This window comes from Hippocampus guttulatus, chromosome 2, assembly GCF_054856545.1.
Source record: "Hippocampus guttulatus isolate MCC_2025c chromosome 2, RoL_Hgut_1.0, whole genome shotgun sequence".
In the NCBI taxonomy this organism is placed as follows: domain Eukaryota; kingdom Metazoa; phylum Chordata; class Actinopteri; order Syngnathiformes; family Syngnathidae; genus Hippocampus; species Hippocampus guttulatus.
This window is the reverse complement of record NC_141262.1, coordinates 5,265,762-5,407,500: the sequence shown is the minus strand read 5'-3', so window position 1 is coordinate 5,407,500 and position 141,739 is coordinate 5,265,762. Positions and strand designations below refer to the sequence as shown.

Sequence of the window (141,739 nt, the reverse complement as noted above, 5' to 3'; positions counted from 1 at the left end):
TTTGACTGTCTGCTGGTTTTGGTGTGCATGGTTCGGTAGGGCTTACCTGAAAAGAGTAACTGGAAAAGGTGGTGGGCAGTGTGTGTGTGTGTTTGTGTGTGTGTGTGTGTGGGGGGGGGGTCCAGTAGGATTTTCCGTGCCCTTGTCTTGGTTCTTACGGTGTGCAAGTCCTCAAAAAGTCCTCAAAAGTGGGTAGGGTGGTGCCAGTGATTTTTTTCCCGCATTCCTAACTGTCCATTGCGGGCAGATTTTGTCCTTTTTTGTGGTGTCCCCAAACCAAATTGTGATAGAGCATTGATCGGCAGCCCAAAATGTTGAAAGAGCCACATTCGACCAAAAAAAACAAATATATCTGGAGCCGAAAAAAATTAAAAGCCTTTTGTAAGCCTTACAAAGGCAACACATGCTGTATGTATCTACTGTATATTAGCTATATTAGCCTACTATCAAAATGACTAAGTTGGCTACAAATACACAATGTGCCTTGATGATTAATTAATTTTTTCCCTTGCGGTGCATCCTGTAGAGCAGGGGGCCCAACCTTTTTTGACGGAAGATCTACTTTTCGATCAACCAACTTCCCACGATCGACCCATGAGCTCACATGTGCGCATATGCACACACTTATACACGCATGCTATAATGAGCAACAGCCATAACGGCCCCTAAGATGATCGAGGCATGGGACACACTTTTGCAGCGTGTTAACTATCGTAGCTCACGTGTACCGTTTAAAAATGCTTTTCTTGGCCCTCCACATTCTCATTCTTTGCCAGTACCCTCGGTGAACTACATGAAAACCTGCCTGCCATGCCGTCCTACTAAGAGAAAGGTGTGTCGCAGGCTATCACGCAAATCCTCGTTGACAGAAATGATGAAATGTAATATTTATTCTTCACATTTTTATAGAAATGAATGTTTGTGTCATGTTTGTCCTCCTACAGAAACCATATTAAAAATATATACTGTACGTATATATTTCCCTCCCACAGCTTTTTCCATTTTGAAACATTTTTGAAAAAGTTCCAGGGAGCCACTAGGGCATCGCTGAAGAGCCGCAAGAGACTCTGGAGCCGCGAGTTGCCAACCCCCGGGATAGAGGAACACAGGACTGATTCGATGACTGCTATGTAGAACTGTCTAAGCAGCTCTTGTGGCAGGCCGTGCTTCCTCAGCAGCCGCAGAAAACTGTTTTCTCAGTCGCTCTGTCTAGCTTCTCATTGCAATGATAATTTCCTTTGTCAATTGGTTTCTCCACTTCTCAAGGCGGCCTCTTCCTCTTTACTCATTTGCCTGAGTTTGGCAGTGAACCATGGGTTGTGATTGTTGAAGGAGCGAAAGGACTTTATTGGCACACGCATGTCCTCACAGAACCTGATGTATGTTGCAGTGTCTGTGTATTTGTCCAGAATGCAAGTTGAAGTTTCAAAGACTTTTTATTTAGACTTTTGAAATCTGCATATTAAATGTTCTCAAAATTACATTAAATTGATCTCAATAAAAAAAATCTGTTTCTCTTTGAAACATTATTATTATTATTTTTAATTATTATAATTTTTTTTTTAATGCCAAACTAAACAAAGTAAGGCTTTGGATGAAACTCAAGTGGACGAAGACCCCCAAGCTGCTGCTCCAACTCATAAAGGCTTTATGTGTTTTGTGATAATCATGTGACTCATGTGCTGTTAGCCTTCACACTCTGTGTGGGACCACACAGGCCTTGTTTACCGCATTGGCCTCATTAACTGCATTCGTCCCATTTGATTGACACCTGTGGTCAGTGAGTCACAGGTACAGGTCTGGCCTTTACACCTCCGCCTCCTGCAGTCTCCAACACCCCACTCGGCTTACTTTACAAAGAGGCTTTGACAGCAACATTTCAGTGTCAGTGAACCAAATCTGCTATCTGAGTCTTTTGTGTATTTGGTGACTCTGCTCACTTGAATGAGTCTCTCGAGTCAACTTTTTTTTTTGTCAGCAGAGAGAGTCTGCTAACTCAAGTCATTGAACAAAATCATCTGAGTCCATTGTGTTCTGTTGAGTCCACTGACTTGAATCAGTTGCCCAATTCACCTGAATATGAGTGTGCAATGTTTACAGTGAATTCCAATTCCACCACACCAATGAATCATTCAAGTCCACTGGGTTTCCTGTGAGTCCACTAACTTGAGTCTGTCTCCTGGTGGAATTGAATCATTTGATTCCTTTGCTAATTTGAGTCAGTAAACCAAATATTTTAAGCCTGCAGAGTTTGGCTAACTCAAGCCAGTCTCCCAAGTCAATTGAATCATACAGTATGAGTCAGTTGTATTTCCGCACAGGCCTTAACTTGAGTCAGTCACATGATTCAACTGAATCATCTGGGTCAACAGTGTTTCAGGTGATCTGCTAACTCGAATCAACAAAATCATGTTTCCTTGGGTTTTCCGTGTGTCGACAAGCTGAAGTCAATCTTCTGATTCAACCGAATCATCTGAGTCAGCTGTGTTTTTGGGAGTGCATTAACACTCGCCAATCGCCTGATTTAAGTGAATCATCTGAGTTCACTGTTTCAATTGAGTCCACTTACTCGGGTCAGTGAACTAAATTGGAGTCTGCAAACGTGCCATGTGTACTGTGGTCTCATCAAGACGATTGTTTGAGATCCATTGATTGTACCAGCATTTCAAGGATAACAATCATGGATGTTTATATTGGATTGCCGAACCTTTTCTTTGATTCAGGGACTTAAGTATTCTCCAGTGAAGTCTACACACCCAACAATTACAAGGCTGGGAGAAGTACTGTACTCCGAATGTGGATCTTTAACTAGGACTAGTGCTACATGTGCGGATTCCCAAGACAGGTCCAACCAGAGCCTCCATTGACTCCACAAATACCACAGCAACATTGGTCAAGGTCTTTTGTGGTGAAAAAAGTCAACATTATCATGAAGTGCACAGACAAACTTGTCAGGAGATAAACGGTACGGTTGGTTGAGTGAGACGGCAGGTTGTGATGGAGGTGGATGTCAGCGGTAACCTGAGGGCAGCCTCTGTTCTTCTAATCGCTCCACCAAGCACCCCATCTTGACGCATGATGGCCTTGAGGAGATCAAACACTGATCACTCACTCATCACCTAGGCCTTTGGTTCCCAACTATGTGATCATATTTTGGCTGAAACAACCCCCCAAAGCCTCGCCTTTACTTATCCCAAAACACACTGACGTTTACAACAGCACAGCTTTCTTGTGAGTCATTTCATAGAGCGGCCGCCGACTGTTTTGGCTGCCGGCCTAAAGTCTTTCCTCTACGGCGGCCCTGAACTGGACTGACAGAGGAATCACACTGGCAGTTGAGAACACGCATTCAAACATCCGCCAAGGTCAGTATTTTATTGAATGGCCTGAATCATTTGCCGTGTATGTGTCCTTTGTGATGAGTGGGAGTGGAAAGGCTTGATTAGATGAAAATTGGGTGACTCATCATTGCCAAAGATTGTTGGAGTCTTGACAAGCCAACATCTTCAATATGAAAATAAATAAATAAAAATATGCTTTTTATTAAGTGATATGCCCCCATTTAGTGCTCCAAGCAAACAGCTAGTTGTTTTGAATTTCAGAAACAGATAGAGGGCTGCAGTCGTTGATGCACTTTAACCCAATAACTGAGCAGGACAATCTCTCACACACACAAATTCAAAGACAGGAATCAGTACTTTGATAGGAGTCTATTTTAGCACAAATACTCCTTTTCTTTCTTTCGTACAGTGTTAATACTTTTGCCAGGTCTGGTTGTCTGTTGCAGATGTATGAAACAAGGAACCGTTTATTCTAAAAGTGCCAACCACAGATCACCTCATCCTTGATTGTAAAAATCTCTGTAGCATGTCCCCGAGATGCACATCACGGTTATGAAGTGGCAACACCGGGTTATTACAAGCGTGCGAATGTGCTGACAGCGCGCTTCCTGCGTCAGCCAAGCGCGGTGCAGCACTCAGAAAAACGATGGAAAACAAAAGATGAAACATGATCGTGTCATCCTGATGGCGCAGATACCGCCTGAGCAATGTTGCGACAGAGAGGTATACCTCATACCTCGTATTGCTTTGCGAAGGGGGACATTCATCCCTGGGAATGCAGAAGCGGTAAAAAAAAAAATTATGGCCAGTTATGAATGCGGCGGTCACACACTGTTAAAACTTTATTTGCTTTTCATTGTTAATACATAGGTTGGCCTGTGCTATTCTACATTGACAAATTTGTGTGCAAATAATTTAACCTGTGATTTAATTAATTGCAGATAATGACGGTTGCACAACTTGTTGTGTTACATTTTTGTGGGAAGATATATAGTTACTTGTCATCTAATAGGATAGTTTTCAACAATTTGCCAATTTCAAATTTTTTGTGGAAACTGGAAACAAATGAAATGTATCATTCACCTCTGTATTCTAATTTGAGATGTGTTTCCCCCCTGGGGCGCAGAGATGTGTTCCTCGAGCTGGTCCTTGGCCTCGAGGACCGAAGACCGAGGGGTGGTCCTTGGTCCTCGGCCTTGGCCTCGGGTCCTCGGACACAGTGAGGTATTAGAGCCTCGAATCCCTTGTATAAGGGCCGCAATAATCACGAAGGAATCTAATAAATTCCATCCAAGGAAACCCATGTTGATGGATTAACTCTGGCGCTTTAAGAGGGGCGGGTCTGTCACTGACAGATAACAGTTAGCACAACGTATAAAGAGCGGCATCACAGTTAGTTTCAATCACGGTTTGTTGCGTTCGCGATCGGCAGTTTAAATAGCGTGTAAAGCCTTTCTGTAACAGTGGTGTCTTTTATTTAGTTATTTTCGCACAGTCGTCACGTTTGTGTCTGTCGCACTAGAATGTTTGTTTGAACCAAGTAATTTGCGTTACAGCTGGAGTCAATAATGTCAGTTCACTTGCGGGTTTGGCCGTTGGGATTTGGAGTCCTTTTGCTCGATTCCAGTTATGTTTGCTGAATGCTTTCTCATGTTTGGAATAATGAATATTGATAATACATAGTTTAAAATCATGGTTGATTTAATTCTTTATTATTATTATTATTGTGAAGTTGAAGGTATTAATTAATGTAGTATTAGTGGTAGTGGTAATAATAGTAGTACTCAGAGAATGGTTCGAGATTCAGCCATCTCGTTACCTCTGCGTCCCGCGTCCTAGACGCATAATTTTCCCACGGGACGCACAGTTCCAAACAATGTGCGTTTTTGGGACGCAAGGACATTTCTCAGTCAAAACAAACAAACAAACAAAAAAACTACGGCAAGCCTGAGGATTTCACAGTAACAATCGTTACCGGCAGCGTGTCGTTTCCGTGGTGTCATTTTCACGGTACCGAAAAATAGTTTAATTATAAAAGTCACCGCACTTGAATTGACTGTGTGATCCACGCGATTTCACTGCGCCTGTATGTGTGTTTGTGATGTGGTGTGGTGTGTGAGTGTGTTTCTTCTAATTTACTTTCGTTTTGTTTTGTTTTCAGTGTTGGGGGGGGGGGGGGGACACAACAGATGACGTTATGTGCGCATGCGGGTTTTTATTTTAGTCCGCAAACTGAGGAATCGCGCGGATGAAAGTTTGAGATGGCGACGAAAAAAACTCACCAAGGTCTACTAATTACGATATTTAAGAAATGGGAATGCTTGTCTGATTTTTCGTATGAATCGTCCAAAGGGCGTATCACTAAACTCACCTGTGACGTATGCACAGAATGCGAGAGCGAGATACGACGCGAGGCACGATTACGAGGCAAATTGGTCATTAAATTTGTAGGCTAATCGCTGTGAAAAATATTATGAAACAGTATTGGTTATTCTATAATTTACTGGTTGTAGCATGGTAACTTTATGAATAAAACATTCATCACAAGGTGTAGTAATGCTAATGTTAACTGTTGGTAGAACTAATGATGACGTGTGTTAAATTCCATCCATCCATTTTCCGAACCGCTTGATCCTCACTAGGGTCGCGGGGGGTGCTGGAGCCTATCCCAGCCGTCTACGGGCAGTAGGCGGGGGACACCCTGAATCAGTTGCCAGCCAATCGCAGGGCACACAGAGACGAACAACCATCCACGCCCACACTCACACCTAGGGACAATTTAGAGCGTCCAATCAGCCTGACACGCATGTTTTTGGAATGTGGGAGGAAACCGGAGCACCAGGAGAAAACCCACGCAGGCCCGGGGAGAACATTAAATTCTTTCGTCAAATTGATCATAGATTACACATGCATCGTCTTGGGAAGAGGATGTCAAGCCACATCAATACTTACCTGTATTAATGATTAACAGTCAATTAATCTTTGCAGTGTGAGATTGGAAAAAATACTCTGATGAGTACACCAGTTTTTGATCCATTATTTATTTTTTTTTTTGGAATAAACCTGGAATACACAGCTGCTGATGTAACGTTCATTGTTAATGCATAGTTTTCAAACATTGACCCTTGAAACATTATACTTTTGAGTTTCGGAATTCTTGATTATCAATATCAGTCAAAATAGAAAAATGGGTTCCCCTGATGAACGTTTACGGAACCCAACATTTGTTATCGTGGTTTCCCATTGGGTAATCCGACGGAACCGAAAAACGGTTACCATGAATTTCCGAAAAACGGTTACCATGAATTCCGAAATCCTCAGGCCTGCTCCTGAATTATTTAAATTTTTGCAGCATTTGTTTATCATTGTATTTATATGTAGTTGTTTGTGTTATTATCATATGCAATTGAATAAGTAGACCCTTTCAGAATTCGAAATTTGGGACTCTCTCAATCCATAATGACACTCATACTTTTCTGATCAGCGAGTCCCTGGGACTCGCTGCCGGTAAACTGTAAAATTATCACTGATAGATTACCGCTTTTTCTGCAGTCAGTGATTGACTTCTATGCAAAGTCATTTCTCAATTTGTCTTCCGTGCCATGTCATGCCTGTTGAGTGTTGATGTACTTCATATTAAGAAACTACTGCACTAAAACATTCATTCATAAATGTATACCATATGATTTCATTTTTTTTCTCAGTATAAATAACACGTACCCTGACTGTTCTACTCTTTGAATAAAACCACTTCATTCAAGCATTAGGGAGTGCAAAGGGTTATGATGGAGGGGTGTTGCAAATCATGAAGACTTGCCAAGTGGTATGATAGCATTGTTTTATACATGTCCTCGGCTAGGCCTCAGTTTCAAAATCAGTCCTTGATCCTTGGCCTTGGCCTCGGAGGCAAGTCCTTGGCCTTGGCCTTGCCCCGGAAAATTTTCCAAGTCCTTGGCCTTGGCCTTGGCCTCGGAGTTAAGTCCTTGGCCTTGGCCTTGGCCTCGGGTTGCCGGTCCTTGGACACAACACTGCTGGGGCGTAAAAATCTGGACCTTCATTCATTCATTCATCTTCCAAACCGCTCCATCCTCACTAGGGTCGCGGGAGTGCTGGAGCCTATCCCAGCTGTTTTCGGGCAGCAGGCGGGGGACACCCCGAATTGGTACCTCTGCACTGTGAAGTCGACGTGCTAACCACTGGACTACCGGGCCGCCCAAATCTGGACCTACAACTTTTTTAAAGAAAGAAATCAGTCTTCATTCAACAGTTATGTTCAAGGGAGTAGGAGGAAGTAAAAAACTTATCTAGTCCTACCCCGTTATGTGTTTATATCTAATAAATCATTTTTATATCAATCAGAAAAGAAAAAAAGTAAGAAGAAAGAAGTCTCCATTAAAGCTCATACTTTACCCTTAACCGTGATATGTTTACAACTTTTGGTTTGTATCGGGATTATATACAGTACATCCACACCCTGGCACTCTTGTGTCAATTTTCTCTTGTATTCATAATGGATATTTCAATACCTTTCTCTATTTATCAACTTAGTTCTGATTTATCATTATATTTAATGTTTAGAATTTATCATTTTAACTCTGATTGATGTAGGTTGTTTGTACTATTTTTTTGAATTTGTTTTTGAACTCAGCAAGCGATTTACTCATTTTCAAGTCCGTTTCGAAATTGTTCCACAGATTAACACCTTTGATAGATACACTTCTTTGCTTGATGTTTGTTCTTGTTTTGAGTTTTTTGAATAAATTGGTACCTCTTAAATCATAGCTGCTTTCTCGAATTTTGAAAAACTTCTGAATGTTTTGGCAGAGCAGGTTATTGTGTGCTTTGTACATTAATTGGGCAATTTTAAAGTCAACCAGGTCATAAAATTTAATCGTATTTAATTTCTACGGTTGTCAGGAGCTGTTTCAGATTTATTCCAGAACAGTAGAAAGTTGTATCATCAGCAAATAGGACACATTTAAATTGTTTTGAGACCTTGCAGATATCATTTATATATAAGATGAATAATTTTGGACCAAGCACTGACCCCTGAGGAACTCCGTGAGTGATTTTCAGTTGATTCGTTTTTTTATTGTTGAGCTGCACGTACTGATATCTGTTTTCCAAATAACTTTTTATCCATTTATAAGCTACACCTCTAATGCCATATCTTTCTATTTTTTTCAATAATATACTGTGATCTATTGTGTCAAAAGCTTTTTTTAGATCTAGGAAAACCCCAACAGTAAATTCTTTGTTGTCTATATTAGTGGCTATTGCTTCCACAAACTCCATAACTGCCATTGAGGTGGTCCGTTTTTCCCTGAAGCCATGTTGATTCTCACTTAACAGCGCATGTTTTTGTGTAAAGCTATCAAGTCTGCGAGAAAATAGTTTTTCTAATATTTTTGAAAATTGTGGTAGTAGTGATATTGGTCTATAATTTGTAAACAGATGTCTTTCTCCACTTTTATAGATTGGAATAACTTTAGCAATTTTCATTTTTGATGGAAAGACACCAGCTTTGAATGACAGGTTGCATATGTGCGTGAAAGGTCGCACTACATATAATCTGCTTTATTATTGTCATATCAATATTAAAGCAATCAGTTGACTTTTTATTTTTAAAAGTTATTATAATATTTGATACTTCTTGTTTTACAGCAGTAAGGAACATCGTGGAGGATTTTTTTCTACGTATCTATCTATTTCAATGCAAGTTAAAACTGAACAAGTGCAGTGAAGTCTGTGGTTTCAAGTCCAATTTGACAACAGGACGTTTATGCCAGAGCGGTAATGAAAATGGCAAGTTCCCGTTCCTACTTTGAAATAGATTTTTGCATTTCCTGCCATGAATTGAAGTCAGACAGTCTGTGCGTACATCCTTCCATCCATCTCTGGTCAGTCATTTCGTTGGTCCCTTTGTTTTGTCTGTTGACATATCTGTTGGTAGGTTGCTCCATCTCTCTTTCCATCTATCTCAGAGGTCAGCAACCCAAAATGTTGAAAGAGCCATATAGGACAAAAAAAAAACAAAAAACAAATATGTCTGGAGCCGCAAAAAAATAAAAGCCTTCTTTAAAATTTACAATGAAGGAAACACATGCTGTATGTATGTAGGAGACTGGACTGTCTCACAATTGTTTGTTATATACTCCTTTGTTGTGTGTACACTAGTGATGTGTCGTTCGCGAACGAGCCGGCTCTTTGAAGTGAACGATGGGAGCCGGCTCCTCATTGGGAGCCGGTCCGAATAGGAGCCGACTTTTTTTTTCTCCTGTTTTTTTCCCCCTCCTTCGGTTAAAGCCGCACGTGATTGGTCAAGATCCGTGGTAGAAGAGGAAGGGGAGGGTTTTACACACACACACACACACACACACACACACACATGCACACGCTGCAGTTTAAAGAAGGGGGAGGGGTTAGAGAGGAGACAGCAGCACACTGAGCAGCACGCAAACAAGACAAACGAGGAGACGAGAGAGTTAGTTAGCGAAAAAAACAACACGGTGGAAAGCGGAAAGCTGAGAAAATGGATAGGAAACGCAGTGAAATTTGGACTCATTTCAATTTAATTGATAGTTCAAAGGCAGCGTGTAGACTGTGCAAGGTTAAAATATCCCATCGATCAGGCTCCACAAATAACCTGCACAGGCACATCAGAAAAGTCCACCCATCAGTACAATTTGAAGAGAAAAGACAAGCAAGGGAACCAGCTATTAATGAAGGTGCTAGTGTGTCTGCAACTGTTGCTGCTGCTGCAATGTCACAACTGCCTAGATGTACAACCCAGAGCTCTATGAGCCACTTTATGCGAAAAGCTATAAACCAGCAAAACAGAACACAATTGACGAGGAACTGGGTAAAATGATTGCAAGTGATTTTCAGCCATTTTGTGTTGGCTGTGTGTTGTCGCAACATCTGTCCCCTCAGAGAGAATCTTCTCCAAAACAGGGCAAATATTAACAGAGAGGAGAAACAGGATCAACCCCTCAAAGCTGAGGCACTTGGTTTTTCTTCATGCCAATCTTCGCGAAAGACAAGTTAAAACTTTTACCTGGGTGCTGCTTTCTTCTTTTTGTTTTACAAATTTTAACTTATAATTTGTTGTGTGGTATTCAAAGCTTACTTATGTTGTTTTACTGTAAATAGTTAAAAGCTTATAAATATACACATTCAGAGATTGGAACTTTTTGTTGACCTTGTTTTGATATGGGTCTTTGTACTTTGTTTTTATTTTTGTAGCACTCCATGTTGTACTCCATGTTGAGTATGTTCAGAAGAATATACATAAAGCCATATAAATAATAAATATTTGATATACTGTCTATTTTTTGCATTAGTAATTCATTTTACGCATAATATTACGTTATTTTTGGTAGTAAATTAATTTAAGCAACAAAAAAACTGAGGAGCCATTTTAGGGAGCCGAGCCAAAAGAGCCGGCTCTCTAAAAGGAGCCGGAATTCCCATCACTAGTGTACACAAACGCCCCCATAGAATTTATTTTGTGATTCCCTCGCTTGATTTTCTGTTTTGGTATCTTCTTTTCGCTTTTCTTAGTGTCAGTGAAGTGATCATTAATTTCAGTTTTATGGAGGCTGTCTTTGAACGCCTCTCGAGTCGAACGAGATGAGACAAGGCACGGAGTCGGACACAGGCGTGTCTGTGTTTGTCGAGACTCCCTACCTAGTGGTTTCCTTTCTGAACTCTGACTGTAAATTTCCCCATTGCGGGACAAATAAAGGATATCTTAAATCTTAAAAGCATGCATAAAGTGTACGTTTTTAAAAACTAACACCACAGCTCTCCTTTTTCGGAGCTGCAACATGTATCTATATCTATTTGAGCTATGTTAGCCTACTATCAAAATCTTTTTCCATTTTCAAACATTTTTTTTATAAAGCTCCAGGAAGCCACTAGATGTCGCTAAAGAGCCTCATGCGGCTCTGGAGCCGCGTGCTGCCGACCCCCGATCTTTCTGAATCTAGACATTTTAGTGTGGATTAGAGAAGGACACTCAAGAGAATTCTGTTCTTTGGATGATAGACAGTTGAACTCGGCAGGCATTAAAATTCCGTGTTAAGTGTTCTTGTGGGTTAGTCACCAAGCTGGAAAACACAAAGTGGAACAAGTAAGACAGCAACACATGGTCTCCTCAGGAGTCCATGTCGAATTAAAGACTCACAACAAAGACATGAGCTACTAGGCTCCAGAGTGGAAAATTACACCGCGCAAGATACAGCACAGATGAGTTGAGAGTTGGGAAGTGCACAACTCACAACCTCAGTGGAATTACTTTTTTTTTCTTTTCCCAACAGCCTCAATTCCATGCTACCCAAATGGAGCCGAACGTGGAGGTTCTGTCAGAGCTTATAAGGAGATGGACGTTTTGCTTCAAAGCGGGTGTCACCAGCAGAAGGGCTATATCTAAACATAGCTTGAGGCCTGAGTCTGAGTGCAGCTTCTGATTTATGCTTCCTTCAGGTGCCTCACAGTCAACGAGGGATTCGATACCATAAACGCATCTGATTTGGAGTTTGACTTAATGCGTGCCTCGGGGATCCGCCGGCACCTCTGCTTATCCTTTGTGACATGTGATCGCTGGATTGAGTGAGTCTGGTCGTGAGGTGGAAGGGTCCCTTTTGCCCCAAGTCAGAGATTTTCTTTTACGTGGACATTTGATGGCACAGCGGTTGCACTTTCACGGTGATTATCTTGACAAACATGACATGGATCCCCAGGTAATTGCAGCACCAGAGGAGGTGTTGAAAAAGTGACAGCTCGATGTAAAGAAATGATTTATACCCTTACAAGCCATCGGATTTTATTCTCACTGATGCATGTCTGAATTTCTGAATTTCATTTTAGAAAAAAAAAGAAAACTAACAAACTTGCTCTAAAGACTAATTGAAACGAGCTCAATTAAAAAACAGCAACAACAACAAACTTCAAAACAAAATAAAAGCTAACATTAATGATAAATCCACACCTATTATATCCCTGGTCCATTCACCGAGCTACCTGCTTGTCCATTCATCCATCCGTCTATCCGTTTACCTATTGATGCTGTCTCTCTTTCGGTTAGTCCATCTGTCTGTATGTCTTTCCATTCATCCATCTGTCTTGTCAGTCGGTCTGCTGCTCCATCCATCAATCTACCTATCGGTCCATTTTTCTGCTGATGTATCTGACAAAGATTTGCACCTCTGTCGTTTAAGAAAAGGTGGACCCTAAAAACAGATAGTGTCTATCTGTGAGACGCTAACATAGCGTCTATCTGTTTTTAGGTCCACCTTTCCATCATCCTATCCATCAGTTTGTCTGTCCATCTAATGTAGGCAAGTATGGAGGTGTTCTCGATGAAATAAAATTAACTATGCTTGAAAATCTGGTGGAGATGGATGATAATAAAGTGCCAATCGGCCGTCACCGCCACCAAGTCAGCATTCATTGACTCACCTTAGACGCGAACATAATCTTCTCTGGAAGCTCCCACTATTGTGTCACAGGTATTCAAGTCCACTGCTCGAAACTTAAATGCTCCAAAATCGCTTTTTGTGCCTTTTGGAGAAGATTAATTCAACGCTAACATACAAGCACACACCGTTCTGTGAGTACAATCCCTTGAGGAAAACACTACTATCTATTAAACAGGCAAGGTCCATTGATTTTGCTTTGAGAAGACAGTAACTGTCCTCAGGGGAGGACATTCGTTTACCATAACGTGGCCTGAACATGTCCAAGGTAAAGGGCACTTTTTAAAGAGAATTTCAGTATCCCCCAGTAATTTACCTTATTTGTTTTGCTCATATTTAACATGTGGACTGTGACTGACTGACTACACAAAGAACTCGTTGGAAACAATCGCGCGAAGGGTGACACTGCGAGCGAGAATATCTTAGACAGGGAAACCCTGACACCTGTTGATCGTTCTTGGTATTACACTCGTTGAATTAGAAATATACAGTATGCAATTCTCTCAATTTAGTTGTAAAGTAGTACATTTACTATGTTTTAATTCATCAATTTTCATTAGAATAAATGGTACACATTCAAATGTATGTGAGTGTAATGGGTGGACACTTTTTTTTTGCCATTTACATCACTGTTCTGTCCTGCTTGACATGATTGGCTAAAAAATGTTTTATTTCACTTTGATTATAATTTTACTGGATTTGGAAGTATGATTTATGTAATTTTGTTATTCATTGGGTTGTCACTACTTTTACTCTTCATTTAGATTTTTGTAAGATTTACTTACTTTTATTTCTTTGTGGCGGACTGTTTAGCACATGGGTGTCAAACATACAGCCCTCGGGCCGGAACCGGCCCCAAGTAGGTTCGATCAGGCCCGCAGGACCAAGTCAAGTCAAGTCAACAGTATTTATAGAGCACTTTAAAACAGCCATCGCTGCATACAAAGTGCTGTACATGGAGCAATTTAACATGCACAATAAACAGTAAGACAAATTGGTAATAAAGGCGGTAGAAAGCACCAAACAGTAAAACCAAGAACAAATCTAAGTCATGCTGAGTCGAATGCCAAAGAATACAAGTGAGTTTTGAGGAGGGTTTTGAAGATGGGCAGCGAGGAGGCTTGCCTAATGTTCAGTGGGAGGTCATTCCAGAGAGAGGGACCAGCAACAGAAAAGGCTCGATCCCCTCTGAGCCTCAGTTTAGTTCTTGGTACTTCTAATAATGTCTGGTCCACAGACCTGAGGCGTGTGTGTAGGGGCAGATGAGCTCAGAGAGGTAAGGTGGCGCGAGATTATTCAGAGATTTGAAAACAAATAAGAAGATCTTGAAAATAACTCTAAAATGAATGGGGAGCCAGTGAAGGAATGCCAGAGTAGGAGTTATGTGCTCCCTCTTACGAGTACCAGTCAAGAGGCGAGCAGCAGCATTCTGGACCAGCTGAAGGCGCTTAATGGAGGACTGGCTGACTCCAAAGTAAAGGGCATTGCAGTAATCGAGCCGGGACCATTTAAAAGTGGAAAAAAAATGCATAAAAGACACGGAATGAATATTTTTAATATAGTGCAATTCATGGATTATCCGGTAGGGGACACACTGTTTTGATCAGAGTAGAAGACAACATTGTTTTGATCAGAGAAGAAGACAACAGCAGTCTGAAGTATGTCACTGAGACAGACCCAACACAGCAGACGCTATCGAGGACATGTGAATACTTTATTCTTTACACATTTAATAGCACTCTCCTGAGTGTGTAAGATGTCAGCAGGAATTAAATTTTGATTTTAAATGCACATGTGTAAATGCTTTAAAAATTCCTTTCTTTATAAATCTAATTTAATCTTAAAGTGCATCACTATATTTTTCAATACCAATTACTTGTTAAAGCTCTGTGTCTTTGTACAATCAGTGGGATCAGTTGCAATGCATATATGTGAATGATAAAAGTAATTTGCACATTTGTCCACAGGAAATCTAAGGTGTTTCATGGAATGTTTTGTAAAAGATATGTTCATTAAATTTCAACATTTTCCTGATGTTCTTGTGCTTCTTCAGACCAAAACAAAGGAAAGACATGATATAATATTAATGGAATAATGAAAGATACTCAAGCCACAACGTTAGGTACACCTGCACTATTGAAAGAACAATTCAATTATGGCTTGACAAAGACAGTAATGCTTCGATATAGCAAGCCAAAAAAACGTACTAGATTTAATGCATTATAGAGTTGTAGTTATGCTCATTGTAGGAGATACTCGGTATGCTTACACAATTTGACGCCAAGGTCTACCTTGATATGATGAAGATAATTCCAGACCACAGATACAGTATATTGGGCACACCTGCATAATCTTATCAAAAAACATTGAGAAAAAGAATATTAATGTCACATATTGAGCTACAGCGATACTACTTTACAAATGTTTGGGGTCACTTCGAATTTTCCCCAATTCTCGAAAGCAGGGGTCACCAACCTTTGAGAGTGAGAGCTACTTCATGTGTACTGATTGTGTGAAGGGCTACCAAATTGATACGTCGGAAATAACATATTTGTCCAAATTACATTTCATTATATTGGAATGTGCTATTTTTAAGACTCAATGGTTTTAAATTTCAGACTGCGATCATGTTCAAGATGTCATACTGCCAGTGTTTGCATTTTTAAATTATATTTTCTACTTGCAAATCACAATGTCTGAGCACTGGCGAGCTACTCATGTGGTCCTCACTGTGATGTTTTTGTTTAGATTACATTTGGTTTTGTTCCCTCATGTGCCCTTTTTGTCTTCTGCTGATCTCGTCCCTTGTGTTAACCAGTCAGTATAGAAAAACAGAAAAAAGAGACTGATAAATATTTTTAAATAATTGGGAAAAGTCCTGAAAGAAGAGAAAAAAATCTTCATGAAAGATATGAATTATAGACTGGTTAAATTTCTGTCATACATTTAGAAAAATCACTGTAGGAGCCACATGTTTATTTTTCCCTGCATTTGATGCACATGGCCACAGGTAGCATTTGCAGATGCTTGCTCGTCCTTCTAAGCACGGGTGTAGATGATTCGGAATGAGGAGTGGAAATTCATGCGTTTTTTTTTTTTTGGGGGGCGGGGGGGTTCAAAACCACTCGCACATGCATACGCAATGCTTGTTTGCAGACAGAATCTGGAACACTAACTACTAAGTAACTAGTGCTCCAGCGAGGGTCAGGGTGTCCCGTCCCTGTGTGTTGAGCTGCCCATATGCACCAGATTTTTCCAAAGCTGTCGATCTTGTGCCAGCTGCCCTCAACCACGTCGAGCCATCGGGTGTGAGGCTTTTCTTGTGGTCGTCTCAAGCCTGCGGCCTTTGGGTCAAACTGGAGGATGGGTCATGTAGGATGGTCTGGGCGCAGACAAGGAACATGGCCGAACCAGCAGATGCAGCGTTGTGTGACCAAGGAAGATGCTCAGGACTGGCGCATGCATGTTCTAATAACTTCATTGAAAACTTGCTGGGGCCACCTGATGGGTTCTGAGAGCCCTGCTATCGAAGCCATCGATTCTTGTGGCCACAGTGTCGTTCAGGGGCCCTGTTTCTGAGCCATAAAGCAGGATGGAGAGTATGGCGGAGTTGTAAATCCGGAGCTTTGTCTTGCGTGAGATGGTCTGACGCCGCCAAAGAGGTTTCCGGAGAGACTGTAGAGCGGATGCCGCCAGGGCTCGTCTGCGAATACTCTCTGGTTTTAGGTGCCCATTATCTGTCACCATGGACCCCAGACACACAAAGTTTTTGACAGGCTCTACAATGTTACAAACAATACGAATGGGTGGATCGATTTGGTCCATCACCGATGTGCATGAACTTGGTTTTAGTCCAGCTCACTTGGAGGCCGAGCTGTGCCGCCTCCTCACTGTAAATGCCCAGAGCGTCTCTCAGCTGGCTGTGGGTTGTACTGAGCAGGACGGTGTCATCAGCGTACTCCTGGTCAGTCAGATGGTAGTTGCCAAAGGACATTCTGAGGACGCACTGGCAGACCCTGGAATCTGGAACAATATACCGGTAATCTTATTCCAGCTGTCTTCCAGCAGTAGGCAGGGGACACATAGACGAAAACCATCCGTGCTCACACTCACACTGAAGGAGAATTTTGAGTGTTCAATCAGCCTGCCACGCATGTTTTTGGAATGTGGGAGGAAACCGGAGTACCCGGAGAAAACCCACGCAGGCCCAGGGAGAACATGCAAACTCCCCACAGGGAGGCCTGAGCTGGTATTGAACCCGGTACCTCTGCACTGTGAGGTCGACGCGCGAACCACTGGTTCACCAGGCCGCGGGGATAAGTAAATATGAGAGTTATATGAACACGTTTCAATGGAACTGCTGATCACTGATAAACATCAATGACTGATGAATTGGTCTCAATAATTTTTTGTCTGTGTCAGGAGACGGCCTACCAAAGTTGCAGCTTTGAAGGCAAAACCTACTAAAAAAGGTCCACACTCACGTCTGGAAAAGAACTTTGCAGACTTTATTTACCTACCTCGCCCGATTTCCTCGTTTATAAAAAACCTTATTGAGAATACACTTTGCATGTGTGCTGAAGTCATTTTTGTTTTTAGCTGACAGATAGGCAGAAAGTGAGGCCAGCTGCAAATCAAAACTGCACGATGGTTCTCTGACGATTTACTTTAGCTAAGTCCCAAATGGTTCCCAATGTGAAACATGAAGAGCAAAAATGTGCAAATTGTCCCGCTCTCGAAAAGGGGTTTGCAATCATGTATTGATGCCACAAGATAGCAGCAAAATACTTAAAACTGAGAGGCCCATAAACATCAACACCATGCATGTATACAATCATGAACCCATGTTTCAAAAACGGCTGTATTCAGAACATTAATTATTCAACACAAACCAACTACCTTCACACGAGGCTCATCAACTGTTTAATTAAGAAGGCATGGTAGAACAATCTTAGGGGAAATTACACATGGACAAATAAACGTCAGCAGTAGCCCGTTGCACAGACTGTCTGAAATTATTAATGTTCCGACTCTGTCCATTTTAATCTTGGTGACTGTTCTTGGTCTGTCGATTTTTTTTCGTTCTTATTCCTGGACTCCCCATTTGGATCTGCCTTTGTGTTCTATCCATTCCTTTCACTTTTTTCATTTGTTAGAGTTCCATCTATTTGAATCTTTGTTCTTGTTCCTGGATTTCCATTTGGATTTTTACTCCTTTTCCTGTTCCTGCACCATCCAATTGAATATTTTTTTGTGTTCCATCCATTTGGACATTACAGTACTTCCTATTCATAATTGAAACTTTGTTCTGTGTCAGTCCATTAGGTTTTTGCTCCTGTTCGCGGACTATCCATTTAAATTTTCGTTTCTGTTTTGGATCTTTTTTTCTTTTTCTCCTTTGGTTCATGTCATTGGATATTTGTTCCGGTTTAAATCATTTTGGATATATATTTTTTCCTGTGTTGTCTCTCCAATTGTATCTTTGTCCCTGTTTGTCCCAGCCATGTGTGTTTTGTTCCTGTTCCTAGTCTGTTTATTTGGATCCATGTTCTTGGTCTGTCAGTTTTGGATTTTTGTTCCTCATCCCGGTGCGTCTACTTTGATTGCTGTTCCAGTTGATGGACCAGTCAGTTGCATCACCGTTCCTGTCCCTGGATCAGCCATTTGTATCGCTGATTATATTCCATCTGTTTGCATCTTTGATCTTGTTACCGGACCATCTATTCGTGTCTTTATTCCTTATTCTTCAGGTCTGTTTGGATCTTTCAACCGGTTCCCATGGTTATTTCTTTTCCTAGATCCATTTTGAATATTATATTTGAATATTATACCCGTCCATTTTCATCTTTGTTCACGGTCTTGTTCCTGAACTGTTCATTAGGTCTTTGTTCCTGTTCCTGCATACTGTCATAGATGAAGGAAGGATGTTTACTTTACTGTTGCTGTCATGAAATGACGCTTATCCCCAACAAAATAGCAACTACCCGGTAGTCGTTCCATCAAATGCGTCCTGCCTGCCTGCAAGCTGACCGTTTTAGCGTCCCGCTTGATGTAATGCTAATCACGGCTCCTGTGGGACAAAATCTACTTTGACACACTCTGTCTCTCTCTCTCTCTCTCTCTCTCTCTCTCTCTCTCTCTCTCTCTCTCTCTCTCTCTCTCTCTCTCTCTTTCTCTCCCTCCCTCTCTCTCTCTCTCTCTCCCTCTCTCTTCTCGCCCGTGTCTGTCAGTCCTTAATTCAATTACTGGAGTTGACTCATGTCCTATTTTGCATCCAGATAGATAGCAAGCTGTCTCATTGCGGCATTAACAAACATTATTAACATTAGAAACAGTAACACTACCAGCATTGGTAACATCAATAACTGATAGCATTAGTAATAGTTGTAACATTTTAACATTGTATATTTTATTTTTACAATTACGTCACTTTGTTAATCATTATTCCAATTGGATTGTTTATCTTCTCTTCCTTACCATCCATTCATCTGGTCTTGTTTTGGATGATTGCGCTTTACACTTTGAGATCAACTTTAATAGCAACGTGACATCAATTTAAGTGAAATAGGTCATTAAAGTCTGTCGTTTTGGGAAAATAATGTTTTCACATTTTGGTTAGTCAAAACAAAAATGTTTTCACCTAGATATACAAAATGTTATACTGTACTTGAAATACAGTGTCTCCATTTAATGTTGCTGTAGCACGTTTTGGCCGCTAGATAACGCAATTGACCCATCTTTAAAAGTGTACCATAAACTGGAACTGGTACTTAGCATGCACGTATAGAAAATGCCTATTATATTTGTGTCAAAGAAAAGAAAGAAAACTTTTACAAAGAAACGCAGTTTTGAAATTAAATAGTTGTGTTTTAGAGTGAACTGTCTTCTAGCTGTGGCATCAATTTAACCAACCAATCATGTTTTTTTCCCCCAAATGACAATGGAAATTGTTTTAAAAATACATGTGTTAACCCTACATATGACTGAATGCGTGATTACATTTTGATGAAGGAATTTATGTTGTAATCTTTTGAAAATGCATTGCTTTTTGTGTTTTTGGGAGTTTCAAAACACTTAGTCTGATTTACAGGCGCAATTGTGAGACGTATGAAGGGTACAACTACCTGCGTGCAACACGATTGACAGATCCTGTAGTAGCAGGAGGAACAGTAAGTGCGTGCGATGACGCGCGTGAGTGATGTGTGCGTGCGTGTGCATGTAACAATGGAAAGCGACTGAGGCGGTGCGAGCGCGCTCACCCCCGTCCAATGGGATCGCCGCTGGGAGGGAGCTTGCCCCGACTCCAGCTTTGTTTTAACTTTTTCTAGTGAGACTTTGCCGAGTAGCGGCGCAATGTTGAGCGCAAGCGTGAGTGGACCGTTATTCGTATCCCTCCACGGATGCGCGCAGCTCCTCGGATCCACTTTTACGCGCGGATACTTTGAGTAACAATTCCATGCTCCTTTTTGGGGGGGGGAAATAAACGAGAGAGGGAGGGTGGAAAAGTTTCTTGTGTGTTGCGGGAATGCTTTTCACCATCCCGTGGATGCCGTATTGATGAGGAGTGCACGTCGACGCTGGAGTTAAGTGCTCAAAAGAAGATCAACGTGACAAATTAAGTTTCCAGGTTCCACGTTCGGAACGTTTGGATTATAATGCTCTAGTGTGGATGCATCAAGCTGCACCGGGCTGGCTGACCTGACCATGGCTCGGCTTCACTCACTCCTGCTGCTGCTGTGGACTCTGTCACGCTACTCGGCATCCATGCAAGTCCGCCAAGAGTTTCGCGTGCTGGAGGAGCAGCCCGCGGGCACCTACGTGGGTCAGATAGAGACCCGCGCCGGCTTCACGTACCGCTTCAGCGAGCGCCACAGACTTTTCGCCATCAACGGCAGCACGGGAGTGATCTCAACCTCGTCTGTGGTGGACAGGGAGCTGCTGCAGAGCGATGTCATCAACGTGGTGGTGCTCTCCAGTCAGCCTACCTACCCTACGGAGGTTAGGATCATGGTGTTGGATATTAACGACAACGCGCCCGTGTTCCCGGATGCATCTATCGTGGTGTCTTTCAAGGAGGATGCCAGCAGCGGCCGGCAGGTCATCTTGGACACAGCAACCGACTCTGACATTGGGAGTAACGGCGTGGACCACACCACCTACAGAATCGTGAAGGGAAACCAACAGAGGAAATTCCGCTTGGATATTACCGTCAATCCCAGTGGCGAGGGCGCATTCCTGCACCTGGTGTCGACAGGGGGCCTGGACCGGGAGCTCACGCCCTTCTACCAGCTGCTCATCGAAGTGGAGGACAAGGGGGACCCTAAGAAGTTTGGCTATCTGCAGGTGAACGTCACCATCCAGGACATCAATGACAACCCGCCTGCGTTTGAGCATGAACAGTATGAGGCGAGCGTGTTTGAGGATGCCGCGGTGGGCTCCAGCATCCTGCAAATCACGGCGTCCGATCAGGACGATGGGACCAACGCAGAAATCAGGTATTACCTAGACGAGGGCACCCCCTTCCAAATCGACCCCAAAGATGGGACCCTTACCATAAAACAAAGTCTGGATTATGAAAGTAAGAAAGTGTATTCGTTGACTGTCCACGCGGTGGACAGTGGGGCGCCGTCGTTGTCCGGTAGGACGGAGGCAACCGTCAAATTGTTGGACGTGAATGACAACGACCCTGTGGTGAAGTTCAGGTACTTCCCCACCACATCCAAGTTTGCCTCTGTTGATGAAAATGCACAAATTGGCACAGTGGTAGCACTGCTCACAGTGTCTGATTCAGATTCCCCCACTGCCAACGGTAACATCTCTGTGTCCATCTTAGGTGGTAATGAGCAAAGACATTTTGAGGTGCACACGTCCCCTGTGCCCAATTTGAGTTTGATCAAAGTGGCCAGCGTGTTGGACAGGGAGCGAATTTCCTCATACAACCTAACAGTGTCGGTGTCAGACAATGGCAAGCCAGTGGCGCGCTCGTCTTTTGCTAGTCTTGTGATATTCGTCAATGACATCAATGACCACCCGCCGATATTCCAGGAGGCGCTGTATAGGGTTGATATCAACGAAGACATCCCCAAAGGCAGCTACATAAAAGGGGTCTCTGCAACAGATGGCGACTCCGGGCAAAATGCCAACCTACGCTACTCGCTGGTGTCTGGAAACACTTTGGGCTGGTTCACCATCAGCGAAAACAGCGGTCTGGTTACCAGCGCCGCTTTGTTGGATAGGGAGGTTGCGTCGCAAGTTGTTCTTAACATTAGTGCCAAAGACCAGGGGCTGCAGCCCAAGATTTCTTACACAAAGCTGATTGTGAGCATTACTGATGTGAACGACCAAGTGCCCACGTTTACACAGACAATGTATCATGTTTCCATGGTGGAGCACGCACCGGCCGGCACAGAGCTGCTTGTGCTTTCAGCCTCTGATGACGACCTGGGCGAGAATGGGACAGTCCGTTTCTCATTGGATGCCGAGACGGCGCCCGGCCTTCGCAAGCTGTTTCGCCTGGACGCCTCATCGGGGCGTTTGAGCACAGCCGCGGAGCTGGACAGGGAGGATCAGGCCTCTTACTTGCTCCACATCCAGGCAGCAGACACAGGCACGCCCCCGTTGCACTCTGCTGGAAAAGTCAACATCACCCTGAGGGATATCAATGACAACAGGCCCGTTTTTTACCCTGTGCAGTATTTTGCAAACGTGAAAGAGAACGAGCCCCCAGGCACTTTTGCCACTACTGTTTCTGCCACAGACCCCGACTTGGGTCACAACGGCACAGTGAAATATATCATCACAGCAGGCGACACCTCCAAATTTCACATTCACAGCAACACAGGTAAAATTACCACGCTGGCGTCGTTGGACAGAGAAGTCAAAACCACTTATCAGCTGCAGGTGGCAGCTGCAGATGGCGGTGGGCTGCACTCGCACACCCACGCCATTGTCACTGTGACTGTAATAGACACACAAGATAATCCACCCATCTTTAGCCAGAAAGTTTACAGCTTTGTCGTGTTTGAGAATGTGGGCTCGGGAACAGTCATAGGGACTGTGTCGGCCACCACTGTCGATCTAAACTCCAACATTTCCTATCTTATCACCTCGGGGGACCAGAGAGGGCTTTTTGCTGTAAACCCAGCCGGTCAAATCACTGCGTCCAGCCAAATAGATCGAGAAGAGCAGGGCTTCTATCACCTGAAGCTTGTAGCCAGAGCAGGTGAAATAACAGGAGAGGCCTTTGTCAACATCACAGTGAAGGATCTGAACGATAATGCCCCCCACTTTATTCACTCTGTGGAGCATGTGAGCGCTGTGGAGAACTGGAGCACGGGTCACATAATCTTCCAAGCCAAGGCATCTGATCCCGACGAGGGCGCCAACGGCATGCTGGTCTACAGCCTCAAGCAAAACCCCAGAGGACTGTTTCACATCCACGAGAAGCACGGCCTTATCACGCTGACCGGGCCTCTGGAGGTCACCACCACGTCCTACGAGATCGAGGTCTTGGCCTCGGACACGGGGGTCCCCCGTCACACCTCCAGCTTGGTGCTTATCATCAGCGTTTACGACGTGAATGACAATTCGCCTGTGTTTGGCCAGTTCTCCTATGAGGTCGCCATCCTGGAGTCGGAACCTGTCAACAGCCGCTTCTTCACAGTGGAGGCCACTGACAAAGACTCAGGCCTAAACGGGGAGATCATGTATGACATCATTGGCGGCAACACGGGGGACATCTTTGGAATTTTCCCAGATGGGCAACTGTACATCAAAGCAGAGCTGGACCGGGAGCTGCAGGACAGATACAACTTAGTGGTGGTGGCTACAGACCGCGCCGTGGAGCCGCTAAGCGCCACCGTCAATGTCAGCGTGATCCTAGAGGACGTCAATGACAACCGCCCCTTGTTTAACAGCACCAATTACGTCTTTCACTTTGAGGAGGAGCAGACGAGGGGTTCGCTGGTCGGCTTAGTCCACACCGAGGATAAAGACTTTGGGCCAAACAGCGACGTCAGATACTCGTTTGAGACTCCGCAGCCCAACTTCGAGTTGAACGCCATCACGGGGGAGTTGACGAGCACACTGCGATTGGACCGTGAGTCGCTCGTGAGACAAAGAGGCGCCGCTGCCTTCAGCTTCGTCATCATCTCGGCCGACCAGGGTCTCCCTAAACCCCTCAGAGACCAGGCCAAAGTGCAGGTTTACATACAAGACATCAATGACAATGCACCTAAGTTCACCAAAGACATTTACCAGGCCTCCATCTCTGAGTCGGCGCAGAACATGACCCAGCTGCTGCGCGTCTCCGCCTCTGATGTCGACGAAAACAACAATGGACTGGTTCATTATCACATCACTGAGGGCAATGAGGAGGGACAGTTTACCATTGACGAGAGCTCAGGACAAGTCACATTAGTCGGCAAAATGAATTATGAATCAACAGCCTCCTATTCTCTGAAAATAATCGCTGTTGATGCTGGCATTGTGCCCTTGTCCTCCTCCTGTATGCTTAGCATTAGTGTACTGGATGAGAATGACAACACCCCGACCTTCCCCAAATCCTTACTGTCCGTGGACGTGCAGGAAAACATGAGAATCGGCGAGCTGGTGGCCTCCGTGACGGCGAGCGACGCTGACTCTGGCTCGAATGCCGAAATAACGTACAGCATCACCGCCACAAACAACCACGGCACGTTCAGCATCAGTCCCAACACGGGCAGCATCTTTCTGTTCAAAAAGCTGGACTACGAAACACAGTCGTTTTACAAGCTCAACGTCACAGCGAAGGACAACGGCCGACCCCAGCGCTCCTCTTCAATTCCTGTCGTCATACATGTTCGAGATTTCAACGACAACCCTCCCATCTTCACTCCCGGGGACATCTTCAAGTCCATCCCGGAGAATCTTCCGATCTCGGCCTCGGTCATGACAATTACAGCTCATGACACGGACGCAGATATCAACGGGCTGTTGGAGTACTCCATTGTTCAGCAGGTGCCCAGAGGAGGCCACTTCAGCATCGACCCGAGCTCCGGTCTCATCTACACCACCAAGGAGGTGGACAGGGAATTTTCCAACCTGTTTGAGTTGACGGTAAAGGCCACCGACCAGGCTGTGCCGTTTGAATTCCGACGTTTCGCCCTTAAAAACGTGACAATATGGGTCACAGACATCAATGACAACATCCCCACTTTTGTGTCCCAGAATGCCCTCGTGGCCGAGCCCAACATTGTAATCGGCTCCATCCTAACGACGGTGGTGGCTTTTGACCCCGACGAGGGAGAAAACGGGGAAGTGGAGTACGAGCTGGTCGAGGGCGACTCGGACACATTTATCATGGACCGCTACAGCGGCGACATCCGCCTTGCCTCACAGCTGGTGCCCTCCCGCCTCGTGTACACGCTCACCGTGTCTGCCACTGATCATGGCAGCGAGCGCAAGACCTCCAGGACTGACATGACCATCATCCTCCAGGGCCTGGATGGCCCCGTGTTCACGCAGCCCAAGTACATCACCATCCTCAAGGAGGGCCAGCCGCCAGGCACCAACGTGATCTCTCTGGACGCCTCAAGTCCGCGAGGTCCCGGTGGAAAAGTGGAGTACTTCATTGTGGCGGTGCGCAGCGGTGGAAAAGCCGCCGGACGCCTCTTCACCATCGGACGCCACACCGGAGTCATACAGACGGCGGCGGAGCTAGACAGGGAGAAAGGCTCCGACCTCTACCTGGTGGACGTGTACGCAATTGAGACGGACGTGAGCCAGCCAAGGACGCAGCGTGCCGAGGTGAGTCATCTCAAGCGCTTTTTTTTATAGCTCTGTTGTGGGAGTTCATGAACTCTCATGAACTCATGTGCTGGCATTTGTCAGGGATATTATTGAAATCAAGATCCAAGCTGGAATTGAAAGATGGTGACACACAGGCCAAGTAATGCATTTGTCCACTAATTTATTCACTTTTTCAACACAGTTCTGAGGTTTGTTAAACATCCATTTTGTTGGACATTGTGTAAGACGGCCTCGCTCCATGCCATTCTTACTTGCAGTATCGTCTTATCTCCAAATATGAATATAACAGATTTTAAAAAAGGTCCTGGTAGAACAGGGGTGGGCAAACCTTTGTGCACAAGGGCCACATTTGATTTTTACAAGGGACAGATGGGCCAACTCATTCATAAATTCGGCAAAAAAGTAAAATGTGTTTGTAATAATAATAATAATTACTATTATTATTATTAATAAAAAAAATAATAACTATTATTACACAATATAATAATATCATATTATAAAAAAATAACATAATGTAACAAGTATAATAATAATAATAACAATAATAATAATAATAATAATAATAATAATAATAATAATAATAATTATTATTATTATTATAAAAATGGGGTGGCCCGGTGGTCCAGTGGTTAGCGCGTTGACCTCACAGTGCAGAGATTGGCTGGTAACCGATTCAGGGTGTCCCCCGCCTAGTCCCCAAAGATGGCTGGGATAGGCTCCCGCACACCCCCGCGACCCTTGCGAGGATAAGCGGATCGGAAAACGGTTGGATGGATAATAATAAAATTATGCACGTAACATAATAGTCATTCATTTTCATATTTAATTCTGTTATTTATATTTAACTATTTCATTCAATTGATTGGCCAAGTATTTCCTAAATGAAATAAAAAATAGTAACAAATATAACAAATGTTTAATACATTCCCTCACCTTCCTAAATTCCCACATTGATAGGTTGCACAAAAGAAAAGCAAGGGAACAGTTTACATTTTACAAATATTTTTTAAAGTGTGTTGTTTACAGCTAAGACATTTGTCAATTATTTAATGAGTTGCATGCTTTAATTGAATAATTTATAATTAATAGAATATAACGAATGTGTGATTAAATAACCAATTAAAAAATACAACATATAATTGAAAGATTAATTATGTATTTGTGTATTTCAAAAATTGGTACATTTTACTAATATTAAAATTTTTATTATTTACAATTCAGAAATTTATCAATTTTTAAATGAAATAAATGTTTTAATTCAATGTAGAGTTATAATTTAAGTATACTTAACTAACCATTGAATAAATAAATATTTTAAAATGAAACATTTTAAAATATATTTGTAAAATTGTTACATTTTGCTGGTATGCCTTACTTTGTATTAAGAACAAATGGTTCATCAGATAAATGTTTCAACGTATTATTTTTAATCAATTGAATTATAATTAATTGAAGTGTAATGAACTACTTTTTTAAAATAAAACACAAATATTGAATCAATATCATTTTTGAATGTTTTTGTAAAATGGTTACATTTCACTACTTACAATACATGAATTGACCTGTCATTTAATGGAATAAAAGAATAATAATCATCATAATAATAATACACACAGTACATAAATAAGTACATTCGAATGATCAGTTGTCCAGAACGCTTTGCCCACCCCTGCTTTTGAAAGTTCACTGTTCTTGATGGCTTGACTAAGTATCTAAGAGGGGGTTATTGAAAAAAGTATGTGTCGTGTGTGCGTGTGTGTTGACCAATTCTACTTCTGAGCCCGGGGGCTGTTTTGGCACTGGGGGTGGTCCCAGCTGGTTCCCTGATATGACCGAGAAGTTCTCCACAGGCAATAAGTGGCCATTAAATGTGGACGACCTCTTAAGCCCCGGCTGAGACGATGCTGAGGGCAGAGAGGGTCAAACCGAAGCTTTGGCCCGATGTTTGTGTTCATGACACAACTTTTGAGGCCTCCCCTCAAATGAAACGCAAATGCGTGCACAAAACGAGGCACACCTGCGGGATCGAATGAGAGATGCTCGGAGACTCCTCACTTTCCTGTTGTTGAATTGCTGCGTTTTTAATCATTTGTGATCAATCTGATGATCTGTTTATTATTGTGGTTGTAGTGTGACAGCTGCTCCAATATTTACTGTAGTTAGCAATATGAGGGTGGTCAAAATATTATAAACAGCTGTTGGTATGTTGCAGACTTATTGTCAAACCAGAATTGCTCAATGCTAGACAACCCCAATGTACCCCACCGGGCATCCTATCAGTAATATGATATCCATACATTCATATTAAGGAGATATACTATTTTTTTATGTTAGTGAGACATGAAGACGATCCAAGTAAATATGATGTATACTTTGTATGTACGGTATGTTTAGGTATGGGTGAGCAGTGAGCACCGATACCAGGTATCAGGCCGATCACTGGCCTTATTTTATGGTTTTGGGTACGATACACGAGGAGGCTGCCGATACAAGCCGGTGATACTTAAGGCAAGAACAATCTGACATTTTGCTGTAGTTTGTGTGATGTTGTGGCAGTCTGACACATCTTCAAATCAATATCCACATGAGAAAGAAAGGTAATTTTATATAACCAACGTACGAGATGTATCGTCGAGTTCTCGGAGCGAATACTTGTAATGGTATTGTAGTGGTCTGAAATATATTGTTATACTGGAAAATCTGATGCGAGCTGACAACAATGTAAGTTTTATACAAAAAGTCGACACGCCCCTGTTCAAATGCCAGGTTTTTCTGATGTCATAAAAATGAAATGCAAGACAAATCATTTAAAAACCTTTTTCACCATTAATGTGACTGATAACCTGAAAAATTCCTTTGAATCTTTTTGAGTGGGCAAATAAAAATAAAGAATTAAAATTATGTAGCTTCCCAACAACTTGTATTTGAATTACTTTTACATCCACAGAAAATACTATGTAATATGTACCCTTTCACAGGTTTAATTTATAGATAGTATTTTTTGGACTGCTTTTGGAATGTCCGGCTTTGTTGGTGAAAAGTGTACTTTTAAAAATGAAGGACTGTTTCTGCTTCTCTCCCAATTCAGTGACATATTTTAGAAGTGTAGTCTACGACTACCAAACATTTATTATTGTTTATAAATGCCAAAAGATAATTTTAGTGATGTAATGTCATTTGGGGAGGCACGGTAGTCGACTGGTTAGCGCGTCGGCCTCACACTGCAGAGGTGCAGGGTTTGAGTCCGGCTTCGGCCTTCGTGTGTGGAGTTTGCATGCTCTCCCCGGGCCTGTATGGGTTTTCTCCGGGTACTCCGGTTTCCTCCCACATTACCAAAAACATGCATGGCAGGCTGATTGAACACTCTAAATCAGGGGTCGGGAACCTTTTTGACTATATACAGTATATATATATATATATATATATATATATATATATATATATATATATACACACAAACTGTATTTTAAAAGTGAATTCAACAAAATGTCAGTATAATGCACCTCTGAATGTATTCTCTTCAATAATTTTGTTTTAATGCTCACCATTAATGTGAATGGTTTTCCGTTCCTCACAATTGTGAAAGATCCAGCAAAACTAGCACGATTATAGTCAGTTTGCCGGGTCCATATGCGGAGTTGCTGCTGGTGGCTAGCTGGGACCCTGCTCAGTAGCTTGAACGCTTGCTTTCTGCTCTCTCTCATAGTGTGTTTTGATGCGAACGTAGCATGTCGCTTTACATTCGACCGTTTCATCCATGGTATGTTGTCATTGCAAATTAGACACACTGCAGAACCTGTTCCCTCCACAAAGGCGAATCCTTCGGTCCATTCGTCCTGAAGGGTACCCTTTCTCGTCATCATTTTTTCTTTTCGCCATCTTATTCGTCGAAGCATTAGCTTTGAGCTAATGACTGATTCAAAAGAGGGCGTTTACCAGTTGCCACAGCAACGGCCGACATAGACCAGTATCATCCAATTAAAATTGCCCCTGCCAACTGCAAGACACGACCAGTGAAAACTCGATGGATGTATTAAATAAGCGAGAATATTTTGTTTTATCTGCGAGCCAGATGCAATCATCAAAAGAGCCATATGTGGCTCGCGAGCCATAGGTTCCCGACCCCTTCTCTAAATTGTCCCGAGGTGTGAGTGTGAACGAGGATGGTTGTTCGTCTCTGTGTGCCCTGCGATTGGCTGGCAACCAGTTCAGGGTGTCCCCCGCCGACTACCCAAAGACATCTGGGATAGGCTCCAGCACACCCCGCGACCCTTGTGAGGATAAGTGGATTAGAAAATGGATGGATGGATAATGTCATTTGTGTAAAGTGCTTGGGCATATACTTATTTGTCTCTGTATGATGTCACGTTCGTTAGTGCTTGTAAGCTAACTCGTAGCCTACTCTTGGTTAGCCTCACATGAAGGAAGTTCATGTGCCACTTGAAATGTAAAACTAAACCAAATAGAGGCATGAATATAGCTCTAAATCCAACCTTTGTTTCTTGAATATTTTGCCCAGGCCAGGTTCAGAATATCAAGTGTTTCTTCCTTCCCTTCGCCCTCAGGCCTTCCCACTTAGCACACGCTCGCTGTCTTAATGAGACATCATTCCCAGACTTTCAAACAAGAGATGCTTGAACTTCATCACCCCCGGTCGCCATGTCGAGATGACTTCACCTTACCCCCGGCTCATCTAGGCGCATTACGAGAAGCGTGAGATCCAATAATAAGTCAGAGGAGTCCACATGTGGAAATGTGCTCCGGATTTCTTTTTTTTTCACAGTGTAAACCGTCAGATTTAGATTAATGTTTTTTTAGAGCACTGTTTGTATGGCAGATATGTGGTAGCAACTGGAGAGGGTGGTGGATGTGAGACGAATCCAGGGGTCATGACCCCCGTCTCATTTCCCTCCATTGATAGGTCAAACAGGTGGAAGTTGACTGCTTTGTGAAAACTGTCTCTCAAAGCTTTGGTTTTTTTATTGGGATTTGTCCTTCAGGTCCGTATATGACATACTCAATAGATTGAAAGAAAGTTGGATGAAATAAGCACTTGATTTACTCGGGCCATTTTTCCGAAGAATGGAATTCAATGTTGAATCTGAGTCTTTGTGCTCCTTTCTGGCAGGGTTGATGACTTCTTGGCTGCACACTTATCCATTGTTGTGAATGCTTTGTCATAGTGTTACGGAGGATGTTTTTTTGTTGGTTTTTTTTTCTTCCTATTAAGATCTAAGTTGATCTTCATCACATCCTGAATAGTTGTGGTGGAAGGAATCTTGTCCCTTTTGTATGTTTGGATTTTGAAACATATTTCCCCATAAGAATGATTGGAAATCATCCATGCCACTCGTCATCTTGAAAACCATCAATTCACTGCACAGGCAATATTTTAAAGGGGACAGACAGTATTGTGGCAAATGGACTTTTTAATGGCTTGTCTTCATGAGTCTGTGGGGTGCCTTTTCCACCCATCAAGTGTGAAACGTAACAACCATGTAAATGTTTTGTGTGCTGCTCGTATCTGAAAATGGTTGCATTCGTCAGGTATTGTTGTGCGAGTGCGACTCATTTGCAGTCTGGACGCCGAGGGGTGAATATGTCCCGCTCTGGAGGAAATCTCACAAGTCTCAAATAACACCCAAATAGTTGCTAAATATAGGCACTTTGCAAAAAAAGCTCAAGAACAAACAAAGTTAATCCTCTGATACTTGCTGAATCTCATGTGATGTCAGGCATGAATATTTGTGACACTTTAGAATTTGGAATCTCCAACGTAAAGGATTTTTTTCCTTATGCAACCTGACAGGTAAAAAATAAAGGCAAAGTCTTGCAAACCCTCAAAGAAAAAGCAAAACACTCAGACTGAAGTCACGCACAATGTCAAACTTTTTGCACAAGTGTCTTGGCGAATTAAACCAGTCGAATTTTGGATTTTTTGAAATGAGGTAGAATCCTACTTTAAGTGTTGCTAAAAGCTGAAGAAAAAGCAAAGCACACATATTTGAAACTGTTTGCTGTACTGACGTCTCGTGTGATGTCATCAATCACGGTTGCGCAATTCATGTAACTTGACGAGTGCGTGATTTACCTCAGAGAGCGAGAGAGAGAGAGAGAGTGATGTTTGGGTTGAATTTTGAAGTTAGGTTATAAAAAGAAGAAAGAAGATTATGCTAATTTGAAATTGTATCCCAAATTTGGGGGAGAAAATAGCAAAAATCAAAAGTCGCATTAAAAAGCTGCGCAAATGTGATGCATGACGTCAGGTGAGAACTCAGTTCAGTGAGAGAGAATAATGATGACTTAGCGTTATTTGACTTCCTGCTTCTTCTTCGTTCCGTTTTGACTTTAAAAAAAGGAGAAAGCAAAATAACCCTCATTTGAAATCCTACAAATATTTGGGGGAATTCAACTCAAGACACAGCAAAAACCCAAAGAAAAGCGCTGGGTGAATTGCACACAGTGGACAAGTGTTAATAATGACCTCGGCAATAGGTGACAATTGGACTATTTTAGTGATTCTGAACTATTTTTCAGTTCTATGTATGTACTTTCAGATCCTTGCATTCAGGCCTTGGTGACTGCAGTGCTTCTGAACTTTTTTTTTTTTTTTTTGCTTCCTTAAACTGAATCTCACTCAAGTGGCACATCAGCTCGTGTCCCTCCTGTTCTGTGAAGCATTGTTCGCCTCCAAAGTAAACATAGCCTGCCCTTCCTTTTTTGTGCTGCCTCTGTAAACAATCCAGCATCGGCAGCAGCATTTAATTATTTTTTTATTTTTTGTGTTTGTTATGTTTTGGTCCGTGCCAGTAGTGTCTTGACTTGGCAAATTTAAGAGCAAAAAGAACATAGATGGACGTGGACCTTTTGGATAGACGCTTGGGCCTCAGCTCGCACTGTGAGATTGAAGAGGCAAAGAAAAGATTGTTGGAGTTGTGGGCAGAAAGGGGAAAGGGTGTGTGTGTGTGTGGGGGGGGGGCATGGAAACATTTTATTGCCAGATGCAGGCTGTGTTGCAAGGAATTATGGGGGGAAAAAGACTAAGGTCGACTGCTCTTTGTGTTGCTTTATGGTCATTTGAATGCCTCTTAGTTTGATGCATAAAGTCCCTGTAAAGTGAAAAGAAATGTCTTGAATTTGACACGCCACAGAGACGAGACGATTGTTGTAACCAAGCAAAATTGCCAGCTATAAAATGAGGCTTCAAAATGGTGAAAAAATTGCTGCGGATGTGTCCTCTGAATGCACTCATAGTACGCCCTACTGAACTGTCAACTGTCAATCAAATACCAAATACTATGACCTAAAATATGGATGCTACATTGCCTTCACACATGTTTGAGCCACGAAAAGAGAGCATAAATACATTTTACCAGTTAATCGCAGGGCTTTCAGCGGTAGCCACCAGATAGAGCGCAAGCTAACAGGCTAACAGCATCTCGCGTTGTGCCGGATAGCCACTCATGTGAGTGGAGGTGCGAAAATGCTCTTAAAGTACCGTGATGGGAAGGGACTTGAAGTGCCTCGATAGGCAACATTTTAGCCAAGTCCTCTAAAAATCGATCAAGAATCCTAAAATGGTGAAAAATTTATTAATGCTATGGGTTCGATTTTTGGAGATGGTGGTTCCTGATTTTCCTACAAGCACATGGTTTGCCAATACGCCAGTCCAAATCAGTTCTCGTCTAGATTGGGGGGCGGTGCGAGCAGATAAAGTGTCTGCCTGGTGGAGTAACAATTTGGTGCCAGAAAGTTGATCGAAACTAAACGGATGCTCAGGCATCTAATGTGACATGTTTTATTCACAAATCTTTGAACAGCAGGCGCTAAACCCCCTTGAATAATTGTACTGTGTTTTTAAAAATCTTACCACTGGAGGGAGGCTTAGAGTGGAGAGAAACGAATGATCGGTGCAAGTGTGCTTCTGCCATGAGGTGACTCTGTTGCGTGACAAGTGTGCTGTATTTACAGGGAATGAAAAAAGCCGCTTGGCCATGACTTAAGTCGACTGTGACCACTTCCACCACAGCACTGCCGTCCCTCTCACAGATCCACCGGCCAAATTACCAACAGTGGGTCTAACCAGCCTCCTTGCAATTATGCCACCCGTTACACAGGATTCAAGACTGTTATGAAAATACCACCCTTTATCTCCACAACTGAGTACTAAATAGTTTTTAGTCTTTGCACAGGGTTTCAATAATTATTTTTAAACATATAAAATGTATTGGGGCGGCCCGGTAGTCCAGTGTTTAGCACGTCGACTTCATAGTGCAGAGGTACCGGGTTCAATTCCAGCTCCGGCCTCCCTGTGTGGAGTTTGCATGTTCTCCCCGGGCCTGCGTGGGTTTTCTCCGGGTGCTCCGGTTTCCTCCCACGTTCCAAAAACATGCATGGCAGGCTGATTGAACACTCTAAATTGTCCCTAGGTGTGAGTGCGGGCGTGCGTGGTTGTTCGTCTCTGTGTGCCCTACGATTGGCTGGCAACCAATTCGGGGTGTCCCCTGCCTACTGCCCGAAGACAGCTGGGATAGGCTCCAGCACACCCCGCGACCTAATGAGGATGAAGCGGTTCGGAAGATGAGTGAATGAATAAAATGTATTTAGAAACAAATCCCTGAATTGACTTGACAGCATTTATAAAACCTAAATACAACTGAACTGTAAGAAATATAATCAAATGGGCAGTGGATGAAAAAATAGTTTAAGTCACGATAACATTATGCACAGTTTGAACCTAAAATGTAATGGGGTACACGAGAGGAAGCCCATCTCGCACTCGTGGTACTCGGAGCACGTGAAGCAAAATCACTGACGTAGACAATCATGCTTTGAGGCTAACGAATGATGCTGAAACATAACATCAAAGTTTGAATGATATCAGCGGATTTTATAAAAAGGGCTGTCGTCATACGGTAGATAGATTTATCCAAAATCCTACCTGCGTATTCCCATTCCCGACTTCTCTTAATCAAGACGGCCGCGCTCGAGTGAAAGCGAAGCTCGGAAACTTTAGATCACTGTTCTTGTTCTGATTGCACAAAAAAAAAAAAAAAAAAAAAAAGGAAAGAAATCTGCCCCCTGTTTTTTGATCAAGAGTGCAAACCACAAGAGAGAGAAAGAAAAAAAAACCCAAGGAAGTCCCAGCGGAGATGAGTTCTGTTTGTAAGAGGCAGGAACTTTCAGACTCTTTTACTGCCACTAAATGACGCGTGACAATCAAGTCACACAGAGGGAAAAATGCAGTGGCGAGAATGCGTGAGTGTTATTTTAACCGCGGTTTACCTCGCACAGACTTTGCTGGAGCAGAAAGGCAACGAATTCAACGTCACCTCAAATTCCACTTGAGAATTGCTCAATTTATTCTTAATTTTTTAATATTTCTTGAACTTTAAAAACGTTTTTTTTTCTCTCCAGTAAGAAGCCATTCTGTTCCAATATAATTCCTGTTTCCATGTTTGTGCTGCAACTGCACCCCTTGTGTGTTTTTCAGGGCAAGGAGGGGCGGGGTGAGTCTTTCAGTTACTTGGCGTGTGCAAAAATAATCTTCGAGCGTGCGCTGGTTCACTCCGACCATTTGGAAACTTCAGAGCGTCACTTTGTCAAAATTGTCATTCGGTTATTCAGAGTGCACCAAAAACAGCGCTCGGCACAAGGCACTCCGACTGGGGGGGCGCGGTGCGCACCCTAAAATCTTCCAGTCTCCCTGGATGGCAAAGAAAAAGATTGGTACAATGAGGTCCAACTCCTGAAGGAGCACCAAACGCAGCTTCAAAATAGTGTGCATTCCCTGGGTAATGGAAGGGTCCAAATCTCTACCTTCAGGAAGAGAATACACATCTCTACCGCACACCACTAGTGTTTCGTATACTTTTATTTTAAAAACGAAAGAACCTCTCAAGTGAAGTAATGAAAATCGTTCACTTTTCAGCCTCCCCCACATATCAGTCAAGCCCCCGCCTCGCCCCAGGAGAGAAAAAGCGCCGTGGGAGCATTAGCTTACCATAGGTTAGCGCTGTCAAACTTAACAATTACATCATGTTGCTGTCTAGCTGAAAGTCCTTTAATATGGGGGAAAAAATAATAAAGAAAGGGAAATATTGTGTTTGGATAAAAAGGTACAAAAAAATTTGCTTTTCGCATCGTTTTTTTATTTCTGTTTTTCGAAACCAAATGAATGCATGTCATTTTTTTCTGGCATTCGAACAGGTGTGTTGTGTTGATGTTTTATTTTCTGCCCCCTGTACGTGTGAATATCAAATATGAATGAATGTTTTTCAGTAAGTGCACTGCGATTGTCTGGCGATCACCTGTCACTGTTTTTAAAAAAAGGCACGGATGTTTAATTTCTCATGTGATGAGTGGGCAGCCAACAGTTCGTCCACAAACCATTTAATAGTCACGTGAGCAAAATCCTCTTTAAAAAGAAGAAGTCATATCATCACGAGTTCAGCCGGTGGTCAAACGTGAGTCTTTCTGGCAGTGGACGAGCACGCATGTTTATTCACATTTTACAGTCATTGTCTCATAAAATGGACGACCAGCGCCACTCCCCTTGACCGCGTTCATCCGCCACGACCACCTAGTGGGACGCCACATGCCTCGTCTCAAGTCTGGCGACATCCTCGTCCAGATTAACGCGTGAATTATGCTCTGCGCACACACGTGCAAAAAAACATGCTCCCAATACTGCAATTAGACCGTGACTTACAGCACAGGCCTGCGCAGTTTGTTCTGCATCAGTCCTCCTTCAGTTCGTCTTATATGAGCCTTCTGAGGGACATTGTGGTTAAATTTAAACTGCACTCCCACTGGACAAAGAACACAAAAACGCTCCGCTTCGTTTGCCATCAGCGCTTTTCACCAAGAGAGAGATCAACCAGTCATTTTGAAGGACGTAAAAAAAAGTTTTTCGCAAAATTATCACCCCTTGCATCTTCAATAACTGACTTGTTTTTATTGGCTCCGCACGCCTCACACGAGACGGGATGATTGATGGCATCGAGACCAAAGAAACGCAGTCCCCACAACTAAATAAATGAATACAAATATTTACATTAATTGCAGCTTCTCGAAAGACTAAAACAATGACTAAACATGTGATTTTTAGTATTCCTCAAAGCGAAATGGACTGTAAGCTAACCACAGTAAAATCAATCTCAAATTAAAGGCAACCAGCTCAGGCTCGGAGAATGTCGTGCAGCCACCACATTTAGGAGGTGTTTGCCATCTCGAGGCCCTCTTTTGGTACAAGTTGTGTCGATGGGTTAGCAGTGTATTTCTGTTGTTTGTAATTGTAATTTCATCTAAACATTTCAATTGAACAATAATTTTAATATTTTTGAATTGTTTGACGCTCATCAATATATATATTTTTCATTTTTAAGTTAAAATTGTATTTTAATTCATTATATTATGGTGGATACTACATTGACAAATATTTACTTTACTTTTTAAATGTAATTACATTAAATTAATTGTTTAGTCATTTTTAAATACCTGATTTTATCAAAAATGATGAAGTGTATTGTCACATTAAAATACTATTTAATTATTATTATTTTTGAATTGTTATTATTTATTATTATTTATTTATTTTATTCTTATTATTTTATGTTATTGTTCTTAAAATGAAATGTATTTCCCATTTTTCATTTGTTCTTGTTGTACCAGGCAGCTTTGTCTTCTTGTGTTGGATGATGAGTTACATTTCCTAGGTACACTTTGTTCTGCACTGCAAAGTTAAAGTTTCCAAGACGGTATTTTACAATATTTCCCATTTCCGATGCATTTTTAACACTCGCATAGCTCATCTCTTCAGGCAGTGAAATGATGATGGGGGGGGGGCATGCGTGGGGGTGGGAGGGGGGTTATTTAGGAGCCAGTTGGGACCTGGAAGGCCACATAGCACTAGAGAAGATCGACTGGCACCAAAGAGTGAGAGTCCATGTTATTGTATCACCCTTCCTCCCTCCCTTGCTCTTATTTTATGAGTTTTCCAGAAGAAGCCCCCTAAAAAGCCCCCCTTCCTAGTACTACTTGCTTTCTTATGATTAAGCATGCATGCGTAACTTTCTGCTCTGTTTTCTCCTCTGTTGTTGTCATGGATTTACTTTTTTTTTCTTCCAGCTGTTTTCAATTGAAAAATGGGGACGATGCTATAAAAGCAAATTTATTGGGACAGAGAAATGTGAAAATAAAAAGTACATTATCGGACGACAAGACATTTTTCCACATGTCTATGGGAGATTCTGTTGTGGTCTGATGAAACCAAGGTTGGACTTGTTGCCCATAATTTGACTACTCGTCGCCACAAAAACATCCATCTATCTATCTTGCAGTCGCTGATGGCATAGTGCAGGGGTGGCCAACCCGCAGCCCGCGAGCCGCATGCGGCTCTTTGGCTGGTTCAATGCGGTGCCTGGGCTTTCACATGACAAGCGTCGAAAACGCCTCGGCGGTGGCGCTGCCATTCAAACAACGGCGCTAAATACATAGAACTTTACTACGTCAGCCTATCATCAATCCCGTTACTTGATTGACATACAGGGCAACCAATCAGATGACAACTGAATCACCGCTCATTCGCAAACAACGGTGCTCAGCGCTAAGTGCTAAACTAGTCAGCGAATTACCTCAGATTTTAAGGTAGGGGGCGTTGGGAGGAGGAAAAGGGGGGGACTTTGTATGTTTGTGTCTTCCGATTTTGTTCATATTCGGTGATGTTCCGGCTGTCGCTCATCTCGGCGTGCGTGCATGCGTATGCGCACGTGTGTGAGTGGTTGGGGCCCCGCATGCGTGTGTATATGCTTGCATGTGCGCAATCGGGTTGATCGCGGGAGGTTCGTCGCTTGAAAAGTTGATCTTTCGTCAAATATGTAGCAAGCTGACCCAAGTGGTAAGTAACCACTGCAGCTCGTGTGTGTGTGTGCGCGCGCCCGAACGATGTGGCTCTTTGCAGTAACACAGTAAAAAAAATGGCTCGTAGTCACTGACTGGTTGGCCACCCCTGGCATACTGGTACACTCGCCTGACTTGTGTGTGGAGAGCATGGGCTCGGTTCCCACTCAGTGAAGGTGTGGATGTGGGTGTGAATGGTTGTCTGTCTCTATATGTGCCCTGCGACTGACTAGCGACCAGTTCAGGGTGTAGTCCACCTTTTGCCCAAAGTCAGCTGGCATAGGCTGCAGCAACCCGCACGACCCTGTTCAGGATAAGCAGTGTTGAAAATAAACGGATGGATGGATAGAACGATTCATTCTAACTATCTGTTTGTCTGTCTTGGAAGATCAATTCTCTCTCTCTCACTGTCTCTCACTTTTTTCTCTCTCTTTCTCTTAGGAGCTTGGCCAGCTAGCCGGCTAGCTAGCCAGTCTTTCATTCATAAGAAAACGAAATCTGATGTCTCAGATTTGAAATACTGCAAAGACAATCTGTGAAAAGCTTCCCAAATGTCACAAGCTGTCGTTATGCCGTAGGCTGTTTCGATTAGTAATGATATTGCGGGACGATTGCATGAGCCGGCCAGTGTGGAAACTGTAGAACCTTTTAAGCAGAAATCAAGCTGTATCAAAGAAGCCACTTTGTTGAAAAAAAAAAGTGGCTTCCACGCCAGCCGCATTGAGATCAGTCAGTCCAATCAGACGTGTGTGAAACTTAAGATTCCCCTCGAACTTTTCCACGCGACACCCACCGTCCACTTTGCATGAGGAGGCGGCTGCAATGGGCCTCGGGCTTCAGCTGTGCCAGCTGTGCTCATATGGAACCGGTTTGATTTCGCCCCCCAGCCCCACACCTACCCCTCGACCCCACGTCTGTCAAAACGTCCCATCCGGCCCCCGGCTTTGCGCTATCTTGCGGTCTTGCAGCACACTCGGGATCGGCGATCTCCCTGCTCGTTGCCCCCTTGAGGCGCGGGTGATTAAGGGGGCAAGCGTTGAAATATGAAGTGGGGCTGACGCTCCTCAAGCGTACTGCACATCTGCAAATGTTTGGTGGCTTCGGTGCAACAATCTCAAGAATTCAGACGCAGTTGTTGACATTTTGTTGGAAATACTTACAATGCGCTCCTCTTCTCAAAGCATGAGGGAACGGTAGCCACCTTTCACGCTGTCTGCCAGAAATATTTCGGACTGAAGGGATCCAGTCTCCATAAATATTTGTTTTCTCGATAAAATTTGTTCGATGAAAAGTCATACGACTGGCAGAACAAATAAGATACATAAAATAAAATAACATATTACAATGTTGTGAGAAAAATAGGTTTTATTCTAACCAAGTTGCATATTTTCATGAAAATAATTTCAAGAATTTTAATTTTTTTTTACATGCATACAGTATGTATCAGAAAAAAAGTCATTTTCATGACAAAAGATTTTCCAAGCAAATTTTTGAAGATTGATTTTGCCTCAATTTCCTTTTCATTTTGGAGACATTGAAAGGTGAACCTGTTTTGGGGAGTACAAATATATTACAGATTGTTTTTTTATTTTTTATTATAGGGGCGGATCCATATACATAGCAAGTCAAAAAATCTTTTGCGTTAAGTCATTCCGAATTTTGAGCCACACACACACACACACACACACACACACACACACACACGCACGCACACACACACACACACTCACACACACACATACACATTGATACAGCATCCTAATGAGATAGAATGAGTTCCTTGGGTACCACTTAATAGTAATAAAAATAAAAACCTCCCAAATCACCTACATTTGCTTCCCCTCATTAAAGTTTGGTTAAATCAGATTCATATCATTCATTAGGCTATTGTTGATTTTGTTGTTTGTTTGTTGTTGCTTTGCATTCCTCACTGGGAGCCGCCTTTGATTCATTCTTGCAGCCAAATTAGCGGATTGGACAATTCCCTGGATGCTTAATTTGTAATGTATATGATTAGGAAGCGCTTGGAAGATCAGACACCTCCCCCCCACCACCCCCACCCCCCTCCATTCTCCACCCAACCTCATTTGCCCTTCTCTTCTCAACCCTTTCCTATTCCTTTTGACTTTTATTATTTGCGATTGTAAAACCGACCCCCGTCGTGGAGTTTTTGGAAATGAGGTCTCTCCAAGTCTTTGGGGACGGATGGAGCAGAGGGAGGTCTCGGAGCCAACCCTTCCCCGTGACTCTATTTTGCAGAGATTACATCAACGGTGGGTTGGCATCTGTAAAATTCACCGCGGAGGACTCAAAAGGGGTTCTTTCAAACCTCGCCATTGTTTGTCAGGGATTATTCTGTGGGTTGTTATCCCATTACTCCAGAATAGGCGCGATTTTCTGCTGGGGAACTGCGTGTCAGAATGATTTGGAAAGGCTAGTTAGTTAGCGGCGTGCTAACATCTAGGGCTTCACTCGATGCACCTTCTTGTAAAAATAATGCCAACAGAAGTTGATGACTCAAATGCAAAACAGCAGTCACAGACTATCCAATTTAATCTCTACCGGCACAAGCTGAAAAACAACAACAAAAAAATACAAAGCCTAAAATGGCAAATGCAGATGGCAGGGATAGGCTCCAGCCCACCCCGCGACCCTTCTGAGGATAAAGTGGATTGGAAAATGGATGGATGGGTGGAAAAAATGTTTAATTCAATAAAATAGAGTTGGATATTTTTAAGAAAACTATTTTATAATTTTTGACAAAACAATTACGAGAATAAAGTTGTAGTTTTTTTCCAGAAAAAGTAGTACATTTCAGAAAAGCATTTAAAAATTGCTACCAGATAAAGTAGTTAATTGTTCTAAATAAGATTGGACATTTGTTGTTACAGTAAAAATGTAGAAATCTTACAAGAAACACATTTGCATGTTGAGAAAATATTTTGCATGGAAAAAAATAAAACATTTCAGTACCTATCAAAAAAATCTTAATGTTGAGATGATAAAATCTTACATTTGCACAAAATAGGTTCTTATAAGAATAAAGAAATACGTGCATTTTTTCTGTCAGGTTCTGGTTCTTCAAATATCCCGCCAGGACTTAAAGAATTACAGTATTACGACACGTTTCCACAAGAACTCAGCACAATCCAAGATTCTGCTGGTATTAATCAGGTATTAATTTCTTCCCCAACATCTCACGCCTTTCTCGTTTGTGCAACGGTGGACATCAACAAGGCTTTTCAAAGTAATGCTCTTAACAGGTCATGTTGTTTTTTTTTCTTCTCTGTGCATTTTGCCCAAACACTAAGACCTTGTGTCTTTCCCTTCTGATTAGTGACACTTTAATAAAGTCGTTTAAAGTTCAGTCAAGTGAATTTTCTACCTTTTCGAGTGTTTCTATGGACACGGGGGGAAACGACCCACATTCAGTCCCGCGCGCCATCTTTTAAATGCAAATGCTTGAAAAGTAACTGTGTAATTCTGTCTATGGGGGTTGGGGTGGGGGGCCTCTCCCGGCTTGGCGTGGAGACAGTGTTTTCCTTTTTAAATATAAAAGGCGAGTGCGGCTGTTTTTCTTTTCTTGCCGTCTTGATCTGACAGCAATTGACTGAGGCAGTCCTCAAGGCGTGACAAAAGCTTGGCAAAATCTTTACATTGCCTTTTCCTTTCCCGGACTTTTTCTTTCGATGGGCCATGATGGACAAAGCCTATCTTCTCTTCCACTTGATTGGGTCAGAAGGCTGGAGTTAAATATTTAGTCCCAGCATTCCCAGCGGCACCCCTCATCCTCCCTCCTCTTCGTGCCATTCAGGAAAGCCCAGAAAAGCTATGTCGAATTGACCACAATCGATTCATTGGCGATGGAATTTTAGACGAGGATGTGGCGAAATCAGTTCTCCATTACCTTTTCCTTCCCATAGCTGACGTCATGTTGGGCTTCTCTCGACAGCAAATTGATAGAGAGCCTCTGCTGGCTGCAATCAAGCAGTACAAATCAGTTCAACCGATTTCACACAATGGAGACGATTCGAAACATTTCAGTTACCTGATTGTTATGCCATGCCACATAAAGAGGCCAGCAATTTTGGTATTAAGCAATGCAATACGCAAGCCAGAAGAGTAGTTGTCAGGAAGTCACGGATGCAAGTCATAATTAAATGTCTTGTATCTCAAACTTCACGTTTCAAGCAAGTCTCAAGTTACTGTGGCAAAAATGAAGGAAGTCTAGTCGCCTAGCTTGATTTTTAAACCCACTAACTAGCCCGGGTTTCGGCCCTACTAAATTTCAAGCAAGTCCGGTCTAGTCATTAATTGGTTTACACATGTCATAACATGCAAATCAAGTCTCAATCAGAAAACTTGTGTTGTTAGCTATACTACAGCATTTCCAATCAGATCGTTTTTAATGGTCTGAAACCCATCTCCAAATTGTCCATTAATGTATTGTCTTCAAATGCAAAAACAACACAACGCTTAGTAAATGTTGGAAAAGAGTCTAATTTCTTTTTTGCCGGTTTAGTTTCCAAGTTCCCACCCCCTCCCCCGCCCGCCACTCTTACCAAATGCTACGGTCACAACCAGTGATGGAATTAATGTGTTCTATATTTAGCTGAGGATGTGACAAAACAAAGTTTCGAGTTTTAGCTGTCACCTACTTTCCATTTTCAGTGATTTGATGTTCCTGGGAAGGCTGATTGGGCCATTCAGGGACTTGATAGGTGTTGTATTGACAGGAGAGGAGGAAGGGTTGGCTTGGGGGGTGCACACCGCCTTCATTGTGCCCTGCAGTGGAAAAACAAGAGCGCTCCTAGCAGACAAAGACGTGAATGGGAACAGTAGCCCCTGTGTCCCCCCCCCCCTTCTCTCTTTACAACCCCCCCTGGCCACTGACTGCTGCTGCTGCTGCTGCTGGGAGGCTTGCATCCTCCATTGGGGACTCAAGTGCAGTTCCCACCCTCTCTCCAATACCCCCCACACCCTCCGCGCAATTCTCTTGCCGCTTTTTCATTCTGTCAAGTGGCGGCGGAGGTGTTGCCGTTTTGTTCTCTGACCCCTCAAACAACAACCCCCCCACATCTTGGTGTTCCATCACCTCTGAGTGCGGCGCTTGTTTGCGGTCTTCATTTGGAGAGGAGTGCTCTTCACTCGTGTCTCAACATAAAGAGACTGGCTAGTGACTGCTTGTGGCTTTTTGACTGTGATACTGCGGTCACCTTTCAGTGATGTCGGTTTGTTGAGCCAATATTGTAGTCGTGACACTATACCGTTGCTCACTACACTGAAGGTTAGAGCAGTTATGAACAGTTAGCAAGGAGGAGGTTCCGGATTTGAATCTCAGGTCTGTCCTTGCGTGGGGTTTTCTGTCGATACTCTGGCTTCCACTCACCTCCCCCAAAACATGCATGTTAGCCTCAGTGAAGACTTGAACTTGAATGTCAGTGTGAATGTGTTTGTCTATGTCTGCCTGCTGTGCTTGACCGGGGACCAGTCCAGGGTTTACACAGTCTCTCACCCAAAGTCGACTTTTATAGGCTCCAGCAAACCCAGGATCCCAATTAGGATAATCGTTGTTGAAATTGAATGGATGGAAAAAGTAATCTGGTGGGAAAGATAAAGTCCAATGCGCATGTATGCTGTGAACGAAACGCAACACTCATGCTTTTAGTTATCTGTTCTATCCGACGTGTCGTCTCTCTCCAAATGTTATCGAGCCACTCTTATCGAGGCCCTTTCTTTGATGTGGGGGGGGGGGGGTCCTGGTTCTGTTTTTCTCTTGATAAATACTGAAATACTGTACGTGGGCTGCATGTGGGTAGACTTCCAGGATGTTCAAGGATGCTGTTTCTGGGTATGTGCCATAAATAGTGATTTATACATTGATCAAGTTTGCCAAAAATACATCAAAACCATGATTCAGCAGCCCCAAAAGCAAGAAGTGCAGAAGAGGCAGTCAGTCAAGCAAATAATCTAAGAGTATAAAGTAAATCTATGGTCTTGAGGATGGAGTAACTAGAAATATAAGTGATTTAGTTGCAAAGTGTGTTGAAACGCAGTCCTTTCAGAGGGGGTCAAACACTGCAGGTGTTACCCAAGCCAGTCAGTCAACTTTTTCTTTTTTTTCCTCACATAGTCACAGTCCCTCAAGTAGATGCTGTGCACCAACATATAGCCTGGTGTGGGATTCCTTTAGAAAAAAAGGGAAAAGTAGATTCTTGCCAGGCGCTCGCTCCAAAATCTTGTCCTTCAAACTAAAACAGCACCTACTGAAGTAAGTAAACAGTCTCTCAGAGTATTAAAGGCCACCATATATAATGTGTAGTTTTCAACAAGGATTTAGCATTGCCCTCGACTCTGACATGTGGTCACGCCACAGTATTGTACGCAACCGAGTTATGTGTTCCATGCCGTCTCTCTCACCTCTTGACCTTTTTTTTAAATTTGTTTCAAACTCACTCAGAAGACGCAGGGGGTTTCAAACCTTGTCGCATTTACGACCAGCAGGAAGAATTACAACATCGGGGCTGCACTTTAACCTACACTGACTTGCCGTCTAGCCTTCTGAGAGCACTTTTTTGACCCTTAACCTTGGGGCTCTTCGCTCCAACCCAGGAAATTGCCGCCTCAACTTGCTTCTTCCCGGCGTTTGGCTGAGAGTCTCGTAACAAGAACACAACGAGAATGAAATGCTCTTAAAATCAAGGTTGTGAATCCTTTTTAGATGAATTTCGTGTTTTTAAGACACCATTTCGACTTTCTTCAAAGAGGTTTGGTTAGCATCTTGGTTCCCCATCGCATTCCTTCTCTTGGTGACCGCAGTAAGTTGGCGTATTTTGCAGAGGGACTCCATCCACATCCCGCAACCCCCCACCCCCTCCAATCCCGCCTTTCAGTCTAATGCCCCCCTCTTTTGAAGTGTGGATTTTCCAGAGAAGTGCTCCCTTGCCCCTCCTCGGCGGCCCGCACCAAAATCTTCCAATTGATGTATCAAGGCCCTTCGCTTTCATTTGAGGGGGTGGAGGGGATGCGGACCCTCGATTTTGGGGCGTGAGCTCTTTATCGCAATATACTGTATCAGGGAGTGCTTCCCTCCTGGTATGTGGGGATTGAAAGGCCCGGTCATGTGCTGAACTGATTAAGAAGTTGCTGGTGACCCGGGGTTAAACCCCACCAGAGCGAGAGATGAGAAAGAGAGAGCAAGGTAGGTTGGGGGGAAAAAAAATCCAAAAGAAAAGTGGTAAAATGGGACATGCAAATATAACCTCTCTTCCCAGTTTGAGAAGATAAAGTTCCCAGAAAGCCGGGACAAGGATCAAGCTCAGCCGCCCCTTCCAAGGAAAGCGTACGCCCTGAGAAAGTCAAGATAACCCTATTAAAGGGAACCTCCTCTCAATTGTCACCCGGGCTGACTGGAGTAAAGACACTTAACTTTTTATCAACTTCCATTCATCACACATGACCTCACGCTTGTCTCCGGACCTGTCTTGTGAGCCAAAGTGCTGTTTTTGTAAGCGGTTGATGAAAAACTCAAGAGTTGCCTCGCAACGATTGGGGTTCGGAGGGGTGGGGGGTTGGGTGTATGTTTACTGCACTGTGTTGGGTAGATTTACTGTATTTCCTTAAATAGTGGTTGCACGCCAAATAAACGCCTACCTTTTCTTATCGGGAATAAAAAAAGGGCACAAAGTGCATTTGTTCCCCACAGACACATTCCCAATACGCTGTCCTAACCTAAAAAGCAGCACTTATCAAAGCACATAAATTGTGTGATGCCTTACCACGTGTTGCAAACGGCTTCTCAAAGATGATCTGACAGGATGTGGAGATGCGTTGATGAGGCTTCCAGTAGACTGTTGAATTTTGATGCGCCTGATGTATGTTGTGGCAGCCCGGTGGTCGACTGGCTAGCGCGTCAGCCTCGCAATGCAGAGGTCATGGGTTCGATTCTGGCTTGGGCCCTCCTGTGTGGAGTTTGCATGTTCTCCCTGTGCCTGCATGGGTTTTCTCCGGGTACTCCGGTTTCCTCCCGCATTCCAAAAACATGCATGGAAGGTTCATGGAACACTCTAAAGTATTCCGAGGTGTGAGTGTGAGCGCGGATGGTTGTTCGTCTCTGTGTGCCCTGCGATTGGCTGGCAGCCGGTTCAGGGTGTCCCCCCGCCTACTACCCGAAAACAGCTGGGATAGGCTCCAGCATGCCCGTGACCCTCGTGCGTGTAAAGTAGATCAGAAAATGGATGGATGTTGTGCCTAGGCACTGTCTTTGATCGCGTTCCAGTAGAGACAGGCAGTCAAGCCACAATGTTTTGCTGCTAACCAAAACAGCAGCACCTAGAAGGGGGCTTTTGTCACCGTCAAAGGGGTGTCTGCTCCGTCCTTGTCAATTTCATGCAGGCTGCAGTTGGTAAAAACGTTTTGATGTACATTGCATTCACTTGGGAAGAATAGTCTGTTCCAGAGCCTTTGAAAGTCTTGAGGTAAGTGGTGGATCAGAAACTTCCCTCCCCCTTCAGTGGTGGTCGCGGTACCTTATGGCCTTATCGAACCCAAATGACTTTTAGCCACACATGCAAAGATATCTCAATGGTGCCTTTGTTTGGACGCTCTGTCAGTCAGCGCGTCCTGAAACAAAAGCGTGCAAAATTGAGCTAACTTAAATTAATGAGCAAATTCTTACCCCGGGGCGCTTTCAACCTTTGTTTGCTCAAGGGAGTGTTTGCACTGGAGCCCTTTTGGCCTGGCACGGGCCTTGCCAAGATCTCTTGGGCCCAGCCAGGTAATTCCAAAGCTTTTCCCCTTGTTTGGCTCAGGGCGAAAAAGTAGAGGCAACCCATTTCAACCCATCAGTGTATGTTAAAGTCATCAGGCAGTTGAAAAAAAAATAACAGAGGCTGTTGTGCGCAACAGTGAAGTTCAAGTCTGGATTGTCTGTCGGTATGTTGATCTACAGAAATCCCTCGCTATAACACAGTTCATCTTTCACGGCTTTGCTGTTTCACTGACTTTTTTCATGCAGTTTTTTTTTCTTTTTACAGTGCGTTGTAATTGATTGTCTAAGGGACTTTCGACTAATGTCAACAGCCTCCGCGCCTGATTGCTGTACAGCTTGCCAAAGTTTCTCCATGACAAAACCCACAATATTGAGGAAACAATATGTACGGTAGCTCTAAAAACTGTCCGTTGTTTGTAAGAAAACAGTTATATTTTTCTTGTTTTGAAATGCTTGGGCCTGAAAAAAAGGTTTAATCTTTTGTTTCATTCAATACAGTATTGTATACATACTACCCATCCATCCATTTTCTGATCCGCTTATCCTCACATGGGTCGCGGGGCATGCTGGAGCCTATCTCAGCTGTCTTCGGGCAGTAGGCAGGGGTACAACCTGAAATGGTTGCCAGCCAATCGCAGGGCACACGTAGATGCACACCAACCATTCATGTTCACACTCACACCTAGGGCCAATTTAGAGTTCTCCATTAACCTGCCGTGCATGTTTTTGGAATGTGGGAGCAAACCGGAGTACCCGGAGAAAACCCACACAGGCACGAGGAGAACATGCAAACTCCACACAGGAACACCAAGCCAGAATCAAACGCTGCACCTCTGCACTGTGAGGTCGACCACCGGGCTGCTTGCCCTACTTCATATGGATTCTATATCAGTGTGTGAGTGTGTGTGTGTGTGTGTGTGTGTGTGTGTGTGTGTGTGTGTGTGTGTGTGTGTGTGTGTGTGTGTGTGTGTGTTTGTGTTTGATAGAGCTTTGTCCTTTGTGGGACTTCGTCGAAACCCTCTATAAAGCTTTGTGTGACACTGGCCAGGCCTTTTGAGGATTTCTTGAGACCCTGAAAGGGAACTGTGATAATTCAGAGGGACGAAGCAACCCTGGTGGTCTTTCCCATTGGCATCCCAAAATAACTATATTGGTAATTAACACTCAAATTGCCCTCGCTTCAATCAACAAGAAGCCGCTGTCGTTTCGAATGGGCGGTGAGAAGACATTTGTTCAAGCTGCATTCAACAAAGGTGAGGTTCTCAAACTGGGGTCCGCAAAACCTCGCTTGGGGGGCATGAAATAATGTCCAATCTGTGATTATGTGATCCAATTTTAACAAGACTTAACTACACATGGGTGTGCCAATAAAACAAACATCACAAATGTATTACTCCCAATTTCAGTTTTATTATTCATTTACAGCCATCCAACTCGACATTCTCATTCGCTGATGCCCACGTCACTCATCATGCCAGGCCCCGCCTTTTAAAGCCATATCCGCTCAAAGTTACAGATACTACAGGAAAACGTGACGATGGAAAATATGTGATAGCTGCGGCCCAACCTGAATGAATGATGTGATTTTAAAACTAAAGTTGTTTTATTACAGGAACTAATTCTTATTTCTTATCAAGAACACAAGGTATAACAAAATGTAGTCCTATTTTTATTTATATATTTTTTTGCAGAATAAATGCATCTTCTCTAAAACAAAGGGAGTGTCATTGCAAGTTATAATAAAGTTCGATTTCTAAATATCACTTGTTCAATTATTGTTTAATTTTGACTTCAGTATCCTAATATTATGATTTTATTGACATTGTTCTCGTAATAATCTGATTTTTTTCTTGATGAAAGACGTATTTGTGTTTGTAAAGTTTGTAGTTTTTTTTCATGGGGAAAAAAATACAACTTTATTGTCACATGAACCAAAAAAAAAGAATTTATCATGACTTAAGAGATAGGTACCTTTTTAAGTTACGTGAAAGTTCTGTTTCATTGGCTTTCGGATTATGAGGAGATCGTTGGAAAATCTGACAATGTTCTTGTAAATTCACTTTTTATCTCATCAAAGTAGGTCTTTGCTCTGTTTTTGTAAAAATGTTAATCTTTTTTTAATTGAATAAAAGATGACTAAATTCTCACTTTTTTTTTTTAACATTTCTCACACATCTGCAACTTTCTTCATACCCGTGGCATGTAGAGCTACATGTGAAAGTTATGTTTAACTGGCTTTAGGATTATGAGAAGTTACTTGGAGAAAACAAAATCTAATTTAAGGGGCCCTTGGGCTCAAAAAGTTTGAGAACCTCTGCACTGAAGCAGATCACCTAGTAGAGCTAATGTCACTCGACAATATGACACTGCATGTTTATGTTCCATTTGTGCGAGATAATAAACTTGCAGTTGAAGTTTTGAGATTTGCAGCTGGAGGTTGACATTTTCAGATATGGCAATTTACATTTCAACACCTCCGTACATGCTGAGTGATGTGTGAGGCCCTCGATTGTGGCGTGGGATTCCGTGTAACCTCTGCTCAGACGGGCATTTAATGCCATTTTAATTTGGACCAATTCGCCGAGAGCGTTAGCGCGGCTTTGTTTCTGCAATCATAGCAAAGCATTGCACGTGCATGCGTTTCAGAGCCTCGCTGATCTGTCAGCTTACGTCCTTATTAGGCTCTCCGAGTGGGCTCCTTTGGATGTCTGGCTTAAAGCCATTTTTGAACAAAATACATATTTGTATGATATTGTTTGCTGGACCATAGTTGGAAGTGTTATTTATTTATTTATTTTTTTAAATGTGTTTTTTGAACCACCTTCCAATAGCAAAATCTCAGTGTTTTTGGCAAATTTACGATCTTAATCCTAAAAAGTTGGACAGAAATCTAGCCCTTGAACCTGCGTTATGTCAAACATTGCAATGTCAGTGAGCTGCTAAATAATCTTTATTATTATTATTTTTTGTCTTGTGATTGACAACAGAAATATTGGCACAGAGTAAATGTGTCATTATAACCATTATAACCATTAAACCAAACATGGAACTTTTTGTGCCCCGTTCAGTACAATATGAATGATCATTTTTAAGTTTGTCCCTCTGAATTCAAGATCCTCGAAGAAAAAAAACACATTTTTGTATTATGGGTATTTCACTTTAATTTAGTCTAAGTAATATGTTCTGTCCTATTCCTAAATTATGTAGAAATTTGCAATTGATTATTTGCTCTTTAATATACCAATTATGATTTTTGAATAAAAATTGTTTCATTATAAACAAGAACTAATTATTACCTTAAATTACATTAATAACTTGATAAACAATTACAACTAACTGAAAAAAGAACATTGAGAAATATTACATTAATAAAAAATTATGTAACATGTTCCATGAAATACATTCAATTCTTAAAATAATCACCTCCTCAAAAAAATGAAACATTGTTTTTCGATGTGCCTAATCCATTTGATCGGAATTTAATACTTGATGCTTGCAAATACATTTCCAAATCATAACATATTAGGGGTCAGTGAGTACCCTGAAATAGTTCCTTCGATGTTCTCAACTTCCCACCTTCTTCCAGCATCAAGCAAATCTTGCCGACTTAAAAAAAAAAAAAAAAAACGTTTCTGATGTGCATACTGATGCATGTGATGAGCACCCCTCCTTCCCTTCCCATTCTGTTCATCCCCAGTAGGAAACGGGCCCCCATGATGAGGACTGTGTATGGTGGGCAGTAACCACGGCCGACAAATAAAGGCCGAACCCGTGAATGGCGAGGTTCTGCTTCCCGTGGCTCTGTTTGCAGCGCCGACCCCGGAGGCCGCAGCCCCTCCGCCCGGGGGGTTGTCAGTTACTCATGGCGCTGTTGTTGTTTGCGGCGCGAATGGTGGGGGGGCGGGGGTGGACCAAACCGAAGAAGGCCCACTGCAACTTGTTAAATAGCGTGAATTAATGAAGTGGCCGAGCTGAGAACTTCCTTAATAAAAAAAAAAAAAAGCCCACTTCCTTTGCATTTGTAAGGCCTCTCCCAAACTTCTTTTTATCCGGTCACCACCACCCCTCCCTCCTCCTTGCTACCCTTCAATCCCGCCAGTTGCCCAGATCCTAAAAAAATTCTTTAATCCTTGGGATTTCTGGCGAGCAGGGAAGAGCAACTGATAAACGGCTTGAATGGGGACAGAAACAACGTGGGATATGTAAATGACAGCACAATCACAGAAAATGGAGATGAAAGTGTGTCGGAATGTTTGTGATCCCCTTCCAAAGTGTGGTATGGGGACTGCTTTTATCGGCTCAGGCCGCATTCTAAAAATAGCATTCAACAGAAGCCCAGCATACTGTTAGCCGTTTGCATGTTGCCATTTGCGAATTTGTCATTTTGCCCGCCAAAGTATTTCAAGTGTTGCTTTGGTGTCATCTTGGTGCTCGGGAACTTTGTTGACATGATCTGGGTAGCTTCATATAGTTCTTTGCCGCCATCCTGTGGCATGGCAATAAATGTAAATATAAAATCATGTGTGCCTTTGGAATGTCCGCTAACTTAAGCTAACACACAATGCCAAACACCATGATGAACTAACGAGTAACATCAATAGGCACGGTCTTATAATACCTTAAGCAGCGGACATTTGAACACAAACAGTGAAGCAACACATGTAGACAAACATAATAGGGCATATATTATTTGTCCTCTGTCAAAATCAACTAATATTGTCGCAGCTTGAGTCTTATTTACACTTTGTGTGTCTATGTCTGTATTAAACTGCAACCTGTGGTCAAGGCGGAAACATTGAGGTACAAGTTGTTGTTTTTTTTTTGTAATAATGCGCGTGATCACGGAACAACTTGTAAGCCAAAATGTATTTGATTTTTTTTTCAACCTACCGTGTTATTCGCTAAAAAAAACCTCAACTGTATGCATATTTTGTACTCTTTCTGTTGCCACGAAATGACGTCAAAGTCCAGGCTCATAGGACAGTGATAATTGGTATCAAGGAAAGACAGTATATTGAATTGAAAATCTGAGAAGCCCTATCTTAGCATATTGTACACATTGTTCTGCTTTTAGTGTGTTTGATAAACAAAAAGGTGGCGGAAGCATCCTTAATTTTTTTTTTCCACAGAAAAATGCCACCAAGGTCTCATGTTTCATTGTATATCCTCATTTTTAAATGTGTTTTTTTTCATTTAGTTTGAGTCAACAAAACTGCATGAACAGCAGGATGGTGACCCCCACGGTGCGTCAGGCTCCATTTTTACTGCCTCTCCATATTTATGAAAGGTTCTCAGATTTAGCGGCTGGCTTATTAGTTTTACGTTACTTACGGCTTCTTGTCTCTCTGCGCACCGCTGATTTAGAGACGAGGGTGGAAGACGCGCTAACACTTTTATAGAAGCGTAAAGCACCACTGTGATGCTGATGGATGGCGGTGGGAGCGCCTTACGTCTGGCGTTGCGTGTTGAGGGTCAAACCCGAACCCTCCATCAGCCAGCGAGTTTATCCTCCCTCGGGTGAACTTTAAAAAATGTGCTCTTGCTTGCTTTTTTTTTTTTTTAACAAGCAGGTTTTCTCTACAGGGGAGACATGTTTCTCAGAAGCCCCTTATAATTCTAATGCCAGTTAAACATACTCTAACCATCATGCGTACCCCTTAAATGGCATGGAAATTAAAAAGTTGCTTATTTTCAAGGAAAAGAGTTGTAGTGATGATTAACATACTGTATATATATATATATATATATATATAATGTATATATATATATATATATATATATATACATATATATATCTCGTCCTACTGGTATGAGAAGTCATTTTTTTCACAAACAAATGTAATAATTAGCTAGGTAGCTAGCTACCTACCTAGATAGAATTTATTGCAAATTATTCAGCTCTCAGACCAGGGACCGCAGTTTGAGAACAGTTCTCTTAAAGGCCACGTTGGACCCATACTTGGTGATTTACTGCTCATACGTGTAGCCCCCCCACTCTTGTGAGAAGATTCTCAAAGGGTCTGAGCATGCTGACACTCCAGCTTTCATATCGGGGCAACAACGTCATTTTTATGGAGACGTATTGGCCCTCAGGCCAGGGGGTCTCACCTAGACCTGGCTCGTCTCAAAGCCTCGCGCTTGCCTCGCTCCCCACACCCGTCGTCAATCACTCAGGCACGGCCGCTTTGCAGATAATGCACAATTGGCTTTTGTTGTGAAAGTCTCTAATGGCAGGGTGTTTATACTTCACTTTTAATTATTTGAGAAAAGTACAAGAGTTGGTATTGGAGGGAGTAAAGTGAATACTCCGACTGATAATCCGGCCAAATTTGAGCATGTTTCATCAATTCCGAACAAATGCAACAAAGGCCCTATTATTTGGCTATTGTCAAGTCAAGTCAAGTCAACAGTATTTATAGAGCACTTTCAAACAGCCATCGCTGCATACAAAGTGCTGTACATGGAGCAATTTAACATGCACAATAAACAGTAAGACAAATCGGTAATAAAGGCGGTCGAAATCACCAAACAGAAAAACCAAGAACAAATCTAAGTCATGCTGAGTCGAATGCCAAAGAATACAAGTGAGTTTTGAGGAGGGTTTTGAAGATGGGCAGCGAGGAGGCTTGCCGAATGTTCAGTGGGAGGTCATTCCAGAGAGAGGGACCAGCAACAGAAAAGGCTCGATCCCCTCTGAGCCTCAGTTTAGTTCTTTGTACTTCTAATAAAGTCTGGTCCACAGACCTGAGGCGCCGGGCAGGTGTGGAGGGGCGGATGAGCTCAGAGAGGTACGGTGGCGCGAGATTATTCAGAGATTTGAAAACAAATAAGAGGATCTTGAAAATAACTCTAAAATGAATGGGGAGCCAGTGAAGGGATGCCAGAGTAGGAGTTATGTGCTCCCTCTTACGAGTACCAGTCAAGAGGCGAGCAGCGGCATTCTGGACCAGCTGAAGGCGCTTAATGGAGGACTGGCGGACTCCAAAGTAAAGGGCATTGCAGTAATCAAGCCGGGATGTGACAAAGGCATGAATTACTGTCTCAATGTGTTCATGTGAGAGGAGAGGTTTTATTTTGGCCAGCTGTCTAAGGTGAAAGAAGCTGGATTTAACAACGGCACCAATTTGCCGATCGAGTTTGAAATCACTGTCCAGTTTAAGGCCCAAGTTTGAGACTGTTGACTTAAGATAAGGAGACAGGGGGCCCAGGTCTACAGGATGGGATGTACAAGGGCCACTGGGACCAAACAATATCACCTCTGTCTTCTTTTCATTGAATCTCAAGAAATTTTATGCCATCCAGGTTTTGATTTCTTCCAGACAGGATAGGAGTGGCCTTAATGAGAAGGCGTCTTTCTTGCTCAGTGGGACATAGATCTAGCAGTCATCTGCATAGCAGTGGAAGGGAATACCATGTTTCCTTAAGATGGAACCCAATGGGAGCAGATACAGCGAGAACAGCAGAGGCCCCAGAATTGAGCCCTGTGGAACACCACATGACAGGGGAGCAGTGCGTGACTCAGAGCAGCCAAGGCTGACACAGAAGGTTCTGTCAGCTAAATAGGACCTAAACCACTCAAGAGTAATAAACCTTAGCCTGAACCCTGAAGCTGTTCAGTACATACCGATTATCGGGTCGAATTTGAGGATTTTCTCCCCGTTCCAATTAAAATCAGCAAAGACTCGATGATTGGATCTTTCGAAATACTAAACTGAATTTCAACTAGAACCTTTTCTCTACCCCTAACCCAGGGGCCGGCAACCCAAAATGTTGAAAGAGCCATATAGAACAAAAAAAACCAAAAAACAAATATGCCTGGAGCCGCAAAAAAATAAAAGCCTTCTTTAAAACTTACAATGAAGGAAACACATGCTGTATGTATGTAGGAGACTGGACTGTCTCAGAATTGTTAATGTTATTCATTCCTTAGTTGTCTGTTCACAAACGCCCCCATAGAATTTATTTTGTGATTTCCTCGCTTCATTTTTTGTTTTGGTGCATTATTTTCACTTTTCTTAGTGTCAGTGAAGTGATCATGAATTTCCGTTTTTCGGAGGCTGTCTTTGAACGCCTCTCGAGTCGAACGAGAAGAGAGAAGGCACGGAGTCGGACGCAAACGTGTCTGTGTTTGTCGAGCCTGTTAAAAGCATAAAATAAAGTGTACGTTTTAAAAAACCAACACCACAGCTCTCCTTTTTCGGAGCTGCAACATGTATCTATATCTATTTGAGCTATATTAGCCTACTATCAAAATCTTTTTCCATTTTCAAACATTTTATATGAAGCTCCAGGGAGCCACTAGATGTCGCCGAAGAGCCGCATGCGGCTCTGGAGCCGCATCTTGCCGACCCCCGCCCTCACCCGAACTAACCCCAAATTTGTACACTAAACCTAATTCTTTTCCTGGCAAATTTTAGCCTGAACTCTGAAGTAAGGTGCACAAATACCGATAATTGGGCTCGCTTTGAGTCCGAGTCCAGCCTTCTTTTTGAAATCAGTAAAGGCTCGATGATCACAGCTCTTTAGCTCTTAACCCTAATTTGAACCTGAACCCTTTCAGGGTTGAATCGATCTGTGCGTGGTGCGCACAGATCGATAACCAGGCAGATTTGAGTCAGATTGCCTCGTTCTGATCACTGTGAGCAAATATCTTTTCTCTACTGTTCACCCGAACAAACCCAAATTCAAACATTAGCCAAAACCCAGAAGTGGTGTACACACATCGATCTAATTTAAAGTTTGATTTACCCACTCCGATTATTGTCACCAAAGATCATAATTGTAATGAAGACTATCGATTCTTGGCTCTCTATCGACCATTGGTCTCTAAAGATGAACAATTTGTACCTAAACATTGTTCTAATCCTAACAGACCTTAGCCTAAGCCTTAACCTAAATTTCATACTGATAATTTGGCACACTTGGAGCCCAATTTCCTTCTCCAGATCATAGTCAGCAAAAACCCGATTGTTGGATATCTCTTAAATATTATCCTGATGGATTGTCCAGTGGTTTGGAGTGTGTTCTGCTCGGAAAATAGTCGGTGCTGACAACCCTGAATTCTTTTCTTGTCCCTATAGGGCTGCCATAGGTCCCCAAGAATGTGAGTGGCTGGGTGCTGTTTTTATGCTTTATTAGCTTTCATGCATGTAATTCCTTCAAGTCATCTTTGAAAACAAACTCTCCCTATTGGTACAGATGAAGCCTCGACCAGAAAATCTTTCATCAGCTTTTTGCTTTCTATGCCAGTGGAGCATAATTCATATTTCTTCAAAATGAAATGGAACCTTGCTTGGAATAACATTCACATTAAAAAAAGCTCGTGTCCTTCCCAAGTTTCCACGTGAGATTTTTCCATATGGAGCTCCACTTGGGTGGAGCACTTCTTCTTCCTTTTTGGGGAGGGGGAAGGATGACAATCTCCAACAAATTGAGTATGAAAAAAAAAGTTTCTCTTTAAGTGAAAAGTGGATGTACAGTATGTTGTCATCCGTGGCTCATTAACATTCTCATGCCAATTGTGGCCCTTTTGATTCCAAACCAGATGAACAAAAGCTACTTGAACTATAACTGTCTGAGCCAGGGTTGCTTGTACTAAATTGGAACCACTAAAATCGAGAAGTAAATTCCACAAGCCATTAACATTTCTAATACCACAAGAGAGACATTTTCACTGGTTGAATGCTCATACTTCATTGTCTATACTGCTTATCCTAATTAGCAAGGCGGGCAAGCTGGAATCGATCACAGCTGACATTGTGGCAGGAGAAGAGTTGGACTGCAGTTCGAGACAAACAACCATGACAGTGATGCCCACTTCATTGCTGGAATTACATTCCAGACCTATGACAGAGAGAGCCACACACTTTATTTTGAACACATTGTAAAAAGCATGTCCCCCCCCGCCCCCCCCAAAAAAAAGTTTAACAGAAAAGTTTTCAATATAGCTGGGGGGTAGGGGATGGGCAAATGACAAGTCAGCCAGCGTCACAGAACACATTGTGTTCCACTTTGGAGGTTCCACTGCACAACCGCAAAGTCAAATCTAATCACTTTGTCATCATCTGCATTACATGGCTGCTTTTAAAGTTGTGCAGCCAGACATTGAGAAAAAAAATGTCTCCATCAGTTAGTGAGGACCAAAGGAGTCGCCACACAAAATGTTCCATGGCAAGATGGAAACTTCTCTATCAGCTTAAGATCAGAGCTTTTCTTGTGTTTTCCACTCAAAGTGGGACCATGTTCACAGCTCCTCCACCCAAAAAGTGGACCTGCTACGACCATGAGATAGGATCGACTAGCATGCAATGGCGTTGGCTGCTTCCGCTAAACCGTCTCCAACAATAACACAGCAGTATTCAGGCAGATTTAACCATCGTTCGTTCCTATCGGGCCAAATTACGTTGCCTTGTTTTCAACCAGAGCACATATTCAGCAATGGTACAATGTGATGATGTATCCGTTATGAAATATTTCAACAAAAACTACAACACACAACAAAATATCAAAGGGATTATTTTTTTTTAATTGTAGAAAAAGTCTTGGACAGCTACGGTATCAATATCTGATACTGTATCGATATACCACAGTATCGATAGTGTGTCCCACCCTTAGAAATTATTGAATGTTTCTATAATCACTGATGAAAACATTGTTGAACAGTTGAAGGAAATGATCAATAGTTTGATACAAATACGAAAGGCCTGCCTTGGTTCTGACTGGTCCCTGCTAAGGGGTGGAAATCTTAATACGGTCTGACAATATCACGCAACAATTGTTGTGTGATATTGAGGAAATATCACATAATAACTGGTACGAAAGTGAAGAAGCTAGAACTTGAAGAATTGAAATTGATACTGTATCTTGACTGAGTGATATCGATATGTGGTATCAACACGTTGTACCAAGTCCTTTATGCTCGATCAGTAAATCTTTTAAAATCACCTTGTAAGATATCAAATGAAAAGTTACTGTCATGGTATCGCCAGTCTCCTCAAAATAACATCGCGACCCACTGCAGAGAGAACCCAGTAAAGTGACCAGTTCCAAAAACCCAGCCCATTTATCTGGAACAAAAACGTGGAAATCTGCAGGTCGCGATACTTCTAAAGCCGGTCGCTTGGAGATGCAGAGGGCATAGGGAGAGCCGACACTAGTGCCGCTTTATAAAATTAAGCAATTAGGGCTGCCGGGCTTGTGAGATAGAGACAAGAAAGAGCCTTCTCTTTTTTCCCCTCCTGTTTTCCATACAGGCGCACACTGCCCGCGCTCTCGAAGCCCAGCATGGATTAATCACGGCGTCTGGCCGAATGAATGGCCGCTTCACATGGCCGAGGCCTCTTAGTCACTATTAACTCGTGAGACAATAAAACTCTCGCCGCACAGTCTGCTCGCTCCCCTTGGGCCTGCCCTGGCCACTTTGTCCTCAGGCTATTCTTGTGCATTGTTTCGAAATTTTTCGTCCTTTTCCTTCATTTTCTGAAGGAGTCAGATTTTGAGTTTGGTGGCGAAATATGACACAAACACGGTCCTATGCGCTTTTCTTTCCTTGGCAACTTTTTTGTTAAAGTACGCTGATTTCGATTTTCCACTGCACAGCGCCGACTGCTTGCTTCAATTTGAGTCGCACGACGGAAACTGTGAAGAAGAGAGCATCGGTCGGAACTAGACATGCCAGAAAATGGGGCGCTGTAGCAAGGTCGTGATCGGGGGAAGCTAATCCTGCCTTTTCCAGCGTTCAGTGTGTCCTCAGAGGTTGCAGTGATAGACCAAGACAAAGTGGTGCATATTTGGGAAATGGAGAAAAAAAATTGTACATCTTGTTTTTGTTTTTAGACACCCAAAAATGTTGTTGTTGAAAAGGTTTCCATCCCTTTCTCTGATACCCGCAAATAAAATCCAGTGTGACCACTTGCCTTAACATATCATCTAATTAATAACTTGAATTCCATTCAGTATCTTTGGCAAAATTTCGTTCGTAGAAGATTTCCTTCCAATCTGACTGAGCTTCAGGTATTTTGTGAAGAAATATAAAGCAAAACTTTCAATATGCAGATCTGCAAATCGAGTAGCGGCACAGCTTTGAAGAAATGTGGAAACTTTGCATGGTTATGAATATATTTGCTAGTTACTGAAGTGTCCATAGGGTAAATAGCAGAAGTAGATGAAGGAGAAATACTCTCTGGTTGTGTTTTCTGTCTTTCGACTTTTTATTGTTGCCATTTGTTTCATCCACTTGATCCGCAGAAGCAGATAATCAGCATAAGCAGAAGAAAAGGTCGAGGGCCATTAGAGCCCAATTGCACACTTGTTGTTTTTGGAGCCGCTTGAGTCAAAACAGTTTTGCCGGAAAAGTCAATCTGTTGCAGACACGAAAAAACAACAATGCGTGTGGAGGCAGAGCTGGCGTTTAAGCGCGTCTCATACCCCTCAGTTATGCCCCCTGGATGTTTGGATTCCAGCTGAAGTGTAAGGTCCAGCAAATAATTTATATCTGGCCAGGGAAAGAACCTTTGTTCCTGTGACAAGGACACAAGCATATCATTTCAAGTGATAAAGCTTCATATTAATGTTAGCCTCGTCAATTTGAGCTCTCCTTTCCCAAAAGATGCAGACGAAATAAAGTACCGGTAGTCCACATCTGGGTTGACCTTTAAAACCGCTAAGCACCAGGACTGATGCTTTTAACACCATAGTAAAAGTACTTTTTACCTCATTGTATCATATAGCGAGAAAATAAATCATTTATCGCCCTACGAAAATTTCCCAGAGGAAGCAATGGGACTTGATCTGTCCAGGTAAAGTGTTAAAATACAGTTCATATTATTTCTTTTTTTACACACATTCTAACAATTCCTGTGTGTCTTAATAACAAGGCTCTGGCATGTTTTGTTGTTAAACTGTCCAAAACATCAAAAATCTCAGCTCATTTGCTGGTCTTGCTTCGAGCTGCATTTTTTGAGGAGGCACCCCTGTCTCGTGCAAATGCCAAGTTCGACTTTCATTGCCACGATGAGCGGAGCTCGGGGGTTGTCACAAAACGAGCGGGTTCTACTTGTAGCGGCAGTTTAAAGACAAAAAAAAAAAGGAGTGCAGAACGTAGAAGTATGGATTACATTTTCTTTCATGGATGCAGCACTTCATCACACTAGCATCGCAGAGTGGTGCTGTGAGCTAAAACGAATCTATGCATCCAACAAGAGAAATGGCAGCTCTGCTTATGCTTCCCATTTAGCCTTGACATCACAGTGTTTCAAACAATGCAGTCGGGCTGTTGCTTGAAAGTGGCAAACCTTCGTCCCGCCTGTTTGCCAAGTCAAAGGTGGAGAAATGAGTCCAACTGTGACATTAGAATTTGGCAAAAAAAATCAGCCTTGCTCATTGGCACATTTTCGGAAATAAGACTGACTTGGTCAGCTGACTCTTTAGATACTTGTTGAAATCATCCTGTTTTGATCGGGCGGTCCTATCTTGTGCAAATGAGCCCCAAATTCTAACATGTTGGTTGCATTTGGAGACAGATTTTGCCCGAAGGTTGGAATTGTACAACTGCAGGAGCATTGGACTTGAGCACTTCTGCTTTGAACGAATCTCTGTCTGTGTTTTAGCCTCAGCCGGGCTTTGGCTTTGGCTGTTATTCTAACTGCGGAGAGCTTTCATACGGTGCCATCTCAGAGGCTGCTCACTTACACACGTCATGTGTTTTCTCTTTCTCTTCCAAGTGCTTTCCGCTAAAAGCCACTCCATGTCCTTTGAGCGAATCTTGTTTTGAAATGGAGAAATTTAAAATCTTTGTTGGACCTCTGGCTCTTGACTTCATGCTATGCTGATGAGTGAGTGGCTTAATTTGTCAAGTAAAAGTGGTCCTTTGAAAAAAAAAAAAAAAAAAAAAAAAGGAGCCAGATGTCTTTTTCTCAAAAAAAGCAGCTCAGTTCATCACACATTCATTTTCCTGGCAGTGCTACAACACATTGCACATTTCTTTTCCCTAAAAGTATTTTGATATAGTATTACACCTTTTTAAAGCTCCTCCTGGTTACATTTGTTTAGATGTATTGCTTTCTTTTGTTCTTTTGAATGGTTGCGATAACAGCACTTTTAAAAGTTGCTACCGTACTTAACCAGCTAAGCTAACATGGCTAGCTCCCAGTTACATCTGTTAGCGTTTTTTTTTGTTTTTTTTTCCCCGAAAGATTGTAATACTAGCGATTTTAAATGCTTAGCCAGCAAAGTTATGGCTTGCTCCGAATTACGTTTGTTTAGGTCTCTTACTTTTTTGCTTCGTTTGAATGATTTTAACATATAACTTTGAAAGGTTGCTCCTTATTCAGCTAAGCTAACGAGGCCAGCTCCGCTTACATTTGTTTAGGTCCATTGCCTTTTTTCCTCTTTTAAATGACCAACAGTAAATAGAGAGAGAATATAGCTCCCAGTGTGGTGAAATGTCGGCTAGCCTGTAAATCCCACCAATCCACGGTCTTAAAAGTTGATGGCTGCAGTCACTCACTTCTAAATTTGGACACAGTTACAGATTTAATTAGTGTCAGTGGAGGTTTAATTGTGTCGCTCATTTGTTTCACAACACTGCATGCATTCAGCAAATATTGTAAAATTGGATTAGTTATATGACTGATGTAAACTGTGGAACTTCTGGTTCAAGAGTGGTTAACAGTGCAAATTACTGTGTGTGCTTGGGAAGCGAGCCTTTGCCATGAAGACAAAACAGGGCTCATTTGACACGTCCTTTTTACAGCAACAAAGCGAGTGGTGTTAGTTCAAGTGGTGTTCCTATCGTCCTTAGAATAAACCGCCAAGCCAATTTGTACGAGAGACTTCCCATCACGTCGACTCTTCATCTGCTATTTTTGCTGGCTCAAAATCCACATTGCATCCCTCCGTATGTTCCCCTACTCACTGACAGCCTCACTTCATTAACTTCCAATATTTGTCAGCTGTAGCAACAATACTCAGGAGCGTCCAAAAGGTCTCCCCAGCTGTTGATGCCTTAATTGCGGGAGGCAGCCACGATGGTTGTCTCATTGGGGCATTGGATGCTCATAGATTATCGGTTTAAAAGAAACACATCAACCTTGTTTTCCAATGAATGGGTTTGCTTTCCAAACACAGCTGTACACATGGAATTGCCTTATTTGACTTGATGCGCAATTTGTGGAATAAATACAGTGGAAAGATACGTGTAACCATGTGCCATTTAAACAAAACAAAACCCCCCCCCCCCCAAAACATCCAGAAAATATCAAGCGTCATAAAATGCTTTGAAGCAGACTCTTTTGTCTGTGGAGGTTATACCTTTTTCCACAGGAATGACCGGTTTCAAATTCACTCTCAACCATGTCGTAAAAAAAACAAAAACGAGAGAGACCAAACCATTCAGCATCATGAAGTTCTTTAATGTTGACTTTCGATTACAGTTTTAAACCGGAATGACCAATTTCAAACAGAATTCACCTTTAACCATGTGACTTCACACCACCTGTCATTAAATAAAAAAAAAAACCCACAAAAAAACCCCAAAAAGGAATCCATTCAGCATTTACAAAATGCTTCAATGTGGGCTATTTCTATTTAAATCTATCATAAACAAATGAAACCTGTCATAAAGAAAACGAGGCCGGTCATTGAGCATCAGGAAGTGCTTGAATGCAGACTCTTTCGATTTTAGCTGAGGGTGTCCAACGTCATAGCTTTTTGAACAGGAGTGAGCAATTTCAGCAAGAAAAAAAAAAGAGAACACAACCAACCACCTTTATAAAATATTTTAATGCAGACTTTTTTTTCTATTTGTTTTGAGTTTTGCCATTTTGAACAAAAATATGGAATTTAAACCTAAATTCACCTTCAGCCATGTGACGGATGACCACCTAAAAAAAACATCGAGCATCATGAAGTGTTTTAGTGTGTTCCCTGAATATGTCTTTTGAGCGTATTTTGTAGTCGCCTCCTTATATACTTGAGCTTTATACTTAGCAGTCCTCTGGTATGCGCTAATAGTGAGAGGAATTCGCCACAGCTTTTGATGCCGTTTGTTTGCGAGACTAATCCACACCAAAAAAGCGCCTCTCGTTGGAACCCTCGCAAACCCGTGCGTGATTTATGAGCTGAACTACAATAAACCCCGAGTTATTCATGTGGAAATGCTTTAAGTGAGGGGGATACGACAACTTGGCTTCATACGCAATAAATGCATCACATCCTATACGCTTTTGTGTTTTTTGGGGTATTCCTTATGTTTTCCCTTTCGGCGTATGGGGACTCGAAACATCGTATTCAGTCTTTCTATGCACTTTATCAGCATTCAGGTGGAGTGAGACGCACCCAAAAATGTCCCGCTGTTGCATTGATGCCGAACGTAAATGACAAAATCTTCTCTCGGGCAGGATTGTCACCACGGCAACCTATGTACGGATTGTGAATGGGATGGCGTTTTTTGGCAGTTTGCTAATCATTACCTTACTCGTTAAAATTCCCCCTGTGGATCAGAGCCGATGTTTCCCACACAAACAAACAGTCACAGGCACGTGATTATGAGAAAAATTAGGGGGGGAAAAAAGTGTTCGCCAGGCCTGTTGCGGTGTGTTTGACCACCACATTCTGCGTCTGTCTGACCTTAATCTGGATTATTGGGTTTTTTTTCCTTTCCTGGATTAACAGCCCAGGGTTCAATTAAACATCATGCAGAGCAATTGGTTTGAATAGTACGAGTGTTATCTTCCCCCCAAAAAAGGTAAAAGAAACCAGAGAACTTTAATGTTTTGTCCATGAGAGCTGAGGTTTTAGGACACATTTTCATTTTTTGGAGGGGTGGGGGCAAAACCTTTTGAAAACAACAAGGCTAGATGCATGAAAATGTATGATGCAAAAAAAAAAAAACACAAAAAAATATTTTACTCTGCTTAACAAACATATTCATAAGAATTAAAATTAGGTGCATGAAAGCGGATTTATCAGATACTTTTCCCATTTTGAACGGGAATGATTTCAAACTGAATTCACGGTCAGCCATTAGATGTAAATATGAACACAATTTTGCTTGTAAGCATCAACATGAACTTGAATGAAAACTCTTACGATTTCAATTGAGTCCTCTCAATGTTATACCATTTTGAATAGAAATGTGGAAGTCAAAACTGAATTCACCTTTGACCAAAAATATGACTTATTGCCGCCCCCCCCAAAAAAACCAAAACACAAGACAGAAACAAAAGCAGACTTTCTCTTGCATTTGGTTGTTCTAAACAAGGTTGAGGAATTTCAGACTGAAGTCACCTTCAGTCATTTGATAATAATCATAGTCATACAATAATGATAATCCAGTATTGCAAAGCGTTTTAATGCAGACTCTTTCATTTTTCAGTTTTGCCCCTGATCCTTGACCATTTTGAACAGGAATGTTTGATTTTAAACAGAATTCATCTTCAAAATGACTCAAAAAAAACAAAATGCAAGAGTCTATTCAGCATTACAAAGAGCTTGAATGAGGATTCTTTCATTTTCAGTTGAGCTGAGGATGTTGTACCTGTTTAAATGAACACTGACTACGGTAATTTGACATCAATCTTACACTCAAGCAAGCAAACTCTTTTTCAGAGGTCTTAAAGCCATGAGTGATGGAATACCCAAAACGATGAGCTGGCTAAGTGATGTCATTGGTAGAAATAAATCTGTATACAATGATATATATACTGTATATACAGTATATATATATACATATATAGGGCTGGCCTGAAGGACAGCACAGAGGCACTCATCATGGCTGCTCAGGAGCAGGCCCTGAGCACCAGAGCCATTGAGGCCCAGATATACCACACCATACAAGACCCAAGGTGTAGGTTGTGCAAAGAGGCACCTGAGACGATCCAACACATAACTGCAGGGTGTAAGATGCCGGCAGGGAAAGCCTACATGGAACGCCATAACCAGGTGGCTGGCATAGTCTACCGAAACATCTGTGCGGAGTATGGACTGGAAACCCCAAGGTCAAAATGGGAAACACCTCCGAAGGTGGTGGAGAATGACAGAGCGAAGATCCTGTGGGACTTCCAGATCCAGACTGACAAGATGGTAATGGCGAACCAACCAGATATCGTGATCATAGATAAAGGGCAGAGGAAAGCCGTTGTAGTGGATGTAGCGGTCCCAAGTGATGGAAACATCAGAAAGAAGGAACACGAGAAACTGGAGAAATACCAAGGGCTCAGAGAGGAGCTGGAGAGAGCCTGGAAGGTAAAGGTGACAGTCGTGCCTGTGGTGGTCGGAGCACTCGGGGCAGTGACCCCCAAACTAGATGAGTGGTTGCAACAGATCCCGGGAACAACATCGGACATCTCAGTCCAGAAATGTGCAGTGCTGGGAACAGCAAGGATACTGCGCAGAACCCTCAAGCTTCCTGGCCTCTGGTAGAGGACCCGAGCTGAATGAGGGACGGACACCACCCGAGGGGGGGTGAGACGAGGAACTATATACTGTATATACAGTATATATATATATATATATTTTTTTTTTTTTTTTTAACGGAATGGGCTTAGTCAAATGTATCCAGCCTAACTAATTTTAGTGATGTACAAAAAATATATATATTCAGTTGTTGTCGTTTAAACTCTTTGAAATGGCTAATCATATGTAATGATAACAGACGACGTGCTGACAGACCGATCGTATCGATTTATGGGAAAAAAAAGATGAAATTGACAATATTTAGACGGACAAGGTTTTCACTTGACATCACTCATTTGCTAAGCACTTCCATACCAACTCTCTGTCTGCAAAAGAAAAAGTAGCGCTGAATACCAACTTAAACAATTTTGAGATAGCTGATTAACTCAGCCTCCACAGCGGTTTCCGTGAATGACAGGTGGCAACTCTCAAACTTCCCACTTTCCTGCCTCCCTCCCTTTGTTCTTTTAGTCTTTCTTTGTGTCTGTCTCCAAGCTCAGCCATAATACCTTCAAGCTTTCCTCCCTCCAGTGTTGCAGGGTCAGCCCATCAGGTCAAAAGTTTTGCATTGTGGGACACCCGAGGGTGGAAAACCCGGTTTAACACAAGGACGTCATTTGTTCACTGACCTCTGCTGGGGCTCTGAAATATTTTATGGATCAGGAGAGGGAAATGAAGGGGCGCCAAAGGGTAGCAGGGTGGGGATGGCGGGGCTGCTAACTTCTGTTCTTCATTATTGTCACTTCTGCCTAAGAATACTACAAAAAAAAAAAAAGAGGGGCCTAGTGGATATTCAAGAATTTGACGGAAAACAAATCACAGTTCATTATTGTTCATGCTGGAGAAAAACGATTAAAAGAGCAATTCAAGCTCAAGACAGTCCACTTTGACCACTGTCGTAGCCAAAAAAATAGCAAATGGATATTTGGCCAAACCATTAGGTACAGCTGTAACCATCAGAAAACATTTCAGCTCCCTGCAGACCAAAACCACAAAACACAAAACTGGACTGAAGATGGCATCATTTTCACTCAAATATAACACAGTTTTGCCCCGAAGCATTTCCTCCGCTTGCCCAGGTGTAATATGTGCTGCTTTTTGTTGTGTTTGCCAGGGGGCAGTGTAGGGCATGTATGCAGACACTTGTGGCTCATACGATACAAGACAGCTGCAGCTACAGTAGAGTGCTTTAGAGAACATTTAACATAAAATATCAGTAATACAACAGAACACATAACATAAAACGCCGACAATCAATACAGCTGTAACAATTATTCCTGCATATGTGCACAAAAGTGGAGTCATATAACACTTTGTTTTTCAAAGAGTCGAAAGAATACACTGGTCAAAAGCAAACCTTAATTAGAGAGGGATCTATGTGTCATTCAAAGTATTTTTGACACTGATTTCAAAAATGCCATTTTTTTTCTAGTACATCAGGTTTTTGACATATTTTCATTTTCTATTTTTAAATTTGACCTATAAAGCTTGCACAAGCAACCGGTTCAGGGTGTCCTCTGCCGACTGCCCGAAGACAGCTGGGATAGGCCCCAGCACGGCCCGCGACCCTTGTGAGGATAAAGCGGTTCAGAAAATGGATGGATGGATGAAGCTTGCACTAGACGGACTTTACTATGCTCTGTAATTTATTGCTGTGACTTGAGCTGTGCAGTTCCACCTGGGCTGAATTGAATCCAAAATTCATGAATATGACTAAACATATGACATACAGTATATTATTGCTATTATTATTTTTACTATTATTATTATTATTAGTAGTAGTAGTATTTTGAAATCCTGATGTGCAAGAGAAAGAAACAGGGCGATTTGGAATCAGCACCAAAAAAAAAATCTATCTTGAAAAGTGTCCTTGCATTGCTGATTAAAAAAAATATATATATACAAAATCTCCACAGTTATACTTGCCATTTGAGCAGGGTTATATTGTCTGTCTGTTGGTGTTGTTTCACCATTTGTATTAATACTTATTAAAATTTTTATACCAACACATCGATCCTAATTCTGCTAGCCCTTGTGTGGCGTTTCACATTACATGTTAGCTTTTAGCTAACATAATGTAAATGAAGCGTTTTATGAAATAAACATAATGTAATTCTCTTTATTTCCATCTTAGTATTCCACTCAACTTCAACCGGGAATGTCGATGAGCAAAACAATAAGCAAGCCCACATGGACTCTTTTCGAAGAGCTATTTGCTGTATGCTAAGGTGCCCACCGTACGCTTCAGGAGGGCAAAAACTTTGAATGTCAGGCTAGTAACATGGTATTGGCGGTGTTGTATCGGAGCACTTCTGTGAGCGATACTGCCAAGTCATGACAGACTTTGAAACTGTGTTAAAAGCGCAAACATGACTAGCTGGTTATCTTTCAAGTGTCAGAGCGAGGCCTCATTGTGTCGTGTTCCTGCTCCCACTTCCTGTTTGAATGGGAAATTCATCGCATTGAGGAAGTAATCAGTCCTCCTGTGACCCTCTCAGCAGCGCCAGCACTTATTCTTGTTGACTCACTCGGAGCATGAACGCTTTGCAAAATGTTCGGCAAAATCTAAAGCCTGACTCCTGCTGACTTTCTTTTCCGCCTGCATGTTTTTTATTTTTGTTTTCAATACCACTGCTCCTAGTACACCGAGGCCATGTGCAGGTGCTTTATTTCAGCAGTTTGCAGTCGGACTGTGAGCTCAAGTGCTCTTCACCGGGGCGCCTCCGTTTTAATTATTGAGGAGGAGGTGTTCACCGTCTGTTTTCCCAGCCGGGCAACCAGATTGAAGCTCAAATCGTGGATTTCACCGTGCAAAAATAACACTGCACATGCATGTGTATAGTTTATTGTGTAAGATGCACAAACTTGAATTCTGAACCATCTAGCTCTTCTCAGCCTTAACGAGTTGTTTATACATTGTTGATTATTGAGTAAAACTTTATTTATCGACCTGATAAACAGCAACAAGTCATGAGTAACTCATTCAAAACATCGGCTCGGTGGTTCATAAATGGTAAATTCATGGCTTATTAATGAGTCGGCAATTCATTTGTTAAGTATAAACTGTTTAGAAACATGCACCATAAATATAAATCACTTTTATATGATGATGTATATCAAAGCAAAGACTTTAAGATTTTTCACTTTTTTTCGTTTTTTTCATTTAAAAAAATGTGAATTTGAGAAATGCTGCTCTTTCCTGAGCTGAGTAAAGTCCTTAAAATCCTTCTTACATAATAAGTCAATCATATCAAGACTGCAATTGAGCAGAGCATTCATCAATATTTAATATTATTGACCTTTTCAACCACGTCCATTGACGAAAAAAAGAGATTGGCTCACATCTCCTATCCCATTTAAATCCGCTTCAATTCCAAGCCGCGACTCTCAGTTCCACATATGCATCCGCGCTGATGCTCCTTTCTTCTCATCGTCAGCCCCACAAGCCATCCATCCACCAAGCTGCACATGAAAGTCATTGATTAGCAAAATGGCTTTGCAAAGATTTTTTTTCTTGAGCTTTGCTTATTAAAAAGGTTCTTAAGGCTTAAAAAAACAACTTTGGCTCGTTAGTAACACATTTAAATTGAATTTTTAAACCCCTTCTAAATATACCCATGAAAGAAGCACACAACACCATTTTTTCCTTTTTTGTGTGTGTGTGTTTTTTTAGGTGTTTTATTCACTCACTGATGGGAGTGAAATGAAAAATGTTAGCAAACTTTCAACATTTTCCAATGTACTTCACCTTCCAGCCTCAATTCTAAAGCGATGATGCCAAGCCTGACAGTTGACATCTCAGTCAGGAATCATAATCGTCTCATTTCAGTAGCCGCTGTCACAGATGGGCTGTAAATCTTCGAGAGGCTGCCCCGAATTATGTGGAACCCCAAAGGAATGTAGAGCACAAAGCAAGTAAGCGCTTGCTCCATTTTGGACCCTTAAAACGCAAACTGGGAATGAAAACTGGAAGATAATCAAATGTGTAGGCGACATGGGGAGTCCATTGAATTTTTTTTTTTTTTTTTTTTAAATCCTCTAATGAAGTCTCGGAGGCCCGAGATCGTGTCCTTAGCCACGACGCTCCTTCCCATGCGGCCTTGAAGGGCATACAAATGGCCCATTAATTAAGATGGATGGACCATCCGAAAAGTCCCATCTTCATGACAAAGCCCTAGGCTGGGTATGCAAAGTCTTGTCAGGTGTCCTTGTCGCGGTGAAGGAAGTACGTACAAAAGGATGCATGAAGTTGAAGGAGGTGGGGGGGCGGGTTGGCTTATTTGTCGCGCACATATGAATGAGCGGTGAGTGATTGGTGCACCGCTTTTGATTGATGACAGAACAAAAAAAGGCGGAAATTCAATGGGAAGACATTTGCCGGAGGGCATTTTTTTGTCCTCGCAGTCAATTTGAACATTTCCTTGTCTTGTCTTTCTCTGACTTCATTATAGATATGCTCAGTGGTTTTGCACTGCAGTTTAAACCCCAAAAGGTGGAAAGTAGGTTCACAGAAAAAGGGCGTTTTTAACAACAACAAAAAAAAAACATCAGGAGAAGGATGAGTGCTGCATTCTGACATTGCAGTTTGTCAGTGATTACAGAAAATACTTGAGTCATCGACGCCCTGCTAAAAAGTTTCTTAATTGCCTTGAGTTGCCCCTAGATGGCAGAAAGGCACAACATGAAGCTCCTCACTCACTTCAACATAGTTTCTAGGCACCGAGACTCCACAAGGTCAGGCTAAAGCAATGCTTTTGTATGACAGAGGGCTTTGGCCTGGTGAGGAGGAAAATACGCAAATAGTTTTGAACAAGATGGTTATGATTTTTCTCATTGCAAACTTTTCCAGATTATTGGTCTTTTGTGAAAGAACAGACAATGTCAAGGCATCGCCCACTGAGCCTTCCATCAGTTTACTCCAAAGTCATCCCAAAACTGTTCACAGCCTTCAACCCTCTTGGGTTTTTTTTGGGGGGGAATAGACATTATTAAGTTTAGTCTTTTATTTTTTGAGACTTTTTGAGCTTCACTTTTTGAGTGACGTGTCGTGTAATGTAAAATATGTGCCTCGACTGAAGGGTGGGGAAACACTGCTTTATCAAATCGTACTTATGCATTGTACAAACCCAAATCTATCATACAAATTTTGTCAATACAAAAGTTTTGTCATACAAAGTTTGAAAGAACAGTCTTGTGGTTCTCCAAGAGTAGACAAAAGCTTTTGAAGGCATTTTCTCTCCTTTTTATGAGATGTAACTGGAAGTAATTGTGTCTAAAGTGAAGCGGTATTGCCCTCTAAATGATGGCTAACATCAGACAACAAAGACAGAAGAAAACCGCAACATCTCCACAGCATACTCAAGCGCAAATTGGCTAATTATTTTTGTTGTTGCCTTTCATCTCACAAGGATGGAGAAAGTGCTTGTTTTCACGTCTGTCTGACCTTGTAATGCAAAGCTACGGAATGTGGTACATTTTGGTGATTTCAATGATGCTTTTGAACCACGCTCAAATTTCAAGGAGCTTTAAATCGTCTCCTGCTTCATTAGCACCACTCCAACTTTGGGTTAATTGCACTTTCCATTTCGCCCTCAAAGGTTGCGATAATTGAAAAGGACTTGTGTGGCAGTGTATTGCAAGGGTGCTCAGGTAAAAGATCAAGAAAAATCTTGGGAGTCGAGCACGCCTTGCAATTCAGTTCCACTTATTTTGTCATCTTCAAATCTTAGAAATTGTAAAAGAGCGAGCTCCCAGTTTGGTTATGGCCATTTGTCCTTGAGACTCTTTTCGTGGGCCCAGTTGTGATTGAAATGTCCACACAATGTTGCGTTGATCAGTTAAAAGGGTGTCTGAGCGCCCCCCCCCCACCCCCCCGCGAGCTTCATTGGCCTGATCACATCCATTTTCACCAGGATAAGTAAACGTTTGTAAAATGGGTGAGTTGTCATCCTGTTGAGATGATTTGTAGACGAGCTGCGCACCGCACCTGTAATAATTTAAAAAATAAATTTCTGGAAAGAAAGGTGTCTGGGTCCAGATCAGGGCCACAGACCACTTCTTGTGGACCGCTGGTAGTTTTTTTTTCTGCATGTAATCCAGCAGGAACTGAATCCAGAACCGCAATGAATCAACATAGCGGGCTGCATACCCTCGTGGGTGATTTGTTTTGTCGGATTATGGATCCATCTCAAAATGCTCAGCTTGGCACGGGTTTTCAGTGGGCTCGGAGGGGGTCTTGATGTAGATAAACAATCTTTTAACAGGTGGTGAAGGGGTCCGCCGAGAGGACACTGATCCCCTTGATTAGAACCACTTGTCTGACATTGTCTGGACTCCCTTGGACACATCGCCCACCCCTCTTCTTCCTTCTCATTGGTTACATAAGGCTCAGGTGCTTTGTGATCCAGTGCAGACTCTCCTGTTTCGTTTGTCACTCTCCTGTTTTTTTTTTCTGCTGAAAAGTTTGGGGGGACTTGTGGGGAACGCGAACGTATATCTGACTTGAGTTGAGGTTTGGCTGGCGTCCAGCTTTTCGTCCGCGTGCGAGTCCCCATCTCCGGCCCGCTCACATTCCCCCCTTCTCGCCAGAGCTTGTGCACTTTAGCCCGAAGCCCTGATGACTGCGGTCGGAAGATGAATTACACCGCAGGCTTTTGTTTGACAGAGCGAGCCGGTTTGCGATTAAATGCGCCAAAGACGCTTTATGGAAGAGATCCCTTTGTCCTGTCTTGGACAATTTGTCAAGACGGCGCTCTTACCAGGGTGTTTGCCCCTTTCTGGAGCCAATCACTAACCAGATAAATAACGTAAAGGATGTTGAATGCAGTCCCTCTACCGCTTGAATTTCTATTGGCCCTCTGCAGGTTCTTTCGGAAGGTGGCCGTGAGGCCTGGGCTTTGTCAAGACGACCGGTCGTCCATTTCCAAAGTAAAGTGCATGAGATATTGTTTCAGACAGCAGGGACTTTTTGAGGAAGGAGCAGTTCCAACCTAAATTCAGTTTATAAACCCCGGCAGGTCTGATGGATTGGTAAAGGAGTTGTGGGAATCCGTTTTTGCAGTCTTTGCTGATAATGTCTGGGCGCGGTTCTTAAACGGGTGCTGGTTTGCAGTCAGTGGCAAAGATTAGACGTAACTGAAATATGAGAAGGCTTTCTGATGTGTCTTCTTGAATGCTTTCTTTCAATGACGTAATCGGCTTGATTCTTAAACTAAGGGACCCGAAGTTGTTTGAATCTGCATTTCTTCGAAATGGAGCAGATTAAAAAAAACACTGGTCCTGTTTCAAAGGAACTTCCAAAGTGAGCGTAATAATTTTTTTGTGGTGGTTTGTATTTTGTTAGTTTGTTTAAAGGGAACATAAAATTGACTTTTTAATAGCTTGTGGACAAATAGTCGGGTCTCTGAAGTGCCTGCCCACCCAAAGTGTGAAAGTACACAACCAAATTCATGTTTTGTGAGCTGCCTATTAAAATGAGCTGTTTTGAATTTCAAAATAATTTTGCAAGTAAAAGCAGCGTGCTGAGCAGAGCTTTAGGGTTGTTTGGGGCATGGCAATATAGCTCAGCACATTGGCGGGGAGACGGGCGTGGCATTTGAGTTTGGCACCACTCTGCAACCAAACTGACAAGCGGAAAGAAGTGCCGCCTCCATGAGTGAAAATACGATCGCATCTGAGAAAAGCGGTCCTGTACTCCATGACCGCAGTAGAAAAAGCCGTTGTCCTCAATGGACACGAACCTCAAAATTTTGATGGAAAGGGAGTCTGACAGTGTCGGAAGTTCGGCGTGATGAAATAAGACAGCAGGATGTGTGGGATTCCCAGAAGCAGGTGAAGGAGAAGATTTAAGACCGTCCAATCCCAGTTTCCTACTTGATGAAGTGTTATATTTGGATTTCAATGTGCATTTGAAAGATGAGGTTCCTCCAATGGAAATTGCTGTTTACAAAGTCAGCCCTTCAGTGTGAAGGGGCAGAGTGTAATGAGAACTTCCTTCGGGTCTTGACGTCGACTTGTCAACGGCTTCTTACAAAAAGTTTAATCATCCTGAAGTCATCCCCGCTTTATTCCCATCAAGATTTTCCTTGAAAGGTGTGTTTTTGAGGAACTGGAATTTCTAAACATGTCACTTGGAGATCCGTGTCGCTAAAGTGAATCCTGCAGTGGAATCACAAGCCAGCGGTTTAATACGTGGAATGTTTCAAATAATACAGCTCCTGCTTTTCCAATGGCGAACTTAGTAGACGCAGATCGGATTTTTGTCCATATTTAAAATGGGCCCCTTTCAAACTGGGAATCATATGAAAACCTTCACCGTTTTGTAGCTTTGAGCAGGAAAATGACTCCAAGTGACATTTTTTTTCTTTTTTTTTTTTGCCTCCAGCGAGAGCCAAGATTCCCGAAACGTTCCTCTCACGTGGCAGTGGTAAGACGGAACATTAATTTTGGTATATTCCGTGTTCTGTCGTTTTAAGCTCGGCGGAATGTCGAATGTCAGCATTGGAAACTCCCAACACATGGCAACCAAAAGGAATTTTGATTTGTTGCGGTAGAAGAGGTCAAAACTCACTCTTATATTACATTATTATTTCTATTTTTCAGACTTTCTGGGATAACTACCTGTCAAAGCAAGAACAATCTCAATCTTTATTAAGTCAGACTAGTCTGGGATACTAATGTAAGCAAAAACGGGCCATTTCTTTTACCTTTAAATGTCATTGGTAGACAAAATTATCTGAATGAAATACCCTCAAGATCAAAGAGTTTTGGGGAAAAATAATTGATCAAGTCACAAAACTCCTGAGACTTCAATTCATTCATTCATCTTCCAAACCGCTCCATCCTCACTCGGGTCGCGGGGGTGCTGGAGCCTATCCCAGCTGTCTTCGGGCAGCAGGCGGGGGACACCCCGAATTGATAGCCAGCCAATCGCAGGGCACACAGAGACGAACAACCATCCATGCTCACATTCACACCTAGGGAGAATTTAGAGTGTTCAATCAGCCTGCCATGCATGTTTTTGGAATGTGGGAGGAAACCGGAGTACCCGGAGAAAACCCACGCAGGCCCGGGGAGAACATGCAAACTCCACACAGGGAGGCCGGAGCTGGAATTGAACCCGTTACCTCTGTACTGTGAAGTCGACGTGCTAACCACTGGACGACCGGGCCGCTATGTAAATTATGAGTCTCTGAATAGCAACACTTTTGGCTTTGACAGGACAGTGCATGAAAATGGCGGATCTTCCCCTGCTTGGCTGCCAAGGCATGGGTGGAGAAACTCTGAAAGGGGCATTATTATGTAAACCCAAAGTCCGGCCTGGGGGCCAAATGTAGCCCGTGTTCAAATTTCTACTGGTCCGCAGCCTCTGGTATAAAATTTATAATGTGTGGCTTGTCAGTACTGTTGACCACAGTAGAAAATACAAATGTAAAAATAATTATTTTATATGTCACTAGAAGATGGCACAGACCTGTGGCCATGCACTCGAGTGCTTTTGGAAATGCCTGCCTCGCCGAACACACCGCTCTCAAAGTTGTGTTAGGTGTCAGAGTGAACCCCTCGCTGCATGACTTTTGCGTGGCCCTTTCCGTGCGCTTTCTAAAATGGAGACTGTAGCGAAGAAAAATAAAGTTGGGACAGGGAGGGCCGGTGCTCCCAGGACTGGTGGAAATTGGCATATATTGTTTTCAAGGAGTTCAATATCAAGAGTTAGGACCAGATAAAACAGGCAAACCACAACAAGGTGACTGGTAACGAACATCGTGAAAAATTAAAGCAACTCGAAGCGGAATGGTCACCCGGGGAGAACATGCAAACTCCACACAGGGAGGCCGGAGCTGGAATTGAACCCGGTACCTCTGCACTGTGAAGTCGACGTGCTAACCACTGGACTACCGGGCCGCCCGACTTCAATTCATTGAAAATTAAATTTAAAGTTGGCAGACCACTTTTTTTTTTTTTTATTGATTTGACATTTTACAGTGGTAATCTTCTTTTCACACTTAGAAAATAGTGAGATGGGTGAAGTGCATTTCAGTTTGGATGTGCCAAGATCATGAGTCATTGACCCTCCCCTAGAATTGTTTGCAATTGCTCATCTCAATACAAAGGTAGTTCAAACAATATATCTATCTATATATACATATATATCACGTCACAAACTGTGATTTCAAAACACTTTTAGATAAATTCAGACTCATCTTCCAACATTGCCCTGCAAAAAATGGCGAACAGATTTGGAATTTCATTTAGAAAAAAATGTATCCTTCGTGCACCTTGTATATCAACATGCAAGACTCATGCAAGCCAACCCCCCCCCCCCCCCCTCGGAAATTCCATATAACACCACAGGCTAATAAACTAGAAAAGATGTTCGTCTCTCCGTTGTGATGTATGACTTCAGCCGACTTCTTTGACACTAATTCGATTTGGACTTGACTTTTAGGTATCTTACGGCATTGCAGAAAGAGCACAAAAGCAACAGATGAGTTTTTTCAGCAAATGCTGGTGATAGGTTCTTCAGGAAAAAAAAGCGATTTATGATTATTTTTTTCAAAATAGTGAACACTACTTAACTCACTTTTATTTAAAGAGCCCGTGAGAAAGATGGGTTTTAAAGACCGTGAATATTTGGGCTATATAGTTTTATAGTGGCGTCAGTTATCTTTCCATTATTCTTTCCAGTGAAAAGCGCTTCCAAATTTGTACAAACTGTAAAAACGACATTCCACTTCCCATTTCTGTGCGTGCGAAATGCCAACGGTATCACCTTAAGGGAAATAACTAATAACACATAATGGAGCATGTAAGAGGACCACTTGAGCCGTGAATCATTCATACTAGCGCATTAATAATACAAGTCTGGAGGCGCCATGCAATTTGAAACAAGGGGTTGCGTGAAACATAATCATTTAGCGTGTAAACAGTGGCTTTTACCTGCCCGATGCTCTGCTCCTCTACAAGCTAAACTCTACCTCTTCTCGTTACTCTCTCTCAGAATCAACAACTGCTCCCCCAAATAGGATTTTGAAATATTCCCCCGTTCCCCCACGGGGCACGGCGTGGGTAACGCGAACGTCTGGAAAAAAATTTATCATTTCCCAGACGGGCACTTCTAACCTAATTAGGTTCGTCCTCACAAGTGGGCCTTGCATTATTTACACATCAAGGGGACACACACACATGCACCCGGGTTTCAAAATGAATATTCATTGTTTGTTGACTTCGCCCCGTTCCCTCGGCTCGAGTTAAGTTGTGAGTCGTTGTCATTGCGGCACGTTTGGCCGACTTCTGAGACAAGAGGCCTCTCATTCTTCTTCAATTCTCACAGCACTTATACATGCCCGGCAGCCTTGGCCCAACACGGGCGGGGTATACGATGGACTGGTCGCTAGTATATTGCAGCGCACCGAGAGACAAACACATTCACACCAGTGGACGATTTCGAGTCTCGTGTCGGCAATGTGGCAGGAAAAAGTGCAGGCATAGCATGCAAACTCAGAAGGTTTGAACCCTGAATTTTGGAACTGCGAAGCAGATGGGCTCCCATCTGGGTTGCTGTGCTTCCTAAAATTCAACTTGAGTTTTTACTTCTGCGTAATCTTCAGTGCTCTTTCCCGAACGGCACATTGTGGCAGCTGTTGGGAATGTTTCCCTCGATTGTTGGCAAAAGGCGGGTATGCGCAACCACGTCCTTGAGACTCATTGTGTGCTCGTTGCATACAGCAGGAAACTCTTCATGAAAACCAAACCCATTGTTGACATTTGACTGCCTCTCTGTTCACCCCATTTCCTATTTGCATTCCCGCTCACACATGTATGTTGGTATTTATTTTTATTTATTTTTTGCAGGGTTGGGAGGGGGCGCAGTAATGAAAGAATCCTCCCTAGCTATCGTTATCCTCCATATTCAACGAGGCAATTAAACTGCAAGCAAAAATGTCGGTTATGTTTCAAAAGCGTGTTTACTGACTTTGAAATGCGTATCGGGGTTAGTGGACAAGGCTGCGGGGGGAATCGGAGTTTGAGTTGTGGAAATGTAATACGGCCACAAACAGACGGGGAAAGATCTGAAACCGCAAACGTCTCACTCGCCGTCTCCGACGGTTCGTAGACATTTGCTAAGCTTGACTAACGGCTGATCAAATGATTTGGGAATTAAAAACATGATCTCAGAATAAGCCTTTGTCAGTCCCGAAAAGGGATAGTTTTGTAGCAGCAAAGTGAGTCGTAGCTGCACCCAAGAATAGTATCATCATAGAATAAAAAGATATCCATGTACGTACTGCATTTGCAATGGCGGGTTTACCGAGTGCGGTCTTGCATGAGATGAGGCGTACGTTACTCAGAATTGCATCATTTCTATAAACAATGAGCAAACCGTGCATTAAATGTCGATTAGCGTAACAAGTCTCCGCACATGGCCCGGAATTTATCCAGCCGGGGGGTCTGCGGTCGCCCGTGCTGTGTGTTTACTTTTCTCTCTCGGACGCGCAAGTGAAGCAGGTCTTTACTTTGCTAATAGCGTAATGCATGTTTGCTATGCAGCCCTGTGGGGTGCGTGAGGTCGACCTGGAACCCTCGCTGTGGTTCCCTAAGCACCACTTTGAGACAAGCCGACCGGCGTATTGTATCAGGAATAGTACATGCTCTAATATCGCTTACAGAGACAGAAATCGTTGCTATTCATGTGATATCAATGGTCAATTTTATGTACCCAAAGGAAACATTGCAATGTTCGCAAATGATCCACAGCTACGGATTTATTTTCAGTAAGCACAAAAAAAAAAACAGTGTGCTGTATGTTCACTCATATCTCTTCAGGTCCATTTTGGCTTTAACTGAAACCTTGGTGGTCCTTCCCTCCCCGCAGGTGGAGATCACGCTGCAGGACGTCAATGACAACCCGCCTGTTTTCCCCAACGACATCCTGGACGTAACCATCGAGGAGAACGTGGGGGACGGTTTCAGGATAATGCAGCTAACAGCCACGGATGCAGACAAGGTAACGGCTCCCCAAGTTTCTGTTAGGCCTCGCAGTGTTTTTGCACCTGTTTTGCACTTGGATTTGGAATGGCTTCAATATATAGCCGTACGATGCTACCTATGAAACGTTGTGATTTACAATGAGACTCTCATGAATTAGGAAATATGGACATTTGACTTTGTATGTGAATTGAATGGCTCACTTGCCTGAGTCAGTGAAAAGTTCAGACTTTTTTTTTTTTTTTAAATCCTTTAGGTATTTTGACGAAAATCCGTCACAGACACCTGAAAATAGTTTTAAACTGTGTCGAAAACTGTGTATTATGTCTACCTTAAACGACCATGGTTCTCTGGTAAGGGAAGCCTGTGGTACAGATATAAGTCTTGTTCTCAGTGGAACACCAGAAGTGGATTCAAACCTTTTCATTGCACTAGTTTACATTTGTGGTTTTAATGTGATGAAATGTGAAATGGAGTTTTCTCCAACTTTTCTCTGTTGCAAGGTAAGCACTGTATATGTCCTATCTGCACTGCTATTTGCTCGTTAACCAAAGGTTTCAATGTCAGCGCTATGAGAATTGTGTCACTCAAACCACACGGTGTAAATCCAGTGTCGTGTATCAACATGAGTGGCTTCTTCACACCACCGTGACCCGCTCGTGCCACTTGAGCAACAAAGTGGGATTACGGGCCGTGACAGACGCTAGCTCGGCACGGCTAAAATTAGCCTCTGACCTTTGTCGCACCTGACCGAGGCAGATTACCGACTCTCGTTTGCTCGAGCATACCAACACATTGACCCACTCGCGCATAATCCCCTCAGACACAGCGCCGACATATGCACTTGGAGATTGTTCCAATGTCTCGCATGTTTTTTTAACGTTATCTGAGAGGTCCCAAAGGAGAGTGTCCTGCCCTGCCGCTAATCCACCCCCCCACCTTCCCCCTATGCATTACATCACTGGAATACCCTTTGAAAAAACACTAGATGAATTCACGATTGCTTACTTATATCCATTTATTTGACAAAAGACATTTTAAAACAACTGAATCAAATAAATATAAAACAAAATCAATTGATATGAGCCATACTGAAAGAATGTCATTTTGACAGCAAATTTAAAACCATTCATGGTGTTTGATTTATTTTTTATTTTTTGTGACTTAAACACCTTTAATAACAATTTTTTGGATGCCTCATCGTTAGCTTAGCATGAATCCTTCAGTCGTACTTTTTCTATAGCTGATGTTTTCTCCCAAGAAGGGAAGTCGTCAGAACCAAACTTTTGGTCTGAGTTCAATGATTTTGAATGATGATCACGAGTACAGCCCCTCCCACCCTCCCTCTCAATGAGCGATAGGTTTCCCATCGTTAGCTGCTTTGTCATAAAATGAACGTTAAATCCAGGGGCAAAAGCCGGGCCATTCAGATCACAAAGACCAAGAATGGTCTCGAGTTTAAATGACGAGGCCACACGACTCCCAACATGCAGCTGTTGGCCTCGCCCCCGCGGCGTGTGAGGAAAGTTATAAAGTGGCACTTATAAGCTTTTTGTTTTTTCTTGTTTTTTTGAGCCTGTATATATCAACTGTAAATCTAGGAGCCCAAGGCAGGTTGAGAGTTGGGTTGGAATGCTGGATTTCAGGGACATTATGTGGCCTTTCATCTCAAAAGGCATATGGAATTGAAATTATGCTCACATTTTCCTGATGCGGATTTAAGGGGATGGCAGTCTGAGCTGTGGCCCATGAGCTAAAAATCCCATTTACTAAGAGCTGAATTGAAAAAAAAGTGTACACATACTAGAGATGTGTTGTCAAAAAAAAAAAAAAAAAAGGTTGCTAAGAAGTAAAAGTTAGACTCCAGCCAAATTCGTTGCCCACATCCTTGTGCAGGAAACCAAAGTTACACTGACACTGGGAACAGATCGGAAGATTCCCCCTTTGAGGCCAAGCTGTTGACCAGCTGACAGGCTGAATGCAGACATCATATCCCAGACCGAAAAGTGTCATAAAATTCTGTCTGGCTGGGCCTGTTTTCACCCCAGAAAGGTTGAATTTGAATCAGTGTTTAAGCCCTTGGACCAATAAAGGTTAAAGCTCTTTTGAAAACTTTTGTCACCTCATTTGACTGACACTTTTTATTAGATTTTTTTTTTTTTTTTTTACTCCTGTGGAAATTTTCACATGTGCATTTTTAATGAGGACAAATTGCAAGAGCAGGTGCTCCAGGAGGCATTTCCAGCAACTGTGTGTTGGAATGAACATCACCTATTGGGAGCTTTTGAAGCCTTCTCTTAGCTGACGTGAAAGACCAACAGCTGCTTTGTCCATTGATACTTTTCAATGCTTTCCTTGACTCGATGCCCAAGCGAGTGTGCCACAACGATGATGCAAATGCCACTTCATTGCAGATGTGCAGGAGGGGGCTTCGGTTTCACGCAAACCAAGACTCGGAAATTTCTCATTTCCGACGAAGAAAAGAGCACTGAAATGCGTAATTCCCACGGATGTACTGTACCTACATTTCACAGTTTTAAGAAATTAGACACAATTACTTTAAAATACTGTTACACTCCATTGTGTTCCACATCAACACTTAATTTGTAGGGGACTTGCATACCAAGAACCCAAAATGTACTTCCGTCCTTTAGTTAGATAGTTAGATAGACAGATAGCTAGATAGACAGATGTGTGTGTCGATATGTAACAGGGCCAGTAAAAAAATGCACTGTACTGTGTTATAATTACACAAAATCTGTGAAATGATAAATACCTGATCTGTTTGTTTTTTTTACTCCATCCTCCATTACCAAAGGGTGGAACAACGTTTTTACGTGTTCCCCTACTTCAATCATTAATTCATGTGGCACTGCCTTTTTTAAGTACGACTCCCGCTTTTGACTCTCTCTTTTTTCTCTCAATGTCCATGCGGAGGGAAGCATTTTTAGAGCTGGAAAAAAAACAAACTTTTGTTTTCATTTGTAAGTTGAAATATTTTAATACAGTGCTGTGCCATCTAAGGGGCACACTGTAACACTCGAATTGACGGAGGGTGTCGTTTTCTGCTATTTGTGTCAGGCTTTGTGATTGAGACGTTTAAACGCAGCCAATACAAGAAATCCTGCTGTGCTTCATCAATATTCTTAAACACAACGCAGTTATTAATGTTGTAAAATGACATTTAAATGTTGTGGGAGCATAGTATGAGGCATACTTGCGGTTGAAACTATTAAAATGTGGAAGTTTGAATAGTTTTCGAGTGGTTAAGGGTTTGGTGTGCAGTATTCTTCCTCTCCCGTTTCCTGTGTGCGTGGTTCATTTTGCCCTTCATGACACGTCAACGTCACTGCCATCTTGGCAGGATTACGAAAAGCCTGGAAACCAATTCAAGTCAAAGCTACGGCTACCTCTTTTTTCCTGGATAGCCACCGTGTCAAATAGAAGCAGGTGACGGGTGTCAGCACGTAGTTTTTCAAACGTCTGCATTGCCCAGTTTGTCCTGAAGCCTTCAGTCTGCGAAATGAGTTTCCTTCTGCTCCTACTGGAAGGCTGCTGTTTAATTGGTTAACCCCCCTTCCCATGCGGCCTTACCTTTCCAATGATGTGTCTATCGATGGCTGTAAAGTCGACTTGAGTCAAGGTCAAGAGTAAGAGTGCCGTTAGTGTGTAAGATCTTAATCACATACTTTGCGAAAAAGATTACCAGAAGAATTCATGCTTTTTTTTTTCCAGTCGTTTTCTCAAAACGCCATGGCCCGCCTGCCACGAATATTAATTGGCAAACCCACGAGCGTGAGTTTCCGGCTTGCAGCCCAGGTGGCTGATGGGATTTCCAGAACGAGAAACACTGACTGATGACAGCGGGGGTTTTAGATGACTACAGACTCGCGCCGGCTGCCTTCTTACTTTTTGGTTTTATTGCGCCTGGACCACATAAGGGGGTCTCTGGTAATGCAATGAGACAAGGTCAAACATTCAAGAAAAAAAATGGAAAGAAAAACTAATCTTGAATTGTGACCAAAGTAACTTGGAAGACTTGTTTGTTTGAAGAATTGGCATGTTCGACTTTTAGGCTTTATTGATATGACAAAGGGCAGCATACTTAAGTCTCCACTTTCCTGGCACTCCGTGTTCTAGCTGCTGTCTGTATCTTTTCGTATAAAACTAGTTTCCGTTTCGCATTCAACTAAACCCGTGCTCAACTTTCGAAGCACATAACACAGAATGGGGTTGCTACAATACATTGGAGGCCACCATGTCATGGGAATACAATTGTCATCAGGCGACAGCCACTAAATATGCTAATACACTGATCTAAACCTCCTATTGTAAGAGCAGGATCAGAAAGCACCCCGCAACCTCCCCAGACACAACTGAAAGAGACTCTTCTCAATTGGCTTTTAAGCAGTTGTATGTAATCGGACCCCTCGCTTCATCCCACTGAATGGCAGCCGCTTTTTGATGGTTGCTTTTTTTTTTTTTTAAACACATAAAATAAAAACCCACAAGGCGAGACAGTTGTCGGATCTCTGTTTGTCGCCAGCACAAACCTGAACGTCAGGCCTCTGTGATCGGGCTCTTTCATGCATCATATCGCATTCGGGGCCTCCTCTCCAGTTCCAAAGCCCCCTGCCATGGCAACAATAGTGTCTTCCACGTGCGTTGCAGCTTGTACCAAAGGATCTATTAGCTGCTTTATAAGAGGAACTCTGCAAACCTTCAAATGTGGAAAGTCCCTTCTGAAAGGTTGGGTGTCACTGAGGCTTAAACTGTACAAGAAAGCGACATGGCGTTCTCTCAAATCTCTGTCACGGCCTGGTGTTGTCTATGAGATGACAAGTACACGAGTCAGTCAACGGTCACACTTTGATCTGAAGCAGCCGTATGCTAACACGAGTAGCAAAATAATCGGATTTTTTGCTCGATAGAGTCCCTATCATTACCAATCAATCAGGAAAAATACTTAACCTCTCCGTGGCCTTTGCAGTTACACTTTGCAGCCGATCAACAAAGTCCAATGCAGCGAAAAGACAAGTTTCCAGTTTTTTTCATTCAGGTCTTCCTCCCGATTGAGAAAGCTGCACCAAAAGATGGCAAATGTTCGAGATGCTGAATAACCTCAACAGTTATCTCTCTACATCCACTCCACAATTGACTACCGATCAATTCAGGTTGCAATCTGCTTTACTCCCACAGCCAATCGAGATAGACTTCAGGTTCCCCGCAACTCTGAACAGGATCAACGATGAAAATAGACAACAGCAGCAAACTGATCACCTATTTTTCTCTCTACCTCGAGGGCCCAAATGCTCTGGTGACATACACCATCATCAGCGGTGCCGACGACAGTTTTCGGATTGACCCCGAGTCTGGCGACCTGATCGCCACCAAGAAGCTGGACCGGGAACGCCGCTCCAGTTACTCCCTGCTGGTGCGAGCCGACGATGGGAAGCAGTCGTCTGACATGAGGCTCAACATCACCGTCGAGGACGTCAACGACCACACGCCCAAGTTCTCACGGCCAATGTATTCGTTCGACATCCCCGAAGACATGGCATCGGGTAGGGAATTTTTCACACTTGCGGTGGCAGTTGAAGTGCGTCACCATTAAATGTGTAGTTAAATGGTCGTCTCCCAACTGAAGGTGTGATCTTCCATACCTCTGTGTATCCTTGAGCAAGATACTGAACCCCTATTTTCATTATCATCCAGCTCAAGGTCGGAGGCTTGATCTTGAGAACCCGCCATCAAGTATCCTTGCTGAAATATGTGTGTCAAAATCCAGGCCCGGGGGCCAGATCTGGGCCGCAGCATCATTTTATTTGGCCCGCAAAGGCGAATCATGTCCGTTACTGGCTTCTGATTTCAAAAATTTGTTCTCCATCAGTTAGTCATACAAGTGCTAACATCAGGTGATCATACATTTATATGGGTTCACAGACATAACGGCCCTCCGAGGGAAACTATAGCTACAATGTGGCCCGCGACAAAAAATAGTGTGACACCCCTGCTTTAGCAACACAATGACTTAGTGCCCAGCAAATTACCCTTTTGGTTCTGATGTTCTGAACCGGAGTTCCCTACCCCTATGTTAGACTTACTGAAGATTCTTCATCATGAATGGTTGCTTGTCTATATGTGCCCTGCGATTGACTGGCAACCTGTCTAGCATGTCCCCCTAAAGCAAACTGGTATAGGTTCCAGCTCACCTGCTACACTTTCATGACAAGTTGTACAGAAAATGAAAGTGACAGCCTTTCTCGATGGTCAAAGTATTCAGCAGCCAGCATAGTAACGTACCATCATAAATGGTACATTGTATTTATCAATGTCACGAATGACTGGCAGTCTGCCAGGGTTTTTTATTTGAAAGACTGACCATTTTGCGATTGAGCGAGTGAGTCATCGGTATTCATCAAAAACCTTGCAGTGATAACCCCCGGTGAGTTTTCATTTAATCGCATTGGCAGTGAAAAGCGAATCCTTGAAGGTTGTTTTGTGTCATCAACTGTTTTGCAGGCTCCATTGTGGCGGCGATCCTTGCCAGCGACTCTGACTCAGGGGTGAACGGCGAGGTCACATACTCACTGGAGGACGACGACGAGGATGAAACCTTCCTGCTGAACCCGGTCACTGGTGTTTTCAACGTGACGCGGCCGCTGGACTACGAGAATCAGCAGTACTACATCCTGACGGCCAAGGCGATGGACGGCGGGGGGCAGGCCAGCACGGTTAGGGTCTACTTCAACATCCTGGATGTGAACGACAACGCACCAGCGTTCAATGCCACCGTGTACAGCACATCGGTTTTGGAGAGCCTGCCGCCTGGATCCAGCATTGTTGCTGTCAGTGCCAGGGATGCAGATGATGGTATGTACATGCAAGGCAACGAACAGACATCCAGTACAGCACAACACACCTATGACTTAATGACACATGAAATCATTTTCACATCATTAGGTACACTTGCCCTTCTACTTGATGGCACTGGATACATATTGATACGTAGTGTCTCATACGTATTGTTTCATATTTGACAATCGTGGGCAACATTTTGAAATAGCAAATTGCATATATAAAATAATGAAATAAAAAGCAAAATATATATATATATATATATATATAAAAGTCACTGATACTTTAGTGGCACATTCTATTCTCTGCACTTTGGTACAAGGAGTGTGAGTTCAATTACTGCTCAGTGACGGTGTGAATTTGCGCCATCTGCCTTTTGCCTGAGGGCAGCTGGGATATGTTCCAGGTAAACCATGACCCTCACGAAATGTGATAGAAAATGGATGGGTGGAAAAAATATATATAAATATTCAAAGCAATGTGTTTGGTATTCGATTTCCCAAGTTGTTGTTAGTGTACCATTGGGAATGTCTGGTTAGTATTTTGGGCCAAATGGGTTTCCGTGCCTTCCTCAATTTGTTTATCTGGCCTGTTTGAAGTTGACCTGCTTCTGGAGGGATGACAGGTTCCAGGAATGTCAATGTTTGCGGTATTTTTAAAAATTAGTTTGAATGCCTGCTCGGTGCCCAAACAAACAGCACATCCAGACACTCTTTGGTAATGGCAGATGTGGAATTCTCAACTAATACTGCAAAGGGAAATGCAATGATAAATACGAATATGTCCAAATCAAATCAACAACTCAGCTTTCCGCCTGCTGAATTAATACACTGCTATCCTCCATCTACAGTCATTTTCTGGCTGTATACAACCTCATATTTCATCTCATCCATGCATCATATATCATGGCAGTCTAACCTCACGTCACGCTTCAAATAACTTTTAAAATACAACACGCTTCACCATGTGATTAAGAGTGAGATCAGGTATTGGCTTTTGCCAAGCCCGCTGTAATTACCGCTACATGCGGGCCCGTAAAGCGCTGGCTGTGACCTACATTCCCAAGGAAATACGGCGTCCAGTCCTCGCCGCAATCTCATAAACGTATAGCTGCCCGTTCCCACTGTCCAAATAAAACAGCGCCATTGTTAGCACTTCCTAAGCCCTGCCCTTTGACCCATCCCCCTTTGTCTGTGGATAGCACAGCCTGAACTCAGATGGCAGTGGCACTCATGGCTTTGATAAGGGATTACTTGTGTACTGTAAATATGATCTCCTTGGGTTGTGGGAAGGTGCAGATGCTTTCCACATGACCCCCTTGTTAAGTTGAATTATTTTGGTCAATTTAAGATAATTTCAACCCCTCGGGTTCCACTAATGCTTTTGGGTTGAATCTGATGTCAAGTTTAGATCAGGGGTTCTCAAGCTGTTTGGGTCATTTGACCCTCGTAATCCTAACTGCAATGTTATGCAACTGCCACGTGTAGCCCTAAATACCTTAATTAAAAAACACTACCCGTTACCATTTCTGTTACCAAATTCATATCTATATCTATAGCTACAGCTATATCTATTATCTATCTATCTATCTATCTATCCAGTGGCGGGCCGTGCATTTCAACCTTAGGCCTTCAGTGACGTCACATACAGTACATTAACACAATACATACAGTATAGGCTCGTCAAGCAGCACTTAATTTCAGGAGCATTTAAAACCATCAAGTATGCATTCACAATTATGAGCAGGAAACTAAATTTATAGATATTGTCAAAAATAAAAAGATGATTTAAAAATACTAAATAAAATGCCAGGGCGGCCCGGTAGTCCAGTGGTTAGCACGTCGGCTTCACAGTGCAGAGGTACCGGGTTCGATTCCAGCTCCGGCCTCCCTGTGTGGAGTTTGCATGTTCTCCCCGGGCCTGCGTGGGTTTTCTCCGGGTGCTCCGGTTTCCTCCAACATTCCAAAAACATGCATGGCAGGCTGATTGGACGCACTAGAATTGTCCCTACGTGTGAGTGTGGGCGTGGATGGTTGTTCGTCTCTGTGTGCCCTGCGATTGGCTGGCAACTGATTCAGGGTGTCCCCCGCCTACTGCCCGGAGACGGCTGGGATAGGCTCCAGCACCCCCCGCGACCCTAGTGAGGATCAAGCGGTTCGGAAAATGGATGGATGGATGGATAAATAAAATGCCACCCAAATTACGCTGTGCGATCTTAAGCAAGTCTGTCCAATAAATTGCGCAATGTCGCAGTTTCATATAAGACACCAACCACACAATAACAAAACAAACTATTCTTTGAAAATAAAGTAAACAGATCATTTGCATTTTGAAAATCGGCGATTCAACAGCAAATAACTGAAAATGTTGAGCAGCTGAGCTTGAACGAACTTTCGTGGACGAAGGTGACTACAATGTGCCATTATAAATTGCAGGTGAGCAGATTTATTTGATACATTTTTGTATCTTTGTCATTTTATTTCGTTACCATTAATTTAATACCAACACAATAAAATGACAAGAAGAATTGTAAAATAAAATTCATTTACTCACCAATGTAGTGCCTGTTCACTGAGCTGCACATCTACGCGTGTGTCCCCAAATGTTTTTAAACGCACCGTCGTTTGTAAGTGCCCAGCCGTGCTCTGATGTTTCCGTGTTGCCTTGGTAAAACAACTTAAATGGGCAAATCCAGTGTGGCTCCAAACACCAAATCGGTCCGTTGCAAACAATAGGCATTCCCAGCAGTACAATTTGCAGCGTTTCTCAGAGGCTGGGAGCCACGGGTACCGTTCATAATTGCTCGTCTGACAATGACGGACAAACCCTTTTCCTTGCTGGGACAGGCTAGCTAGCGCAGGAGTTGGGTTACCTCTTCGCACAATATCCAGCTTTTCGTGGAAGGTCCGTCTTGAAAATTGTGTGGAAAGTAGTTCTGCAACCAGATCAACGTCTTCTTCTTTGGCCATTTTGGGTTAAAATGCAGTGATAGCTCCCTCTTGCAGGCACTAATCCAATCACCGAACGCGCACGTCCAGTCTCGACGTAAGGCATTCTAGCTGGCCCCGGTGCACAGACTCGTGATCTGATTGGCTATTGCAACCTGACTATGCCCGTTCATTTTCAGCGCACAGGGGCCTGCTCTGTTTAATCTGAATGCCCCGAGCAAGTTTAATTTACCTGGCAACACAAGCTAGCTGAAATATGATTGGTTCAAATCTCTACCATAATAAATAAGTTATTTATCGAGTGGCTTTCAATGTTATTTAAAATAACATTATTGAAAGCCACTCGACTAAGTGGAAATAATATGATGTAAAGAATACAGAGAATAATTTTGTTGACACATTTATGAAAATAAAATAACATGAATTAAATTTATGTTATTGTATGAATGTTTAGGCCAGCAGAGAAGGCCTTGCTGGCCCTGAGGGTCCGCCACTGTATATATCTATCTATCTACATATGTGTGTGTGTGTGTGTGTGTGTGTGTATATATATATATATATATATATATATATGTGTGTGTGTGTGTCAGAGATTTTCACTCGGACAGTTGACAAAGGCTCGACACAGGAAAACATGACAACATTGTATGCTTCTATTCTAACAATATATAATGCATTTTTTTTTCTTTTACAGAAAAAGAAATCATGTTGTCAAAATAAAGAAAGTCATCATTCTTGCAAGTTATACTTTGTCTTGATGTAAGGTTAGCATCTCATGAGAGCAAAGTCACATTATTTCAAGATAAAGGCGACCATTTTGATATTAAATAAAAGATTAACAGGGGAGAAAGTCGCATCTTCATATGTGAATATCAAAGGTACAACTAGTCTTTACTACACCATTTATTCTGGGAAACAGACTTTATCCTCTAAAAATAGGACTATATTATAAAAACAAAAACAAATCGAAGAGGCAATTTGTAAAGTAGGACTATTTATTCATGCGGGGATCTCAGATTTATTTGACGATACATCACATTCATGTCATAGTATTGGCCCAGAAGTGCAGTAGAGATGAGTAATTGATTGTTTTACTTAGTTTCAAATGGTGCACTGGGCCTTATGTCTAGGTAAGCAATTTTTGGGGGAAAAAAAAGCGCTTTGACATGTTTGTCTTTCGATAGCTGCCTGCCATGTGCCCAAGATTGCATCTTCCACTTTGCAAATACAAGAACGGGGAGTTCCAGCTGTTGTGCGTCCACAATTTGTGGAAATGGATGCCAGATAATGCATTTAAGCACATTTACCATATCTGACAATGTCATCTAGAACAATAGATGCCGGGGAAAATGTCCGACCTTCCACAAGCCTGCAAAATGTATTTGTTATCCAGCTCATTTGTAATCCAGGGTCTTATTAGAGCATGACTTCCAATTTTATTTTTGTTTATGGCAAGTGTGAAATTGATTACTTTTCTTTTTTAGCTGCAAATTCACTCAAACATGAGGTAAAATTAAAATAGAACATGAAACAAGAGATAACCCCAATCTGAGCTACTTGCTCCTTAATTCGTTTCCTCCAAATGAACTCCAGCGACCGGGTTTAGTTAATTCTTCAAATTTAGCCCTGGGAGCTAAGTACAAACTCGATTAACATAGCCCTAGCAGTAAGGACTTCTGACCAGATGTTTCATGTCCGTGTCGGGTATTCTTTGGTCGCGTATCTTTTACATTGCACCATTAGGTACTACTGTATTCTGTAGCTAGTGTGTGGTTACAGTTCAACAGGTGGTTTTACAGTCAGAACTTGTATTTTTGCAGTGGTTTTTACTTAGCTTGGCTCATTCAGAAACAGTGGAATGACAAAGAGTTGACCTGAGATGAGTAGGAGGACTTTGGAAAAAAGTGAAACTTTTTGTTTGTAAACAGGAAAAAACAGCATGTCCAAAACTAACATATGCCTCACGTCTGGATGCAGAAAACAATCAGTGGTTTCCTGGTTTCGGATATTTTTTCGGCACGCAGACATCCACTTCCCATTCCAACCCTTGCAAGCTATTTTTTGTCATGTATGCTCTTTGTGTGAGATTTGGAACTTGCCATGTCAACACAATTGATGAAAAAAAAGATCCAAAACTGTTTGCATGTGCATTACGTGATGGTTTTTGAGATTGAGCTTGTTCTGTCATTCGTCTTCATATCCATCTTCAGACATATGCATTTTTTTCACAATTTAAAATGCTTCCCCTGTGTCCGAATAACCGTTCTGTGACATGTTCAGCATACCCCAAGGGTTGAATATTAGAACACTTTTTCACCTGACTATTATGATTTCTGAATTCAGCTTGTTAAGAGAGGTAGTCCTGTCTGCGGCCGCTCCAAATTGAGGCCATCACTGAGTTTAGCTTTCATTGCATTAATGAATAGGGTGGTCTAGAGCAGCGCCCCCAACATTTTTTGCCCCACGGACCAGTTTAACATGAGACAATATTTTCAGGGACCGACCTTTAAGGTGTGGCTGATAAATACAACAAAATAATATATGACCTGCATGAAAAGTGTGGTATTTTCTAAACATAATAATAAACACAAATCATGAAACGAGGAATGTCTAATCTGGCCGCAACGCGCTCTGGTTGCTATTGTTTAAACGTGCCTTCAAAACAAGATACAAATAAAAGTGCATGAAAAATACGACTCACCATCAACACATATTATGCAGAGTGGGCTTGTTGCGTGGGAATCTCCCGTTGAGATAAATCCATATTTTAAGTCGGACTCCTGATGCTGTCTATTAAATGTAGCCTTCTTTTTCTTGAAAGTCATAGGCTCCTCTTCTGTCTCCGGGCTGAGCCTTTTCCCCTTTCCAAAGACATTTATTTTTTACTCATTTTGGTCGCTCCCGGGTTCATTTTAGCGGTAACCTATCACGTGACTGAGAAGCGCGCCTATGACCTGCGTCAAGAGTGACAGTGACAGAGAATCCGGTAATTTTTCTAAATAAAACATTCCAAAATGAATCAAACAAAAGTTATGTAAGGTATTTATTCTTTCTGTGCGGCCCGGTACCAAATGACCATTGGACCGGTACCGGTCCGCGGCCTAGGGGTTGGGGACCTGTGGTCTAAAGGACTGTGACTGGCTTGCTGCTACATCCAGTCAAGAGCCTGGAGAAAAAAAGCAAACTCCCATGGGGAATGTAAAAAAATAATTTCTATTTTCACTTGTGAAGGTGGCACGTTGTCAGCAATATTAACCATGAATAATGACAAAGCGTGTCAGCGTAGTCACGGCCCGCACTTGAAAAAAAGCTGTCGATCTTGGCCCAGGCGAGGAGCCAAGTCATGGCTGGCAAATCCTGGCATGGGGGCAGTTTTATGTCAACTAGTAAATCATACTAATGGAGAGAAATCTAAACTCAGAAGGGCTCAGTCACGATTGACGTGGTTGTCCAATTTCACACTTGATGCGGGGGCAGGCATTCGAGAGACTGAGAGTACTAGAGCATCTGGACAGCATCTTCATAGTATCCCGCCAAGACTAGTGGATAAAGTGTGCATACTTGAATATCGGACAGCCATGGTAGTTGACCCTTACCACACATTGCAATCAATATTTTGTCACATCTAATCTGCCGTGACGTGTCTTCCAGGTCCCAATGCACACCTTCTCTACAAAATTGCATCAGGCGATCCACAGGGCCACTTTGTTATAACCAAAGAGGGGGTTCTACAAACCAAGAAGGCCTTGGACAGGGAGACGCAGTCCTTCTACAACCTGGTGATCACGGTCAATGACCTGGCTCCGCCGCCGATGACCCGTTTCACCAGCACAGCCCAAGTGTCCGTCATCCTCTTGGATGTCAACGACTGCCCACCCACGTTCATCTCCCAAAAGATGACGTACATCCAGGAGAACACACCGGTGGACACATCCGTGTTCACTGCCCGGGCTACGGATGCCGACAGCGGGCCCAACAGCTACGTCCAGTATTCTCTCAAGGGACCCTTCGGTAACAAGTTCAGCATCGGCACTATCGATGGGGACATTAGGTTGATTGGAGAACTGGACCGAGAGGAGCTCGCCAACTACACTCTGACAGTGGTGGCAACTGATAAAGGCGAGCCGCCGCTGTCCTCCACCATGGATGTGACCATGTTGGTTCTGGACGTCAATGACAACACACCAAGCTTCTCCCAAAATATCTACGACATTGAGATCGAGGAGAACACCTTGAGCGGCACAGACATCAACCAGGTGTTTGCCACAGACGCAGACGAAGGCACAAATGGGCAAATCCGCTTCTCTGTCTCAGGGGGAAATACCAACGGAGACTTCAGAATGGATTCGGTCACAGGGATGGTGTCGGTGGCAAAGCAGCTGGACCGGGAAGTCCAGTCTTCTTACTCGCTGGCAGTCCAAGCGTCTGACCGTGGAAGCAGTCCAAGGGTAGACCGCACGACGGTGAACATCATGTTGCTGGATGTCAATGACTGCTCGCCTGTGTTTGAGCTCTCTCCTTACACAGTCAACGTTCAGGAAAACCTTCAGGAGCTACCGAGAAACATCCTGCAGGTGACTACATTTACTTTTCTTTTATCGAGTGGTTGACTTATTTAAGATGTTACAACATCAATAAACCTTCACAGACTGAGTGTCTGAGTGAGAAGATGACTGTATTTTTGAATGACAGTCGTGAGACCTTAAATGAGATAATGCTGTAAAGTAATTTCTTGTAGCTAACTCAATAAGTGCAGCTATGCCAGTGGTATCGCTGCCACTGGCCTGGTGGATGTTTCTTCATGTCATGAGAAAAACATGAATGAAGCGATGATTTAATGATGGAAGACTACAATTTGTCCCGTGCAATTTAGACTCTGCGGGAGTTCATCGAAATATGTGACTTGGCTTAAATGCGCCACAGAAGTCATTACGCTCATGACCACCACGGTAATTTAAATGAGCCGCAAATAAAAATGGAGGAGAACGACTAATTTCCAGAGACGGCCCTCTCTGGAGTCAGCTGGGAATCAGCAAGTATGGTTTCCCCCCCCCCCCCCTCCCTTTTTTGCTGACTCCCAGAGTAAATCCGATTGGGCAAAGTGAATAAGTAAATGAACTTCCTGCACTCAATAATTACCTTCATGGTACAGCTGCGATTAGATTGACCCTCTGGTGGAACGTTGTTAATCTTAAGTAGTCAACATCACACATTTATGCTCACAGCTAATTCTATCGTATCAATGGTGTAGAAAAAGGATGAATGGAATATTTAACAAATTATCTGCTCTTATATCGCAGAGCTCTCTTCCAAAACAAATCACTTTGAGGCATGCACATGCAGAAGTTATGTCCTTCTCCGTTTCAGGTTGTCGCCAGGGACGACGACCAAGGCGCCAACGGTCAGCTCAGCTACATGCTGAGTGGAGGCAACGACGAAGGCGCCTTCAGCTTGTCGTCCAGTGGTCAACTGAGTCTGACTCAGACTCTGGACCGCGAGGCTCAAGGGGAATACATCCTGCTGATCACAGCCACAGACTCGGGTGAGGCGGCATTCCCAGTTTCTTAGCTATGAGGGCTGGCATAAAGAGTAATTTTTATTTGTTTTTGCAAGAACTTATTTCATTTCCAGAATAGATTCCTCATTTCTGCAATTGTAGCACTATTTCTTTTCTTTAAACGGGTGATTGGGTTTTTCTGGTGAGCCCGGTCCTTAAATGGTCAGTGTTGGAGTTTGGTAACATACTTGCAGATCACCCAGGAAAGAATCCAATAAACTTGTGTGCAGTCAACAAATATTTTGATTTCACGGTGCGTGCAGCGCTCGTTTTGTGTGGCCCGATAAGCTAAACATTGGAGAGTTTTTAGCTTGCAAACCAGCGGGTGTTTTTTTACGATCTGGTCCCGAGAAATCCATTGAGCGGCTTTGACTGAATCGTATCTCGGGTTTATTTGGATATGGCGGTAGGGCTTGTTTTAGTCAGATAAAAGCTTAACTTGTTATTGCTCAGAGGTCAGTTAATGTGCAGTTAAATGAGAACATGCATTGCCTTGTTGCAGCCAAATCACATGGTGTCTCGGCTAAGTATATGTTTCGGCCCCCCTTCCCAAAGCCACTCTGGCATAGTTGTCATGATCTATGGGTGGTTCTGTATCATTCCTGGACATGTGCTGTATTTGGGACTGTGCAGAGGCCTCTGTGAAAATTGTTTCAAAGATTTGCATTGAATGGTCCCTGGAGAGTTGAATGAAGGACTGGGAGGGGAGTCTTCAGTCTTTGGCTTAAGATCAAAGTCTTCGGGATGGCTGTTGATGGACAGGTCCTGGGGTCTAAATTTGAATGACCTGACTACGACACCATAAATTTCAAAGAACAAAAGATGGAATTGTATTTTTACTCCTTGAACTGGCTGTTTCTAATCATGTCTTTCTGTTTGTGAAACCCGCTTTATCGCAGTCATTCTCTCCATTTGATGCTTCACATTGGTGACAGCCCATAAACAGAAGATGTCAGTCGAGGAGGGAATTGGAAAAAAAAAACCAGTTACAGGTTCTAACTGTCGCCCTCATAAATCTCTTATAAACCATGTAAGCAATGTTTCAAATTAACATGCTTATATTATTAGTAGCCATACAAGTGTAACAACTGTTAATATTAGGATGGAAAAACAAAAGGGTTCTGTTATTTTTTTAAAAGAAATATTGCACATTTGTTTTCAGATTTAGAAGTGTTTCCTTGGTATAATAAAAGTTATCTGGCCTTCTGAGGTCAGAACACACAACCTCAAATGCATGACTGATGATGGTGCCCCCCCCCCCCCAGGAGTCACAAAAATCAGCATTTGTCATTTTCACTCAATTTCAGCCATTAAAATCAATTGTCAATTAGTGTAGCGCAACCTTGAATGTGCCTCTTTGCAAAAGGTTTCGACACCCATGGGAAAAAACCCCACAGTAAAAGAAAAACACAATCTAATCCATCGATGAACTCAAGTCTCTTGGTCAAATTTTGAGCTGTATGTCGTCGAGTGGCACTTCGTTCTGTCACCATCAACCAATTGTTTGTGCATGTGTCACTTTTTCTTTGCCTTTTTTATCATATTCATAAATTCCTTTGTCTCAACAAGGCAGCAGTGGCTGTAGCCTGGTTCAATGCCATTTATACATTTTATATCCATAATTAATATTGTTTAGACACATATCTATTGATTTTTCTCAGGTTACACGGACTTAGGTGAATGTCTGTGCCCTGATGGTTTCTTCATGTTATATTTAGGGGCTTGCTCGCTTGAAAATTGTGTTCAGAAGTTTGTGCCACATGGAAAGAGCTGCCCTACGAGTGAACATACTAATTTAGCGCCGGACGGCTTTTTTGCACTGTTCACATGGAGTCCATATTTAGAGCCCTTGACAGCACTTCCAAAATATTTTGACAAGACATTTTCAGTACAATGTTGGTGCGAGGCTACAAGAGCGACAGAGAGAGAGAAAGGATTTGGGTCAGAATATCAAAATATCAAAAAACCCATAATCAAGGGCCCAGTCTAAATTATCCAGCAGTGTTTTTCTCACATTTTTGAGGCCTGGGCCCCAAGACGACAGAGGCAAATGCCTTGCCAGGCACGATTTGGCGCAACAGGCTGAAAAGGTGGATACTGCAGATGTGTCTCTGCGTCCCGTGTCTCGGGCAGCTCGTTCCTGACCACATTTGACATTTCAAAGGCCGCCTTTATCTTGTCCCGTGGTGCCAGATCTTTGCTCAAAGACATACGGCGGAAAGACAAATGAGCCTGTCGGACAAGATATCAGCACTGAGACTACAACTGGATGGAAGTTTTAGGCCAGAGTTGCGCTATTGTGTCTCCTGCAGTATGTTTCTGCCTTTTCCGTATCGCTTCAAGTCATCACAGATATATTGTGCCTTCGGAGGTTGGTTGTGAGCTGCATTTGCAGGAAAAGCCAGCCATCACTTGTCTGTCACGGTGTTCCGCACGTGTGTGAAATCGAACACCTGGCAATTGAATTGTCTGATTGTTGGATGCAGTGGTGCTCTGTGGAATCGTACAGAGTTGTGGTGTGACAATTTGGCATGTCATCACTGAGCAAGTGAAATGTGGCCTTCAATCAGGCTCTATCAAAAAGAGTCCCATGAACAGGGCTTCTGAATGCTTTTGCCTTCGCGGGCTGTTTTCAAGTGATACAACTGAATTGACTGCAGTTTTTTTGATGGAGCCACTCGGCAACGACTATCAGACCCCTGGAGATCACAGGACCTCAGTTTGAGAGCGACTGGACTGTAGAGAGATCACAAGCGGTACATTTCACCGCCTTTGTTTATGGGAAAAGCTGTTTACAACATTCCTGAGTAAACGAGTACATTTTATTGCCAAGATTCGGCATCATCTGCAGACAAAATGCGAAAATACCGGAAAATTAATGCTAAATCTGAATCCCACTGCTAACGAATACAACATTACACGTTAACTTCGGGGACCAAGCAGAAGCCAGAAAAAGGTATGGAAAGGACTTCAATGATGTCGTTTCTGCGCTCCTCGAGAGAGTTTTTTTCAGAGTCTGTGTGTGGCGGTGAGAATATCCTCAGGGCACACTGACATGCCCTGACTGCATTCGGGCACATTTATTAAAGAGAAGCGAGAATCAATCTTGAAACCCATGCCCATTATGGTGGATCTGTGTCACGTTTTGCGTGATGGTAGTTGTAGGACCCCAAAAAGCAGGGAGGCAGGGAGGAGCTGGGTGGATTGACCAAAATGTATTTAACAAAAAATACACACAGGAGTACAATGGAAAAAAACACTAAGTTGAAGTACTCAAAAAAAATGCCTGGAATCACAAGTATCAAACCAAACTATAACAGGAAACAAAACATGACAGGAGCACGCGTATGCTCACATACTCACAGCTCACAATGACCCAAACAAGACTGGCAGAAACTCAGGGAACTAAATACAAGCTAAGTGATGAGACAAGGAGAAACACCTGGACAACACACAAAGGGTTGAGGGAGCTAATTGGTTACACACAAGGAACACTGATAACGAGAACAGGTGGCGAAAAAAGGGCACATGAGGAATCAAAACCAAACGTAACCAGATCGAAACATAACAATCTGGTCACACAGAAAGCCCATGTTTTTATATTCTCAGTGTTTGTATTCGTGCATTGCATAAGTGGTGGCCGAAATGTTTGAGCATCTCTCTGGGGTGAAGAAAGATAAGTCCAACAGAAACAGATTTGTAGAGCTTTCCTTGATTTCTGTTGTTTAATCAATTTTCTTTCAAGAAAAAAGTCAGTGTTTTATGTCCGTGATAAATGAGACAAGAAAACACAACCGCAAACTCATTAGCTAGCAAATCAAAAGTGCTTGGCATAAATTGTGTCATCGTCCATTATTAGGCTTTATTAGGATAAATAAATAGGCTTCAGCATTGGTCAATCCTTTCCCAATTGGAAACCATGAATTACAGATTTCACAATTCACTCAAACCCACCCGAACAACCAATTAATAGGCTTTAGAGTAGTCATGGAAGTGTGTTCTTATTTATTCAATTGTAGCGTCATTTTTGTTCTGTCACAAACAATTATTATCTCTTGCTGACAGTTATGCTGGCAATAAGATAACTCGTGCTTATGGGCATGTTTTCACTCCTCGGTATGTGGTGTTTTTATGGAAATAGTTTTGGGGAGTGTACAAAATAAAAGTTTTAAAGGTGGTGGTGTGCATGCATCGGCCTCAGATAGGTGCACTTTTTATGATTTTTTTTTCTCTGCCAGCCAGGAAGTCCCCTTCCTGCTTTGCTCATTTTATCCCAGCTCGTATTTACACTTATCCATGAACGATTTTTGATAGCTATCCAAAAGTTACAAGACGCGTTTATTTGTATGGTAATGGCCATTTTGAGCAGCTTAGCACAGGTGTTTGTGATCATGTGGTGCCACTGTACATTAAACTAAAAAGAGACTGACTAGATGGTCACTATTTTTACTTTCTAGATTGTCTACAATACTGTGAATAACGTCACCTTTGTCACAAGAACACAAAAGTAAAATCACTCCATTAAACTTTACCACGAGCCTTAAAACCTTTGGATCTTGACACTCTCTCCTTGCTTGTATCCAAACCATTAAACCTTCATAGCATTTGGAGAACAAGTTAAGGCAAAGCCAAGCACTCAATAATTAAATAACAGATCTAATATTTAGATGTAATTTGATTGATCTTGCTCATAACTTGGCAAATTCATCACTGAGCTTGTGAGAAAGCAAGCATTTACTCCGTTTGTGGTGTTTGGCACTGGGGACATCTCTCAGCCCGAACCCAACTGCAGCCATTCACCGGGGGTTGCTGTGGACAGAGTCACATTAAAAGAAGCTTTGTCGCAAGGCAACAGGTTCTCAGAGGCGCAAAAATGTCAATGTTGCCTCGTCTGCGGCCAATGTTCTCCTCTTATGTCATTTTATTTACCGCCGGCCCTTAAGAGCACAATCGAGCCGCAGTCCATAAAGCGTAATTAACCGTTTAGCCTTAAGCTTCAACCCACAGATGGGCCATCTCATAAAATTTACACATACCTCCATCTCTCTTCAGAGTCAGCCTCTTGTCTGTTCCATGAATCCGGTTGTTTGAACATCTCGGCCTTCCTGTGTGCATCTCAGCTTAACTTTTTTTCACCAGAAACATCAGTCGCTCGCATATTGAAGGGACAGATTATCTCTTGTGCCAGCAGAGACACCCAAACCTCAGTTTTAGTGCAGCTTAGGCTGGCCAACTCAGGGCAACTCACAGCCTTTCCCAGGAGGTGGGAGCCTCTGTTTCTTCCAGATCAACACCACACCATCACCACCACCTCCAGCAACCCGTCAGCATCCTCAGTCATTGCAGCTGCAGCATCAAAAACAGATCGCTTAATCACCATTAACATATTTATTTGTACCCCCTACTGTTCACAAAGTATGGTCATGGCACCTTCTTGGTGGTTAATGTGATTTGTCCACTGGAAATGTACACTAATAAGGTGCTTAGACTCTGGCATATGTTTACACGAGACAATGCTTTTTGAGCTGAGGGGCTTACACGGTGGGATGGGGGTTGTGTGTGTGCGTGGGGTGGGTGGGCTGTCTGTAGGTCTTAAGCATGGAAGAGGAAGCAACAGATGGTCACATGGCCTTATTTTGTCCCATTGCGCCGAAAGCTTGTTATTTTAGACACAGCGTTCTTGGAGTTGCTCAGATATGGTTCAGCAATTAACGGACCGCAAGAATTTAGACAAACAAGCAGAATTGGTTCTGGATTTTTTTGAAATATTAAGCAGGGATCGGACTTTGGACGCCCTTGCCTCTGAAGATAAATAATATATGTATGTGTAAATCCATCCGTGTTCTCATCAACAAAAGTTTTGGAAATTGATTGCAAATGTATCTGAATGAGATGCAAGGAAATTATATATTTGAACCACGTTGCCCAAGTTCCACCGAGACAAAGTTTTCTCGCTCTTTGAGATCATCAACCTCATCCTTTGTCGCATCTCATCCCCTGAGGACCCAATAAACCTGTCTGTGTCGGCCATCTCGGTTATGATACTCGGACTGGACTTTTGTTTTTCCTTCAATCTTAAACATCAGTGTGAGACAAGCCTTACGAATGAAAGGTGAACACCTTCAATAACTAAGAAGATGATGTTATTGTTTTTTTTTCCAACATCTTTGCACGTATTGAACCGAGTGACCAAACATTTTTTCAGAGATCTTTTAATGCTGTTGCCTTTCTCGCGCCTTATCCTATTCAGAACTCTGTCACTTTATGTAAAACTGCTCATGCAAATGTGTCGATGCCGATTCTCAGTCAGCCAGGCCAGGGAGTTTAATCAAAGGCAAAAAGACTTTGTTTTGCTGGATGAAGAGATTTCACATGTGATCCAAGCCATCAGACATGAAGACGTTTTTTTTTTTTTTTTTAATCCTGATAAGAGGTCATCATGTCTTCAAAAACTAGTACCTGTGTGTCTTATTGCCTTTGATGCCTTTGATGACCAAGATCATCTCAACGTTGGGACCTCTTGTCAGACATTCACAATCCGTTTTTGTAGAAATCAAAAACAAAGATAAGATAAGAAAACCTTTATTTGTCTCACAATGGAGAAATTCCCAATTTACAGCAGCAACATTATGAAAGGGAGACGTAGAAGAACAAAAAGTATAGATATACATATAAATTATAAAATGTAAATACAGTATAAGCACATTAAAAATGGGTGAGTGGGGTGAGTCCAGGTTTTCAGGTCTGATTGCATAATTTTTTTATTGTTGTGTAATAATTTAAAAAAATGTATTGTTCAAAAAATGCCTTTCAAAAAGTAGCCTAGTAGTACTGTAAAATCATAATAACAGTAGATACAGTATTTGTGCAGAAAAAAACATGAATATAACATGGAAATGGAAATCAGTGAGTTTTATGTCAGTACCCTCATAAACCAAGAACCCCTTACATTGTTTTCCTACTTGTCAATAATAAATCTGTGACCCACCCTTGGGTCCTGACGCACCGGTTGACAGCCACCCACCCAGATCATTGTTTCCGTGAGTTGTTTTACCTAACTAAATTTTGAATGATGTCAGGTATCAAAACAAGAAACCAAATCACCTGCGCTTTCTTGTGAGCACATTTTTCAGTCAAATTTTACTCTGTCTTCATATGTTCTATTTACTGAGTTACTGCAGACACCTACGCATGGAAATGTGTTGCTCTTTCATGCTTAACATCAGAACTGATTTAATGTTTTGGATATTACCCAAGTAAAAGTGCAGTTGTCTTCCATTCAAACTTGGGTTGTTTGATGGATAAAAGAATGTCAAGTCATGGCGCTTGATGACTTCCAGACTAAGCCCCTGAAATAAGATTATCCTTATGGACTAACACAGGTAAGGTATTGTGGTGATTGCCTTATCACTTGTCCGATGGGCAAGCTCCAAATTCGTGGAAGGATGACGGAAATGCAAACATTTGAATTTGTCATGCATCTCTGATCTTACCGTTACAGTATATAATCCTTTGATGTGTTATCTGGCTTTGTTTTCTCCAGGGATTCAATTCAGGCGTCATTTGATAGGCTACTGATGGTGTCACTAGTTAGTGAGGGTCCAAGGAATGAGGGGAGGAGGGAAGGAATGGTTGGATCAAAATAAGAAAGGCAGATTTTGCAACATGAGCAAACGTCGGATCCCTGTTTCCAAATATGAATCCAAACTCCTGTTTGTTGTTAGCTCGCAACCGCAATTTTTCATTTTCAAACAACGAGCGAGAGTGTCATTCCAAAACAACACTAGTCCGAACTGTTTCAACCCGAACTATGCTCTTTCCCTCAACCTCTATCCGCCTGTCTTGTGCCTAAACCGAAGCGCTGACATACCTAAAAGATGTCGATCATTGCGTCCTATCAAAGAGATACTTACTTGGTGACAAAAATGGACAAAATGACCACGTTTGTGCTCCGAATCCAGTTAATGTGCTTGGGAATGTGATATCACTTGGCGACAGGCTTGAATTAGCACACCGAGGCCACATTAAAGTGGCGATTGAGCACAACTACCGCACAAAGAAAAAGAACAAAGGGCTCGGGGGTGGTGGGAATTGCCGACGGAAAAATAGTTTTGCAACCACAGAGACAGCTGGCATTCCTGCTGTGAAATTTCCAACAGCTCTCTTTCCGAGACAAAAAAACAAAACAACATGATGTCATTTGCTCGATGTTGGACTCGGGCCGCCGAGCTGGCACCTCCCTAGACTGCAATCTTAACGATCAATGACCCTGACAGTCTCCGGCAGATTCCAAGCAAAGACTGGATGTGACGCTGGCTCATTCCACTCCTGTTCAGTCATTCCGTTGTGGAATATGAGGAGGTGATTGCGGTTTCCGAATGCATCCCAGGATTGATTCACTTACTATTACAGGGATGGCGCAAACCAAGTATGGCTCGCGGGCCACGTCCAGCCATTCTCCGTTCTTTATTACGGCCCAAACAATACTGTTCTGACTTCGAAACTGTCCTGTATAGCTTTTTGTCTTACTTGAGCCTTTTCTCACTAAATTAACTTCATAAAATGTACAGTCAAACCTCGGTTTTCAAATGTCTCTGTTATCGACCAAATCAGATTTCGACCAGAAAATTATAATATTAAAATATTTTTACGTCTCGGATTACGACCGAAAAACGGTTTTTGACCAAACTGATAATTGATAATTAGCATTAGCTGCCGGTTTTCAAAGCAGATATCCCCCTATTGCCAGCTGATTTAGAGCATTTTGGTTGATCTTTCAGGCCCCACAAAATTGTGCGGTCTGGACCAGTTACAAACACTAAAACTACCAAAGAGCAGAAAGCTAGCTTTTATTCCCATTCTTTAGTAATTAGCAGTACAAGATGGGTTGGTTTTTCTCCAGTTTCGGACCATCAAGTGGGAAACAAAGCTTTTTGTGAGTAAAATCTCAAGCAGAACAGTGGCTTTCACACCAGTTTTCGGATTTTGTGACATCCCAAACTATGAAACAAGACAAACACGACTGAGACAGTGCTTTTGCTGGCAAAATAATAATATATGCCATCAACAATGCCCTCCTTTGTAATCGATGTGACAAGCTGAGGTTCATCCCTTTATCTTCATCTTCAATTCAAAAGCTGTGCTGATCACAATATTCGTCAGTGACAAATATAAATCTCTATGGCAGTAAATGAGTTAATTCTTTGATCTCAACACATTTTTATTTAAATAGTCTAAAAATCTATTCATCGTGTTTTTATTTTAATAAACAGTTGGTTAATTAATTATAATGAAGCAAAGTCGAAATACTTCAATCCTTTTCAGCCATTTTCTTGAGCATTTCTCCTCATTAGGGTGGTAGGAGAGCCGGAGCCACCCACAGCTGAGTTTGGGTGAGAGGTGGCGTCTCCCTCCGGGACAGGTCAGCAGCCAATCACAAGCCACATATTGAGATTGCAAACAGTCACACTTAGGTGTAATCCTCACGAGCGGAAGCACGTTAGAAAACGAGTGGGCGGATCATTTATTCAAATTTTAATTTTTATGATTTAGAATTCATATAATTATAATGAATTCTTTCATCGAACACAAATGTTAAATGTACATGCAAAACCTCACCAATATGTGTTTGTATTTAAATAAATCATCCAATTGTTGAATGAGATCAGTGAATAAATATGTTTTAGTGAACTGCTTTAATTCAGAAAAAATGGCTGAATTAATGCAATAGATTTTGCAAAACCCTTGACCATGCTATTGACTGGTGGGCCAGATTAAAGAGCGTGTTACGTTAAGTGACGGCTCAAAATTGTCCATAGTAGTGAATGTGAGTCGGAATGATTTTCTTTGTGTGCCCTGTGATTAGCCAACGACCAGTTTGAGGTGTTCCCTGTCTCTCGCCCAAGTCAGCTGGGCTCCAACTCGCTTGCAAACCTCTAAGGAAAAGCAATATAGAAAATGGATAATTGAGCATATGTTACTTTTTTATCATCTACAAATCTGATCTGTTCCATCTGTTTTGAACACACAAATGTGACCCTCAAGCACAAAAGTTTGCCCACGCATGTATTACAACACGCTTGATGGTGGAGGGGGAGTAATTGAAAAATCGGAAACGGGTCTTACACTGCGGCTGCGGTGTTGATGTTGATTTCCCAACCATGTTTAGAGCGTCTCACCTTCAGCTTAACAATCACAATGTCCATTAACACGCATTCGCATACGTGCCAAGGTATCCAGTTCCTATCCTAATTCTGTCGGCCCACGCTATGTAACAGGATAGATGTGAACTATTCGTACGTTGGCCAGCAGGCCCGGCGGAGACAGCTGCCAGGGGGTTATGTGATATCAGAGGGCTCCGAGGGGCTAAGACCGCACGTCTCGAGGCTTTGGACGAGCGGCGAGAAGCGCTACGGCCGAGAGAGATGTGAGAAACGCTTCCCGTCTGATCCCCGCGCCTGTCGACAACGTCGGGGTCGGCACGGGGTCAGGGCCGCTCGGGGGGAGTCTTTAAGTGCACTTTTAGGCGGGGGCGAGTGTGCGCTGCGCTTACGTAGGATTAGCCTCAGCGACGTCCCCATGCTTGCGGTGGACGAGGCATTTGCGGGTCAAAGGTGGCGCAAGTGCTTGGCGGAGAAGGCTGACTGTGTTCTCCCCAGGCGGGAAACAGGTTGTGACATCACATCCTCCCCCGGGGCAGTCAAAAGCATCGAGTGTGGACTCAAACACGCACAGCTTGTGTGTGTTTCCGACCTAAATAGGGAAACAATACTATCAAAGGTATTTTGAGACCTGCGGATTTGATATCCATTTATCCAAACGTTTTCTACACTGGCTGATCCAGTTCTCGGTCATGAGGAGATTTCGTTTGAGCAGTGGTGGGAAGTAACAAAAGACAAATACTTTGTTACTTTAATAGTGAGACCATTATCCTCGCAAGTGCTCCCGTTTTTTCAACGCGTGCTCTTAGAAATGTCAAAAATGTCACCACGAAGTGTGTGCATGTTTTCATGCTCCGACCGGGACATACAGCGAAGCGCTCACACTCTCCAGCCGCCCGTCAGATTGCATACAGAAGGGGAGAACGCGTGTCAGGTTAAATCTTTCCTGTATCAATTAAATAGATACATAGCAAAGTCTGGATGTTTCCTTTGCCACGTTGATGGCAATCTAGCGTAACTAGAACATTTTGTTCTAGAAAGGACAGCTTTCAATCCAGATTTCTCCCAGTCACTGAGGCTCACGTGACACGCTTCACGTTTTGGCAACGGAGACTGCGCACGTGTCTATTGACAGTGGAATTATAAATATTGTTAGGTACGATCATTGAAAAACACAATATGTACATGGCCGGTTGGGTTTCGAACTATTAACCTGTATTAAACGATTGGCTGTATGGATAGCTTAAACATTGACGCGAGGTGCATTCAAATGCAGTCGGATATTTCACAGTCCAACTGGATAAAGCACTTCAAGGTACATTTTGTCGAATTTAGTGCCATCCAATGTTGGATGCAACGAACTCAGCTCGAAGCACGTGCATTTTAAAGCACGAGCTCTACAGTGCCTCAGAGAGACCGTACTTTGCAAGCTTACCACCAATTACTTCAGCAGAGGTGCAAACAAAATGTCACCTCAGAAGAATTTGAGTATTCACTAAAGTGCCGAAGTACGTGCATCTCATTTTTACACACGCTGTAATCATGATTGTGAGGTACTCCGTTCCCTAAACTTGTCTCCTACGAGTATCCATAGCTGAAAGATGGAAGCGACATGTGGCATCCTCCTGTGTGGGAGGCGAGGCCTATGTATTATAATTAAATACATAAAAAATCTGTTGATGGAATGCAACATATTTGCATTTTAGTGAAATTTATAGTGGGGTTTTGAAAGAATGAACCTCGAATAATCAAAACACTTTAATACACTGTCCCATTCATAGCTTCAACTCTTGAAAGATGTGGGCTTCATCAATCAAAAGCCGACATATCAAGAATGACGAGGGTGAGATTCCTTTGCTATTTTACTTAATTCCAGTCTGTATTCTATATTTTCACTTATGTCATAAATCAAACCACTCGGCTTCCATCCTTCCGTCTCGTGGTTGGGATGTTAAAGGTTAAATATTTAATGAGATAATATGTTCCCCAAAGGCTTTCATAATAAACAACACATATGTTGGTGCCCTGAAGATTTTGTTCATACAGGAGATTTATATGTACACCCCTAATATTGACTGCATGTATTATTTTAAATAAAAATATAATGAAAGTGAATATAAACAAGTAAATTGCATTTATGTAGTATAATTCCTGTGCATACTTTGTGAGTTGGAAATATGCATTTAAGGGGCGTGGCCATGTGCGTGACATCAGGAGCTGGGGTTGGCCCGTTTGTCTGTGAGCGTCTAGGCGTGAGTTGTGGCCTACAGGAGCTCCCTGCGAGTGGTCTCATTTTATATTTGACTTTGTCCCTTTGAATAAATAAACTCACCCACATCATAATCAGAATCATCTTCATTGGCCAGGTATGTACAATGCCTAAATTGCTCCATTTTGTTTTTTCACTTCACTCAAGCGGCAGGATCTGAAACTCACTCAGTACCAACCTCGTAACGTTTGACTTTTTGTACCAAGCAATCTGTTCTAAGTACTTTTCCCCCGTGATCTCATCTTTTCCAAAAATCGTCATTCCTCTGCTCCCTGAGCCTTTTGGTAGAGGTTGCTGTTGTCTAGCTAGCGGCTGAGCCCTTGTGATCGCTAAGCAGCTCATCTTTGATCAACAACAGCCTGACTGCTAAACACACTTTGGCTGCCAGTAGTAGCGCTAAAGTGACACTGGGATCAATTAAAGAGGATCAGCTCTAATCGGTTGCCAGGACGACCACATAAAAACTTGAAAGACACAAGATGGGCGGATTGACTGTTTGGCCTAATGTGCGGGAATATAATAATGTCATGACAGTGCCAAATATTTTTTGCGCCACATTTGTCAGCAGACTTCCTTGTTTAAATCTGCAATCATTTTGGAATTTCACGTCTTTCCTTATTCTTCTAAATATTTGTAAGGGTGGCAACAAGCCATCACCTAAAAGTCAACATTGTCCATATTTAGTAGGAAACGGAGATCCTGAATTGGAACTGCGAGGAACGTGACTCATTTTTTTGGCAACGAGTCAATAAAAGATGTCTTCTATGGTTTCTCGGCCTTTTTGGGGAAGCGGATCAAAATGTGCCTTGTATATTCCCCTCTGGGACTCGGCTCTGTAATTACCACTCACGTTCTGAGCAGAAAAGCCAGGTAGATTTTAGGATGAATATCTGTTTATTAAATCAAGCCCAGCGATGCAGTGAGGGTTTAAGTAAAGCAAAACCCACTATGGCCCAATCATGTTGCATTTGATGAGTTTAATTGGCTTTTAGACTCCCGCATCCGCAACTTAATCACCTTCGTTTTGTCTTTGTTTGGTTCTATTTAGATCGTTTGGTTGGTTTTTACGATCCATCTTTCTGGTATTCCTTTGCCAGTAGTCGGGTAATTGTGTTCAACTGAACATATTGAAATTCTAATCTACCTTTTTGCCGCAAATAGTGCCTGGGGGCAGTAACTCAATCGCAAACTGCTACGGGTACGATTTGTCATCTGAAAGTGAAATCAAAATGAGTCTTATGCAGAAATGTCGAGAAACAGGGCAGACTGGGTGGAGCGGCCACGTCAGTGTACTAAGCATCGTCTACGAAGGTCATTTTTTATGCAAAACATTTACATTATAATTCATGTGAGAATCTGCTCTGGTAATGTTGCTGCTTTGGTTAAGTACTTCATGTGGGCTGGGCATGTCTAATTTAATGTCATGCTTAAACGATATGGCACGACCTACGAATTGCAATCATATCCATTATTTTCTTGAGAGAGGCCTTTGTTTGAGGAAATACAGTCTGTCCAAAATGAATAGTTCAGGTCTTTTTTACCAGCTCTATTCGAGAAAATCAATTAAGCGGGAGCAAGGTTGGGTCAAAATCAATCAGTTTGTTGTTGATGATCTCAGGGAAAACCAGCATGACAATTCATAAGGACGAATAGGCACATCATGTTCACAAATAGAGGGAATGGATGAATGAATGCAATGGCCTTGCGAGGATAAGCCGATGAGAAAATGGAAGAATGGATTTTTTATTTTATCAGCGATCTGTGAATCTCCTTCCTAAATAAACCCCAGTAAGATTCACACTCCGCGAGTCTTTAGGACTGAAAAACATGACACATTCATAGCCTCAATACAGTGCTTGATAAATCTATGAGACCACCGCCAACAATTTGGCGCTTGATAATTTTGTGGGGGGAGACAAAGCTCATTGGGCTTGTCACGAACCCTCGGCCGTGTGAGTTGTATTTAGTGTTGTAAAAGGTGAAATGAAAGGAAGGAGTCTAAAAAATAAAAAAAAAGGAAAGAGTACGAGAGAATTTCATGAAGCTCAGTAGTTTCTTCTTATTTTTAGATATGTCATATGTTTGGAATTGGATTTTGCATCAAATTGCTCATTTCATTTTCAAAAATGTCAAAGGGCAAGATGGTTCTGAAATTGAAAGTGTCTGCATTTAAGCACGTCATGATTCTTAGTGGTCTCTACTTGATTTTATGACAGGTGGTCAGATGATTAAAAGTGAATTCAGTCTGAGATTGTCCATTTCTGTTCAAAATGGTGAAACAACACTAAAATTGAAAGTCTCTGTTTTATTTTTTGAAGAGTTTGTCTAAGTCAGAGGGTTGAATGTTGAAAGAGTTACCTTTAAAGCTCATAATGATACTGGATGATCTCGTCTTGTTTCTTTGAGATGTGGTACAATACATTCCTAAATTATTGCAAATGAGTACTATAAAATAGAATGCAACGTGGCACCATTCCAAGTGTTGTTTCAGCAGAATGCAGTCCTCCACTTTTCATTTTAGTTATGGATTAGTGTATTGGCTCCCTTATCCAGGTACTCCCACCCCCCCCCCCCTTTTTTTTTTTTAGTATGTATCTTTGCTTTTACATGATACCTTACCACATGTCTTGTTATTGCATCCAACTGTTGTTCCTTTCAAAGCTGTTTAAATAGACCTACTGAGTGTTCCATTTCAGGAAGGGTTATAAAGTTCAACCAATGCAGACGTCTGATCCCCCCCAAAAAAGTTGTTACTGCATTTTGCATTGATTTTCAGCTGCTTCTCATTTAAAATCCATCCTCCCAGAACCCAGACAGGCACGGCTTTTGTCACCCTCAGTTTTTTTTTCTTTCCCATCTAAAATAGTCTTTCGCCCGACTCAAATTCCATAGATGACTTACTCCATTCCACGCGCCTTCAACATAAGAGACTCCGTTAAAATCCAACTGAACGTTCTGATTTCAAGTTTAGGACGCAAATCCAAAACTCATGGCTTTCTCTTCCTGCATCCTCAGGTTCTCCTTCATTGAGTGGAACAGGGACGGTGACGGTTGTGGTGGACGACGTCAATGACAACGTGCCGCTTTTCTCCTCGTCTGCCTTCCACACCACCATCACAGAGGACGCCCCCACTGGGGCCGACGTGCTACTGGTGAACAGTTCCGACGCAGACATAGGCCTCAATGGTGTCATCAGGTACTTGTTCGAAACCATGGATTGCCAACTACATTAATGTGCTGTGAGAGATCATCAGGTTTATCCAGTACCCTGGACTTGTCGCCAGCCAATCGAAAGGCCAAGGAGAACATGCAAAGCCGAGCTGAGATTCTAATCCCAAACTGTGAGGCGGAAATGCAAACCATTTGAGTGACATGGTGCCTTTCCAGCTTTCCTAGTGGTTGCCCCTCCAAACCAATGTTTCATCCGTCTAAAACTCCACCACTGAGTTTCGGTCACTCCAAATTCCTTGTTAAAGTTTTTGATTCTCGGTTTTTGCCCACGCCAACCCCTCAGCCGATCAAGCCGGACGTTGACTCAAGTCCTCCTTTCTCTCGGCAAACCCTGTTGGGTACACGCTGGGGGGTACCGCAGTGTGCTCCTGTTTCCCAAAACATTTGTAATGAGGATGTTAATTGTCTATGACAGTATGAGGTGTACCCATCAGGGGGTTGCAGGGGCCTTTAATGGAGACCACAACCGGCCGGCTACCGTCAGTTATTAGTTGGGATTCTCACAGTCCATTAAGATGGCGTTAGGGCTTTTTAAAAGGTCCTCTGAGCTGCGATGTTGCCTTCATACTTTGCTGGAGAGTTTTTGCGCAGCAGGGCGGAGGTTGCTTTCTCAAGAAACATTTCAAGAGTACGAGACGTCATGTACATTTATGTGCCGGTTTATATACTGCTCAAAAAAATAAAGAGACCACTTAAACAACACAATGTAACTCCAAAGTGTTCCCTTTATGGTTTTGAACAGTTTATTTGTGTCTGGGTCCAGTCTGGGGTTGAGACTGAACAATTTGCAGCCTCACCAACTTGCTGATGAGTTATAAAAAGAAGATGCATCTGCAGGTGCTTCTTCAGTGTGCTCTTCAGTGACACTTCATGTTTTAGAGGTTTGTGTGTTTACATGGTAACATGTGAAAGGCCATGAGTGAATACTGAATAGATATGGGATTCTATTTTGCTGCAGTTAAATGCTGGGAGTGGAAAAGCTAAATCTAGTGATGCTGCACTAAAACAATTACAATTTAATCATCAATGTTAATGTAGTTTGAAATGGTGCCCTCTCTCGTCCAGACTTGACTCATAAGTAATGTACACACTGTTGCGCACACACCTTACAGTGTGAAACAGATTTTGCACATTTAATATACTGGAAGGCAGGCGCAGGTCTCATGAATATAACGGAGCAAAAAAAAAAAAAAAAAAAGTTTGCCCTTTTACATTGAAAATTTGAAATCAATTCAAACAATGATATTTTTTTGTCGTTGTTGTGTGTGTGTTTGTTTGTTTGTTTAAAAAGGTAATATAGTTGGAAAGGTATCATTCAACTTGTATTTTACTTAACTATGTTTTCATTTAATTTTAAGAATGTATTCTTACGATGTATTTTTTATTTAGTAGCTTTTAAAACTCATTCCGTACCAGCCAATTCTGGACCAAGTCTGAAAAGACGTTTAAAAACGTATTTGGGAGTGAATGAGTTCATGTAATTATTCTAATGATTTTTATTTCCATCAATGACTATATATTTCCAATTCATTTAGGTATGTCTACTCAATTCAATCAATTAAATTCATTCGTAATTCATTTTGCTGTTCTAATTTATGTATGGGTTTTAATTAATAATTTTTTCATGAGTTCATGAATGTATGTATTTGTCGAGTCAAACTACCCAAAGACCAATTTCGATGCGACAATAGTTGCATGGGCCATTGAAACCAAGTTAGAAAAAAAGTACACTATCGATATATTTCTATAAGCAAAAACACTTTGTGGAACTCAGTTTGGTCTGTTGAATTGAAAAGTCTTCATTTTGAATGGCATGCGACTGAAACACAGCACAAAATGACACAAATGCCAGTATGTGTTGCATCCTCAAATTTCTCCCTTTTTCCGCACTCTCCAAACAGCTACAGTTTGACTGGAGGGCATGGACAGTTCTCTATCAACCCGGCAACCGGACAGATTATCACCAGTTCCCTGCTGGACCGAGAGGAGCGAGCCAATTACCAGCTGCTCGTGGTGGCGACAGATGGAGGGCAGCCGCAGGGCCTGTCCAGCTCGGCCACAGTGTCTGTGACAGTGGCGGACATCAACGACAACCCGCCACGCTTCCACCACCACCCTTACGTCACCCACATCCCTGCGTCCACAGCGGCAGGTAAGCATTTAGAATGCTTTGACTTGGGTCAAGCTTTCCAAGGATCCACTCATGATCCTAACACCAATTAAACATTTACAACTATCATGCAGTAGTTACCCAAGAACGGCCTAGGATTCAGAAATGTGCACATTTCTGCAGCAAAAAAATATATTTTGTCATAAAAGTGCATTTAATTGGCCAAAAGCTAAGGTACGGCGAGTAATAAGTATCGTTGTGTAGCTTTGTACTTTTTAAAATGATAAAATAATCATTTCTACCAGCCTGCTCCCTGAACAAGATCAGCAGGGTAGAGAACAGATGGACATATGGAGACAAATGGACAAAGTACATCGAGTCAGTAAACATTACAAAGTGTAGTAGCACTGTTCAGCCAGAGAAGTGTGCAAGTGATAGCGTAATAGTGGCTTTACAGGGAGCGCAAAATGATAGCAGTGTCGATGCGACAGGGATGAATGACGTAATAGTAATCCAACAATGTCACTAATAATTTGCCATTCAAACGTTTCAAGTGGAAAGACTCTGGGATTGCAATTTGGAGCCAATTCATACGAAGCACAAATATAATACATTTGCAAAATTGAAGTGAATGCGTCGTTTCCTTTTTTGTAATGAGCACTCGCTCTGTGTGTCCAGGGTCATTGGTCTTTGCTGTTACTGTCACCGACGAAGACTCTGGATCCAACGCCCAGTTGCACTACTCCCTGATGGGACGCAACTCTGACAAATTCAAGATCGACCCCATCCGAGGTGCCATCACTGCCAACGAGAAGCTGACTGGGACCTCTGAGGTTACCCTCACGGTTCGAGTTAAAGATGGCGGAGCCAACCCCAAAACTGACACTACCACCGTAACGGTACGTTTCGTCAATGGAGGAAACTTTCCGATCATCAAGCTGAAGGAGCATGCCTTCACTTTCCCTGAGAGCCAGCCGACCAATCACCTCGTCACAGCCGTGACAGGGTCTTCCAGGAGGGGCGGGCCGCTATCCTACTACATCGCGAGTGGTAACCTGGACAACGCCTTTAACATTGACCAGCTGTCCGGCGACCTCGTCATCAGGCATCCGTTGGATTATGAACACATTCAGAAATACGTTCTCTGGATTGAGGCCAGAGATCAAGGCTTTCCACCATATTCGTCGTATGAAAGAGTGGACATCACTGTGCTGGACGTCAATGACAATCACCCGGTGTTTGATAAGGACCCCTTTCATGCTGAGATACTGGAGAATCTGTCACCTCAACGGGTGCTAATGGTCCCTGCTGTCGATCTTGATAATGGACCTAATGGGCAGCTGGAATATGCCATCATTGATGGAAACAGGGAGAACAGCTTCAGTATCAGTCGTGCCACCGGTGAGATACGAACCACCAGGCCGCTTGACCGTGAGAAGGTGGCCCAGTACCTTTTGAAAGTCAAAGCCACGGACCGAGGGTTGCCGCCGAAAAACTCGACAGTCAAAGTGAAAATCAGTGTGCTAGATGTAAATGACAATGCCCCCCGGTTTTCAAAGATCTTTAGCGCCACTGTGGCCGAGAATGCGCCCGTTGGTTACACGGTCACGAGAGTCACCACCACCGATGAGGATGCTGGAGCTAACGCTGTTAGTCGTTATTCAATCACGGACACCAGCCTTCCATTTAGCATTCATCCAAACACAGGGGACATAACAATCAGTAGGCCACTCAACAGGGAGGACACAGACCACTACATTGTCAAAGTGTCTGCCCACGACTCTGGCTGGACAGTTAGCACAGATGTCACCATATTCATTACAGATATCAATGACAATGCCCCCAGATTTAGTCGTCCATCCTATTACCTTGACTACCCTGAGCTGACTGAGGTGGGCTCCTTGGTAACACAGGTGTCAGCCACTGATCCCGATGAAGGTTTCAATGGCAAAATATTTTATTTTATTCGGTCCCAGTCGGAGTACTTCAGAATTAACGCCAGCTCCGGAGAGATATTTGTGAAGCAACAGTTGAGATATCTGAATTCGACAGGCGCCAGCAGTTTGAACATTAATCGCCAAAGTTTCATTGTCACGGCCTCAGATCGTGGGCGCAAACCCTTAATGAGTGAGACGACAGTCATTGTGAATATCGTTGACAGTAACGATAATCCTCCCGAGTTCGATTCACCAAGCTACTTTACTCCTGTTACAAAGAGTGTCAAAGTTGGTACCAGACTACTAAAAATTGTAGCTCATGACAAAAAAGACTTTGGCCTCAACTCTGAAGTTGAGTACTTTATTACAGGAGGTAACAGCTCTAGTAAATTCAAATTAGATAAAACGAGTGGGTGGGTCACTGTCGCATCACCCCTCATATCTGACATAAACAAGCTTTTCCTCATGGACGTCACAGCCAGCGACAGAGGAAATCCCCCTTTGTCCACACAAACGGCAGTGCGAATCACCGTCACGGAGGAAAATCACCACACACCTGAGTTCTCGCAAAGCCAAATCTCAGCCACAGTGCCTGAAAGCCTTGTTGTGGGAACAGCAATAAGGACCCTGTCAGCCAGAGACAAAGACAAAGAAATGAATGGCCTTATCAAGTATAATATTACATCAGGAAACACCGAAGGGTTGTTTACACTTAATAGCAAAACAGGGGTGTTATCCCTAGCGCAGTCTCTGGATTTCGAAGAAAACCAACATCACGAGCTGAGAGTTTCAGCTACAGATGGCGGTTGGATTGCAAAATCCAGCTATGTCACTGTCATGATTCACGTGACTGATGTGAATGACAATCCTCCACTGTTTGATCCAGACGAGTACTACCCTATCGTGCAGGAGAATGTTCCAAGTGGCACCACCGTGGTGAAAATGAATGCCAGTGACCTTGATTCGGGAGCTAACGCCGTCATGGCCTATGTCATACAATCATCAGACAGTGACCTCTTTGTTATTGATCCCAACACGGGCACCATCACCACTCAGGGGTTCTTAGATTATGAGGCTAAACAGGTCTACCATTTGACAGTGAAGGCATTCAACGTCCCAGACGAGGAACGCTGCAGCTTTGCCAATGTCAACATTCAGCTAAAGGGAGCCAATGAATACGTACCCCGCTTTGTCTCCAAAGAGTACTACTTTGAAATATCTGAAGTCGCTCCAAAAGGAACAGTGGTTGGGGAAGTTTTTGCAAGTGATCGTGACCAAGGTGACGACGGAGTTGTCTACTACCTCATTTTTGGGAAAAGCAGGAGGAAGGGCTTTGGCATCAACAAGCGAACTGGACAGATTTATGTCACAGGTGTACTGGACCGCGAGAAAGAGGAAAAGATTTCACTTAGAGTGATGGCCAAAAACGCTGGGGCTATCCGCGGTGCAGATATCGATGAGGTTTTTGTGAACATCACAATACTGGATGCCAATGATCCGCCTGTCTTTTCTCAAGAGTTGTATGATGTCCAAGTTAGTGAAGGTCTCTCACTTGGTGGTCTGGTTACGTTTGTGAGTGCCGAGGACTCGGACTCTGTCCCAAGCTGGAGCCGATTTTCATACTCCATTGCACCACAGTTTGATAAAAAGGTTTTCACCATTAACCCCAAAACTGGCCAAGTGTCTGTTGCAGCCGCGCTCGACAGAGAAACAACGCCTGTGTATAATCTAACCATTCTCGCTGTGGATACTGGCACACCTCCTTCTACTGGAAGCGCCACATTGATTGTGAACCTGGAAGATATCAATGATAATGGTCCAAGTCTGACAACCACGTACGCTGAAGCAATGGAGAACCAGAAATCTGGCACTGCGGTAACTACGTTAACAGCTTCCGACCCAGACTTACCACCCAATCAAGGACCTTACATATACAGTCTTCTCAGCTCTGGCTCTGCCAACAGCTATTTCAATCTAAGTCCGGCTGGAATGCTCACCACAAGTCGGGAGATTGACAGAGAACAGATGAGTGACTTCTATCTCTCCATCGTGATCAAGGACTCCGGTGTACCTCAAATGTCCTCCACAGGAACCATACATGTCAAAATAAATGATCAAAACGACAACCCTTCAGAGCCGAGGTCAATGGAAATCTTTGTTCACTACTTCGGAAATATATTTCCTGGAGGTTTGTTGGGAGATGTTAAACCCCAAGACCCTGACATTCAAGACAGGTTCCACTGCTCCCTCATTCCACCTTCCTCTGCGCTGTTTAATATTCCTACTGGAACATGCAAGCTAAACTCAAAAGCACGTTCAACAGATGGAAACTTTGAATTAACCATCCGAAGCAGTGATGGTGTCCACGGTCCAGTCAGCAACACAGCACGAGTCCTTTTCATGGGCTTCACAAATGCCACAGTAGATAACAGCATTCTAATCAGGCTCCAGTCTCATGGAGTCAGAAACTTCCTCACCGACCATTACCTCAGCTTTTTACGCATTGCCAACTCTCAGCTAGCGGGACTAGGCACCGGGGTCCTGCTTTACGGTGTGTTTGAGCTCAACAACCAGACTTTCTTGATGGCAGCTATCAAACGAGGCCATGGACAATATGTGAACCCCAGTGGTGTGGCCACATTCTTCCAGAGTATCAAAGAAATTTTGAGTAGACAGAGTGGTGTGCAAATAGATGCTGTGGACCACGATCCATGCACACGGAACCCGTGCCAGAATGGGGGCAGCTGCAAGAGGCGTCTCACTGTTGGGCCTGACATGAAAACAGAGGAAAGTGTTCCGGTGATCCTCGTATCCAACCACCCGCTGCAGCCTTACGCGTGCAGCTGCAGGCCGGGATACACTGGAGCTGTCTGCGAGACGGACGTCGATGAGTGCCAGCCTTCCCCTTGTCACAATGGGGGCACTTGCCACAATCTGGTGGGGGGTTTCTCCTGCACCTGTCCTGAAGGTTTCACTGGCATGGCGTGTGAGAGGGACATCAATGAATGCCATTCCAATCCTTGCAAGAATGGTGCACTGTGCCAGAACTTCCCCGGCGGCTTCAACTGCCTCTGCAAATCCGGATTTGCAGGTACTACACACGCACACACACAGAGCAGTCACGTTTTATTTCTGACCACACGGTCACTGAGACTGATAAAAAGATAGCCGGGACATAGGATCCACTTCCATACAATTTTACCAGCTGACAACACACACTCCAAAGAAAATATTTGCTTTTAAGTCTGAGGTGGTTGCCAAAACCACTTTTAGATTGCTCGTTAGGGGTGGTGGTATCACCTGAATATCAGGCAGCTTTGTTTGCTTTAATAAGATAGATGCCGTGAAGCTGACCCTGCTCCAGAGCGGAGGCTTTGAGTCTGTATCACATTGCATCATGTGCCTACAACAGAACTGACCACACACACAGATGCCATTATCCATCTGTAATCCAACTGTGTAGCGTATGATCTACTAATCACGGATCTGAGCGCTTGACAAATTGGCAGCTTTATACAAGAGCCAATCAGGCCTTTATGTTAGGAAATTAATGACCACTCAGACTTGTTAGCTCGGCCAAAACTAGGAGCTGATTTTAATTGGAGTTACTCAGGACACAAATTTTGATAGGGGCTCATTGTCCAGTCGTCACATCTGAAAGACATTTTCAAAGCGAGGCAATTTTCCCCCAGTCTGGTCATTACTGTCCATTTTTATTATGACAATAAAAAATGAGCACGTTTTTTGGTTTCATCAAGATAAATGACCCTCCCGAGGAAATGCACCTATTGACTTACAGTAGTTTGCATGCCCGCACCGTGAACTTTTGTCTTCCTGTTTTCCCCGGCTGGTTTTTGGCAGCCGAGTTGCTCTCCATTGAACAAGTTTTCGTCAGGATTTATCGCCGCAGGCGTACTCGCAACGCTTCAACGTCTGCCGTCTGCCATGCACCATTCCTGCATGAGCCTTGTCCGTTACAGTGATTATAAATGTCACATGTCTGAGTCCCATTGTTATTATCAATGTCACATTGCTCATGTTTTGACGTTCATTGCGCTTTCCCGGCACATTTTATTTCAGCAACTCGTGGTTCATATTAGATGTTTGTCTTTCAGCACTGCAACAAATTCACTTTGTCCAAGAGTAATTTGATCTCGCATTGGGCCTTACGATATGTTGAGTGAGACGAGTTTGCCAATTATGTGGACTTTTCCTCCTATGAATGAATATACCAGGATGCTTTTGAACCAAATTAAACCTAAAATTGTGATTTAAAGGGAAAAAAAATACACGAGAGCATTAGGGTAGTACTGTGTATAAAAAGTGTTTTCAGAAATTAGATTATTTGTTTGACTGAGAATCAGGCAATGAAATCTTTGTGCAATCAGCCTGTGGGGAAGGTGTTCCCCTACAACGTTTTCCAGTATTTTTCATCGCTGTATCTGTGTTAATGTGTGTTGTCTTGTGAAACCAGGCAAAACATGTGATTCCATCATCAATCACTGTGAGTGTAACCCATGTTTTAATGGTGGCTCCTGTCAGAACCGGGTGGATGGATATTATTGTCATTGTCCATTTGGTGAGTAAGACTGGAGGCAACTTGCATACGTAATTGCCACCCCATTCCATTCATACCATTTTTCAAAGCTCAAAAATTCTGTTTTGATAACATAACTTGAAATGATCATCATTTTCTTATTTGTTCCGTTTTGGTCCTCAGGGGTTTTCGGTAAACACTGCGAGTTGAACAGCTATGGCTTTGAGGAGCTGTCTTACATGGAGTTCCCATCGCTGGACCCCAACAACAACTACATTTACATCAAGTTTGCCACCCTGAAGAACAACGCTTTGCTCATGTACAATCACGATAACCAGACTGGAGACAAGGCAGAGTTCTTGGCCCTGGAGGTCTTGGAGGGGCGGATGCGCTTCTCCTTCAACTTGGGGAGTGGAACATACAAACTGATGACCATGATAAAAGTGTCCGACGGGCAGTTCCACACAGTCATCGCCAGGCGGGCTGGGATGGTAAGAGTGGCCGCTTTTATGGGACGCGTTTGAGGTGAAAAGCAACAGTTTACTTACGTAAAAGGAAGAGGAACGCAGACTTGAACACGGTTTATGTCCTGAGGTTGCATGACTAAACGGCAGCCAGCTTGTTGTTTGCACCATCTGATAATTCCAGTCTCCCAGACCACTGGTAGCTCATCTTACAGCATCCACGGTTTGTAATTACAATTCTATTGCTCATTTCTGATTTACCATACAAGGATCTAAAACAGCCTGAAAGATTGAAATTGTTTCTCTTGAATGAGAGGCTTCGCCCTGCCAGACATGCCGTGGCAAGGAAACCGGGAGAAAAATCCATCCAAGCCCTGTCAAAGCATTTATAAAATGGGCGTCCCGCTGGACTGTAAATCTCTCCCACAGAGAATTGGAAATTTCACCGGGGGACCTGGTAGAACAGTTAATTTGTTGATCTGTAGGTAGTGCTGAGTGATCGCTTGTAAAGTAATATGGGGACTGTGGAAGTGGATGGAAAGAATACGATTGTGCAGTTTGCAGATCACAAGTGTCAAGCGTGTGGCAATGAACCAGTCGGAGATTAGCATGAGAAGTTAATGTACCACTTCATACCTTGACTCAGGGCTCTGTCTCATCAAATGTCACTAACAGACTCAAATGCACAAAGTAAACTGAACCAAGGGCCAAACTCCAGTATTTGATTGACTTGGGTTCTCGTTGCCTGATTCTGCTTCTTAGTCACAACTAAAAGTGCAATCACAATCCTGGTTGGAGAAAAAATAAAACAAAAAGGTCCAAAACTCAAGTGACTGCTAAATGAAGACCAGTAAAAATGGTCCAATAAATGTGTTTGAACAACAAAGCCCCAAGTGAGCAAGTAGCCTAAAAACAGAGCTTGACGAATTAGCCCTTCGTGTGGTTGATTAACAACGACAACTCATCCCTGAACTCTTGATTGGTTGGACTATTAGAACCAGGTTAAAACAAATAAGAACCAGAACGTCCTGCAGGTCCGCCACAGTAGAAACCGGCTCCACAGGTTCTTCCAAAAACAATGGGCTGCAGTGGTGCTCTCCTCATGTTCCCTCAACCGCACACAAAAGCACTGTGGACAATCTTTCAAAGGCTCTGCGGAAAGAGAAAAACAAATCTCCAGACCGCAGCAAGACACAGGATAGTGAGCAGCGTTTATAAAGCTTTTACGGCCTTGATTGCTCGAGGCTCGTGAAATGTTCATGTGGTTCGGAGAGTTTTTATTGTGATGCAAAAGGGGCACATTGTTGTGTGTGCGCATGTGTGGCGAGGAGAGAAACACATTACGGCTGTGGATGATTTGTGTTCTGAGATCCCAGGCTCGCGCGGTCCATGTTTGCTGAAGATCCGGCAGGGGCGCAGAGCGGTCCTCTCTATTTTTTGATTTTGCTGCTCTTTCACTGAGAGCCATGAACCCATTTGTTTGACAGCCGAAGAAAGGTTTACTGTAAATATTGACCATTTTAATGACACCCTCCGACATGTATTTGCTGGGTAATCACTAAACATCACTGTAAACCATTGGTCCTCAATGGGTGGTTGGAATATTTTGCTGGAAATGAAACCATTAAAAAAATAGCTATCACAAGCTCCCGTGGAACCTATCCTCAACTATTTGCTGAAAAACGCACCTATTCGTGGGTTTTATACTCTTTCTGATGCCACAAGAAAAGGCCAAAGACCTGTCAAATGGAAAAGTGTGATCGATTTTGACTGTAGTAATTTTGGCATGTCACGGAGCTAAGTTTAGCCTGGGTTATTACTGGAAGTTATGGAGAGCCTTCCATCCTGTGATTGACTGGTGACCAGTCCAGGGTATAGTCTGCCTTTTGCCCTATGTCAGCTGGGATAACTCACAGCTCCTTGTGACCCTGAACAGGTTATACGGTGTAAGAAATGGATGGATGGCCGAATTTGGAATGACATTAAGATGTTTTGCGATTATATTTTGTGTTCAGTTTCATCTCTTACCATATGTAAATATAAACAGTTGGGGGCCATCAATTACTTTTTGTTTTGCTATTCACAGCAGCTATGTGGGAACTCAGGAAGCATCTGTACCAAACCGAAAAATGTAAATAGGAATGCACCCTTCATTTTTTTAAGAAACATTAGATTATGTACCTAGATTGCGTTTCAACGTCAAAAAGTCTCCAAAGCGAGTGAACCTCTCCAGCTTGTCACCTTCATTAGTCAACCTGTACTCCTGAATATTCATAGATCCAAACTCAAGCTCATCTGAGCTGCATGTGGAATGCGGCGAAAGTGTTGCCTGACCCAAATTATCGCGAGTGAGAAACCTGCTGACAGGCTGTTTGTACTTTTGACGCTGCAACAACCTGCTGCACACCAGGCCCGATTGTGTGCTTTGGATTCTTTGTAATTTCCAAGACTGTTGGCATGTGTACAAAGCGGACACTTTGGTTTATTGGATTTGTCTGGGAAAGATTTCCCCCCCCGGCCCTTTCCCCCACTCCCAAGTGACTCGCGATGTGTTGTCCTGCAGGCCGCGTCGTTGACAGTGGACCTGTGCGGTGAAGACCACGAACCAGGCTACTGTGCCGTGAGCAACGTGGCCGTTCACACCGACTGGTAAGACAAAATCGCACACACATGCAAGCAGTTTTTTCTTCCTCCCACTATTAAATTCAACTGTATACACGAAAATTGGGTTGACACATCCAATTCCTAAGGCCCGGAAAACTCCACAAGTAATTATGGCAAAATCCAAATGTTTGCTCGCACCTGTTATGATGTTTCTCCTGCTGTGTAGCATAGTAACTCACCAAAAGAAATTATAATTCAACGCACATTTCCCACCAGTGCACGCTAGCCGAGCGTTTGCCAAAGTTTTGACAGGAATTGCATGTATGCCGGTTGTCACTGTTTAACCAAAAACATTTTTGGCCTTTATTAGAGGGGCGTAAAATTATCCCGCCAATAACAGCGGCGGGAAAATTGCCGAGCACTCAAGGAAAGACTTAGCAGTGTAATTTTTGTGTGGCGTTAATGAGTTTTCCTTCATCCTGGCCCGGCCGGCTATTGTCTCGCAACAACTCAGAGCCGTCGTGCCGACCGCCACGTCGGGAACAAGTGAGGTAACTGTAGAACCTCGCTTGGCTGAGTTCACTCGGGTTAACCATGGCCAAGTTGTCCTCAAATGAAATTAAGAAAACCTTTTATTCTTCTCGACAATATTTTTGTTCTAGTTTGAACGTGAGATCATTTTTCAGTCTGAAAGAACCTAACCCCGGAGAAATTTTGTTTGAAACTTGTTTCTTGTGTGATAGCAAGCTTGTGATTAAAATTACACGTGCATTTTTTTAAAGTAATACAAGTTGTGATTTTATGCAAACTCTGATACAGATTCATTTTTGATAAACATCTTGTACTGGATCTCAAGCTTGTACATTGGCGGTATGAAAGTATAATTGCATTTTTAAAAAAAAATCTAACAAGTAGGAGACATACTTTGCCCTTGAGAAAAAAAAAGGAAGACCAAGATTTTTAGGAGTTTTAGTCAAGACCATTTCAGACGACTTTGAGGGGTAAAGACCATGTCTAGACTTGGGGGAGTGGAGACCAAAAAAAGACCACCACTGAGGAGTTGATAATATATATATATATATATATATATATATATATTTATTTATTTTTAGAATGAGTGTGTAAAGAATTCCATCAAAATTCTGACAAAGCTAAAAATATCATCCAAGCATCAAAATGAACATAATTCATACTTTAATGGTAAATTTAGGCACCTACTTTTGATCTGAATGGATGAATCAATAAATAAATGTCCAGTATCAAACATATGCTCAAAAGATGACATCCACGATTCAAGGTTGGCACACACCAGGTTGATGGCAAACAAAGTAAGGGGAGATGCTTTTTCCATCATTGCTCATCTCCAAAACAACGCAAATGGGGAAGATGTGTCTCTGAATGTTTGAAGGACAGTTCTGTTGATACTGATTCTGTGTGGGGGTTTTTTTCTTTATTGCACAGCGACAATATGCCGACAATTAATTTTGGGTTTCCTTTGTGTGTGCAGGATCCTGGACGTGGAGCCCAATCGGCTGTCAGTGGGGGGCGTTAGGTCAATGGAGTCCGTCCTCCACCGGCGCGGTCAGATCGCCACCCATGACTTTGTCGGCTGCATCATGGAGTTGGCCGTCAATGGCCGCCCGCTGGAGCCCAGTCAGGCGCTGGCATCGCACGGCATCCTTGACAGGTCTGCAACCCCACCCCCAACCTACCACCTCAACTCCCTTTAGTTCGAATTTGATCCTCTTGCCATCTTGTCCCGCTTGTTCCCATCTGTCTGTCTTCTCTCTCGCTGTGGGACATCTGCTCGGCTTTTACAGACATTCTCAAAAGCTGAGAGATACCAGAAACCGGTTGCAGATATTTTCTTTTTCGGATGAAGTGAGGTCAAATCTTTTAATATGCTAATCATCCATAACTTCTTTTCGAGAGCCTATCTGCCTCTTTTCCTGGAGATTCTTTTTGTCCTGTCAAACTGACAGATCTGATTGTCCTTCGTTTTTTTTTTTTTTTTTTAGATGCCCAAGACTGGAGTCGGCTTGCACCGCCAGCCCCTGCAGACACGGGGGCACCTGTTTGGACCACTGGTCTTGGCAGCAATGCCAGTGTGTGGACGGCTTCACTGGCAAATACTGTGAGAAATGTAAGTCCATGTGCCTTTGAGGTGTCTTCAGAGGACACTTAATTACGCTTTCAAAATTATTAATGATTCCCCCTTTGTATGAGTCATTGTGTTGGTCATGACGCCAGCTGCCTCAGTCACAGCTTTGTGTCTTTAATTATAAAACTATCCAGACTGACGACTTACAATTGTAATGCCAATGATTTTTTTTTCCAGCGTCAAGCCGGAAATTTTCCGTCTTTGGCTGTAGTAGCAGAGGCGCAACAGGGCTGTGATATTGCGCGTGGGAAACGTATTTCTGTATCGCAGGCTAACAAATGCGATGCGTGCAATTTTGCAGGATGATGCTGTAAACGAGGCCAGGGAGTTTTGCTTCACGTGAAAGCAAGTCGTTCATATTTAATGATGACTAAGACAGCTAGGACCATTCAAGACATTTCAAACGTTCGATGACAGTTTCTGAACACGAAAGGAACAACACTGTGGACCTTCTTCCTTCTGTTCCAGAACCAACAAGTTTTGACATTTTTGAAATGGAAAAAAAAATTGGGGCTGCGAATAGCTGGCGAAAAGTTTAGGGTTTACCCCACCTGTCTCCAGGTAAACTGGGATTTGGCTCCCTCTCATCAGTGATTTTCATGAGGAAAAATTCTCATGAAAATGGTTGGATTGATAAACATTTGGCCATGCTTTTGTGGATAAACTCGAGATTAATAGGCAACATCAGCACCCTAGTGCTCAAATTTCAAGGGTATGACAAAGGAGCCTGCTGATTTTAAGTACATCTCGCACACAACGCATATCGAGACGATAAGGGCAAGGTTGATTGAACAGTGTGTTTGACAGCTGTTTGTCTTATTCTTCCTTCTTCATAAAAATACCCCGAAGAAAAATGTGTGGTGCAGCTGTGCATCTTTCGGCACTTCAGAAGGTGAAGACAGAGTGATGGTGTTGACACAGCTGGTGGGAGCGAGTCCGCCTGGCATTGCTGTGTAGACGCAGTTATCAGAGTGCCGTCGGTATAGATCTTAACGTCGTCAGCAAAGATGGCAGGTTTCACCTTAACCGACAGTCCGCTCAAAAATGACATAAACTAATAGATTGAGGATGTTTGTTTCATGGAATAATTATAATTACTCTGTTCTAGTAAGATTTGTAAAATGCTAATCATGTAAAAAGAAGGAAACGGATGTGTGTAAAAAAAAAAAGAAAAAAATAGAAAGTGAAGTTTTGTCATTGATGCATTGACAAACATGCAGGAGAGTCAAGTGTTTTCACAAAAAAGCTACCACTTATTTCACATCCCGCCCTATCTCACGTTATTGTCAGTTTGGTGCTGCTTTAGGCACTAAGCAGCCTGGACAGAGACATATGACACATTTCTTACATGTTGCTTCTGCTGAATTTGTTCTGGCGAGCTAGTAAGGAAAAAAGAAAACTTGGAAGAGTCGATATCAGGTCAAGAACAAGCCCTTGTCCGGAGTTAAGAATAAGACTTTGAGGAGTTAAGATACTAGATAAGGATTCAACGTCGATGAATTAAAATTGAAGGTGAATTCCAAATATTACAACATTCTGTTCTACTCTAGACATGCACCACTTTCAGGCACTTTGGTTACAGGAATACTGTACTAATATTCGTCTCAATGACACATGAGACCCTCTTATTGGCCTGCATACTTGAGTTTGGCTTTGGTATCTGTAATTACGAGAAAGAAATGAAGGCCCAATTTGTGGTTCTGGCTGTTGAATAAGGAAAATAACTTACACATGAGTGTGCAGCAGCTGCAGAGCGAGCGACGATTCAAAGCCACTGGAGAACTTTGAAGAATGAAACAGATGACGGAGATTCTTTGTCTTTGTTCCCCGTCTGTTGCACAGATATCACGGCCGACACCGCGCTATCCCTGGATGGCACCGGTCGCCTGGACTACGCCCTGAAGCAGGGCCCCAAGCGTGACGTCCTACTGAGGAGGTCACTGCAGGGCAGGATCCCGGACCCCGTCGTTCCCAGCCGTCTGGAGGTCAAGTTCAGGACGCGTGGCAAGAGCGGCACATTGCTGCACGTGCAGGAGACCAGCAACTACACCACTGTTAAGGTAGGAGGGCAGCCATTTTATCATTTCGGCAAATAAATTCTACTCCCACCTCGTTCTTGTTCAGCACTGTTAATGAATCATAACCATTTCCACGCATGACTTCCGTGGGAGCAGCAAACAGGCTCTTGCTTCAGTTAAACACCATCAAATTGATCTGACTTATAAATAATGAAATGCAGCAGCTCTGGAATAAACTGTTTTCCAAGGGAAGTTAATGCCCCTGAAGTATTGAAAATGATCACGGAGGAAGTCTGGAGTTTGACTTATCAGCGCCAGGGAACAAAAGGAGCTATTAAGAAGGAAGGCTCAGTCAGCAAGATGTGAAAGTACACATCTTCAACAGTATCTTGGCGTTTTTTAGGTGGATTATTAAGTCAAAAGGCATGTAAAAGACCCACTTTCCCCCTTCAGGTGGTAAGACTAAATCAAGACCAAGACTTTGAGATGTTAAGACCGAGACTGTTTTTTGGAGTCAAGACTTTGAGGTGTTGAGAACCAAATTAAGCCCAATAGCTTGACGAGTTGAAACTACAACAAGTCTAAGGCTTTGGGGAGTTGAGGGGTTTCCTGAAATAGACTTTGCAAGACCAAGACTTTGAGGAGTAAAGAGGAAGACTTCACTGATTTATGACCAATTCAAAACCATGTCTGTGAGGAGTGAAGACCAACACTGATCCTTAAGTTAGTTAGGATGACATTCAAATTAAGATTTTGAGTTATATCTAATTCAAGACCAAAACTTGGATGATCTAAGGCTAAGTCAAGACCAATACTAGAGAAGTTAAAACCATGACCAAGATTTGGAGACCAAGTCAAAAGCAAAACTCAAGACCAGGACTCAGTAGTTAAGTCAAGACCAAGAGTTTGAAGGGTTCAGTGTAGCATGGACACCACGACCAAGACCTTGAGTAGTTTAAACAACTAAACCCAGTTAATACCCAGTCAAACCAAGAATGCGAGGAGTAAAGACCAAGGCAAAACATGCTTTTCCCTTTTATATGGTGGTGGTGCAATATGCCAACTGTGTCAGGATATTGAACGGTGGTGGGAGTTTGGCAAAGACTTGATGTAATGATACATGAGCAAAACTCTGTCACCCTCCATTAGCTGAGGAACGGCAACATCCACTACATCTCGGACGCAGGTGTGGGCGGCAAAGTGGAGCGAACCATGGGGGACGTGGTGCTGTCTGATGGACTGTGGCACACCCTCATGCTGGTTAAGAATGGCTCCACCACCTTGATGCAAGTGGACAACAGCCACTCCCGCGTAATCCAGCTTCCCACACAGGATTTTGGAAGTCTCGGAGTCCTCACCATTTCGCTCGGAGGCATCCCACCTGGTCCCGTACAGCAAAAAACTGCGGCAGGTAAGGTTCTTCACAGTTTGTTTGACTGCTATTGTTGATGTAAACTATAGTGAACATGCAGACAAGTAAATATGTTATAAAATTGTTCCATTGGAGGAATCCCCCCAAAAATCTGATCTCGCCATCAAATCAGAATAGGGCTCTTGAAACTGCAGTGTACCGTATTTTCACGACCATTCGGCGCACCGTATGGTTGGGCGCAGTCTCATTAATGGGTGCTATTTCTGTATTTTACACATAAACAAAACGCACTGTATTATTGGGCGCAGTTTTAAAGTGGTAAAACATACGCCAGCTTAAACATACGGCATGCATGCGCGCACGCTAAAAACACGTTAGCTTGAAGCATACGGTAGCATGCCAAGATACAAGCTAAAAACACGTTTTTAAAAAGGCAACGGAAGCAAAACTGAGTTCCGTTGTATTTTATTTAGCCATCGTACAATGTACTCACGTTTTTCGATCAATCATCACCCAGAAATCCATCAAAGTCCTCATCCTCTGTATCAGAATTGAACAATTGTGTAAGTACCGGTAATCCATCAAAAACGCAGTGTTCCCTCTCGTTGTCAGAGTCACTCTCATTGCCATGTGGCTCCACAGAAATGATGCCGGCTTTGCCAAAAACTCGAACAACAGTGCAAGCAGACACGTTCGTCCAAGCAGCCATAATCCATTCGCAAATTGTGGCGTAACTCACCCAGCGCTGCCTCTCACTCTTTGTAAAGTTGTGTTTGCCATCGATCATCCATTGTTCCCATGCCGTTCGCAACTTTACTTTGAACGCCCGGTTGATGCCGATGTCCAGCGGTTGGAGTTCTTTAGTCAAGCCTCCGGGAATAACGGCAAGCTCAGAGTTCATTTGCTTGACTTGGTTTTTCACCGCTGCTGTGAGATGGGCACGTATGCCAAAAGCATAACCGATGGCTTGAAGTTTGAACTGAGCTTCGTAGGCGTGTCTCTTTGTAGAATTTATTTTCGGGGGTTCTTAGAAACCAAAACCGAAGTTGTTTTGCAACAATGCACATAGCCACACTCTATACAGGTGTTGGTACCTGCTTGGGACGTCCCTTTAGCGTCCACTTACACGCCCACCCTTCACTCATTGGCGGACTTCTTCCCCGCATGCCTGTCCTCACTCACGTCTGCCTTTTCTCTCTCTCTCTCCATATATGTGTATATATACACACCCGCCCTTCACTGATTGGCCGACTTCTTTGCCGCATGTTTGTCCACAGTCACTTCCGCCTTTTCTCTATATAAACAGCGTGTCGGCTCTCAGTCAGGTTTTGGAACTCAGCGCATACACAAGACGCTCCGCATCATAAGGCGTCCTGTCCATTTTGCAGAAAATTTAAGACTTTTAATGGCGCCTTATAGTCGTGAAAATACGGTAAATCTTGCCTGATTGTGGTGTTTTTTAAATGTTTATTTTTATGGAGTATTACAGTGGAACTTGAAGCCCTTTGTTCATGAGTACACATAAGAACATCCAGTTCTAACATGTTATGCAGCGTTTGTGTCACGCCCAAAGAAATGAAATCTGTTGTTCCGATTGCCGTCCGTATTTGGTGGCCATCCAACAGGTTTATTTAAGTTTGACACCACTGAGATTTACCTTCCCTGAATTAACAGTAGTAATATATGTTGTAGTAATATATGTTGCTTTATTAAATATCAAACACAGGGGCTGGAGAAAGGAAAAAAAAACCAAATTATGATTTGATCTGACTTCTCCTCGGAGTGCTTTGCCTTTTTGGACATTCTGTGTTTTTGTCTTTGTTTCATGTTTTCCACCTAAATCGTGGATCCGATGTCTTCGAGGTTGTCTTGAGGACGTTAGGAAAAGGTGAAACAGAGTGTTTCCAGACGGTCATAACGCGGCATACTAAATTTCCCATTTTTCTGGGGACAGAAAACAAATCGAGTGCCACAGACGAATACGGTAAAAATTATAAACCGTTGAAGGAGGGCATATTTCCCAGCATGCAGACAGACTGCCTGTCAACCAAATTTGACCCCAGCAGTGCAGTGCATCATCGGTGTTTCACGACCAAACACAAAATGGACGGAATGTGCACTGCAATTAATTTAATAATAAAAAAAGGCTTTATTAACATCACTAAGGTACTGTTGTTTGACAATACACAAAGCCAGAGATTAAATTACTTCCAGACACACTCATCGAACACAGATGTTTGTCTGGAAGCTCCAACAGCTCAGACAATATACTATCTGTTTTGGATAGAACGGTTTCCATTTTTCTTTATGTAAATCAGCAAGTTAAGCATATATTTGTTTTCGAACAATTAGCTGTCCAAACAGTATTCCTTTTGTTGTGAATAGAGCTCCCACTTCCTGTTTACTAGAGATGAAGTGTGCTCACTTCCACCCCAGCAAATTACTCAATCAGTACTGTCTTCTCCAGGAAACTGTTGTGTCCTTCTAACCCCTAATGGCTGTTTGTTTTTTTCCCTTTTTTATTTTTGTCCACAGGTTTCGATGGCTGCCTGGCCTATGTGAAATATAATGGCGAGAACCTGCCTTTTACCGGAGAGCACGGCCTTGCTGTGTTAACGAAAACCAGTCCATCTGTCAAGATTGGTTGCAGAGGTCCAAACTTGTGCGAGAGCAGCCCATGCTGGGACGGCTTGATGTGCATCAACCAGTGGTACACGTACCAGTGTGTCCCACCTGGCGACTGTGCCTCCAGTCCCTGTCAGAACCACGGAAGCTGCGTGCCAGATCCCCGTTTGGGTTTCACCTGCGTCTGTTCCGAATTCTACACTGGAAAGACGTGCGAGACTCAAGTGGCCTGCCTGGGTGTCCAGTGCCCTCAAGGGACCATATGCAAGACGGCCAACAACGGCGGGTTTGTCTGCAGTCCAAATCCCGCAACGGAAGCCATTGTTCTCCCTATTTGGGCGGTCCCCGCTATCGTCGGTAGCTGTGCCACGGTGCTTGCCTTGGTCGTGCTAAGTCTCATCGTGTGCAATCACTGCAAGGATCGCAATAAAACCAAAGTGCCAAAGGATTCCAAGGAAAAGAAACCCAAGGAGAAGAAGAAAAAGAAGAAGAAGGGCAGTGAGAACGTGGCTTTCGATGACCCAGACAACATCCCACCGTATGGAGACGATATGACGGTGCGCAAGCAGCCAGAAGGGAATCCGAAGCCGGATATCATTGAGAGGGAAAATCCGTATTTGATCTACGATGAATCTGACATCCCTCACACCAATGAAGCCGTTCCAAGTGCTCCCTGCGCCCCTTGTAACGGCCCAGAGGCCAATATCGAGCACTACGACATTGATAACGCCAGCAGCATCGCACCATCGGACGCGGACATCATCCAGCATTACAAGCAGTTCCGAAGCCACACTCCCAAATTCTCCATCCAGAGGCACAGCCCGCTGGGTTTTGCAAGGCAGTCCCCCTTACCTCTGGGTGCCACCAGTTACTCCTACCAACCTCAATACACTCAAGCCTTACGATCCACTCCGCTCAGCCACGCCCACTCAGCTTGCCCCACGCCGAACCATCTTTCCAGACAATCCCCAGCCCCATTCACCAAGCCCTCCACCTTTTACAGAAACACCCCGACCAGGGATCTCAACCTTGCTCGCCGCGAGGGAAGCCCCCTGGATCTGCACAATGACATGTGCCAGCCACCGCCCATGTTCAACTATGCCACCCGGCTGGGAAGGCGCAGCAAGAGTCCACAGACCATGGCCAGCCATGGCCACACGTCCCGCCCGGGGAGTCGGCTCAAGCAGCCAGTTGAGCAGATCCCTCTGGAGACAGGGCCCCCTGTGGGGCTCTCCATCGAGGAAGTGGAGCGACTGAACAATCCGCGTCCTCGCAACCCCAGCATCTGCAGCGCCGACCACGGGCGCTCCAGCTCCGAAGAGGACTGCCGCCGGCCTCTCTCACGGGTCCGCAACCCCGCTGACGGCATCCCTGCCCCAGAATCCTCGTCGGAGAGTGACTCACATGACTCCTTCACCTGCTCGGAGATGGAGTACGACCGGGAAAAACCCGTTTCTTATAGCTCCCGGGTACCCAAGCTCTCGCAAGTCAACGAGTCCGACGCGGATGACGAGGACTATGGCGGGAGGCTGAAGCAGAGGCGGTACTCGAGCCGTCGGGCGGAAGGGGGTCCTGGCATGGCCCAGTTGCCCCCCAATGAGCAGCACAATACCCTGCCTCACAAACTGGGCCCGCCAGCTGGGGCATTCAACTGGGACAATCTTTTGAGCTGGGGCCCTGGTTTTGGACATTACGTCGACGTATTCAAGGACTTAGCAATGCTTCCCGAAAATGCATCTGTACAGGACATTGAAATGAACAGTGGGGATGGGTCGGTCACCATTCTCAATGAAGGAGAAGCGGAACAATACGTATGAGACTATTTATTGTCAATTTGTAGATTATGGTGATGTTCTTAGAAAAGAACGGCGGACTATGCCGGTGTTGTTTAATCGAAAAATAATGACGACAACTTTCAATGCAGTAAGGCAGAACTAACGGCACCTGAATTCACCTTGGAAAAGTTTGACCAGTCTCCGTCCAGCTGTCCCGTCATGCGTTGTTTGCACCCTTTGAAGGAGCCTGTGTCTGAATTCAATTGACCCCCATACGTGTTATCTCGGTGAATCGTTTCTGCTCTTTATTACCGATATTGCCTCTCCTTCGCAGCCCGAAAGATAAAACGGCAGATTAAATTAACACTCCCAGCTGTAGACCGAAACAAAACTCCTGTTCATACGTTGTCGGTCGAGTTTTAATTCCACCACAAAGGAAGCATGTGCTTTTTGAAGGGGGACCGCACCTGCAGACACTGCGTGAAATGAAGTACTCTGATGTAAATCATACCCACTCTCCGCCTCGGGTTTTGTTTTCTCACAGAAAGCTGTCTAATTGCTCCAAGAATGACGATGAATCAAGTCGCCCGCCTTACACACATTTGAGGATTGCAGCATGGGGAGAAATATGGTGTTGTTTTTTAATGCTTTGGGGGGTTATAGTTTGTTAAAATGCTTTGCCATTTTGTTTTTCAATCCACATGATGACAACATATGGATCTTGTTTTCTGAAATGACCCAAACAGACAAACAGAGACTGTACTGTAGATGTTCACACTATTCAAACGTGGAATCATTTGTCATTGGTGTCTTTGTCAATTATGTTGACATTATGGTGTAAGGTTGCTTCGTTTTTTTGTACGGTTTATTAACTTAATTTACTTAAGCTGTGTTTTTATGGATATTTTTTCATAATCCGAAATCTATGTTCTTACTTTCGGGGAAAGTAAGGGTTGAAGACCTATTTTTTACATCTGTTACGTATGTAACGTCAGTATTTTCCACTTTTTTTTATGAAACTATAACATGCTGTATGCTTTGTACTTGTAAAAAGCCAATAACAGAATAAAAAAAATATTTATTTAAAGCTGCTCGTTTATCTTGTTTCAAACCATTTAGAAAAAGTCAGCGCAGTCAATCGGTACTGAAGTTGCAAAATAGTTTTCAAACTAGAAAAATGTTCCAAGGAAATGTTATTTTTTTTCACATTTCTAGAAAAAAATATTCTATGACTCATAGGCCAACAACAAAAAAGAAGTGCTAGGAGACTGTATTTGTCAGGTAATATTACGAGAAAAAAAACTGTTACAGGCAAATAATCGAATAGCAACTATCAAATTGACTAAGTTGTATTTTTTTTTTTTAAAAGGTGATTATTTTATGAGAAATGTTTTAATAATAACATAAAAGTGAACTTAGACAAGTGATACTCTGCCAACAGGAAGAGGAACATTACAATACGTCCAAACAATGGAACATTTTTTTCTCATTATTTTTGTCTTAAAAATGACAAAGAATTGTGTAAATTATGAAAAGAATTTTATATCTAACTATTAATTGACTTTTGAATAACACTGAGTCTATGCAAATGGCCAACTTGATCAAAACCGAAGGTAGAGCTCCCATTTTTGGCAACATGTCGAGATCTCAAGCACTGTTCTAAACACACCAAATTTGAACATGGTCCGAAAAGCAATGTGATCTGTGTTTTGAGCACCTAAAAAAATAAAAAACCTCAAAAGCCATGCAGACCACACGACGTGACGATCTCATCAGCTGATGCGCTTTGCAGATTTTACAACCTGCGTTGGAAGGTGCGACCGAGGCGCCCTTCAACTTCCCATGGAGCTCACGCAGTGTTTCCCCACAAAGCCGCAAAATGTCATCAAACACTGACATTAGGAGTATTTATGAAAGGATGTGGCACAGATCGGCTGATATTGGCCCCTCAGAATAAATAGTTCCACTGCCAACCCCCCTCCAGAGAAATGCTTACGAAGATTGATGATTACGAGCTACAGTTGTAGCCTCCTTTCGTCTGCATTTATTCAGCCATCCTTTAATGTAACTTTAACTGAGAAGCAACGTTGATGCATTTCACTATATAAATGCAAGGATAGGACATATACAAACTTTTCCTTGAACTGTCCAGAGGAATTCATTCATTCATTCATTTTCCGAACCGCTTAATCCTCACTAGGGTTGCAGGGGGTGCTGGAGCCTATCCCAGCCGTCTTCGGGCAGTAGGCGGGGGACACCCTGAATCAGTTGCCAGCCAATCGCAGGGCACACAGAGATGAACAACCATGCGCACTCACACTCACACATAGGGACAATCTAGCGTGTTCAATCAGCTTGCCATGCATGTTTTTGGAACGTGGGAGTTAAACCGGAGTACCCGGAGAAAACCCACGCAGGCCCGGGGAGAACATGCAAACTCCACACAGGGAGGCCGGAGCTGGAATTGAACACGGTACCTCTGCACTGTGAAGTCGACGTGCTAACCACTCTGTCCAGAGGAATGATGAGGAAATCAAAGGCAGTCAGTTTATAATATAATTGCATCAAATCTGTCTGGAATCAAACACTATGAATGAAAAACATGTCAAGAGGCAGTTCGCAGCACTACCACTTGATAGTGAATTGTAAGTGACCGTTTTATGTCAGGTGCTTGTCGTCATTGTTAATCACTATGCAGTAATGAATGAAAAAATGTGAGCGTGCAAAATAACTGAAGTCAGATTCATTCGCTGAGAAAAGTCATGTGTCGTTACTGTAAAAATGTGTATATTACAGGAACATATTCGTTTTTAACACACTACCGGCGTCACTAATTGAAAATTTGTTAAATCATAAGAGTAGCGATCACTCTTTGCAGATTGTGCTCAGTGGCCGGGGTTATTTTTTTTTTTTTACCTATACATATTTTATGTAATTTTTTTCTTGCAATTAATAGTGATATTGCATTGATTATCTATAAAGTAATAGATCAACGGACTCAATAAATTGTCATAAAATAAAGTCCAGACCCCCAATGAAGTTGATTTAACAGTTAATATATGGAAAAATATTTTAAATAGCAGAATAATTACATTGAATTAACTGACATGTTAAAAAAATATTCATCTTGAACTTGAGACACTTCTTGTGTACTCCAAATGGCTACCAGGTTGACACACATCTTAAATTAAAAAAAATGCCCTAGTGGCCTTTAAATGTGTTACTATTAATAATTGATGATGTTCGTCAATGTGGAGACACCAATCATACACACATGTCAATATAACCCACTATTTCTAGAAATCTCTGCAAGTGTTTTCATTTCCAAATGCTTATCTCTACAGCAATAGTTGGAAATCCCAATGTCCCAACACTGCTGAGATGGTCCGTGGGCCACTCATGAGGTTCTTGAGTGATTGGGTGACCATATACTGTATATGGTGTAATCATTTCATTTTATCATCAATCATTCCTGTCAGGTTAATATTAAGACACTTCCGCTTGAAAATCTTTCAAGGTCAGCTTTACAGATGCCACATCTGCGTGTTGTGGTTAGCAACACGTGGACACTATTAGGTTGAGTAAAAATATTAACAGCTCCCCGACTATTAATTGGGACACGGTGTACAGTGTATATTACAGAGCAGGCAATTATTTGAGGAAATGCAATATATACACTTAAAAGACTTCTCATTAGGCCGATTAAAAAAATATTTAAAAAAAGATACAAATGTCTTATATTTGTTGGATTTCTAATTTGAGATTTGGGAATTTCATAGAAATCATGTTAAGTTGTCGTAATGTCCCCTGTGAAGGCACCACCCGCGACTGTGAGCCGAATCAGCGACATCTGCTGCGGGCTTTGCACTTTCCGTAGAGTTCTGGAAAGAAATAGCAAAACAATGATGACTCATATGTCCTTGAAGGCTGTTTAATGTTCAAATTATCTGACTGAATCAAATTAGGTCACGGCCATGAAACACCCTGCTAATTGGGGCCCCGGAGGAGCACCCACCCCCCTGCCCCCTGCACCCTCCATGGATGCATAATAATACACATGCTGGTCATGCATCTTTCATGCGTATTATTTCTTTTTATGTGGGTCACCATGTAAACAACAATTTGCTTCCTTGGACTTCTCGCACACCGCTTGTCTGCCTGTCACACACCCACTCTTTCTACTCGCAAAAATGCTCTGAATAATAAGATTTGTTTGGCTAAGGTGTGTCACATTTGAAGCTACAGTACACGCAGGTGATGTTTTACTAATCTATCTATAAATAGATTGATAGATCAGTGGTTCTTAACCTTTTTAGAGGTACCAAAACCAACTAGTTAACTCATTCAGTACCAGGAAATTCTAGACCAAGTCTGAAAAGATGTTTAAAAACGTATTTGGGAGTGAATGAGTTAATATGCACATTCACCTTCATTACTGAAAATTAATAAATAAATTCCTCGTCTCACCCCCCCTCGGGTGGTGGCCGTCCCTCATTCAGCTCGGGTCCTCTACCAGAGGCCAGGAAGCTTGAGGGTTCTGCGCAGTATCCTTGCTGTTCCCAGCACTGCACATTTCTGGACTGAGATGTCCAATGTTGTACCCGGGATCTGTTGCAACCACTCATCTCGTTGGGGGGTCACTGCCCCGAGTGCTCCGACCACCACAGGCACGACTGTCACCTTTACCTTCCAGGCTCTCTCCAGCTCCTCTCTGAGCCCTTGGTATTTCTCGAGTTTCTCGTGTTCCTTCTTTCTGATGTTTCCATCACTTGGGACCGCTACATCTACTACAACGGCTTTCCTCTGCCCTTTATCTATGATCACGATATCTGGTTGGTTCGCCATTACCATCTTGTCAGTCTGGATCTGGAAGACCCACAGGATCTTCGCTCTGTCATTCTCCACCACCTTCGGAGGTGTTTCCCATTTTGACCTTGGGGTTTCCAGTCCATACTCCGCACAGATGTTTCGGTAGACTATGCCAGCCACCGGGTTATGGCGTTCCATGTAGGCTTTCCCTGCCAGCATCTTACACCCTGCAGTTATGTGTTGGATCGTCTCAGGTGCCTCTTTGCACAACCTACACCTTGGGTCTTGTCTGGTGTGGTATATCCGGGCCTCAATGGCTCTGGTGCTCAGGGCCTGCTCCTGAGCAGCCAGGATGAGTGCCTCTGTGCTGTCCTTCAGGCCAGCCCTCTCTAGCCACTGATAGGACTTCTTGAGATCGGCCACTTCAGTGATGGTGGTACATCCCGTGTAGGGGCTTGTCCTCCCATGATGGTCCCTCTTCCAGCGCCTCATCTTCTGTTCCCCATTGTCTGAGACATTCTCTGAGTACGTCATCCGTTGGAGCCTTTTCCTTGATGTATTCATGGAGCTTGGATGTTTCATCCTGGACAGTGGATCTCACACTCACTAGTCCCCGGCCTCCTTCCTTTCGGCTTGCGTACAGTCTCAGGGTGCTGGATTTGGGATGGAACCCCCCATGCATGGTTAGGAGCTTTCGGGTCTTAATGTCCGTGGTCTGAATCTCTTCCTTTGGCCACCTTTTTATTCCTGCAGGGTATCTGATCACTGGCAGGGCATAGCTGTTTATTGCCCGGGTCTTATTCTTGCCATTGAGCTGGCTTCTTAGAACTTGCCTCACTCGCTGGAGGTATTTGGCCGTAGCCGCTTTCCTTGTTGCCAGTTCGAGGTTGCCATTGGCTTGTGGTATACCGAGGTACTTGTAGCTGTCCTCAATGTCTGCTATTGTTCCTTCAGGGAGTGAGACCCCTTCAGTGCGGACTACCTTTCCTCTCTTAGTCACCATCCGACTACATTTCTCAAGCCCGAATGACATCCCGATGTCGCTGTTGTAGATCCTGGTTGTGTGGATCAGGGAGTCTATGTCCCTTTCACTCTTAGCATACAGCTTTATGTCATCCATGTAGAGGAGGTGACTGATTGTAGCTCCATTTCTGAGGCGGTATCCATAGCCTGTCTTGGTGATTACTTGGCTTTGGGGGTTCAGTCCTATGCAGAACAGCAGTGGGGAGAGTGCATCACCTTGGTATATGCCACATTTGATGGACACTTGGGTAAGTGGCTTGCCATTGGCTTCAAGTGTGGTTTTCCACATCCTCATCGAGTTCGCAACGAAGGTTCTTAGGGTCCTGTTCACCTTATACAACTCCAAGCATTCAGTGATCCATGTATGTGGCATCGAGTCATAGGCTTTCTTGTAATCAATCCAGGCTGTGCACAGTTTGGTACGTCGGGACCTGCAGTCTTGTGCGACTGTTCTGTCAACCAGGAGCTGATGTTTGGCTCCTCTGGTATCTCTACCAATGCCCTTCTGTGCTTCGCTCATGTATTGATCCATGTGTCCACTTATTTTAGCCGCAATGATGCCTGACATGAGCTTCCATGTTGTGGAGAGACAGGTTATTGGCCGATAGTTGGATGGGACTGCACCCTTTGAGGGATCCTTCATGATCAGGATCGTTCGCCCTTCGGTTAGCCATCCTGGATGAGTCCCATCCCTCAGCAGCTGGTTCATTTGTGCTGCTAGGCGCTCATGGAGTGCTGTGAGTTTCTTTAGCCAGTAGGTGTGGACCATGTCCGGGCCTGGTGCTGTCCAGTTCTTCATATCTGAGACTCTTTCCTGTATGTCTGCCACTGTTATGGTAACTGGGTTCTGTTCAGGGAGGTTGCTGTGCTCCTCTCTCAGGGTCACCAGCCATTGTGCACTGCTGTTATGTGCAACCTCCTTCTCCCATATGCCTTTCCAGTACCTTTCAATTTCCAGTCTTGGTGGGTCAGCTCTGTTGTTAGGACCCTGCCACTGAGCGTACACTTTCGCAGGTTGTGTTGCGAACAGCCTGTTTATTCGTCTGGCCTCATTCTCTTTCGTGTACCGCTTTAGGCGGCTGGACAAGGCTTGGAGCCTTTGTTTGGCAGTTTCGAGTGCTTCAGGTATGGTCATCTGAATGTACCTCTCGGGTCTCGGCCTTTTCATCACACCTCTCTGGGCCTCCGTCAATTGACTCACATCTTTCCGAGCCGTCTTATATATATATATATATATATAATATATACAATATATATATATATATATTGTAATTAAATTTGTAATTAAAAAAAATATATATACAATATATATATATGTTTTTTTAATTACAAATTCAAGATATTAAAAAAATGCATTAATTAAAAACAGAAGAAAGTAAATAAAATGTCAACACATAGGTATACTCTTTTTTTTTTTAAACGTGCTATCACGACAGTCACATGTTGAATAGTAAGCGAACTAAATTTCCCACAGCACTGATTGGACAAGCAATGTCATGTGATCATCGGCAGCCAGTGATGGCCAAGCGGGCGTGTTATGACACTAATTGACATGTCGAGTCAGAGGATCCGTCGAACCCCTGAGAGTGATTCACCAAACCCCTGGGGTTCGATCGAAAAGAACCACATCTTTTTATATATATATACAGTATATACAGTATATATATACAGTATAAATATACACACACACATATATATATATATATATATATATATATATATATATATATATATATATACATGTATATACACAGAGAACATACTGTATATAACATATTTTCTCAAGATATCGCTCACAAAAAAGTCACAAGAATGTTACATTTAAAAAAATGATGTTATTAAAATACAGGGAGAAATAAAACTCACTCATTTCAAACTCCCTGTCTATTGGTACAGTTATATCCACTTTGTTATTGTAATCCAAAAAGTTTTCACCACCACTGGTGCAACAATATTAGCATTGAAAATTTATACCAGTGTGTGTCGAATGGTTCCAAATGATTGAATCCAAAAAGCAACACATTTTTATTGTGTGACATCAAGGCAGAGTCCTTGAACGTCAGCGCGAGACGCTGCGCATGCCAGTGTCAACCCACTTCGCATCCGCACTTGATGCACTCAGCTTGAGCGGGCTCCAAAAGCAGCTACGCACCACCCTTGTGTCAATGTTGCGCGCCACCACATGTACTCCTTGACTTGTGAGCTTTTAAATCAAGCCTTGTTGTCCTCGGTCATAAGTCAACCTGTAAACACGTACGTACTGGGGACAGACGACTGTTTGCAGATGAAATGACTGCATGTGACAACAATTCACAATGGTGTGTGATAAATATTTCATTTGCGGACAAAGAATAAAGCGGAATTAAGGCATCCGTTTTCATTTGTCTCAGTGTGCTGCCATTTTGTCCAAGAACAGCCCCTATACTGTTAACTGAAATTGACGATAGTGTGTCCCTTGGCTCGCATTCCGAACGTTCAAGCTCACTTGGTTTCTGGGTGTGGTCATCACGTTTACAGGAAAATAGCTCTCCATAATATTCTGCTTCATCAACAAAATGTTGTAATACGTTTTTTTCAGTTACAAATATCCGTCTACAATATTGTTCTTTTTAAAAACATATAATAAAACCATAACTCAATACACGGTAAAGAATTAAACGGTTTGACTGCTGGTGTATGCAACTGGATAGAGTCATGAAGACAAACAAACAAAGGCTCAGTAAACTGCAGGCATATTTGTTTTTTGCAGAGGATAAAGAAAACATGCCTGGGTATTGTTTTATTGTGTCTCTAAAATGTTGCTGCACCATTTTTTTTCAAATGCGCATTTCACAAAAGCACTGCTATTTGTTAGCTTGTCAATGGAGTTTCCGATTATGTGTTAACATTAAGCTAGGGGACCAAAATGATGTGTTTGCTACAAGTACTGTTCACAACGTTTAATTTGATTGGTTTCATGTTTAGTTTGACAAGTTCAAAAGGCCCAAAAATTTCACCTGGGAGTGGAAATAAACAGTTTGAAGCCTCTTTTTTTGGAAAATGGTTGACTATCTGAGAACGTTGAACTGCGATTCAGCAAGAGTTCAACCGAAACTTTGCAACTGAGTTCAGTCCAAAACTGTGTGCAAAATTGCATGCTGGTGCAGCAGTTTTTGCCACACTTGTCGAACATCATTAACCGATGTTTTGGTTTGTGAGAGAGTGGTCGACGATGATGACTGATTGTTTGTCGGATGTGCGGTCCGGCGCGGGCTAAAAGCGGCGCTGCCGACGTCAGCGACGCTAACCGTGGCAGCGGCGGACTTTTCAAAAGCGAGACAAGTCAGCAAAAGGCGCGTCGGGCTGACCGGCGCAAACAGTAAATCAGCGGCTTCTAATTAGAGCAGAAAATATCGCTGAAGTAGCAAAGCGTGATGGGGCATCACAAGCACATGGCGCGGCGTGGCGAGTCTGCGGCGTGAGCTCGTGACGACAATGTTTGCGCCTTTCTGGCCTCCACATCCCAAGCCTTAAAGATTGAAAGTTACGACTTGAAGACGGCACGGTCCAGGCGCAACTTTCTTCCGACAGCTCCGGAGGATCGCTTTCATGTGTGTTGAAAGACTTTACGCTGGCCGCACTACACACACAAACACGCACGCACACACAAAGCTACACAGCTTCCGCACACATGTTATCAAAGAAAGAGGCTGTTGATCATGTGTGGAGCTTTAAGTGCCTTTACACTAAGGCACCCTCAGGGGTGAATACATGCTAATGTAGCTATTGACACTGCAGTGGCCCCGAACTTGAAATTTCAGGGGCACAAGCAGAAAATCTAGGTGGTCGCACACGATGAGTCAACTCGTAACGTAACTCCAGTGGTGCCTTCAGACACAAGTGACAACTTTAGCCTGGATCAGAATACAAGATTTTAGCCGCATCAGATCAGGCCCGATATATTTTGTTGGGAATGACAAAACTCATTAAAAAATAAATAAATAAGATCCACAAATCTACAATAAACAAAGAAGCCCTACAATGCTAAAATGTAAAACTTTAGTATGTTAGATTCTTCTGAGATCTTCCGTGTAATGTGACTGAGAGCCCTGCAACATAGTGCTTTTTCCGATTCAGATTCAGAAACCTTTATTTATCCCCGTGGGGCAATTAGAGTTGTGCGAGAGCGGCTTATGATAGAGACAGTCAGAGCAAACGAAAAACATAGGATGAGAGTGGGGCTGTAAGCTTAGCACTTGAGGTCTTGAGGTAGTGGTTCCAGCAACAAAACAGTATTGCACATCGAGCAGTATTGCACAGTAAGCACACAGTAAAGACAGTATTGCCCAGTGAAAACAGTATTGCACAGTATTGCATTATTGATTTGATGTGAAGGCTCAGCAATTTAGAAACCTAAACCTCAATATTAAGACACGTGATTATTTGCAGGTCTTCTTTCTGATTTATTGGGTTTTTTTTCCATCAAACACAAGCAAAAAATGAATCTGGGTTGAAATGAACAATATCATGTGTATTATCCATTTTTGCTTTGGTCTCGTACACAAAAAGAAAGGCAAATGAAC

The 141,739-nt window shown here is 42.9% G+C and overlaps 1 protein-coding gene across 1 annotated transcript; it reads left to right on the top strand.

The window, feature by feature from the left end:
* Window positions 1-20,524: 20,524 nt before the first annotated feature.
* On the top strand, window positions 20,525-132,432 carry fat4 (FAT atypical cadherin 4). Its single transcript, XM_086106102.1, has 17 exons — window positions 20,525-25,606; window positions 78,607-78,738; window positions 84,022-84,283; window positions 85,242-85,592; window positions 92,177-93,099; window positions 93,893-94,067; window positions 109,527-109,707; window positions 111,644-111,894; window positions 112,531-116,880; window positions 118,264-118,368; window positions 118,510-118,817; window positions 121,354-121,439; window positions 122,902-123,081; window positions 123,413-123,537; window positions 125,398-125,615; window positions 126,723-126,984; window positions 129,481-132,432. The coding sequence occupies exons 1-17, from the start codon at window positions 20,525-20,527 to the stop codon at window positions 131,385-131,387; spliced, it is 14,898 nt and encodes a 4,965-aa protein (XP_085962228.1). The 3' UTR covers window positions 131,388-132,432.
* The last annotated feature ends 9,307 nt before the right edge of the window (window positions 132,433-141,739 follow it).

Excerpts from the sequence above, each read along its gene's own strand:
- fat4 (XM_086106102.1), top strand. The coding sequence starts at position 20,525 with ATGGCTCGGCTTCACTCACTCCTGCTGCTGCTGTGGACTCTGTCACGC. Across the intron at positions 84,284-85,241 it reads CCCCGAAGACATGGCATCGG|GCTCCATTGTGGCGGCGATC; the intron begins GTAGGGAATTTT and ends ACTGTTTTGCAG. Across the intron at positions 94,068-109,526 it reads GATCACAGCCACAGACTCGG|GTTCTCCTTCATTGAGTGGA; the intron begins GTGAGGCGGCAT and ends CTGCATCCTCAG.